Source organism: Panicum virgatum, chromosome 4K, assembly GCF_016808335.1.
Source record: "Panicum virgatum strain AP13 chromosome 4K, P.virgatum_v5, whole genome shotgun sequence".
Classification (NCBI taxonomy): Eukaryota; Viridiplantae; Streptophyta; class Magnoliopsida; order Poales; family Poaceae; genus Panicum; species Panicum virgatum.
This window is the reverse complement of record NC_053139.1, coordinates 34,366,006-34,507,452: the sequence shown is the minus strand read 5'-3', so window position 1 is coordinate 34,507,452 and position 141,447 is coordinate 34,366,006. Positions and strand designations below refer to the sequence as shown.

At 46.5% G+C, this 141,447-nt stretch overlaps 8 protein-coding genes, 3 long non-coding RNA genes and 1 pseudogene across 28 annotated transcripts in view; 10 read left to right on the top strand and 2 right to left on the bottom strand.

Annotated features, from left to right (window-relative positions):
• Window positions 1–6,001, top strand: part of LOC120704858 (deSI-like protein At4g17486) — a 6,320-nt gene extending 319 nt beyond the window's left edge. The window contains exons 1-4 of the mRNA XM_039989394.1: window positions 1–43; window positions 1,945–2,232; window positions 3,328–3,411; window positions 5,676–6,001. The exon at window positions 1–43 is cut by the window's left edge and continues 319 nt beyond it. Coding sequence (XP_039845328.1) covers window positions 1–43; window positions 1,945–2,232; window positions 3,328–3,411; window positions 5,676–5,791 — 531 coding nt within the window. The 3' untranslated portion in view covers window positions 5,792–6,001. The remainder of the gene's footprint in view (window positions 44–1,944; window positions 2,233–3,327; window positions 3,412–5,675) is intronic.
• Window positions 6,002–12,752: 6,751 nt separating this feature from the next.
• Window positions 12,753–18,254, top strand: LOC120704857 (NAC domain-containing protein 75-like). 2 transcript variants are annotated; one of them, XM_039989392.1, is made up of 6 exons: window positions 12,756–13,102; window positions 13,230–13,413; window positions 14,214–14,767; window positions 16,166–16,447; window positions 16,592–16,693; window positions 17,385–18,254. In XM_039989392.1, exons 1-6 carry the CDS (start codon window positions 12,959–12,961, stop codon window positions 17,472–17,474), a joined length of 1,356 nt encoding a protein of 451 aa, XP_039845326.1. In that variant the 5' UTR covers window positions 12,756–12,958; the 3' UTR covers window positions 17,475–18,254. The 2 variants fall into 2 exon arrangements, with proteins under 2 accessions (XP_039845327.1, XP_039845326.1); XM_039989393.1 differs by lacking the exon at window positions 17,385–18,254 and having other exon boundaries at window positions 12,753–13,102; window positions 16,559–16,699.
• Window positions 18,255–29,284: 11,030 nt separating this feature from the next.
• LOC120704856 lies at window positions 29,285–32,329 on the bottom strand. 10 transcript variants are annotated; one of them, XR_005687708.1, is made up of 7 exons: window positions 31,759–32,202; window positions 31,616–31,656; window positions 31,472–31,527; window positions 31,271–31,334; window positions 30,764–30,816; window positions 29,679–30,591; window positions 29,285–29,584 (listed from the first exon to the last, which is right to left on the bottom strand). XR_005687708.1 is itself a non-coding variant. In XM_039989390.1 (6 exons), the coding sequence occupies exons 1-5, from the start codon at window positions 32,161–32,163 to the stop codon at window positions 30,520–30,522; spliced, it is 738 nt and encodes a 245-aa protein (XP_039845324.1). In that variant the 5' UTR covers window positions 32,164–32,329; the 3' UTR covers window positions 29,285–29,584; window positions 29,679–30,519. The 10 variants fall into 10 exon arrangements, 1 of the variants encoding a protein (XP_039845324.1); XR_005687707.1 differs by having other exon boundaries at window positions 31,862–32,202; XR_005687709.1 differs by having other exon boundaries at window positions 29,679–29,749; window positions 29,892–30,591; window positions 31,472–32,202.
• Window positions 32,330–32,380: 51 nt separating this feature from the next.
• LOC120704854 (solute carrier family 40 member 1-like) lies at window positions 32,381–35,967 on the top strand. Its single transcript, XM_039989389.1, has 6 exons — window positions 32,381–32,821; window positions 33,844–34,040; window positions 34,133–34,576; window positions 34,706–34,877; window positions 34,982–35,222; window positions 35,319–35,967. Exons 2-6 carry the CDS (start codon window positions 33,955–33,957, stop codon window positions 35,504–35,506), a joined length of 1,131 nt encoding a protein of 376 aa, XP_039845323.1. The 5' UTR covers window positions 32,381–32,821; window positions 33,844–33,954; the 3' UTR covers window positions 35,507–35,967.
• Window positions 35,968–63,480: 27,513 nt separating this feature from the next.
• On the top strand, window positions 63,481–65,877 carry LOC120704850 (acid phosphatase 1-like). The gene is made up of 3 exons (XM_039989385.1): window positions 63,481–63,981; window positions 64,746–64,955; window positions 65,505–65,877. The coding sequence occupies exons 1-3, from the start codon at window positions 63,560–63,562 to the stop codon at window positions 65,680–65,682; spliced, it is 810 nt and encodes a 269-aa protein (XP_039845319.1). The 5' UTR covers window positions 63,481–63,559; the 3' UTR covers window positions 65,683–65,877.
• An 832-nt stretch (window positions 65,878–66,709) lies between these two features.
• On the top strand, window positions 66,710–69,025 carry LOC120704852 (proline-rich receptor-like protein kinase PERK1). The gene is made up of 2 exons (XM_039989388.1): window positions 66,710–67,176; window positions 68,788–69,025. Exons 1-2 carry the CDS (start codon window positions 66,801–66,803, stop codon window positions 68,865–68,867), a joined length of 456 nt encoding a protein of 151 aa, XP_039845322.1. The 5' UTR covers window positions 66,710–66,800; the 3' UTR covers window positions 68,868–69,025.
• Window positions 69,026–70,498: 1,473 nt separating this feature from the next.
• LOC120704851 lies at window positions 70,499–78,367 on the bottom strand. 2 transcript variants are annotated; one of them, XM_039989386.1, is made up of 2 exons: window positions 77,923–78,367; window positions 70,499–70,869 (listed from the first exon to the last, which is right to left on the bottom strand). In XM_039989386.1, the coding sequence occupies exons 1-2, from the start codon at window positions 78,289–78,291 to the stop codon at window positions 70,732–70,734; spliced, it is 507 nt and encodes a 168-aa protein (XP_039845320.1). In that variant the 5' UTR covers window positions 78,292–78,367; the 3' UTR covers window positions 70,499–70,731. The 2 variants fall into 2 exon arrangements, with proteins under 2 accessions (XP_039845320.1, XP_039845321.1); XM_039989387.1 differs by lacking the exon at window positions 70,499–70,869 and adding an exon at window positions 77,047–77,155.
• LOC120704853 lies at window positions 71,684–74,699 on the top strand. Its single transcript, XR_005687703.1, has 2 exons — window positions 71,684–72,040; window positions 72,965–74,699. It is a non-coding gene; the product is annotated as an uncharacterized LOC120704853 (long non-coding RNA).
• A 16,244-nt stretch (window positions 78,368–94,611) lies between the features above and the next one.
• On the top strand, window positions 94,612–95,421 carry LOC120704849. The gene is made up of 3 exons (XR_005687702.1): window positions 94,612–94,752; window positions 95,015–95,099; window positions 95,332–95,421. It is a non-coding gene; the product is annotated as an uncharacterized LOC120704849 (long non-coding RNA).
• Window positions 95,422–101,128: 5,707 nt separating this feature from the next.
• Window positions 101,129–101,368, top strand: LOC120704848. The gene is made up of 2 exons (XR_005687701.1): window positions 101,129–101,221; window positions 101,294–101,368. It is a non-coding gene; the product is annotated as an uncharacterized LOC120704848 (long non-coding RNA).
• Window positions 101,369–101,602: 234 nt separating this feature from the next.
• On the top strand, window positions 101,603–103,158 carry LOC120702162 (annotated as a pseudogene).
• Window positions 103,159–117,072: 13,914 nt separating this feature from the next.
• On the top strand, window positions 117,073–123,142 carry LOC120704846 (nuclear poly(A) polymerase 4-like). Of its 7 annotated transcripts, none has more exons than XM_039989383.1 (12): window positions 117,074–117,616; window positions 117,748–117,825; window positions 118,029–118,136; window positions 119,385–119,447; window positions 119,538–119,699; window positions 120,243–120,356; window positions 120,459–120,521; window positions 120,599–120,928; window positions 121,010–121,174; window positions 121,503–122,360; window positions 122,487–122,523; window positions 122,742–123,142. In XM_039989383.1, the coding sequence occupies exons 1-11, from the start codon at window positions 117,512–117,514 to the stop codon at window positions 122,490–122,492; spliced, it is 2,052 nt and encodes a 683-aa protein (XP_039845317.1). In that variant the 5' UTR covers window positions 117,074–117,511; the 3' UTR covers window positions 122,493–122,523; window positions 122,742–123,142. The 7 variants fall into 7 exon arrangements, 6 of the variants coding, with proteins under 6 accessions (XP_039845317.1, XP_039845314.1, XP_039845313.1 ...); XM_039989380.1 differs by having other exon boundaries at window positions 122,447–122,523; XM_039989379.1 differs by having other exon boundaries at window positions 122,447–122,523; window positions 122,621–123,142.
• The last annotated feature ends 18,305 nt before the right edge of the window (window positions 123,143–141,447 follow it).

Here is a 141,447-nt window from a genome sequence, read left to right as displayed (position 1 = left end):
CTCCACTGGTGCGGGCTCGGGATCTTCCACTCCGCCGTCGAAGGTGAGCGCCAGGCCCGAAATGGCGATTCATTCCGGAGGGGATTTTTTCGGTTCCGAGAGGAATGGGTCCGTAGGTCATACTGTTCTTTTGAAATCACAATTAGATTCAGCTTTTATCGGAACTCGTGCTTTTATTCCATGAAGAAGCGAGTTTCTCTTAGCGATCAGCAGGATCTTCGAGTCGGTTTTGATAATTGTTTGAATTGATAATGGAGAAAGTCTCTCCATGTTAAGATTCTAATCGAGACATAAGCTAGACGACGTGCTGGAGTTATCGGAATAAGAATGTCGGGGAATCCATCCTGTATGGCATATGATGGTCTTTTGTAAATGGTGTGTAGTCTCAAAATAGAGCTAGAATTGTACATGAAGGCTTAGACTGGACATATCAATTGCTTCTTTGAAGATAGCATGATACGAGATTAATTTTGTTTGTTTCTTGAAGGAGCCCGTTTCACTTAATTATGGAATATCCTTGATAGCACTTTATCACTTCTTTTGAACAAATTTGTTTCTTTGTTCGATTAGTTGTATGGTTATTATATCAACATTCTTTTGAATGTGCGGTGCCATAATCCTTTTAGAGTTAAACTTTGCATATTAGAAAAAATAGATTTCACAAACTGTACTAAGCTATCACGCAGATGAGCTTGTAGCTTAATGGTAGAGCATCGGTAGAGCGTCCAGTAGAGGTGCCACCCACCTAGGGCTCGAATCCTGGGTGCTGCACAATAAAAATTCCCCTCACTGGCGCAGCCAGGGTTCGGGAGGTGGGTCGTGACTCGTGACCAGAAGCCGGTTTGCTTCCTCTTAATGAAATACTGTGGTGGGGGTGGGGGGTTGGGGGCATCTTCCCTCCCCTGTCGCGTTTTTTTTTTCTAAGCTATCACAAAGGGCCCTTTAAAGAATCAAAATTCTATTTGAACGACAGTTGTATTTAATCCTTCCACAAAACCGAACATTTTAGCACTGTCTCTTCACCTTTGTGAGCTGACCAGTGACCTACTGTCAGAGATGAAGGAAATGCTTAAAGGTGTAGTTTTGCGATGAAAGAAATAGTTGAAGGTGTAGTTCTGCAGAACATTATGTAGAAATGCAGTCAGAAAATATAGCTTAAATCTGTTGTTTTCTGATAGTTCTAAACTCTAGTGTGGTCGTTTGAAATTTGCAGAAACTTTTTTTGGTGGTTAGTAGGCCCTAGTGGTTAGCAACTTAGCATGGTAAATAACCCACCTAAACTTTTGTTGTAACCGGACCCTGCTAGGTTGTCAATAGATCCTTATAATCTTGAAAGTGCCCTTTAGGATTCATGATGAATTTGTTGAAACTTCAGGAGTTCAGGTTCCATGACATGCACGTCATTTCATAAGAAAAACACTACCTGCTGACATGCTCCAAGATAATGTTTTCATATAAACTTCGATTTTCAAGTTTCAAGTTCATGAAAATGTTACCACCCTATCAGTGTTACTACCTGTAATCCAATATAAATTTATTCGTGTAGCTAATTTTAGCCCATAAAAAATATTGTTGTTTTGCTTTCTCTATCAACCAACTCAACATTCTTTTAAAAAAGATAGATCAGTAAAAATCTTGGTAAGTTTTGTTCTATTTAATGATTTTGCATATCCAAGGTTGGAGCGCTAAATTTCCAGAGCACTTAATGATCTGTTAGGGATGGGAATTTAGAGTGCCTGATCAATTCTTTTTCTTTTGTTGAGGGATTACTGTGCAAAGTTCCCTGAATATGCATGTATACTGTGATGCTATTGTCATGGTTTTAGGGTGATGATCAAAACTTGATGAACCCTTTCATGCTATGTTTAGAACATTTGGTCCATATGCATTAATTCCATCCAAGTGTCCAAATTGTTTATGTTTATGTTACTTTGTCTTGAACAGTCCATGGATCGGAGTACAGTTTTGGAGCACATGATTACCCATCAAGTGGGGTTTTTGAGGTGGAACCGAAGAACTGCCCAGGGTTCATATACCGATGTACAATTTTCATTGGCCGCACAAGTCTGAGTCCCATGGAATTTCGAGAATTCATTCAGAGGATGGCCTCAGAATATCACGGAGATACTTACCACCTCATTTCGAAGAACTGTAACCACTTCACAGATGATCTTAGCACCAGATTGACAGGAAAATCAATTCCTGGTTGGGTCAATCGACTTGCAAGGCTAGGTAATAAAAAATGTGCTCCTTGTAAATTATCATCTCTGAAAGTTTCCAGTGATTGTATTACTGCTAAGAAGTATATCACATTATCACTTTGTTGTATCAAGTTAGTATCTGGACTTCTAACAATGGGCTTATCCTGACTATAAATCAAGAATTCAAGTTATCAAACTATAGATGGGAGAAGATGATCATACTACACTGTAGAAGATGATGCCCATCTTCTTCTGCAGATGAAGATAGGAATGCTCAATCTGTAGGGAACTGGATGGAGCAGTAGTATCTGATATCATGTAACGATGGGAGTAAGTTGCAGATGAAGATGATGGTAGCAGGTTAGGGATTGTTTTAGCGCTCAGGTAGGGGAGGAAGTTATTAACATGTAGAGAAAGAGTGATGGCTACACAGAGTACAAGGATTATTCAAAGGGCGATGATAAGGCACAGAATTAAGAATTGATTGGCATTACGGAAACAACACTATTGAATAATCAAACTAAAAAATGTTTATTAGAGCTCCTAAATTAGTATGGAATTCTCTGACATTGCTTTTGACCCAACTGATGATATAAGCCACTCTGCAGATACATTAACATGATCAACATGCTATTGAGTCATCGGTATTAACCTTATTTAGTGTATCGCATGTACATTTTCTGAGTCCATTCTGGATTCATATTGTTCAACCATTCACATTGTGCACCTATGCAAGCAGAAAACACAAGTTTCCAATTTTTCGACGGAATACTCTGAAGCACATACAGGATGAGTTGTGATCATTGATAACTACTTATCCTTTGCTCCTACAATACACTGCTTATGAGTCTTGACCAGAATCTAATAATGAATGTTGACCAGGCACCAGGTTTTACCTCATGGGGCATGTGAGGCCCCAGGGGAAAACTTGAAAAAGAACTAACTATAAGCCAGAATATTTGACTCCAATATCTTCCATTCTTTGAATAGTATTTTTTGGTTACAACTAGGATACTGAAAAAATGAAACACATAGCTATATCATGTTGGTTTGTATGAAAACATGTACTTATTTTACATTCTGTCATGCTTATTTTAAACTGGAGGATAATCCAAATTTTTTTCAGGGGCCTTTTGCAATTGCCTTCTACCAGAAAGCATGCGGCTTGAGTCAACTGAAACAAAGAACCTTGCAGACTGTCGTTTCTCAGGTACACATATGTTATGTGCGTGGTGGGGATTGAGAGGGAGAGAGAGCTAGGGCGCTACATTACCCACGGGTACTGTTCACTGCTGGTGGCGGCGGCTAGGGTTGTAGGGCGCTAGAAACACCGGCCGCGGGGCTTCGCCCACGGCCGGCAAGAGAGAAGGGATTTCCTTCTAATCTCTTGCTTGATTAGATTGATACATCTCCACTCCTTATATAGAGAGGTTAACTTGATCTCTAAGCAAGCGACTAATTAACCCTAATGGGCTAAGGCCCAATAGGCCCTTGACTCCTCTAACACTACACCCCACCTGGACATGCAGCTTGTCCTTGAGCTGCAACCAAACGATGATGCTAACGATGACTCCACTAGACGCAAACTGAACACCTAAGAACAAGCCTTTTACATCTTGATTTATTTTAAATAAACTGCGGCTCTTTATTTTTGACTGCTGAAGATATGGCGGACACTCCGCACGTTGGACCTGCACGTATGTAGCCACCTGGATCCCATGGAGACCATCGGAACGAGAGGGGTGCACGGGTACAGCCACCTAGAATTAATCGGGACCGCGACTAGCGGAGACGTCCTCGCGGCGGCCGGTAGTGGAAAGCGGTGGCACCAGACAGTGCGTCACCGCTGGTGACAAAGAGGCCAGCAGAGTTGGAGTTCGCCGACCGCGGAAACAACACCCTGCTCACGCTTGAAGACAGCAGCAGGCCAGCGCGATTGCTGGTGGCCGTCCGACGGGGCGAGGACGCGCTCCCCTTTGCCGAGGTCGACCCGCCATCAAGGCTGCCTCGTGCATCTCCTACAGTCGACGCCAGGCTAGGAGGCCGCGTGCAGCAGCCTGCAGCCGCACCGCCGCCAACACCTGACGGGTAGGCATCTTCCCCGCCGGCTTCGTCGAGATGTTCGCCGGTTGCTCGATCTGCTGCGACTTCTCGCCCTCGGCTTGGATCTGCTAGGTGCCGGTTATGGTGGTCGCGGACGGCTGCTCGCTCGCGAATGAATGTTCCGGCGGAAGGCCGATGGCGGGGAACGCCGATTGCGCACTCGCAAAGGAGAGCGCTGGCGCGCATTGCTGTGTGCCGGCGAATGGAGGCGCCAGCACGCCGAGGACGAGGGCCGCTAGCTGCGCGCTCGCGGATGAGGGTGCCAGCACGAGGTCGATGACTGGAGACGCTGGCTGCGTGCTCACGAAGGGGAGCAGCGCTGCTGGCAACTCGTGGAGGCCGCTGTAGCCAGGCAGTCCGTATGGTAGGAATGGTGGCGCGGAATAGGGAAGAAGGAACTGCGTGGGGTAGACCTTCGGGATGAATGGAACCGATGGCAGAGGCAGCTGCGCCGCCATCCGTGCGGAGAAGTCGTCGATCTGGCGCTGCAGGTCGTAGATTGCCGCCGTCAACTCCGCCCATGCGTTCGTGGGCGATGCAGACTGCTGCGCGGGCAACGGCGGAGTGGTGGTCGTGGCGGTGGTGAAAACTGGCGGTGCGGCGGGTGAACCAGGACCATCCATGGCCGCCGTGGTGGGGAACATGGCTGGTGCAGCAGGGGGCGGGGTGGTGAAGATGGTAGCAGAGGCGGCAGATCAAGGCCTGATCTTTGATACCAGATGTTATGTGCGTGGTGGGGATTGAGAGGGAGAGAGAGCTAGGGCGCTACATTACCCACGGGTACTGTTCACTGCTGGTGGCGGCGGCTAGGGTTGTAGGGCGCTAGAAACACCGGCCGCGGGGCTTCGCCCACGGCCGGCAAGAGAGAAGGGATTTCCTTCTAATCTCTTGCTTGATTAGATTGATACATCTTCTTTCCTTATATAGAGAGGTTAACTTGACCTCTAAGCAAGCGACTAATTAACCCTAATGGGCTAAGTCCCAATAGGCCCTTGACTTCTCTAGATGTTATGTGCGTGGTGGGGATTGAGAGGGAGAGAGAGCTAGGGCGCTACAGTACCACGGGTACTGTTCACTGCTGGTGGCGGCGGCTAGGGTTGTAGGGCGTTAGAAACACCGGCCGCGGGGCTTCGCCCACAGCCGGCAAGAGAGAAGGGATTTCCTTCTAATCTCTACTCCTTATATAGGCCCTTGACTCCTCTAACACATAGATGTTCCTGGCTCCTATTTGGCTATTTGTTACAACTGGTAGTTTATCATGCTGCCATATGACATGTATTTATACTTTACTCTTGTCCATTCTGGTGTCTTCACATCTTAATGTTATCCAGTGACATGTATGTATGTCTTATTGCTTTCCTTGACTTTTAGATGATTCCCACACGACTAGCAATGATAACTTCGATGAAGATGACTTGGAAGACAAACACCTGCTTCCAACGTCTTCTGTTGGTGAAGATGCAATTGTAAAAGAAGTCCACAGATGAATGTCTGCTGGAACCTGCAGTGAGTTCTGTATTCTAAAATGTAATGGGTTTCGTCACTTGATGTGCAGCTTCTCATTCATTATTGTACATTGTAATTTCTGTGTTCTAAAAAAAATGTAATGGGCTCTTTCAGTTCTGTTCTGAAATTTTGAATGCATTCAGTGACCTGTCCATATTCATGATTCAGTTCATTCATTCACCTGCACAACATGTAATTTGTACTGCCCTCTTTAGATTGTCTATAAGATTCACAGCTAGCGTGGGATCTTACTTTGTATTGGGTTGTCAGTACTTCCACGTATATGGGATTCCCATGGCCCTTCGAACCCTCCTGCTGTAAAGGAGCGCAGACGGGTGGTTGGCAATTGCAGAATACGCCCATGGGTGTGGGCTTGTGGCTTGGTTTCCTCAGAATAGATAGTTGTCATGCTGTAGGGATTTCTTCTTGAGGTATGGTACACTTTGAATTCTGAATAGGTCAGGTTTTGTTGCAACTTTCTAGCTTTCATTAATCATCATTCATTATTTCAGATTGTCATATATATGTCATCCGCAGAGTTCAAAAGTTTAGTCACATTGTGTTGAAAGTTGAAATCCTCCTGACTCCTGTTGTGTCCTACCATGATATGTTTTTACCCTGTTGGTTGAGCTTCTAGGAACTAAGCATCTGCACCTACCAGTAGTTTACCATGCCAGTTCAGTTTAATCCCATGGTTGAGGTCGCTGAGAGGTAGAACGTAGGAGTAGTTGAGGGCTGCTACATATGGTGGCCAAACTCTTATTTTCATCTCTGTAATTCATCGGGTGATCTTAGGAGGGTGCAGCTGCCCTTCCCACCCACACTAACCATGACAAGAACTCTGCACTCTTATCTGCATCCACACTGCCCAACCCTCGGAGAGCAACATGTCAAACTCTTGGACCAACACGCGTGTACATGACTTTGCAGTGTGTAATCTGTCAAAGGTCAAATGTTGTTGGACAATTAATAATTGTTCATCATATATATGCCACACATTTAATTTATGGGAGCTAGCATAATTAATCACCAATTTCTTGTTCAAAGTGAAATAGAACCCCCCATGTTTTATGAGGGTTCAGTTTCGATGTTTTTAAAACTTTATTCAAGGAAATGAAATGGAAGGTTTAGCAATCTAAAACTAATTTTGTCCGATCGAGCTCCTTTCGTAGTTGTGATGGGTCACTTTCTTAATTTGGCTTTTGCTGCCTTCTTGCCAACTAAATCCCTAGAGCAAGCCACACATGGTGAACCATTAGTGTCGTCATGGATGTATGTATGTATGTATGTATGTATGTATGTCCTGATGCACCTCTGTATTTCTGCTCTTCATTATTCTTAACAAAATACGTGCTCAGGCACGTTCTAAAAAAACATATGTCCTCGTGTCATGTAAGCTATACCACCCTCCCAACCAAAAAAAAAAAAAAACTCATCCCTTAAAACGCAAGCAGGCACACCCTATCAGCCTATCTCTATTAACAGCCAAGGACATGTGTTGCCAAATCTTGAGATTGACAATGTTAGCATGGACACCTTATTATCAATTTACATTGCCTAAGATTGAAAAAAGTGCGAGCACCCATGCTAAATTGGAACTTGACCCCGGTTAGATAGATTGCATGAAACAAACCTAATTAATTAGCTAATCACTGAGCTATGCTCAGTTCGCACAAAGCAAGCTACTTTTTGACTAAAAAATGCATAACTGTTGGGAGCCTTACACCAAACTTGATCAAACGTATGCTTAATTGTCAGGAGTAAGCCTGGGCATTCGGTTCTAACCAAACCGATCGGTTCCTCGGTTTCTACACAAGTTCAGTTCTAAACAAACAGGGACTGATCGATATTTTTGGAAGTGAGAATTGAGGAAATTCGGTTTTGGTTTCAGTTATAACTGAATTAACTGAGTCTATCTCAACACAGGTTCACAAAATCCAAAAAAAAATGGATCCCGTCCTCGCCTACCAGCGCCGCTGTTCGTTTCCTCGTCCATTGCTCTTGCTCGAGCAGAAGGTGTCGCCACCGAGCTGCGCACGCGCTGGTCGCCGGGTGGCGTCACCCACTACAGTTAGATCCGCGCATCAGAGGTGGAGGACAGAGCGGCAGTGCGCGCAAGGGAGGGGAGGAGAGGAAGAAGAGGGCATTTCTAGGGAGCGACGTGCCGACGCTGGGTGCCCGGGGAGAGGGCCAGAGGGCGCGGGATGCTGGGGGCGGCGACTGGGTGGTGGCAGGGGCCGTGGGCACAGCTGTGTGGTGCGGCACCCAGACGCGGGGGGAGTGGGGCGGGCGGGCGGGCGGGCGGGTGTGGGGACTGGGAGTCTGGATGGGATTTGGGGCGGGGTCAGCTTGGGTTTCTAGTTGAACTGGCTTGGGCCTTGACTAGCTAGGCTAAATTTGCTATGAGCTCGATTCTTCGGTAAACCGAGCTCAAAAACCGAAATAACCGAGTAAATTCTTTTCCTCAGAACCATAAACCGAAGAAGAACCGAATTTTCTCAGTTCTGATTCTCGATTTTTTCGGTTCAGTTCTCAATTCTCGATTATATTTGTGTTAATGTGTTGATCCAACAAATGATATATGGAAGGATTCTCGCGCTAGAGTTAATCCTGCATTTTTAGAAGTGAAAAGTCCGGTTTACATCCTTAAACTATCACAAAAGTCTGATTTTTAACATTCAACTACAAAACCGAAACAAAGGCCATCCAACTGTTGAAACCGGACAAATTTTGCGCCTTAGGTGGTTTTGAAAGTGGTTTTCCATTTTGTGATAATTAAAAATATTCAATTTTAAACAAAATAATTCATAAGTAATTCATTTTAAATTAGAAAGATACGAAATGGGTATCAAAAGTTTTCTAAAAATGTAACCTACCTAGCTATTGGCATGATACTTTTCAGTTATTCATATCAAATTTTTTATTTTCATACTATTTGGTTGCTTGTAGTTTTGTCTATTATTTTCAAATAACCAAGATTCAAATAAAGCAATAATAGATATGTTACATTTTTTAAAATAAAATTGATACTAGTTTCAAATTTTTCTGATTTCAAATGAATTAGTTTGATTTTTTTAGATCTAGTTAGAATTTCTTTAATTTTTTTAAATATACAAAACGACCTTGAAAATCACTCCAAGGGCCAAATTTGCCTAATTTCGGTAGCTGGATGGCCTATGTTATCTGGTTTTCTAATTGAAGGTTGAAAATTGGACTTTTGTGATAGTTCGATAGTGTAATTTGAACTTTTCCCTTTTTACAAACATGTTTTGGAATAGTACATGCCAAATGTTGAGAACAAAATGCTTTAATTGAGAACGGTGAAAGCATGGCCAACTGATGAGTTGAGATTGATGTGCCCATAATACGTTGTCGGTACAATACAATAACAATATGTACACAACACAGTAATTTTCTAAATAAATATGCGGTGGTGTTCTTTCATACTCCCTCCGTTCTAAAGTATAATTCATTTGACTTTTTTTTTGACTTCCAGTTTGATCACTTATCTTAGTAAAAAGTTATGTAAAATATCACTTCTTTTGTTGTTGATTGCTTTACTACTAATAAAAGTTCTTTAAGAATGACTTAGATTTAATTATATTTGTAGAAATTTTTTGAATAAGATGGGTGATCAAATTTAGGGTCAAAAAGTCAAACAAAATATAATTTGGAACAAATTAAGTATATCCTAAAATTAGCGAATCTATAACAACTCACTACTACAAAAATTAATTAACCGAGACGTTTTGAAAAGACTACGGAGGCGGGCACATGAAAAAACCACCTCGGTTAATGTCTGCGATTAACCAAGACGGTCATTTTTTATTAACCGAGGCAGTTAAAAAAATCGCCTCGCAAAATGTATTAACTGAGGCGAGCATTTTAAAGAAACCGCCTCGGTTAATAGTTCTATTGTTTGAGGCGAGCCGCTTATAAACGTCTGTCTCGGTTAACAGACAAAGGCCATTCAAGGCCCATATCAGCCCAGTTGTTGATAGGAAGTATATAACGAAGGAAACCCTAACTCTCTTCTCATCCTCCCAGCCGCACCTCTCTTTCCTTTATCCTCCCAGCCCGATGCTCTCCTTCCCGTCGCGATACGAGCGGCGCCCCTGCTCTGCCAGTCGCGCCCTCTCCCTCTGCCAGTCACACCCCCTCCCTTCGCCGGCGCCCCTGCTCCGCGCGGCGTGGCTGCGGCCGAGGAGCTAGGCGGCAGCAGGCGCGGATCCGCGGCTCGCAGCGCCAGTGAGGCCGAGGAGGCGGCGGTGTTCGCGGATATGGTGGCCCGCGGCGTCGGCGAGTCCGTGGAGGCGGTGGCGGGCTCGGATCCGTGGCCCGTGGCCCGGCGAGGCCGAGGAGGTGGTGGCGACTGCGTGATGCCCCTGCGGGCGGCCCCCGAGGCCGGATCCGGCGGCGCGAGGGCCAGATCCGGTGGGGATGTGGACGGCGGCGCACAGACGGCGCGCAGGCACGGCCCCTCCCTCGAGCTCCTCCGCCCGGGCCCATCTCCCTCGAGCTCCCCCGCCGCGCCAACCCCTTTCTCTCTCTCCTCTCTCAAATTCGGCGGCAGCGCTCCTCCCGGTGGCTCGAGGCCGGGACGACGTGAGGAGCATGGTGCGTGGGCCCGTGGCTCACGAGGCCTGCGCGGGCCTCCGACTCGAGCGACGACGGATCTGGCGAGCAGGGGCCGGATCTGGCCTCCCCCGGCGTCGGCGGCGGCCTCTCCCGTGGATGGGCTCGACGAGCCCCTGGATGGGCTTGGCGGGCCTGTCAACGGGCTTCCTATTTTTTCGATTATCCGAGACGGGCATCGCAACCGCCTCGGTTAATACCACGATTAACCGTGATGATAGCTCCGAGGCGGTTGCAAAAACCGCCTCGGTTAATGGTTTTTGCCCGTCTCGGTAAAGATTTGTGTAGTAGTGACTATAAACATATTAACTATGCATACAATTTGCATTCTTACATCTATGTTACTAGCCCCATATACATTTGTCAACTTTTACTCTTTGCCAACATATATATCAGTATATCACAATTGTATATCTACTAATTGAGTATAAAATGGCTGTAACAGCACGCAATTGCATTTTGGAGGTGGAGCACAATAATATGTGGAGTCATGTTTTGTCAAAATTTTTGAAGTGCAATTACTCCTAAAGAAAGTCAATGCATGGGCAAACTTACAGTCACTACTAGAAAACAAGCCTCTGGTCCATCTCAAAAATACCAGTATGGAGATGAACCGGTACATGTGCTAGCATAGGTACCGGTTCATCTCCATACCGGTACTTTTGGGTGGATGGAATTTATGAATGAGCCTACCAACCGGTACCTAAGGCTCTCCATAGGTACCGGGTGGTAACTTTTATATTAGTACCGGGTGGTACCACCAACCGGTACCTATAGACGATCCTTAGGTACCGGTTGGTGTTACCGGTTGGTGTTACTAACCAGTACCTTAGGAGCCTTAAGTACCGGGTGGTACCACCAACCGGTAACTTAGGCTCATCCATTGGTTATTTTAAAAGAAAAATATCTCCTTCTTGATCAGAACAACTGTGTAGCTGAGATGGTAAAGGGGCAACGTGTGAGGCTAGAGGTCGCGAGTTCAAGTCCCAACCAAAGAGAATATTTTGCGTGAATTTTGAAGACTTAGGCACCGATTATTTTACCCAGTACCAAAGGCTCTTTACAACCGGTGCCTTAAGCCGATTTTCTAGTAGTGAGTTCAGCCATAACAATAACACATGGAGTATTAACATGCATGGATTGGTGGGCCAAGATCTTTTTACAAAACCAACCCAATGAGATGAGATATTTGCGATGTAGCACGCATGCCTGTCACACGATATATTGCCATTTCACACCAGGGGCGTAGCCAGGAAAGCAGGGGGGGGGGGGGCGCTTGCCAGCCCCCTCTGCGCCCCGGGGCTCCGCCCCTTGTTTCACACAATAAACAATAGTAGACCTTACGCAAAATTTATCATACTTTACACACTACAATTAAGACTGATACTCCCTCCATACCCAAAAAAACCTGACGTTTAGAACAAGGTTTGAGTCAAATCTTGAGAATATAAATCATGAATAATTCTCAAGTTGTTGAGTTTGAAAATGTAAAAATTATATGAATAGATTTATCTTGAAAAATACTTTTATAAAAGTATGCATATATCACTTTTTGATAAATATTTTTAGAGGAATAAGAAGTCAAAGTTGTGTTTTGGAGACCGTGTCGCTGTCCTAAACGTCAAGTTTTTTGGGTATGGAGGGAGTATATCGTGATAATCACCATGTATGTGACGTTTCATATTTTGCATGCTGTAACTAAAACTGATGATATATCATGATAAATCACCATATATGTGCAATATTTCTTCATATTTTATAAGCTACAATTAAAACTGACGATATATCGCGATACGTGCGATATTTCTTCATATTTGTATGCTACAATTAACACCGCCGAAATGCCACGATAAACCAACACGCGCGATGTCTTTTCGTACTTTATATATACGACATAAATAACACCATACATATCGTATCACCATTTATTCAATACTACTAAAAACCTTGTCACTATTAGAATTGGATCGCTTTTTACATCTTGCCCCTCGTACACTACGCTCTATTATTATTGATAATTGTGAGTATTTGAACAATATTGTATCGTCTCGCAACTATTTGTAACCCTTATACGAGTAGTAGAAATGGTGAGAGAGGCTCCCTCTCGATCTCAGCTCTTCTCTTTGCGAACGAGATATAGGTGGACGGTGTACTCAAAAAAAAAAAAAGAGATATAGGTGGACGGAGGGCGAGGGACAGCTTGGTCTAGCGTGTGTCCAAAGGTGTTTCTTGTGTACATGGGTAACCTTTTCCCCTTTCTCTCTCTATCGCTTCAGTTAAAGCTATCAACACATGGAATTCCTGTCTCCAAATCTTTATTAGTTGCTCTCTCCCTCATAACCCCCCTTCTCCTTCCCCCTCTTCTTCTCTTTCCTCTCTCCTCTCCGGCCTCCGGCGCCACCGGTGCACTCCTACCCTCCAGCCCCGTGAAATCCTCTTGCATGTGATCATGCACTTGCTGAGAAGGTAAGGGTGCGGGGTCTTGGCAGCGAGGAGAACTTCAGGCAACAGACATGGATGGTGCAGCAGCGGCAGGAGCAGGAAGCGGCGGCGGCGGCGGCCACCGGCTCATCGGATTGAGGATTGAGGAGTACGGGAAGTACATGTCGGACTCGACCTGCTGCCCCCAGTGTGGCCACAAGATCGACCGAAAGCTGGTATGTTATCATCACCTCACAAGCACGTCCGATCCGGCGCAACTTTGTTAGGTTTTGTTGTAGATGTGTTGTTGATTTTGATGAGCGTTTTTGTTTGTGTGACGAACTGACGATGCATGCATGTTAGGACTGGGTGGGGCTGCCGGCCGGGGTGAAGTTCGACCCGACGGACCAGGAGCTGATCGAGCACCTGCAGGCGAAGGTCCGGCCTGGTTCCACGGCGGCGCCGTCGCACCCGCTGATCGACGAATTCATACCCACCATTGAGGGGGAGGATGGCATCTGCTACACCCATCCTGAGAAACTGCCAGGTGAATTAATTTAGTTAAAAAAACTGATCACAAGAGAATTCCATGGATTCTCTCTCTCTCTCTCTCTCTCTGTTCATAGTATGTGATTTGTGCGTTTCAAATTTCTTCAAGAGGGGGTTCTCTTGTTCACCCATCTCTTTCTTGAAAGAATCTTCCTCTTCTTTTTTGGATATATATTAGTTTTGTTTTGTATTTTTGCACTTTCTGTTTGTTTTCCCATTTCTGTTTAAAGTAGTTTCAGCTCTCTCTCTCTTCCCTCTCCCTCTGTCTCTCTCTCCAGTACTGTTTTCTCTTTGATATTTATGCATTTCATCTAATCAATGGTACGTGATACGCGTATAATTTTTATTCATGAAACGAGTATAATTCTTATTTAAAAAACACCATTGATGGCCTAGATTTGCAAGTTCATGCACTAAACAAAAAGATGTTGCACATCCAAATCTTCTAGCACTGTATTTGCATGTACGCCATTTATGAATTATGATGCTTTTTTGTAGCTAGCACATCTCTCACGCTAGGCTAGCTCCTCCCTCTCTCTAGAATGAAACGTGACATGAGATCTGCCCCTATCTTCCAAAGTTAGGTTTTGTCATCCTCTCAAGGTTGTTATATCCCTCCAACAGCCTATGGCTGCTTGCATAATCACCCTTCCCTCTTCTCCTCCCCATGTCCCAAAGTGAAACATAACCACCAAAGAGAAATCTGTTGGCCAGCTCTGACACTCCAGGTCTATGCATATGCACCTACATACACATGCTAGCTGACGTCGATGTATCCATGGCCAATTGGCCATGCAGGTTTGACCAAGGACGGCCTGAGCAGGCACTTCTTCCACCGGCCGTCCAAGGCCTACACCACCGGCACGCGCAAGCGCCGCAAGATCCAGCCGCCGGCCGCCGACGCCTCGTCGTCGTCCTCCGCCCCGGCCGCGCAGCAGCAGCAGCGGAGCGAGACGCGGTGGCACAAGACCGGCAAGACGCGGCCGGTGGTGGTCGCCGGCCGGCAGCGGGGGTGCAAGAAGATCCTGGTGCTCTACACAAACTTCGGCAAGCACCGCAGGCCGGAGAAGACCAACTGGGTGATGCACCAGTACCACCTCGGCGAGAACGAGGAGGAGCGTGAGGGCGAGCTCGTCGTGTCCAAGATCTTCTTCCAGACGCAGCCGAGGCAGTGCGGCGGCGCGGCGGAACCTGCCGCCCCCGCCTCTTCTGACACCGTGGACGGAGCTGCGGCTGACCCAGCGGCGGAGGCCGTGGTAGCCCCGCCCGACGCCGGCGACGGCGGCGTGTTCCACGGCGCCACTGGCATTGACGAGTTCAACTTCGCGCAGTTCAGGAGCAGCTTTGAGGAGGTGAATACCTAATTTTTGGTAACTTTTATTGACTAGCCCAGGGATTCAGATACTCCGATCAACTGTAGTTAGCTCTCTAGCCTATTTGGTTGAGTTCTTTTCCTTGCATAACAAGGGCAGCTTTAACAATTTAGAAAAGCTATTCGGTCGAATTTGAGGATTTGAACCCAGGTGAGGGAGCAAATTACCATGGCCCACGTACGTACCAACCACATGGCGGTTACCCGTTATATACTGCCTTGTTCGTTCTATGTTTGTCGGGTCTCGGTACTAGTTCGGTATTCAAGTCATTTACAGTGTGTTAATAAGGTCTACGATGTGGTCTTTGACAATTAAGAAGGGGGTTATTATTTGGACATCATAAAATAATAACGCCCACTTTAATCTTGAATATTAAATACGATAATGTCCTAATAAACTTGTGCCTATATATATATTCTGTGGATTAATTGTTACAACTTGTGAACGTTTAGTATGCATTTAATGATTTTCTCAATTAATTTTAAAAAGTTTCTTGTTCATGAAGGCCGTGCTTTTTCCTGTTCGCTGAAATATTGTGGTAGGAATAGATTGTGATGTTCTTGTTTGGGAGGGTGTATCGTCGGCTTAGTCTGATCAATGAATTACCGAGTGAGAAAAATTGCTGCAGAAATGCAGTACTAGCTAGGATTGAGGCCTGAGCTCTTACCTAAAATTGATGGGTGACCAACATGCAATGCAGAAGTAACCTTGTATTTTCATGTGATTTATTATGTTGAAATAAGAAAGATGACTAGACAGCTTTATAGTATCCAATCTGCATGTTTCAAATCCTAGTGCTGTAGGGGTGGCATTATTTTCGTTCAAAAACGAAAATCCTGAACTGGGATTATATGATGAGACAAGAACATCCCCGAAATTAGCTCACCATCACCATGTAATCTACTTTCATAGTTGGGTCACCTTCCCTAACTACCAATGTCTAATAAAAACAGTTGTTCGTTACATTAACTCATATTATAAATTTATAATGGTAGAAGCCGTTGAATGGCTAAGTGATCAAATGGCCAACCAATTATTCTTTTTTTTGCCTATACGTAGAAATGTATGTATATATCATGAGTATCACTGCACTAATCATGAAAAAACACTTCCGCAGCTGTCCTATAGTATCTATATCTAGACTTTCATTTTAGTTGAAAAATATTTCAAAATTTTTATCTCACATTTATTTAAAGTTTTTCTGAAAAAATGTTTGAGCGCCTTTAAATTGTTACTGGTAATATAATCTTTCCTAGTGTTAGGTAATTTCATCTGATTTTGGTACCGAGCTAGTTAACTCTTTCAGTGAGACAACCAAACACCAATTACAAACTATACTAATTACAATTTGCAAGTAATTATCGTGCGTATACACAGGTGGACGTGGGAACATCAGTTCAGGTTCCTGCTAGGGCTGACGAGGAAGTGCATACAGGCCATCTTCACCTTCACCATCAGGAGCACAATGTTCATCAGCATCGATACCCCAACCAGGAGCAACAGCGCATGGCTGCAGCTGCGGCAGCATTTCAGATCAGCGCACCAGCAGAGCCTATAACCACCATGATCTCCTCGTCACCGATGGTTCACCATGGTTCAGTCATACTCCAACACCAGAAGCCATATGACCATTCTGCGAGTTACCGTCATCATCAGCAGGTAGTACTACGTAATTGATGATATACTTTGCGTGGTCAATGTTACAATTTTTATATGTGATCTATTTTTTATAATTTTTTTGTTACTGTTTGGTTTGATTTTTTTTTGAAGGAGTTTAGTTTGATTTTTGATAATATGAATTAGGAGGATGAGCAGCCACACCAATCTAGAAATTTTGACGGTCGATCAACTTCTGGGCTCGAAGAGGTGATCATGGGATGCACTTCCAGGAGGTCCAGAAGAGGGGTAAGCATACACAAACACATCAATGGCTCAATTTTCATGGAAGCATTGTTCAAAACTTGTGCTAGAATACTACATGTACATTATTTGTTTATTTTTGTTGCTGGTGCTGTTTTTGTTCGTAACAACACCTATATATTAACTATATATGAAACTAGCCAGCTCTATGAAATGATAAATAGCATGCAAGTTATGCTAATTAAATTCAGATACTACTGTCAAGCCGTAAATGCAATGCTTTTAAGATACTTATGCTAAAATGTTTTAGTCTTTCGCTATACCCATATCTTTGGTGTTCTAAAAAGCTGAAATCTTTATATAAAATCTATTGTCCATACTGTCGAAATTAAATTCAAGGTTACCAGTTCTTACGTTAAATAAATAAATAATCTACAACTGTGGTGCATTTTAGAGCATTTCAAATTCCAAAGCATCACATTTTTTAAGCCTAAGATGCTAGAAAGAAAATTTTAGTCAAGCTAAAATAGATCGAGCACAAACATCAATAAGATCAATTTACTGCTACCAGAAATAGTCTTATTATGTATAATTTGAGGGCAAATGCATCATATAGATGCATGTTACGTTTGAAAACAATAGGCCATAAAATCAATTTAGCTCCTTTTAATTTTTTTATATGGTTTGAACCTTCCATATACCATAATTTCCCACCTATTCTTTTTATTTCGCTTAGGAAGCTTCAGGTTCAGGTGGTAACAAGGAGAGCAGTGACTGGCAGTACCCATCCTTCTGGCCATCTGACAGCCAGGATCATCATGGGTAGACGAGCAACAAACTGCAACCACACCTTGAGTTGCAGCCAACCTTGGAGATGGGCAACCAAAAGCAAACCAAGACCCTGACACCATCATTACTACCATGATAGTGATCAGCATACATACACCCTATATCGTACTATACCATATAGGCTACAAGATTGAAAGCAGGAGACCATGGCTTCGAAGAAGCAAACAAAAGGCAAAGTTATGTCAACAAAATCCAAACCCAGCTTTTAGCTCTCTCTCTCTCTCTCTCTCTCTCTCTCTCTCTCTCTCTCTCTCTCTCTCTCTCTCTCTCTCTCTCTCTCTCCGCTTCTTTCTCTTCAACCTATGCGTCTGGATAACGGGATGGAAGTTTCATTTGAGTGCTCAAATTTACATGCATGTCTAAAGAGACAAAGATGATATTGGAGGATAAAGCAAAAGGGAGAATCAGAAAAGGAAAGCGAGAAACATAAAACAAAGGTGACGTCATGAGAACGGTCAGTTAACCGTCGGTTGCGCACAGTGATCGATGCAGAATCATTACAGCAATCATAGTCCATCTTGGGCTGGGCTTTTCTTCAACAATCCCCCCTCAAATTGTTTGATACAGTTATACAATTCATTGATTTCTTATTGTACTTGTTTGGTACTGGTAAACCATTTTCCTTTTTTTTCTTTTTGTTGTATATATACTAAGCAACTTAAGCGGCTAATTACTTTTGGGAAAAGAATGAAACCCAGGATGCAATTGTAAAGAATTTTATGTTGCTATATGGGGTTGATCCATTTTGCGGTTTTCATAGGATTCTTTTTGTATTTTTTTCATTTTGTGGTTTTTATAGGATTCATTTTGTATTTTTTTAAAGGGTGATTTTCTTTTGAAAAAAAATATTCCCAGTGGACACTAGAACTGTAAAGATTGCAAGGTAATAAGGTGATGGCTTTAGTTTCAAAATCTTCCTTTTCCACGGGAATATCTTAGTAGGTTCCAAAATCTCATTAGTGACGTGCATGAGAACTTATTCTTTTGTGATTGTCACATGCAAAAGAACAAAAGCTTGCCATGTCTCCTACTATAAACGAAAAAGCTTGATCTCATCTCTTACTCTCCTATATATATTTTCTTTTCCCCCTCTTTTACCTTTTGTAAAAGATTTTGATTGGACCATGCATGGCTGGCCCATTCTAGGTAGAACTTCATCTCAGTTGCATGCATGTGTCTATTTGGATTCCGTACGCATCATGTCAGAATCGACGCTAGCAATTCTTTTGCTCCATTTCGTCCCCTACCTCGCCCCGAGGGCAACACGGGCGGAACTGCTGCTGCTGTCGCCCCAAAACTTGTCGCCGCCCCAAAGCTCGCCCCCTCCGCTCTCCACCCCTCTCCGTCGGAGAGCTTCACGGGAAGCCCGCGCGGGTTTGAGGAAGGCGGCTGCTGGGCGATTTTTCTTTCATCCCTCCTCCTTCCTATCTCACAGCCATCCGGGGTTAAACCCTAGCGCCATCACCTATGTGCTGCTGGAGCTGGCCGTCGGAGGCCCATGTGGATTTCGTAGTTGATGTCGATGACATTAGATGGATCTACCTTATCGTCCATAGTAGCCGATGAAGACTTGTTCTTGTTCTTCCCCAGTGAAGTCACTAAAAAATATGTTGTCGTAAATTTGGTCACACAAGCGCTAGAACGTGCAGATCGCAAAGATCAATTCACCAGCGAGCTCAGACGGCGACCGGTAAAACCGGTCACGCCAACCGGTCAGACCGGCTGGATGTAGAAACACACGAAGACCTAGAACCTCAAGCTCGGGAGGGATCCCGTCGGAGCTCGAAGATTTAGGGTTGTTTTAGGATCGGCAGGTCACCTAGAACGCCCTCAGACGCCGTGGAGACGCAAGAAGAACAACAAAGGGGTTGGAAAAGCTAGGATTTGGAAAAAAAGGTAAGGAGACTTGAATTGATGATTTGATTGTAGTTAAGAAAATGCTCAATCGGCCGTAGTCTTTATATTTATAGGTCGCGGAGGACGTATCCCTTCCCAATCGGGTTACAAAAGAACTCTAAATTACAATTCCAACTCGACTCGGACTACACGGGCCTAGACCGGCCTGACTAGTCAGACTGGTCGGTCTTGGTATTTGCCAATTTTGACTGCCGACAGTTTGCGATGCAATTTGTGAACCAAACACCATATTAAGTTAGAGCGAGGTAAGCTTAACTTAGACCCTGTTTAGTTCCCAAAAAAATTTCTACAGTACCCGTCACATCGAATTTTTAGACACATGCATGGAGCATTAAATGTAGTTGAAAAAAATAACTAATTACACAATCTAACTGATTAGCACAAGATGAATCTTTTAAGTCTAATTAGTCCATCATTGAACATTATTTGTCAAATAACAATGAAATGTACTACAGTACCAAAACCCAAACTTTTTCGCGAACTAAACACAGCCTCATATCTTCTCTTGTTTGTACCATCACTTTAGTACCTCGGTAAATATTACAATTGGAACCCACCCATCCACATAGACTCTGCCTTGGACACACCTTTCTTTCATGCATTTTTTTTGACGCTCACTAACGACCATTTATGAGCGTCAATATTGCCATAATAAATGGATGAACTTGTATTTCTTACACTCATGCCACTAATAAATCACCGAATTCCACATGTCCCTCTAGATTTCTATGAGTGTAGGTTTTAGCTGAAATTGAAGGGCAATCATACCCTTTTAAGCCAAGGAGCAGACGTCGTCCGATCGAACATCATCACACGAGCTTCACATGGATCGGATGGCCCACCAGAGAAGAAAACCAGTAGTAACGAAGCCAAGCCACACACCAATGACAAGTGGGCCCCGAGAGCAACCCAAGGGCCAAAGGAGAAGGTCGGTGGGCCTACTAGGAGGCCGGCCGACCCGCCAGTTCGGCCGACCTGCCCATGGGCCCCACCGCCTTCAGTCTTCGACGTGTCACTCTCTGATTGGTTCCTTAAGTCGGTTCAGGGGATTTCCTGCTGAATTCCTGGCCGAAGAGAGGGTGGCTCCCCTCTATATATATGAGGAGAAGGGCTCCATTTCAAGCATCCAACAACCAATCATCCAAGAAATCAAGCTACTCTCTCAAGATGTAGTTATCTTCTCTTGTAGAGGTCTTAGGACTAGAGGAGTTCGGGTTCGAGTAGTAGTTCGAGGTCTTAGAGTCTTCATGGAAAGTCCGGTATGTCTTTTACCTTCTCTTTATGTAATTCTCTGAGTTTGTACTAGATGCTCATTTATTTATTCAGTACTTTGGTTCATATGCTCGTTGTGTGTATATGATCTTTCTTGTGAGTTATGATTGTCTTGAGTGATTCATATGCATAGACTAGTTCGTGTATCATGGCTTTGTTTCATCTTCCTTAATTGGACGCTCTAGAACTAAGGCCCCGGATAGACAAGGATGTCTTTGCACAAGGCTAGAGTGGTGCTCGTTAGCGCAAGCGTGGTGCCTAGGTTGATGACCACGTTTGAATGCAACTTTATCCCACGGTTTGTAGAGGTAGCCGGCAGGTGGTGACAGCCTTGCCTGAACTCGAGTAATCCTCCACGTTCGGGTAGAGGAGTAGGAGGTACATAAAGCCGTCGGATGTTCAGGTTCCTTCTGTACATCTGGATGCGGTCTCACTAGTCCATTGATCAGCCTTTTCTTTTGTGTATGAATGATTTAGTTCAGTTTGCTCATGAGAGTACGGTAGATTATGGCTCTAGTTACCCTCGGTCTTGCTCTTTCCTCTCCGATGTCCTAGGAATATTATCTAGTTGTGCTTGTGTGTTCACTACCCTTTTACCATGAATATTATTCCCCTGTTAGGATCATTGACATTAAACCATAGTGGTTCCTCCTAACTTCATTAAATTCTATACACCGCCGCCTTCCGTGTGGAAATATAAATGACACCCCGGGTTACTTTCGGGTAAAATTCTACGGCGGTACTCCGTGCGCTTACGGATTTATTCGTGGCTCATGAAATACCAGCCACCCCATTGACGTCTGCGAACGCCATCGCTGATTTCCAGTGGTGACGTTGGTAGGCGTCAACAACTTTCAATTTTCAAAACGAGTGCTGCCAAGCTTTTTTTTAATCACGGGAATTTCATTAGCTCAAAACAGGAGTACAATCCGGGCTGCTAATTAATCCAACAACCAGTCCGGGATAGCATCAAGCCAAAAATGGGAGCAAACAGACGACACCATACAAGCACAGATGTGAGTAAGGCTGGATATCGAGCCGGCTCGGCTCCACTCAGCTCGAGCTGGCTTGGTAAGATAACGAAGCTGGTTCGGCTCGGCTCGTTATCTTTTCGAGCTAGAAATCAGACTCGGCTCGGCTCGTTTGCGGGCTCGAGCTGGTTTGTTTTGCTCGTGAGCCAGCTCAAAATCGTAACAACTGCCATGGCAGCCGGAAGAAAGAGCGGAGCGGAGGTGCGAGTAGGAGCAGAGCCTAGGGGCCAGAGCAGCGCCGAGACGCGTGGTGTTTGCAGATCGGCTGCCGGGGAGTGCAACAACGGAGCGAGGCTACCATGCGGCGCCAGCGAGGGGTAGGCACCCGGGCAGCCCGGGAGGCGCCAGCGAGAGGCATGCGCGCCCAGCGGTTGGGCGCCCTGGTGGCTCGTGCGACGCCGATGGGGAGCGGGGACCCGAGAGCCCTGGCGAGCGTGCTGCACTGATGAGGGGCTACTGGCCGGGTGCATTGGCAGCCAATGAAGAAACTAGGAGGGAGAAGGAGAAATCAGGAGGGAGGAGTGGGATTTGGGAGGCCAGTGGCTAAGGGCGACTCGGAGGTGGAGATATCACGAGGGAGGGTGTGGATCGAGAGTTCTGGCCTCGGGGTCAGCGGCAACTGACTAACAGGAGTCGAGGGTATGGTAGGGTTTCAACTGTTGCTTGTTGGGCTGCTGTTGAGTTTTTTTCCCTAGTCTTGGCTCATTTCAACTCGCGAGCTGGTTCGACCTGGCTCATTAAATTATGGAGCTAACCTTGGCTTGGCTCGATTAAATTTCCAAACGAGCCAAGCCGAGCACAGCGGAGCCGAGCCACTAATAAGCTGAGCCGAGCGAGCTAGCGAGTCATGAGTATTTTTGTCCACACTTAGTTGTGAGCTACTGAGTTAACCTCCTTTTGTCGTGATGCTGTCGATCCTGGCATCTACATGGTATTGTTGTGCCGCCGCCTTGGTGGACACAAGGCGTAGCCATCTTTTACATGGATGTGTAGGTGAAACAAAAATGGTATTGATAAAGCTCGAAGATGAGGGGGTGGTAAGGATCATGGTATTAGTGGTCTTTTCACAATCCAACTTAATTTTTGTATATTTTTAACTCAAAATTGTATAATTAGAGTTCAACCACAAGATTATTTAAGTCAAAATTTAAGATCATTTACCATTTCTAGCTGTGAACAATCACTAAAAGTAATTGGGCTCAATTTAACTTTTCTCTCTTTTTTTGCAAAGTTAATTTTTTAATAAGTAGAAAATAAAAATATATTTATATTTATGAGTGTCTGAGTTATACTAAAAAAATAAAAAATGGTTATTGACAAAAAAATGAGAGGATGTAGAACGATTAATAAGGGAGACTTTACCTGTATATCCTTATGTTAAGCGCTCTTGACCTCTATATCTCTATTTTTTCAGTCGCACATGTATGTCCTACCGCTAACTCATCTTTACCGCTATACCCTTTTGGACGAAACGAGCACTAACAGTGCCTAACGGAGATGGAAAAAAAAGACAATTTTTCCCTTATGTGGAGGAGGTGTAGTGTTGCGGCCGCCGGGAACCCCTCGGCGGTGCCATTGCCGCATGCAAGGCTGGTCCAGCGAAGGCCCGGTCCCTCGCCTTCCTCGACGTCCATCGCCGCCGCGCCCGCTTGGTCGTCTTCCGCCTCCTCCGCGGCCTTCGACGGCTCCGCCTCCTCTCCCATCGGCAACCAGGGCACCCACGGCACCACATCTAGAGCGAGGTCGCCGGAGCCCTGCGGAAGCAGTCCCGCGCCTCGGGGCCATCTCCCTCTCCGACATCCGCTTCCTGCGGCGGCTCGGCGCAGGAGACATCGGCAGCTTCTACCTCGCCGTGGTCAAGCCGAAGGAGAAGCCCAGTGCCGGCGCGGGCGCAGTAGTGCTGGTGGCCGCCAAGGTGATGGACCGGAAGGAGCTGGAGGTGCGCAACAAGGAGGGCCACGTGCACGGAGCGCGAGATCCTCGAGGCCGTGGACCACCGCTTCCTGCCGCGGCTCTACGACGTCGCCGAGGGGGACCGCTGGTCCTGCCTCCTCACCGAGTTCTGCCCCGACGGCGACCTCCATGTGCTGCGCCAGCGCCAGCCGCACCGACGGTTCTCCGAGGCGGGGCCAGCCGGAGGCGAATCCAGCCGGAGTGGGGCGGCCGGAGAGGGCAGGCCGGAGGGGCGCCAGCCGGAGGGGGAGCGGGTCGGAGGGGGGCAGCCAGTGGCGGAGCCAGCCAGAGGGCGCGGCCAGCGGCGGCAGGGGGCGGTGCACGGCTTTCCCGATCCGATCGGGGGAAGGGGGAGGTTGTTGTTTTTTACTTGGGAATATGAGTAAAGAGGTATCCAGGGGCAATAGGGTCATTTCCATTGTTGAGTCCCACTTATCAGGGCTTTGCTCCTGTTATCTTCTAACGGAACATGGACGGAAGGGTATAGGGGTAAAGATGAGTTGGCGGTAGGACATATAGGTGCGATTGAAAAAAAATAGAGGTACGGAGGTCAAGAGCACTTAATATAAGGATATAGAGGTAAAAGTCTCTTAGTAAGGAAAGTGCTAAAACCTTATCTATCTAAGGAATTCAAACGAAATGATACGGCCCACATGGAAAGGCCCAGTAGTAGAAACCTAACTTAGAGAGCAGGGCTCGGCCTCGCTGAACCAAAATTGAACGGGCCTGCAACCACACTAACAACAACATTAGACGAGTGCTGTTTCCCTCAAAAAAAAATTAGACGAGTGCTGTGCCGGGGAACAGGCTGAGTGACGTGCAGGTGAGCAGCCTAGTGCTAAGCTGTGCCCGCCATGGACCTCCTCCGATCCCTTGTCGTGTGTCTTTGTTGGAGAATCCTTGCAACAGAGGCTGCTGCGTTCAGGGATACCTATGATTGCGATCTGCAGTTTGCACATGCATCTGATTTTATAAACTGATGTCTAGACAGCTAATGGTGCAGATCTAGTGCACACTCCACACACTTAACTAATGTGCAGCTGAAAATTTAGTGATCATTAGAGCAAAGAGTTTTTTTTTCACGACCGTGCCCACGTTTTTCATTAAGAGGAAGAGAAGCAAATTACGACCTACAAGTTGGTTTCGGAGAAAGGAAACCAACCTAAACCACAGTTATACACAATTACACAATAGTTAAAGTGCGACCTGGGCTTCTACCTAGAGCCGACACCACAGGTTCAAGCCAACGGAAACCTGCAAGAAACCAGGCTACAATCTCCTCGATCACCCACACTAGCAATTCTAAAATTGATCTTACAATGCGATCAAAAGTTCTATTATTTCTTTCCTTCCACAACATCCAAGAAACCAAGATTACCACCGAGTCAAAGCACTGCCAGTTATCTTTATGAATACTTTTTCTAGCAACGGTCCACCAAGCGACCAGCCCAAGCTCGTGAGCAGAAGGAGAAACGAACTCCCAACCCAACTTGCGGAGTAAGTTGAACCAGAGCTCCCTAGAGAATGGGCATTTAATCAGCAAGTGATCGATGGTCTCTTGTGATTGTTCGCAGAGGGCGCAAGAATCATCATCCTATAGCCCGTGCCTTCTCCTCCAGGCGGCCGTCCAACATCTATGGTGCAGCACCAGCCATATGAAGAATTTGCATTTGGGTGGTGCACGCGCTTTGCGAAGTAACCTCACACCCTCGGTGCTGTCCAATGAAGAATGATTGATAAGCTGAGGCTGTGGAGAAGGTCTTGTCTGTAGTCCATTTCCAGCACAAACAGTCTGCTCTATCGTCAGAGAGTTGGACGCCCCGTGTCATATCCCAGATGAGCAAGTAGTCCAGAATAACTTGTACTGTTAGTGCCCCAGGGATATCCCCGGTCCAACTGTCCCCAATAAGTGCTTGATCAACAGTGCTCACCTTCTTTACCTGGGATCCCACCGATGCATAAAGACAAGGGGCAATCTTGGCTATTGATTTTCCTTGTAACCATCGATCCTCCCAGAATAACGCTTTACGACCGTCGCCTAACTCCATATAAGTGGAGGCGTGAAACATGGCATCGACCACAGAGTCCCATTCATCGGGCAGTGAGTGCCAGGGATGAGAACCTTCCATTCATCTGAGCCATAGCCACCGCATACGCAAAGCGTCACCAAAGCACTACAGGTCGATGACGCCTAAACCACCCAGTTTCGGAGGGCGACATACCTTTGGCCAGGCAAGGGGGCAATGTCCCCCAATGGTTGAGCGAGCGCCTTTCCACAAAAAAACACGTCTGATAACATCAATGCACTTGATGGCCCAAGGAGATAGGCTAACAGCGAGTGCCGTGTGAGTAGGAATGGCCGATAGCGTGCTTTTGATGAGTACAGTTCTCCCTGCGCAGTTCAATAGATTGGCCTTCCAAGCAGGTAGCCTACTGGTGACCTTATCAATCAACGGATGAAGCACCGCCTTACTCAACTTCCGCAAACCTAGCGGAATGCCAAGGTAGTGGATGGGAAAAGGATCAATCTTGCCAAGGAAGTGGGTGAAGAGCGAAACCGTTGCCTCCAAATTGCACCGGATTGGTGAAACCATACGTTTGGCCGCCTTTGTTTTCAAGCCCGACGCGCCGGCAAAGATTTCCAGAATTCCTCTTGTGAGAGTCAGATCTTGCTGGTTCGGCGTGAGGAAGATCACAACGTCGTCTGCATACAGGAAAGCCCTGTCGGTGATCTTAGGATGTAGCGACCTTAGGAGATGTCTGCTATCAGCCAGAGCGAAGAGGGCGTTCAAGGCTTCCATCACCAGAACGAACAATAGTGGAGATAACGGGTCTCCCTGACGCAAGCCTCTAGAATGACAAATTCTTCTTCCTGGTGTCCCATTCAGAATAATCTTTGTGCTGGCAGTGTATAAGATCAGAGATATCCAGTCAATCCAACGCCTAGAGAAACCAAGATGTTGAAGCAGGCTGAGGAGGAATCACTAATTGACTATGTCGAATGCTTTAGCAATATCAATTTTGATGAGAGCCGATGGTATTTTGTTGCGATGTAGTAGTTTAGCTGAGAGCTGAACCGCTTTATAGTTCTCATGGATGAGCCGGGTCTGAATGAATGCACTCTGATTATATTTGACAAGACCATTCATGTGTGGCGCCAGCCGACGAGCTAGCACGTAAGCAGCTTAGCAAGCCAGCTACCAGCTTAATTCACAGGCAGCTTAGCAAGCAGCTTAGATCAAAGAGTTCAAAGAAAAATATATGTAGCCGCTGCCTGTGAATTAAAAGCTTATCAACAGTGAAGCCAGCTACCGGGATTAATAAAGGATATAACCCTGACATGGATACAGGTATGGGCCCTTCTTCATTGGTTGACTGAACCTCCATTGGTTGCAGCACCCAACTTAACTTTTGTCAGACAAGCAGAAACCACACCACTTTCATTTTCTTTCTTCACCTTGAACATTGGACCCACACTATATTTGTTTCTATAACCAATGATCGAGTGTACTACTAGAGCAGATGTTGACTGAAGTTTGCCACAGATAGATTATCCTACTTCTAGTATAATAGTCAAGTATATTGAAGAATAGGTAGCAGCTGGTGCAGCCAATCTCTCTGACCAGTAGCTAGATCCAAGCAAGAGTGAGTCAGCCAAACCAAAAAGCAAAGGAGAAACACCAAACGGTAACCCTGCGCCGATCGTCATCTATACTGCCGTGCATACATCGCCTGCTGGAGGCTGGAGCAGGTTGGAGGTGTTGGCTGGATCCGCCGCAAATCCCAGTGCCGCGCCAGAGGTCTTGGGTTCTTCCTCCGGGCACGAGGCAGCTCCTGTATCTTTCCTCTTGCTTCCAACTGCCCAAGGCGACGACGTGACAGTCCCAGCGCACGTCACCGGTCACCCTAATCCTTTTGGATCTTGCGAGTTGGGGGCTAGCGCTTGTTGTTGTTGGTCGGTCATGATCTCCTCCATGTTCCATGCCACCTCGGCTGCGAGAGGGATCGAAAGCAAATCTCTCCTTTTTTTTATACCACTGATCGAGAGTGGCATGGTAAGAAGGTGCGCGCCAGGGGACGGGTCGTCGCGGGAGTAGTTAACTGACAAGGGCGGGTCAGGTCAAGGCGAGAGGGCGCGCCGCCCGCGGCTGCGGCCATGGAGGGAGACGCGGCGGCGATCGAGGGCGGCCAGCTCGCGCCTCTTCTCGGAAGCAGCTGCTCGCCGGCGCCGGACGCGTCCCTGCTCCGGTGATGGATCATTTGTCACTAGTGGATTGCACGCGTTGCGCGCGCTCATAATTTCTTTATATTAAATCAATAATCAATATGGTTGGAGAAGATATGTGCGCGCATTTATATTTATCGTGTATTTGTTTCTTTTTTTTAGAGTTTTATAAATATCTAATGTAATTAATTAAGCTTTTGTGCTACAAAATGCATATTAATATTATACATTATTTGTAGGGAATTATAATGGACAATAGATTACATTTATGTTACAACAAAACACTTTTTTTATATGTACAACAAAACACATTTGGTGCTCTAGTAAAAGGCTAGAAACTACCAAGTACATAATCTAAATTCGAGCTGTAGTTGCAGCTGTTTTGGGATGGTCTGAAAAGAGTTGCGCGCATAATTCCCTTTTAATCTTAGAGGTAATTACAATGGTAGTAAAAGATATTTTCATTTGCAAGGGAATGTACATTTATGAAATGGTATGTACATCTTTTTTTATAAGATCTAACGGGGAAAAGAGAAACAAGAAGTGAGTTAAAGTTTTAGAAAATTCTATTTTTTTCCAGGTGTAACCAAATAAGATCGTAACGGGTCTCAGTTTGTGCAAAACATCCCAGGTAGCTGATGTATAGCCCAAGTATTAAGGAGTGCATGTATGATAGTGTAAGCTGTTCAGGCAGCACAAGGAGCATTTTTGGTCGTTAAAGAGTTAGGTGATTGCCTTTTTGTTTCAAAAAACGCGATAACTGTTTGATTAAAGATTTAGTAGAGTTATCATTGTCATAAGATGGGCAAAGTAACTAAATGGTCCATACAGATTAGCATTCCAATAGTTCGAGGATAATTTTGCTGAAATAGCCCGATCAATCACATTTTGTTAAGGTAGCAAGATGCAAAATATTTGCAATGGAATTGCGCTCTCTTGTTGGCCATACAGATATGCACCATTGCTTTATTTTCAAAATGCTGCGCAAAATTAAACAAGCAGTTTTAATATGGAACAAAGAACTTAAATACTTAATATGCATTAGCTAGAGGTTTAGTTCTCATAACTATTAATTCTTACTAAGGCACTCCAAGTGCTATTGGTGATCCTTGGTCATGGCTTTGTACAGCTAGTGCTGTTTTTGTACAAACAGTTGCTTTATGCATTCTTCAACAGGTAGTGAAGCTACAAGGCTCAGTGCAGAACCAAGTATAGGGACTCACAGTTCAATCCTAGGATGCTTATTTTTTTTTTCCAGTTATCATGTACTGAGCCTCTAGTGGTTGGCATACATTTCCGAAATATCAATAACCAAATTAACGTACCTGAAGTGATTGTCATGATGGTTCTACTTTATAACTGCTGGGAAAACCATTTTACAATTACAAATGGTAAAATGGTTTCATTTCTTCCTGCCTTTCATATATACTGGCCAACGTGTGAACATGGAGAAAACAACTATCCTTATTCATTGATCGAAATGTGAACATGAAGAAAACAAAATGTACTTGTTCATGTCCTGTCAAGGTCCAATCTATGTATAAACACAAGAAAAAAAATTCATATTCACAAGCTCCAGGATGTAATAATTGATGGACCGAATGATCCTATTGTTTGATGCTGCTACCTGCAGTGGAGAGCCATTAACATGATCTGGAGCCCAACTTAGAGTGCAGAATATTCATCCTTCTGTAATATAAAATAGACAGCAGGAGCATTAGAGAAAGCACATTATATCGAACTTAGATTATCAACAACAGGCATCAGGCATTGTCTTTCTTACATCCTTATCAGTGTAAGCTTGTAGAACAACAAAGCTACCAACTTGCAAGATCAGGAGGAAAAATAGGTGGCCTGTGGACATAAGAGGTAAAAGTACCATTGCTGCATTTTAATTAATATTGAAAGATTATCTCACCGGCAAAGCAATGTTGCTGCCATCTACTCAATCAGTAGCATGTTTACTCTGTATTTTGAGTATTTAATTAAAACATACCATTCAATATTATTGCCTAGAATAGATAGGAACCACATTTTTTATCTAGATACTAATGTAACCCACTCAGCTTACTGTCATTGTATCATATGCCTTCAAGACATGGATAGCTCAGGATCATTGAAACAGGTGCAAATATCAATATTCAAAATAGAGAAAATATTTAAACGAAGTCGAAATGACCTGCAAGAGATATACATACTGTTTAGTGACAGCAAATCTAAGAACCTAATAGACCAACTTAATTAGTTTGTTCAGGAGAAAAAGTAATAGCATGAGGATTCCTTTTATGAGTTGGCGCTATGATAAATCAAATATCCACAGGGAGCATCAAAACTTCTATCTAAACAGTGGTAAAATTCTAAAAGGCAACAAGGAAGGAGGAGAGATTAGGGAAAGCCAACCTGTCAGCCATTGAGGAATGACTGTGCGCGTACCGTAGCTTGTTTGATGGCTAGCTAGTGGAGCTTCAGTTGATCTTGCTACTGTGCTCGTATGAAGGGGGATTGACAGGTCGTCGACTTCCTGAAACATCGACATGCCTATTTTCAGGCAGTGGGCAAGTCCCACCTGACTGAAGGCCAATACTCTGAAGTTCACTTGATTCACCATCATATAGTTCATCATCTCAATCTAATAATGCCTCATGCTCTACACCTTCCTTGAAAGTAACTGAGAAAAGTTCCAAGGCTGGCAGTCTCTAAAAATGCAAATGATTTCCATTGTCAGGAGACATTCCCCAAAAAAAAAAGAAGCAGGCAAGTAAAAACTAACCTGATTACAAACAGAACAACCTAAAATACTGGATGACTGAAAACTGAATTCAAAAATTTCTTGTGACAAGCATCACCATACAAAGAGGGATGATGTACCTTCAACTTTAGGTCTGAAACAGACATCTCAACAAGCTCCTGGGCAAAACTCTCTGAGATAGTTCACATAATAAATTAAATATTAGATTTTTTTAAGTGGATCAAAGACATGACGAATGAATCTGAGCAGCAATCTAAGAGAAAACCAGAATGGTGTTTCATTTTCTCAAGCATGATAAGCTAGATATTTAATCAATTGATTTGGTCGATGTGATAACGCAGCATGCCACAATGAAAAGCATATTGTAGCTAAGAGTTGTTCTGTCAATACATTCAAACTCATTTAAGTTCTTGAACCTTTTTAAAAGCTAGAGATATAGGTTAGGAGATCCTTGGCATATCCAACGGAGGAAAGGTCATAGTGACTTAGTAAGTTAATCCAATATAGAAAAGAATACAAAATATACTGATCTCTGTTCTGTCAAGGCAGAGGAAACAATATGATACTGGAGGAGCTGATTGTTTATTAATTCTATTCCTACCACAGGAAGGAAGTGGGGTTTGTACCTGTTGCATTCGGTGAAGGACCTCCAATTAGGGCGGCAGTAGGCAGGGAAGAAATTTCATAGGCCTAAAAAAAACGATTGAATGGTCATTTTTGTTGGCAGTTTCAGGATAAACACGGGCTTATACTGCTAGGAAAACAGAAGCGGGTGTCTAACAGAACAAATAGGAGGATAGGGACGAGATCACGTGCGGTTAGTATACCTTATTTCTGGTTTTGTTTCTTTTGTTGAGATCCCCGACCGGGCAGCAAACCCTCTCTGTAGCAGAAGGATTAAGATGCATGGAGGGGATCAGACATGGTCGCTTCCTTTGTTGTAAAATTTTTTTTTTGAAGAAGGCAAGCACCTGGGGACCAAGCAGGAGCAGAGAAGCACCGTGAACGAAACCTGCAATGTCAAACCATCAGAGATTCGAAGTAGAAGGTAACCATTAATGGATCAAAGGAAAACGGGGAGGAGCAGGAGAACTGCAAGGGGAACAAAGCGGACCTTGGGACGACGAGAGGCAACACCCAAAGACCCAATCAACAGAATGGCAACCAGGCAATGACCACGACAGCAGAGAAGGAGGATAGGGGACGGAGGATGGAACCTAGCAGGACGAGGGCGTGTGGATCCCGATGAGGAAGAAGCTTGGCTTCCTGGGTAAGGAAGAAGGCCGCAGATCTGAAATGATGGGGGCCACAACTCTGGCGAGCAACGTCGCCGCGGCGCGTGTGGGGGCTGCAACCTTCCATCGTGACCGCGCGGGCGACGCACATGGCCGGCGAGCTCCACCTGGCGAGCTGCAGAACTCCGGCCACGGAGCTCGGTGCGCCGCCAGACCCATGCGGATCCGACCGCCACCGGACCTTGGAGGGTCGCCGCCGTGCAGATCTGGCCGTCCACCGCCATGGCCCCGCGCGCCACTGCCGTGTTGGGAGGAAGGAGGACGCCCGCCTCGCCTTGCGCCGTCCTGCAGTGGCCGGCCACCGGGGAGAGGGATGGTGCGGGGAGGGCGGGGAGGCATCGGCGGGGGGCGCTAGAGCGACGGATGGCAATCGAGCGGACGAAATTTTTTTCGCTGTCGTGGCCACATCGAGAGCTCACGGAGGCGTGGGGGAATAATACATAGAAATGAGATGAAAAAATCATCCAGAATTAAAACCGTTCTTCAGAGTCTCCCGGCTGCTGCTCTGCTTCTGCTCCAATGTTCAGCCTCGTCCCATTTCCCTTTTTTTTCGTTCTTATTTCAGAATTTCACCTTTCAACAACATCTGACAGAAAGTAGAGTAGCCCACTGGTTGATTCAGAATTCAGATCAGCCAAGCCATGCATGAATGCTGTTGCTTATTATTGACTCGATCCTAACGCAGTAGGATAAGATCATCATTTCATTTTTGTGTGGCAAGCAAATTAAAGGATGTGGGAGTTCTCGGTTGGGCTCTACATGATCCGCATCTGGCCGGGCTCCCTCCTCTTCCCGGCGATTTACGGGGTCGTTGAGTCGTCCTCGGTCGCCGTATTTGGCCCAATGGTTGGGACACTCGTCGACAAGCTTACATACCTTCAGGTCAGTTGTTGTAGCCGTGCCATTCTTTTACTGATAAAACACTAGATAAATAAACTTGCGATGGAGTGGTCGATGAAGTGGTGGAATTTTTTTTTAATCTTACTACCATGGCAGAATGATGCGTAGAACAGAGCCATTCAACATCAGGAATACGCAGCCATACTATGGAAGTAAACAAATGAGTTGTTTTTTCGTTAGCTTGCATGTGCTTGCACTTGACATTTGAAGAAAATTGTCATGGTCTATCTGTTACGTAGCTCGTGACTGAAGAAAAATAACTTCATCTGCCAGAACTAATAAAATTCATAAATTTAAAGTAATGATGGCGAAGATGTTGGATGCAAGCAAATCAATGAACAGCAGACTATTAGGTACCTCCGAAGTTAGAACAAGAAACCAGATAGCCAAGTAGAAAAGTTATCAATACCGATTTTTACATACACGCAATTGAAGATGGAAACAAAATGTTGGTGGTGAGATAATTAGGCAGTGAGCAAGAGAAGTTCATGTCTTCGAAGTGGTTACAGTGGGGACATGTTTTTTCCCCAAAACGACAATGAGGGCTTGTTTGGTTACTGTTTATTTTCATAATTTTAATATTTCTTCAAAGGCTTCCTAAACTTTTATGCGATTGTTTGCCACAAAATTTCAGAGGCAGATTGACCCCGAAATGATCAAACTACCTTTGGAACAGTGAACTGAGGTCCAAAAATTCCAAATTAAACTAGGGTGCTTAGAAAAAAATCTGGCATATGAAAATTATGTTATGTGTTTAACAAGAAAAACAAGTTTTGCAACCTAATTCCAACTCTAAACTAGCATGAAAGTTCTGGAATTTTTTTGAGGGAGTGGAACTTCTAGGAAATTAAAAGTCGGAGAGTAGAAATGTAAGAGATGGAATGCTAGAATGTAAATTGCGGAATGCAGTAAAAGAGGGATTAAAAGGCTTAATGTTTTACCCCAAGGTACCTTGAACCATGCATGATTAACCACTCCGAACAAATGCATGTGTTGCTCTTCAGGCTCTAGGCCTATGGCTGCTAGTCCAAAGCTTATCCTTCATCGTCGCCGGAGCCTCAGTGACCGCCCTGCTCGTCTAGGACGACCTGAAAGCCACCAGCTTCCCGGTATTCATGGCGCTCGTCGTCGTCACCAACGTGTCAGGCGCCCTTGCAGCGCTCTCGACTCTTGCCGGCACCATTCTGATCGAGAGAGAATGGTAATAATATCTCTCGGCATCTTCCCTTGCTCATCGAGAACTTACTAGAATTTCAAGTGAATGCATTCACAATAAGCATTGCCGCCGCACAGGGTGGTGGTGATCTCGTGCGGGCACCCGCCGGCGGTGCTGACGGGGATCAACTCGGTGGTCCGGCGGATCGACCTGAGCTGCAAGCTGCTTGCCCCGGTGTTCTCCGGCCTGGTCTTCAGCTTCGTGTCCGCGCAGGCCTCCGCCGCGGCGCTGGCGCTGTGGATTGTCGCCTCGGTGGGGCTCGAGTACTGGCTCTTCGTCTCCGTGTACAGCGGCGTGCCCGCCCTCGCCGCGGAGAACGGCCGGCGGCGGGCAGCGGACGATGTGCTACTACCATCGCCGGCGGAGGAGATCGCCGCGCCGCCGGCTGAGAGGGCGGCGGATTGGAGTTGGAGGACGCGGCTCTCGATCATACCGTGCTGTGAGTCGTGGGTGGTGTACGTGCGGCAGGACGTGGCCCTCCCCAGCGTCGCCCTCGCCTTCCTCTACTTCACCGTCCTGAGGCAAGCTAACCGAAACTCCGACGAACTCTGAATCGCTGAGGCTGCCGAACAGGCCGGCCGGCGAACAATCTCTGGCTGCCAATTCGATCTTGACGAACACCTTTGGCGAATGCCACTTTGTTTGCGCAGCTTTGGCACGCTGATGACGGCGACGCTGGACTGGAAGGGCATCCCTGCGTACGTGATCAGTCTGGCGAGGGGCTTCAGCGCCGTCGTCGGCATCTGCGCGACGCTGCTGTACCCGGCCGTGCACTCGCGGCTGTCCACCCTCCGGACAGGCCTCTGGTCCATCTGGATGCAGGTAGTAATAATTTTTTTCTTTCAATCTGGCGCAAGAACGCATGGGTGAATGGCAAAACTGCAACCGAATCGTTCGCAGAATTTTTACTGCGGCGTGCGCTGCAGTGGTGCTGCCTGCTGGTGTGCGTGGCCTCGATCTGGGCCGGCAGCGGCGTGGCGTCGGCGTGGATGCTGATGGCCGGCGTCGCGGCTGGGGCTCTGGATGTTCGATCTCGCCGCGATGCAGCTGATGCAGGACGGCGTGCCGGAGCACGAGCGGTGCGTGGTGGGCGGGGTGCAGAACTCGCTGCAGTCCGTGTTCGACCTCCTCACCTACATCATGGGCATCATCATCTCCGACCCCAGGGTGAGCGCCGGCCACTGCCATGAACTAGACACCATTTGCACTTGATGACGTTACCAATTAGATCGAGAAGATGACGTTTGGCCACACTTTGGACAGGATTTCAGCGAGCTGATCGTGCTGTCGTTCTTCCTGGTGACCTGCGCGGCGGCCATGTACACGCTGCACGTCCACCGCGTGCGCAAGCACCTCTTCCACTTCGACAAGATCCTCGCCAAGATCAGCTGGTGAGAGATCCCCCTGGCAGCCATGGAGTCAGAACTCAGAACCTAATACCCCACCAGTGAGGCGGTGACATTGCTACCAACGGAGCTCCGGATGATGACTGCATCTCAGTTGCTTTTATTTTGGCTGCCGTCCAATGCAGGATCAAAGTTTCCTGAACTGATTCCGGGCGGTTGATGAGGACGCGGCCGGCGAAGAATCTGCCCTGCTTCTGGCTACTGCAAATTGCTGATCTGCGACCGGGTTTGAAGCAACCAGAACAGAGTTACTGTACTGGCTGGTGCTGTAAACTGACAGTTGTGATGTCCACATGTGCAGTGTGTACAAAGTTGTACGTGTGGCTACCGCGTTTCAAGATTTGGGGCTTGTACTCTGCTGGGAATAAGTTTAAGTTTTTGTTTTGAAATTGGAATAAGTTTAAGTTTGTAAGCTGAAGAATATGTAGATCCATATTGATGAACGAAAAAGGAGGCATACGGGCCATTGCTACTAACCGATGGCTGACACCTTGTCAGTTTCGTGCTGATTTTGTGTCTGTTTGACGCGGTGTGAGGAAGACCGCCGAGTTTGTTTGATTTTGCGTTTGTATCTCATTTGCCTTGTTGGAGTTACTTACGTTCCCAAGTAAGTTTTGTCTAGTTGTATATATATTTGAGTAAAATGCACTGGGGGTCCTTAAACTAGTTGACATGTTCCGTTTAGGTCCATGAACTTCGAAAATGCATTTATAGGTCCACAATCTATTCAAGTGTGTCATCTAGGTCCAATTCAGCCACGCCATACCCTAGAAGCTGATGTGGCAGGTTGATTGTGCGGTGATGTGGATCCTTATATGTGGGGCCCCTATGTCGGCCTCCTCCCTCCTTCTTCCTCCCCCGGCCTGCGCGAGCCCCTGCGCGGCGGCGGGGCGGCGATCATGGCGCGCGGGTGCGCGGCGGGGTGACCACGGCGGCGAGGCGGAGCTCCGCGCACGCGCGGGCCGGCGCTAGCCCCTGCCCCCGGCGGCGGAGCTCGCGGTGCCCGCTCCTGCCCCCCGGCGGCTTGGCTCCTCGAGCGAGCGGCTTGCGCAGATGGCGTTCGCAGAGGGCGGCGGGGAGGGCGGCGCGGACAGGATCCCGCGGGATCCGGCGCTCCTACCTCCTCGGCGGGGATCCGGTGGCGCCACCTCCCGCCTTGGCCGGCACCCCTCCTCGCGGCTCGGCGGCCTGCGACGGGCGCGCCCCCTCGCTGCTCTCACGGCGGGCTGGAGCAGAGGGAGGCCCGCCGCCGCCTCCTTGACACCGCTGTCCTCCGCACCTCCTCCGCGCCGCCGGTGCCAGCGCGCGGGGCAGCTCGAGGTGGGGAGGGGCGGCGCGGCTCGCTGCTCTGCGTGAGTAGGGAGGGAGGTCGCCCGCCGCGCGTGCCTGACCCTGCTCGCCACGGAGCAGGGGCCGCGGCGGCGTCCTGCTCTGCCCCCCCCCCCCCCCGGTGAGCTCGAGCGGGAGGGATAGGGAAGGTGGAGGGAGGGAGAGGGAGAGGGAGGGAGGGAAAGGGAGAGGGAGGAGGGGCCGCCGTCGCCATGGCCGCGCCATGACCCGCCATGGCCGGCGGGCAGAGAGACAGCCCGAGCTCGGTCCGTGCTGCCGGGGATGGGGCAACGCCGCGCCGTGCGCGGATCCGGCTGGCGGCGGGGCGCCTCCGCGCCACGGGCCTCCGTGCCGAGGGAGGAGGAGGAGGAGGACCGGGGCGGCGCGGCGAGGGAGGAGGGGAGAGGCCGCGGCAGCGTGGAGCTGAAGCCGGAGGAGGAAATGAGGAGGGGCGCGCCCATGGCCGAGGCGCGCGGGGAGGGAGCCGAGCAGCGGGGCTGCAGCAGCCCGGCGGTGCGGGAGCAAATGAGATGAAAGGATGGGGGAGGCGGCCCCGTTGGATCGGACGTGGCTGTCCACATAGGCAGTCAATGGTGGTCAGAGATATTTTGGACCTAGATGACACACTTGAATAGATTGTGGACCTATAAATATATTTTCGAAGTTCATGGACCTAAACAGAACAGATCAATTAGTTTAAGGACCACCAGTGCATTTTACTCTATATATTTTAGTAATGAATGCATTGGTCTTGAAGTAGTTTGGCCGTAATCTAGATGTATGGGTGTCAAATTCTTTGGACTATATTTGACAGTGGTTGCTAAGCACATTTGAAGACCTTCTACTTTGAAATCTGTTTCAACAAGTCAACTTTTGGTCTACATAAAAAATGCAGTACAAAGTACGTAATTCAAAATGAAACCAAATTTAGGATAATTGAACAATGTCCTGGACATATTTCAAGCTCCTAAAGTTAGAAATAAATGTTGTTTTCATAATCTAAATATAGGTTGTGCGGCGACAAGCAGCTCATTTTACACTTTTATAAAAAATAATTCATATAAATACTTTGGATAAAAAGCTTATCACTGCCATGGTTCTAAATAGCGGGCTAAGAGGTTTAGCGGCCGGACTCTAAAAACAGTTAATAGTGGGCTAAACGAGGCTATAGCGACTAAATTACACAGGAGTTTAAATACTGACATCATACCTCAAATAGCTATAACGTGCTATAGCGAAAGCTAAGCTGAGATTTAAAACCTTGAGCACTACACAAACATTCTATTTATGTTTGTGGAAAAGCTCATCAAAGTGTTTAAATTTAAATTCAAAAACGGCTACTTAGTACTGGTGACACTCCCCCTCCCACCGCCTCGGTTCTCTCCGCCGTCATGCTGCGCAGTACCTATACTCCCCTGTCTTCCTCCTTTCTACTGTCCTTTCTCCGTACCTTTCTACCACTCTCTTCCAAAGCAACCCACTGTGAATCCCTGTCGGTCCCCTCTCCAATGGATCTGGATCCGGACCCGCCGCCACCCCCACCATCCCACCTAGTGCTCCGCCCACTTTGTCTGCGATGACGCAACCCGCTCACGTGCCAAGCTCCACCTCCCACCAAATCATCCCCACCACTTCCGCTACACCCTGCCGCAATCTCAATCCCCAGAATAATGCTCCTGCTTCCCAGGCCATAATCACACCACCTCCGTAGATGGATCCAAGCTTAATGCAGGCTTTGGAGGCTCTTCAAGTCTCCACCCGTGACACGCCTGCTGGTACAAGCAGAGAACAGGAAGAAGCCCTGGAGACGGACTTTAATCTGCTGATCAAGATTCCAGAGAATCAAGGCTCCCCTCGACCGCTCACAATTCATCAAGTCAGTCGCGATCTCCGACAAACTTGGGGTGAAAGGTATGCAGCTGTATGGGCAATAGCAGCGAACTCTGGGTTATTCCTAGCAACTTTTCATAATGGGCCAGATATGATGCATATTGTTAGAAGGCAACCGTGGACTGTTCAAAGGCAGAATATTCTGTTAGAGCTTCACACACCCAACAGGGACCTTAACTCATACACTTTTCAGTACCTTTATGCAAATGTTCGTGTCTATGGGCTGGCATTTGAATTTAGAACTCCCCAAATTATAAATGCCATCCTCCATCGTATAGGACTGCCTTCAGATTTGGATGAACAGTTAGAGCTTCATATCCAGCGTGATGAATGTTATGCAGAAGTCAGGGCTAAGCTTAGAGTGCATTTGCCTGCTGTGGATAGAATGACAGTCCAAGTCACCCCAACCATGGAATGCACTGTTTATTTTCATTATGAAAGAATTAGCAGAATTTGTACATTATGTGGCTACTACTTTCACAACAACACTGATTGTCCTCCTAGAATTGCAAGAATCATGAACGGAGAAAATGTTATGGACCCTTTGGGGAGATGGATGGCGAGGCTCAGTTACATGCCATGGAATGACATTTATTGGCAGGTCAGGGTTATAATTCCTAGGCTCATCCAGCCCTCCTCTGTCCTAAGCAACCTGAGAGCTCAGCATGCTGCCATTGCTGGTCACACCCAGAACAACGCCAAACATGCTTCTTCCTCCAATGCCAACCTAATGAGAGCAAATCTGCATAACAATCAGCACACTATCCCAGTTACCATTCAGCTTTCCCTGCAGGTTAGTGATGTCCACCCTACTCTCGCACCCACAGTTCAAATCACCCAACCTACCAACACCACAGCTTAGCACCCTCTTCCACCTCAAGCTCAGATCCCACCCACCACCAACCATACCCAGCACACCACCAGTATTCAAGACACCCACATGATCCCAGCTATCCAGAGCACTGCTATTCAGGATCAGGAAATGATTGATACCAATCTTGCAATAACCAGCCAGGCAGTAACTCAAATTTCTCAGATCAGCACTACCATAGTGGTTCCTCAGCTCACTTTCAGTCAGCAGAACCGAAGTGAGCCTCATAATCATACCATTGCTCAGCAAGCCCCAGGCACTGGACAGTTCAACATCATCAGCACTAACCAGTTAGCTCATACCGGATCAGCCTCAATTGCAATTATGACTGAAACTCCAGACCTTCTGACAACACAGGAAGAAGCTTACAGGAATCCAGAATTTTTTCAGCTGCATGGTAAAACCCCACGGGAGAATGCTTTGGAAATTCTCAGAAGGATGGGAATGGTCAGACAGTTGACTGAAACTGAAACCCAGCTCGCAGTTGCAAGGCAAACGCAGGACACGGGTGAGTGTTCCACAAGAGTGGAGCAACAGCCACAAATGACACCTACTCCGAGTCGGACGGAGCTGCTGGATAGGATGGGCTTGTTGCTCCCATCCAGTTCCACCATGTTGGCCCCACACCCAATTTAACGATGTAAGTCACATGCGGGGTATCCTGGGGCCACCCCCTCTGCTCTCCTCCACCAATATATCCCCAGGTATCCCACCTTTCTTAGCTGCGCAACCCCTTGGTGAGCTCAATATTGCTATCATCCCCATCAACAATACCACTCCCCAGCCAAATGATCTCAACACTCAGCATATTCCTCCCATGGGATCCCCAGCTTATATCCCTCTTCCCAGCTCCACCCTCGCCGCTCCTAGCCCTCCTACTCACCCCGCACCACCACCAGCAATTCCCCCGCTCACCCTCAAGCCACCGTCTCCGCTCCGCTCCCAGACCGGCAACTAGGTGCCAACCGAGGACCGCTCCCCTCTGGCGGACAACATCAGATCCGGGCCCCCATACATCGAGCCCCTCAGCGGCGCAGAAGCAACTCCGGATCCTACTACGACATCCACCCCAGGCTCCCACAGGTGGAGGAAAACCCGACCCCTCCTCGCAACCGTCGCAGGCCTCGCCAAGATGATGGCGACACCGCCTCCGATGCCGCTTCAGTCAACTCCTCAACCCTCTACCGAAGCGGCTCCTCCGCGGGCCGCCGAGGCGGCCACTCTGAATCGGAGCAACGACGTCGTCGTCGGCCTAGTGGCTGGGACCGCGGGCCTGATCCTGTTCAAGGGGGAGAGTCGCCGGACCTCTACTACCGTTCTTACGGCAATGGGAGCGGGGGGGCTCTGGCACAGGCTCTGGGCGCCCACTAGGAGGAGGTCATATGAGCTCCACCTTAGAATCAACCAATCCTCTTTGACGGAACAGATCCTGCTCATCACCAAGTTCTTCAGGGAAATCACACCCCACGCGCTGGAGACCCCACTACGTGGGAGCTTGATTTGGGCGGTGGCTTTTGCTTCACAGTCACCACCCTCACGCTCCCAGATTTAGGTACGAACTAAGGTGGCCCTTCTGATGCAGGCAGATACGACGATCCAGTCCTCCCAGGTGTGAACTTCGACAACAATCCTCAACAGCCTTCGGCGCCGGCTTCAAGGGCGCCGCAGTCGCCATGATCCTATCATGGAACTGCCAAGGTTCTGGTGGGAACCTTAGCAGTGCAACAATGTCCCACCTTGCCAGACTACTTCAATCCACAAATGCCCAGGTATGCCTCATCTCTGAGACAAGAAATTCTTCTATATCCTGTACCTCTATTATTAATCGTTTTAATGCTGACAATGTTTTTGTAGTTCCTGCTATAGGCCGCTCTGGTGGCCTTTGGCTTCTCTGGAAGCAGGACATTACTATCTCAGTAGTTCAGCACTCTGCCAACTATATTTTAGCTGTGTGTATCAATAATGTAGATAGTAAGCAGTTTGGTTTAGCTTGTGTTTATGGTGATCCTCATTAACACAACTCTACCACTATATGGGATCATGTGCACTAGTTTGTTGTAAATAATAGCACTTTACCTATCTTATGTACCGGAGACCTTAATGATATAATGTATCCTTATGAAAAATCAGGCCCTGGTAGGCCTGATCTTGGTCGTATTAATTCTTTTTGTTGTTATGTTAAGCAGTGTGGTTTCATTGACCTCGGTTATAGCGGCCCAGCGTACACCTGGACGAACAAGAGGCGTCATACCACGCCCACTTTTGAACGACTCGACCGATCACTGGCGAACGCGGAATGGTGTGCGACATATCCGCAATCTGCAGTCCTGCATCTTCCAATGATTCATAGCGATCATTCTCCCATTCTCACCATTTTGCACTCATCTCATCGACGCACTAATATACCTTTCCGTTTTGTGAATTGGTGGATCATGGAACATGACTTTCAGGGTATAGCCAAGGCAAGCTGGAGCAAATCTCACTCTCGGACATTCCACCAAAAAATAGCCTACCTGCCTCAAGACCTCAAAAAATGGAGAAAAAAGAAGCCTAAACTCACTGATCAACTTGACTCCATCGAAGAACAGCTCATGCAAGAACAACTCAAGCAACCGGTCGACCAAAATTTGCAGCTTCAGCAACACCTGACAGATCAACATGAACATCTTCTGCTAAAAAATGAGGAGTTCCATCGTCAAAGGGCCAAGAAAAAATGGGCACTTGAAGGAGATCGTAACACTGCATATTTCCACCAAGCGATTGCAAAGAGAACTAGGAAGAACAGAATCAATTTTCTGCAGAATCCTGATGGCACCCACGCCACCACACAGGAACAAATAGCTCAAACATTAAATAACTATTTCATAGATATTTTGGCCCTTATGAAATCACGGAGATTTGTGGACCCGTGGCCTATAGAGTGTGACTTCCTCCTCGACTTGCAGCTGTACATGATGTTTTCCATGTCTCTCAACTCAAGAAATGTGTCCGAGTTCCACCGGAATTTTTGAACAATCGGAAATATCGGTAGAACCAGATCTCTCTTATGTCGAGTATCCGATCAAGGTTCTTGATCAAAAGGAAAGGGTCACTCGAAGAAAAGCAGTTAAAATGTACAAAATTCAATGGAGTCACCATACCGAAGAGGAAGCTACCTGGGAAACTGAAAGCTACCTAAATCAAAATTTCCCCGGTTTTCTGAATACAACTGGAGGTACACCCTCTTTTTCCTCGCTTAGCTTACTTATCTGAATCTCGGGACGAGATTCTTTTAAGGGGGGTAGGCTGTGACACCTCTGGTGTTTAGCACTATTTAAAACATGCAATTAACATAAAATGACACGTTAAACCCCCCCCCCCCCATTCTCAATTACTTAAAAGCCCGAAATCTGTTTAAATGAACCAAAAAGTCAACTCTCACACCTTGGCTCAAATGACCTTTTACCTAAAACGAAAGTTGTAGAGTTTGACAAGATAAACAACTTTCGTATTCAAAGTTTTTCAAGTTCTAACATGAAATTTGGAGTTAACCCTGAAAAACCGTGGGTTCATTAAACTTGATTTCAAATTTTAAACTTTCAAATCATTGCTCAAACGAAGTTTTGCCTCAAAGGAAAGTTGTAGGAAATTGAATTTTGAACAACTTTCGTGTTCAAAATTTTTCAAGTTCTCATGGAAAATTTTGAGTTTGGTTCTAGTCAAAACGTTGACTCTCTCTTTCTCTCTCTACTCTCTTTCTCTCTCCCCTCTCTCTCTCCCTCGCTCTCCCTGTCTCGTCTGCGTGCACAGGCACTCGAGCGCGCACGCGCGCACACTCGCTGCGCCACTGCCGCAACGCCACGCTCGCTGCCCGGCCATGAGCACCCTACCCGCACGCCCGCCGCTGACCTTCCCCCTCCCCCTCCCGTCGAGCCTGCAGCGCTGCCCCGTCGACAAGCACGCCGCAAGCGACGAGCGCTCGACGACGCGCCCGTGACGCCGCGCTGCTGCTGCCTCGCCGCCCGTCCGCACGCCACCCCGCCATCATCGCCTCGCCATCATCGCACTGCTGCCCCACGCTGTGACACCCTCAACCCTCCCCGCTGCTGCCCTGACCCGGCCTTTACTCCGGCGCGGCGAGCACGGGCGCGTCGCCGAGCTCGCTCTACTTCTGCCCCCCTTCCTGCCGAGCTCCACCTCCCCTTTTGCTTCGCCAAGAGGCATTCCACCCTCCTGCTCCACTCTCATCTCCTCACCAAGCCGAGCCGAGCCGCCACGGTGCCAGAACGGCGTCGCCGCCCGCCATGGCCGCTGCCCCCACCTAGCTCGCCGCGGAGCTATCCCTCCCGCCCCTCCTCGACCCAAACCGACTTGCCCACGAGCTCCCCCACCTCCCACCGGTGCTCGACGACCCAACCTCCACCGCCCAAAGCCGTCGGAGCGCCGCCGTCACAGATAGAGCCGCCGCCGGTCGCCACCCGCCGCAGAACTCCCTACTTCGCCCCTCCCCGACTCAAATTGACCCCCAAACTTGCTTCCTCGTGGTCCGCTGCACCTCCACGGCAAGCTCCCCGCCGCCTAGAGCTGCTGGTGCGCCACCGCCGGCGAGCCACTGCTCCGCCGCCGACCCCGCTCCCGGCCGCCACCGACCTCGACAAGCCCACCTCCGAGTAGCTCTCGCCTCCCTCTTGCCGTTCCCCCACTTCCCTTCGCCGCCGGCGAGTTCCCTCGCCGGGAAACGCCGCCGCCGCCGCCTCCTCTATTCCTGGCTCCGGCTAGGGGCTTATGTGCGAGCCCCCAAATTTGTTCCGGGGGCCTAGATGCAAGTTTCTGTTTCCTTTTTCTTTTGTTTTGAAAAATAGCAAACTTGTAAATTCGTTTACAAATCGTATAAAAATCAGAAAAATGCAAACTCAACTGTTATGGAATCGATGCAAAGAGATCTACAACTTTTGTTACATGCACTTTTCATTTGCTAAATAGTTATTGCTTTGTTTAAAACACAAGGAAAATATAGCTTTTATTAGATCGCAAGTTACAAGCATGATATGTTCGCCATTTTTGGTCAGTGGGTTACATGTTATATGTATAGCCTTGTGTAAAAGTTTCGTTGATAGTTGACATGCCTAGCTGTCAGTTTCTTTAAATCTTGCTTTATGCCTAGGTTAAATAGTTCTATTTATTTAAGTTGTTCTCATATGATTCATGAGCTGAAACTTTTACAGTTGCTCTATGTCGTTGCATGTATTCTTCATAAATATTTTGGAAATTTTTGTTTAAGTAAAACTGGTCTAACTAATTTATGGTGGGAAGAAATGTACTAAATCATGAAAAATAGTTTATTTGACTGAAAAAATCTAATATTTTTACTACAGTCTTTACTTAAGTTGGGAACCATTATTATAAATTTTAAGGCTCATAATATTGGTATAAAAGTCTGTGGAATTTAGTTTTTATCCATGCAGTTATACGTTGTACTATTTTTCATGCCTTGTATATTGCTCTTTTAAATCTAAAAAATTTACAGTAGACTCACCATCAGTTTTAGCATCTTTACTTGTAGGGTTTGTTCTGTATAAATGAATCTTAATCCTAGCAGTGGTTGTTTAATGCATTTTGAATAATTAATATGCTCACTGAAAATAGCTGAAACTTTTATGGCAGGTTTGTACTTAAGTAACTGACTCTCCATAAAATATTTCATCTTCAGAAGCTATACCCAACAGCGGTTTTAAATATTCCATGCTTACACATGTGAATAATCTTTCTAAAAATAACAAAACCCTCACTTCATTAATAAGAAATAGTTAATCTAGATAATGCTCTATAAATAATTGCCCAAGGAGATGTAAAGAAAATATTTTACGACTCTATCATGAATTAGATTTAGTTTGTTACCATCACCACAACTCATGCCTGTGCATTTCATATAGATTTGACTATTCTTGCCGCGGTACGTACGAGCTGGTGCCAGAGTCCGAGAGTGAGCAGCGTGAAGCTCAAGTTAACCTAACTAAAGTTGCTGAAGACCTGAACCAGAGTTCAGAAGAGCCCAGGGCTAGCTCCGCTCAGGAAGGTAAGCCCCGGAGCATATCCTACCTATTTTAAATTATGCAACTATTTATATTCCTATCTACTTGTGCATTTAAGTTTGTAGGAATTGTTTGAAACCCTAGTTGCATAATCTTAAGTACCTATGTTTGAATACTAATATGTGTAGGTCGCTAGCTGGCTATGCTAATGGTTCGGTAGAAGTCGAGTGATTTCCTATCACTCACGAGCTCATAGGAGTTGAATGCTTACTACACACTGCAATATAAGGTTTACGGGCGGGGTTGTTGTACTTGTGATACCCCGTCTGTTTAGTGAAAATGGATAAGGCCGTGGTGTGTGGTAGTGGTGGTTAAGCATTTGAACGTACTAACCACATGCCGAGAAATATGGTAATCGGTAAGCTTAAGTACCTGATCGGACCGGGGAGTGGACTTTTCCCTCACCCTCTTGGAACGTTGTTTCTCATGCGGCCACATGCGGGTGCAAGCGTGGTCACGACCCGGCGTCGACCATGGCGTGGGGCTCTTGTAGTCGAAGGGGGTGACCCCGATCCACGAGCCGGAAAGAAAGGGGAAATGTTGCGTGGGGACTGGATTCCCATGCGTGTGCTTAGGTCTGCCTGGCCAGGTTAACAAATTCGATTTGAATCGTCCGCCTCTCACGGATATTGGGACTGCTTAACCCTTTTGCCACATAGAGTAAGAAGTGGAACATTGATTATGAGGAATATGGTTGAATGATGAAAAATAATTGTTTTCACCATGTATGCTATTGGATAGATGCTAATATAGAATGGTTAATCAAACTAGAACTTGAAAGCTAAAATCGGAAAATAGGGACTTACTCTTTATTGCTTTTCGGCAAAAACAAACCCCTCAAGCCAAAAGCCGTGCATGTCTAGTTAGAGGGCAAGTATATCCTAGTCGGGTAAGCCTTGCTGAGTATTAGCATAGTCAGCCTTGCTTGTGGCTCAACTTTGTTTTCAGGTGATACCTTTGAAGATCAGATAGCTAGCTTGACTTGGCCATGTACTTTACCTCCTGGTTGGTCGGTAGAGTGGGATACGACTCCGGCCAACGATGACAATGCCGAGTGATGTCATGTACAGGATTCATCATGACATCTTGTATCGAAGACGTTTAGTACCCTCTTTATTTCCGCTGCAGTGAACTCTGAACTACTTTCAATTTGAACTTCAAGTACCTTTCTGAGTTTTCGAACTTGGTTTGTAATAATTAAGTTAAGACTCGGTAATGTAATATATTGTGAAATGTTGTACTCTCTGGACTCACCTTCGTGTGGGTTGCATGTAAGCTTTGGGTTCGATCGACTCTCAGGTGGATTCTTCGGGACTTTACCCGACAGCCCTGCCGGATTACTCCGTTTGAAGTGCGTGTTAGCCGGGATTACCTTTAAGGTGATGGTTAGCGCACTTGAGCCGGATTAATTTGGGCGGTGCTGCCACAGTTGGTATCAGAGCCGAACAAAGCGCACACACGAGAGTGTGACTAGATTTCAAAAGTTTTCCTTAAAACTTAGCCACACAATCGCGTTTGGAAAATACGTTGGTTCGCTAAGAATCGTGCATAGTACGTAATGCCCTAGGGAAAATTATGGGAGTACTAGGTGGCTATCTAACTTATGGTTTATTTATGACTGACCTCCAGCACATTTCTTTCTGTACTTTAAATTCAGTACTTTACATTATGTAATCAGGCACCTACGCTAAGGTAAGACGGTAAGGATCCTCAGTCAGCTGAGGGAGTCTGACCTTCCCGTCGGTGATGCGAGCCGAACGCTGCCCTCAAGCAGTGGCTTACTTGAGGTGCTGCCAATATACCAACTATTAGTTGGCTATATTGGGAGTAAAATATACTCAGTCAGCTGAGGGAGTCTGACCTTCCCGTCGGTGATGCGAACCGAACGCTGCGCTCAAGCAGTGGCCTACTTGAGCTGCTGCCAATATACCGACCATCGGTTGATTATATTGGGAGTAAAAGAAATCGTGAATACGTCGCCTCGGTAGCATATGAGCACTGTCCATGCAGTGTTGGACGCATGGATGCCGCTTCTATAGTGAGCGGTAATGTATTGGGACGCTTTCATGTGTGCTGGCATGAAAGGTTCAATAAAGATATAACTGCCAATTTTTTGCAGGTACACTAACCACGATTACGTAAGTTAAGAACGGTTAGAACTCGGCTAAATATATATATAGGGAGAGACGTAAATTGTGCCATGCCACCGGTGCTAACCCCGTAAGTCCAAAGCTATTTGGCAATTGTTTTCCTTGTGAGGACGAATAGGTCATGCATGCATCATGATCATAAACTGAAAGCCAATGAAAATAGATGTGGGTTATTCGGAAATGTTAAGGTTTGCACACGAGCATGGTTCGTTTTCTCTCGATTAAGGTTTATCTAGAAATCTGTCATTTTCTGTATGTCCTAGGAGATGAATTTATTTGACATCGTCGATGACCTTATCTGTAGGAGTGCCAGTGGAGAATTTTTGCTCCAAAATTTGTCTACCAGCTGACGTTTAAATTTGGGAATTTTTTGACTAGTATACTGCGGGGTGCACCAGAAACATTGACACCCTGTTTTCTGTCAAGTTTTGAGCACTTCGGTTGCACGAATTTTTAGGCCTTCCTATAAATGTTTTCCGCAGTTGTGTTCAACACAAAACTTGTGCCAAATTTACTCACCGATCTTCTGTTAAAATTTGGTAATTTTAGGCTTAGTAGTGTGTCCACAGCACTCATTTTACTAGCTCTCTGGTCGCTGGAAATTCTGGGCAGACAGCAAGGGAAACTCTAAGGATAAGACCTTCTTAGGTTCTGATCTAGCTCTTGGGTTGACTAGTAAAGTTGTGCTCAAGAACCTTAGGAATGTTCCTGTAAATTTTGAGAATTTTTAGAACTATGTGCTTTCAGTTATATGTGTTTTCGTGCACTACCCAAAATCTGTTTTAACTATCACTCACTTGTGCACATCTTTTGTGTAGATGGCTGCCCCTGCTCTCCTAGTGTTTGATGAGGATGGGCGTGCCCACTCCGAGTGCACCCACTGGCAGGGTTTTCCCTCCATTCTTTGGGAAGTGATGCGCGATGCCGGATATCCCAGTCCCCCGCGTTATGTGGGCGAGGAGTTCCATGAGATGGGAGTCGCGCGCAGTCGCGTGCGCATGACTCATGCTCCCCACCCTTTTCCAGCTCACTGGGCTTCCTTGGAGTTGGAGGTAGTTAGACACCGTCTGGTTGACACTTGGGAAATTGCAGCCATGACAGCGCTCAACAAGTTTTGCGAAAAGAATTATGCAGGTGTCACACTAGCCCCTATTGGCCTCTTTCCAGCAGAGCAACCCAATGACCCTAACTGGCTTAGTCGGGTCGGACACACTGGGTACCTTCAGCAGAACAGAGCTGCAGAAACTATCTCCATGTCAGTGAAGTGCATGAATGCATGAATGCACTCTACCGCTTGCAGACCTTACAGGCCAAAGCCATGGCCCAGATCATTGCTTCTGCACGGACCAGCCATGAGATAGTGATTGCTAAGAACGAGCAGATCAGGGATCTTGATGCCCATATTGGCCAACTTGAGGGTCTAGTTGAGGAGCGTGATGTTCTCTTCGACGGAAGGGACGCTGACTTTGCACTTCTGGAGCAGCAGTTCACCGCCCAACAGGTTCAGCTAAATGATGCCTTGGATCACATCGAGATGTTGGAGGCTCAGCAGGCCCAGCCCGAGGCCATGGAGGAGGAGCCCCAGGAGGTTCAGGGTATCTCAGGACTTGACACTACGTCTGGAGTGCCCCTGCCACCACTTCCTGGAGCTCACTCACCAGTGAGGAGCGAGTCTTCAGTCAACAACCTGGACGACTTTTAGATGATATCTTAAGTAGTCTTTCGCGCATACTCCTCTATAGGGTAGCCTAACTTTTGGATAATGATGTAATAGGCTAACTAAGAGTTGAGTATCTTGCTTTTGTAATGAGTGCCCCTCAGATGTAAAAGTACCTTAATCGCTTAGGCCTTGGCTAAGAACTTGATGGATGGTTGTAATAGTTTGCTTGCAGTTGAATCTATCACTGCAGAAAATTGTCTAAATTTTTATCTATTTTTCCTTGCATTTCTGGGCTGTGTGTTGAATACCAAAGTTGTTGTGAATTTCATGACCTAGGTGCTCACAAAATTTCAGCATCATTAGACTTATGTGCCAAAAGTTATGGCCCGAATACTGTACCTCGGCCTGCTGAAAAGCAGACTGGACAGAGAGGCAGAATTTGCATTTTTCGACCATCTTAACTATCGATTTAGCTCTGGAGTTGAATACAAAAGTTGTAGCACGATAAATTATATATTTGCTGTAAAAATTTGGGCACATTTAGATGAACAGAGTGCAAGTTATGGATTTTCTTGTAACAAATAGCGTTGCTGTCCCTGTGGTTATCGTTCGTGCTCATTCCAATTCTACTTTTCCGCGCTTACCCTTCTGTACTTTAGGGAAGTCATATGTCACCATACTGATGAGAGAATTTTCCGTTCCAAATGGTGGGAGCGACACGTGGCAACCCTGAGGGTTTCGGGAGCGCGAATGGTAGCGGATCGCAGCAGCCGCCACCACTGCCACCCAACTTCGCGGAATATCTGGCCGCCCAAACCGAGTTACTCCGTCAACTCGTCCAGGGACAACAACAACAACAGCAGCAACGGGGTGGACCCAATGTTCATCAACCTCAAGCTGCTGGTTACCCGGAATTCTTGGCAACTCAGCCCCCTCTGTTCAACAAGACAGAAGAGCCACTGGATGAGGATGCTTGGATTCGCACAATCGAGTCCAAGTTTTCACTACTTCTGGTGCCATGCTCAGAGCAAAACAAGGCTCGCTTTGCCACGCAACAGCTTCGCGGTTCGGCGCGTCTTTGGTGGGATAACTACCTTGGCATGCTCCCAGCTGATCACAATGTCACTTGGGATGAATTCAAGACTGCATTCAAGGGTCACCATATTCCAGAAGGACTCATGGAAAGGAAGCTAACTGAGTTCCTGGCTCTTACTCAAGGGACACGTACAGTTCTCCAATATGCCCAAGCTTTCAACAATCTCTATCGGTATGCGGGCTATCATGCTGACACAGATGCTAAGAAGAGTGATCGTTTTCGAAGAGGCTTAAATACCAAGCTCAAGGAACGTCTAAACCCCATTAAGGTCGACACATACAATGAGCTGGTTAATCTAGCACTCACTCAAGAGGACTGTATCATGGCTCACCGTGTTGAGAAAAAGAGGAAAGCGCCAGCTGGACCCTCTAGTGCGCAGCCACAGAGGTATCGCATAGTGCAGAATGTTGCACCCCAGATTCCTCAGAAAGCCCCTCAGCAAGGGCGTTGGGTTATCAGGCCTCCACTACAGCAGGGCGTTGCACGTTTCCCTGTTCCTCAGTTAACTGGCCCAAGGCCAAATGCTCCACAGCCAGCCCGTCCAAGTGATGGAAATCGTTGCTTCAATTGTGGGAGCTCCACTCACTTCGCCCGTGAGTGCCCGCAACCCAAGCGACAAAACCAGGGCCAAGGCTCTAATCAGAACAATAAGAACAAGGGCAGAAAGTAGACTATTCAGGTCAGGCAAGGGCTCATCAATTTCACCACTCTTGCTGAACTTCCCGAGGGTGCACCAGTGATGACGGGTACATTTTCTATCCACAACAAGCCTGCAGTTATATTATTTGATTCTGGTGCATCACATAGCTTCATTAATGCAAAATTTGGTGCAAAAGTGGGTTTGGATTTCTGTCACACCAAAGGGTCTTATATGATATCAACACCGGGTGGAAAAGTTGCTTCCAATCAAATCATGAGAAACGTTCCGCTCAAATTGGGTAGCAAAACTATCAAAACTGAACTAATCCTTTTGGCACTGGGAGGCATAGATGTGATTTTGGGTATGGATTGGATGAATCGACATGGAGTTGTCTTAGACATTCCTTCCCGAGCTGTTGAAATCAATTCCCCAACCCATGGAACCACTACTCTCTATTTGCCATTTCAAGAGTGCATAAATTCTTGTGCATTTACCATGAATGGTTCCAAAGTAGAAGAAATCCGGGTGGTATGTGAGTATGCCGATGTTTTTCCGAATGACTTGCCAGGAATGCCACCAGATAGAGACATTGAATTCATTATTGAGTTGCAGCCAGGCACTGCCCCTATCTCAAAGAGACCATATAGAATGCCACCTAAGGAGTTGGCCGAGTTAAAGATTCAACTTCAAGAACTTCTAGACAAAGGTTTCATTCGCCCTAGTGCATCACCTTGGGGTTGTCCAGCCCTCTTTGTAAAGAAAAAAGGATGATAGTTTGAGGTTGTGTGTGGACTACCGACCTCTCAATGCGGTGACAATTAAAAACAAATATCCACTTCCCCGCATTGATGTTCTCTTTGATCAACTAGCTGGAGCTCGAGTTTTCTCAAAGATTGATCTTCGCTCTGGCTATCATCAGATCAAGATTCGTCCATGTGATATTCCTAAAACTGCCTTCTCCACGCGATATGGACTCTATGAATATTTAGTCATGTCTTTTGGTCTCACAAATGCTCCTGCCTACTTCTTGTACCTCATGAACTCGGTATTCATGCCTGAGCTTGACAAGTTCGTCGTGGTTTTCATTGACGGCATCCTTATTTATTCCAAGAATGAGGAAGATCATGCTAAGCACCTGCACATTGTTCTCCAATGTCTCCGGGACCATCAGCTCTATGCTAAATTTTTCAAGTGTGAATTTTGGCTAGATAGTGTGAAAATCTTGGGCCACACTATTTCTAGCGAAGGCATAGCTGTGGATCCTAGCAAAGTGCAAGAGGTGATGGACTGGAAACCTCCTACCTCCGTTCATCAGATTCGCAGTTTTCTTGGTTTAGCCGGATATTATCGCCGATTCATTCCGGATTTCTCCAGAATTGCTAAGCCAATGACTGAACTGTTGAAGAAAGGAGTAAAATTTGTGTGGGATGAAAAATGTGAAAAGGCTTTCCACACCCTAAGGGAGCAGTTGACTACAGCACCTGTCTTAGCTCAACCTGATAATACCTAGTCATTTGACGTGTATTGTGACGCGTCGGGTACTGGTCTGGGTTGTGTGCTCATGCAAGACAATAGAGTTATTGCTTATGCGTCACGAGCTCTTCGACCCCATGAGCAGAATTATCCTACTCATGACCTCGAGTTAGCAGCTGTTATTCATGCCTTAAAGATATGGAGGCATTATCTTATGGGTACTCATTGCAATATCTACACCGATCACAAAAGTCTCAAATATATCTTTACTCAAGCTGACCTAAATATGAGACAAAGACGGTGGCTAGAATTAATCAAAGATTATGATCTTGAGGTGCACTATCACCCAGGCAAGGCTAATGTTGTAGCAGATGCACTAAGTGGCAAGCCTATCCGTGGAATCCTATTCTGAAACCCTCTGTCATGAGATGAGGAAGCTCCAGTTGGAAATGATTCCCCAAGGCACTTTAAATCACATCTCAGTTGAACCAACTCTTCATGATCAAATCAATATGGCCCAATTACATGATAAAGGTGTGGGGATCATTAAACAAAAACTCTCTCAAGGGGAAAGGAAGTATAAGTGTTTTCGTCAAGACCATAACGGAGTCCTATGGTTTGAAAGTCGTTTAGTTGTTCCAAAAAATCATGATCTTCGGAAACAAATTCTCAACGAGGCACATCTTTCCAAATTTTCTATTCACCCGGGCAGTACCAAGATGTACCAAGATCTTAGGCAAAATTTCTGGTGGACTAGGATGAAAAGGGAAATTGCTAAATATGTCTCGGAATGTGACACATGCCAGAGAGTAAAAGCCAGCCACTTGAGAGTAGTCGGTTTGCTTCAACCTCTGCCTATCCCATCGTGGAAATGGGAAGACACAAGTATGGACTTCATTGTTGGATTGCCAAACACATCCCAGAAGCACGATTCCATTTGCGTTATCATGGATAGACTCACCAAGACAGCACATTTCATTCTGGTACATACTACTTATACTGCCAAGAAGTATGCTGAGATCTATCTCGATCGCATTGTTTGCTTGCATGGGGTACCCAAGACAATCATTTCTGATCGTGGTACACAATTCGTTGCGCGCTTTTGGGAACAGTTGCAAGCATCTCTTGGGACAAAATTGATTCGAAGCTCAGCTTATCACCCACAAACTGACGGACAAACTGAGAGGGTGAACCAAATCCTGAAAGACATGTTGAGAGCTTGTGTCATTCATTATGACAAGAGCTGGGACAAATGTCTAGCTCTAGTGGAGTTCTCGTACAACAATAGTTACCAAGAGAGTTTGAAAATGGCACCATTTGAGGCCTTGTATGGTCGACGGTGCCGTACCCCTTTGAGCTGGTCGCAAGTTGGAGAACGAGTGGTCTTCGGACCTGATCTCGTAACAGAGGCAGAAGAGAAAGTAAGGGTAATACAAGAGAATCTAAAAGCCGCCCAGTCTAGACAAAAGAGTTATTTTGATAAAAGGAGAGACCCTTTGCAATTTGAAGTGGGTAATCATGTCTATCTTCGAGTCTCGCCAACCAAGGGTGTGCAGAGATTCGGAGTAAAGGGCAAGTTAGCTCCCCGATATGTTGGCCCTTATGAAATCACGGAGATTTGTGGACCCGTGGCCTATAGAGTGTGACTTCCTCCTCGACTTGCAGCTGTACATGATGTTTTCCATGTCTCTCAACTCAAGAAATGTGTCCGAGTTCCCACCGAAATTGTTGAACAATCGGAAATATCGGTAGAACCAGATCTCTCTTATGTCGAGTATCCGATCAAGGTTCTTGATCAAAAGGAAAGGGTCACTCGAAGAAAAGCAGTTAAAATGTACAAAATTCAATGGAGTCACCATACCGAAGAGGAAGCTACCTGGGAAACTGAAAGCTACCTAAATCAAAATTTCCCCGGTTTTCTGAATACAACTGGAGGTACACCCTCTTTTTCCTCGCTTAGCTTACTTATCTGAATCTCGGGACGAGATTCTTTTAAGGGGGGTAGGCTGTGACACCTCCGGTGTTTAGCATTGTTTAAAACATGCAATTAACATAAAATGACACGTTAAACCCCCCCAATTCTCAATTACTTAAAAGCCCGAAATCCGTTTAAATGAACCAAAAAGTCAACTCTCACACCTTGGCTCAAATGTACTTTTGCCCAAAACAAAAGTTGTAGAGTTTGACAAGATAAACAACTTTCGCATTCAAAGTTTTTCAAGTTATAACATGAAATTTGGAGTTAACCCTGAAAAACCGTGGGTTCATTAAACTTGATTTCAAATTTTAAACTTTCAAATCATTGCTCAAACGAAGTTTTGCCTGAAAGGAAAGTTGTAGGAAATTGAATTTTGAACAACTTTCGTGTTCAAAATTTTTCGAGTTCCCATGGAAAATTTTGAGTTTGGTTCAAGTCAAAACGTTGACTCTCTCTTTCTCTCTCTACTCTCTTTCTCTCTCCCCTCTCTCTCTCTCCCCTCTCTCTCCCTCGCTCTCCCTGTCTCCTCTACGCGCACAGGCACTCGAGCGCGCACGCGCGTGCGCTCGCTGCGCCACTGCCGCGACGCCGCGCTCGCTGCCCGGCCGTGAGCACCCTGCCCGCACGCCCGCCGCTGACCTTCCCCCTCCCACTCCCGTCGAGCCTGCAGCGCTGCCTCGTCGATGAGCACGCCGCAAGCGACGAGCCCTCGACGACGCGCCCGTGACGCCGCGCTGCTACTGCCTCGCCGCCCGTCCGCACGCCACCCCCACCATCATCGCCTCGCCATCGTCGCACTGCTACCCCACGCTGCGACGCCCTCAACCCTCCCCGCTGCTGCCCTGACCCGGCCTTTACTCTGGCGCGGCGAGCACGCCACCGCGAGGCCGCGCACGCGCCGAGCTCGCTCTACTTCTGCCCCCCTTCCTGCCGAGCTCCCCCTCCCCTTTTGCTTCGCCAAGAGGCGTTCCACCCTCCTACTCCACTCTGCTCTCCTCACCAAGCCGAGCCGAGCCGACACGGTGCCAGAACGGCGTCGCCGCCCGCCATGGCCGCCGCCCCCACCTAGCTCGCCGCGGAGCTATCCCTCCCGCCCCTCCTCGACCCAAACCGACTTGCCCACGAGCTCCCCTACCTCCCACCGGTGCTCGACGACCAACCTCCACCGCCCAAAGCCGTCGGAGCACCGCCGTCGCGGACAGAACCGCCGCCGGTCGCCGCCCGCCGCAGAACTCCCTACTCCGCCCCTTCCCGACTCAAATTGACCCCCAAACTTGCTTCCCCGTGGTCCGCTGCACCTCCACGGCAAGCTCCCCGCCGCCCAGAGCCGCTGGTGCGCCGCCGCCGCAGTTCGCCACCGCCGGCGAGCCACTGCTCCGCCGCCGACCCCGCTCCCGGCCGCCCCCGACCTCGACAAGCCCACCTCCGCGTAGCTCTCGCCTCCCTCTTGCCGTTCCCCCACTTCCCTTCACCGCCGGCGAGCTCCCTCGCCAGGAAACGCCGCCGCCGCCGCCTCCTCTGTTCCTGGCTCCGGCTAGGGGCTTATGTGCGAGCCCCCAAATTTGTTCCAGGGGCCTAGATGCAAGTTTCCGTTTCCTTTTTCTTTTGTTTTGAAAAACAGCAAACTTGTAAATTCGTTTAAAAATCGTATAAAAATCAGAAAAATGCAAACTCAACTGTTATGGAATCTTTGCAAAGAGATCTACAACTTTTGTTACATGCACTTTTTCATTTTCTCAATATTTATTGCTTTATTTAAAACACAAGGAAAATATAGCTTTTATTAGATCTCAAGTTACGAGCATGATATGTTATCCATTTTTGGTCAGTGGGTTACATGTTAAATGTATAGCCTTGTGTAAAAGTTTCGTGGTCAATTGACATGCCTAGCTATCAGTTTATTTAAATCTTGCTTTATGCCTAGGTTAAATAGTTCTATTTATTTAAGTTGTTCTCATATGATTCATGAGCTGAAAATTTTACAGTTCCTCTATATAGATGCATTTATTCTTCAGAAACTTTTTGGAAATTTTTAGTTAAGTAAAACTGGTCCAACTATTTTATGGTGGGAAGAAATGTACTAAATCATGAAAAATAGTTCCTTTGACTGAAAAAATCTAATATTTTTACTACAGTCTTTAATTAAGTTGGGAACCATTATTATAAATTTTAAGGCTCATAATATTGGTAAAAAAGTCTGTGGAATTTAGTTTTGATCCATGCAGTTATATGTTGTACTATTTTTCATGACTTGTGTATTGCTCTTTTAAATCTAAAAAATTACAGTAGACTCACCATCAGTTTAGAAGCACTCAGTAAAAATTTTAGAATCTTTAATTGTAGGGTTTGTTCTGTATAAAAGAATCTTAATCCTAGCAGTGGCTGTTTAATGCATTTTTAATAATTAATATGCTCACTGAAAATAGCTGAAAATTTTATGGCAGGTTTGTACTTAAGTAATTGACTCTCCATAAAATATTTCATCTTCAGAAGTTATACCCATCAGCGGTTTTAAATATTTCATGCTTACACATGTGAATAATCTTTCTAAAAATAACAAAACCCTCACTTCCTTAATAAGAAATAGTTAATCTAGATAATGCTCTATAAATGATTGCCCAATGAGATGTAAAGAAAATATTTTACGACTCTATCGTGAATTAGATTTAGTTTGTTACCATCACCACAACTCATGCCTGTGCATTTCATATAGATTTGACTACTCTTGCCGACGGTACGTACGAGCTGGTGCCAGAGTCCGAGAGTGAGCAGCGTGAAGCTCAAGTTAACCTAACTGAAGTTGCTGAAGACCTGAACCAGAGTTCAAAAGAGCCTAGGGCTAGCTCCGCTCAGGAAGGTAAGCCCCGGAGCATGTCCTACCTATTTTAAATTATGCATTTGTTTATATTACTATCTACTTGTGCATTTAAGTTTGTAGGAATTGTTTGAAACCCTAGTTGCATAATCTTAAGTACCTATGTTTGAATACTAGTATGTGTAGATCGCTAGTTGGCTATGCTAATGGTTCGGTAGAAGTCGAGTGATTTCCTGTCACTCGCGAGCTCATAGGAGTTGAATGCTTACTACACACTGCAATATAAGGTTTACGGGCGGGGTTGTTGTACTTGTGATACCCCGTCTGTTTAGTGAAAATGGATAAGGCCGTGGTGTGTGGTAGTGGTGGTTAAGCGTTTGAACGTACTAACCACATGCCGAGAAATATGGTAATCGGTAAGCTTAAGTACCTGATCGAACCGGGGAGTGGACATTTCCCTCACCCTCTTGGAACGTTGTTTCTCATGCGGCCACAAGAGGGTGCAAGCGTGGTCACGACCCGGCGTCGACCGTGGCGTGGGGCTCTTGTAGTCGAAGGGGGTGACCCTGATCCACGAGCCGGAAAGAAAGGGGAAATGTTGCGTGGGGACTGGATTCCCATGCGTGTGCTTAGGTCTGCCTGGCCAGGTTAACAAATTCGATTTGAATCGTCCGCCTCTCACGGATATTGGGACTGCTTAACCCTTTTGCCACATAGAGTAAGAAGTGGAACATTGATTATGAGGAATATGGTTGAATGATGAAAAATAATTGTTTTCACCATGTATGCTATTGGATAGATGCTAATATAGAATGGTTAATCAAACTAGAACTTGAAAGCTAAAATCGGAAAATAGGGACTTACTCTTTATTGCTTTTCGGCAAAAACAAACCCCTCAAGCCAAAAGCCGTGCATGTCTAGTTAGAGGGCAAGTATATCCTAGTCGGGTAAGCCTTGCTGAGTATTATCATACTCAGCCTTGCTTGTGGCTCAACTTTGTTTTCAGGTGATACCTTTGAAGATCAGATAGCTAGCTTGACTTGGCCATGTACTTTACCTCCTGGTTGGTCGGTAGAGTGGGATACGACTCCGGCCAACGATGACAATGCCGAGTGATGTCATGTACGGGCTTCATCATGACATCTTGTATCGACGTTTAGTACCCTCTTTATTTCCGTTGTAGTGAACTTTGAACTACTTTCAATTTGAACTTCAAGTACCTTTCTGAGTTTTCGAACTTGGTTTGTAATAATTAAGTTAAGACTCGGTAATGTAATATATTGTGAAATGTTGTACTCTCTGGACTCACCTTCGTGTGGGTTGCATGTAAGCTTTGGGTTCGATTAACTCTCAGGTGGATTCTTCGGGACTTTACCCGACAGCCCTGCCGGATTACTCCGTTTGAAGTGCGTGTTAGCCGGGATTACCTTTAAGGTGATGGTTAGCGCACTTGAGCCGGATTAATTTGGGCGGTGCTGCCACACCCTCTCTCCCCATACCTTTTTGTGGTTGCTATTAATGAATTGAGTATTAACTTGCAGCACGAAATGATTAACAACAACCTGGCTGGTGTCACCTTAGGACCTTCATGTCCTCCCATTCACTCTTTACTCTTTGCAGATGACTTGATTCTGTGTGGACAGGCCACAATGCAGGAGGCCACCAAAATAAAGGCTATCCTCCATGAATTCTGCAGCAATTCAGGTCAAAACTCCTAACCTTCAAAAATCCTATATTTTGTTTAGCAGGAATGTAGGCACAGAAGCCAAGGAGGCCATAAGAACCATCTTCCCAGTTCCTAACCTACAGCCAAATACAAAGCACTTGGGGCACCCCATCATCTTCAACCACAACGATCGTAATAGAGCTTACAACTTCATATATGGTAAATTCAAAGGTAAACTCACTACAGTCAGAGCCAACAACTTGAATCACGCTAGTAGATTAACCTACATCCAGTCGGTTCTCTCCTCTATTCTCATTTATTACATGTCCACGGTGTTATTCTCTAAATCTTTTTTTCACAAAATAACAGCCATTATTATAAAGTTTTGGTGGACAGGTATACAGGAGGAGAATCATACCAACCTGATTCCCTACCGCTCTTGGGAAGACATATGCCAATCCAAGGACAATGGAGGGCTAGGAATCAGAGATCTTGAAACAATCAACAGGAGTCATATTATCCAAGCAGCCTACAACATTGCTATTGAAAAGAATCCTATGCTCACAGCTATTCTTAAAGCCAAATATTTTCATAATAAATCCTTGTGGACTGCTAACACTAACGGCCCCAGATCTATATTTTGGTCATCTATCATGCAGGTCAGCGAAGAGCTCACCAACAATGTTACTTACCAGATTCAAGCTGGCAACTCTTCCATTTGGTCTACCCCTTGGATTCCCAGTTGGGATTCCATTCATGACCACCTCAGACTCCCTGTTTCTGTAATACCTCTACCAGCTAAAGTGTCCGACCTTTGGTTAAGCAATACCCAGCAATGGAATACTAATCTAATCACCGAAGTCTTTGATGATGACACCATGCAGGAAATCCTTCCAGTTCCAACTGATCAAAAAGATGTGCTCAGGTGGACTCCAGCAACGAATGACAATTGCTCCACCAAAAACATCTATAGGTATCTAGCACAACAATAGGTATATCCAGCTTCCAAGCCAAGGCTCTAGAAGCATCAATCAGCACGCCAGTCACATCCTCAGATCAGCATGGAAGATGAAGGATCTGCCCCCACTGATCAAAACCTTCACTTGGCGCCTCATAAGAAGAGCCTTAGCAACAGCTCAAAGAGTTTCAAGGTACTCCTCCAACATCGAACCTAATTGTGCTTACTGTGGTATGATAGAAAATGATGTCCACCTTTTCTTCCACTGCGAACTCCCTACAGCTGTTTGGTCTACTCTCTATCCCAACATCAATTTAAATAACCTTCCTAATGACCCGGATGGCATTCAGCTTATTTTACCCTATGTCATGCCTAACACTCTCTCTAAATGTGATTTCGTTAAAATTCTAATCATCCTATAGTTCATATGGAAAGCGAGAAATGACAAACATTTTCAGAGAAAATCTTGGAGTGCAGTACAGGTCATTCATGCTGTTCAAGCTTTTATCAGCACCACCACCCTTGCTAGTACAACAGACATGATGCACCAGCATAATCAGCAAGGCAGCTTGACCTCTCAGTCTCTCTCCTCCACACGACCAACCGCTGCTCCGACCACTACAAACCATGTTAATGCCTCTAACTCTACAGTTACAATATCACAAATAGGCTATGCCATCTCCAGGAACCCGGCATTCATAGGAGGCGCAAGGTGCTACACTGATGCAGCGATATCTCCGGACAACAACCACCCAACTCCAAGAAGCACGGGTATTGGAATTTTCTTCATCAATTCGTAGGTTGACCATCACACCTCGCTCTACATCAAAGCTCAAGCCTCTGGAATGCACTCAGTCTTCATGGCGGAAGCGGCAGCCTTGGCTCTTGCAAGATTGGTGGCAGATAGCCTGGACATCTCCAACGTCACTTTCCTCTCCGACTCACATGTGCTAGTCCAGTGTATTAATACACAGCTAGCTGAAAATCCCCTAGATTGGAGAGCAAAGACCTTCACCCAAATTTCCATGAACACCATAGCCCGGCGAAATGCGATGCTCCTTCATACAAACAGGTCCTTCAACACCACAGCCTATGTCTTAGCAAGGCAATCTTTGGGTGCTGCGCCACCTCTACATTCGCTTCATGATCTATCTTGTTCAAATGTAGAGCACTTACCATAGTGTCCTCTTCTTCCAACACTGCCTCATGTACAATTGCAGTCTGTTAGGCTGCTCGCAACAAGTTGCTGCTAATATATTTATGTTTATTTTCAAAAAAAAGCAAAATTACGGTGCCATCGCTTTCACCCACGGCGCCGTAACTTTACGCCGTCTCGGGTACATTTTTGCAAATCTTTTCGCTGAAGGTTTATAAATGTAAAAAAATTTAAAAAACAAACTAACTAAATTGCAAAAAAAAAGTCGTGGGGCCTGCGTCCCATGTAAGTTCTAGTAGCTGGGTCCCACTGTCCAGTCACGGCCCATCCCCTCGCTTTAGGCTGGTTCCAACAGGGGTCGGTACCGACCCCCGCCGGTCGGTACCGACCCGGCTACCGACCCGCGCCGGTCGGTAAGCGCGGAAACCGAGAGCGCGGGGCGGTAGCGTTACCGACCGGCCGGGCGATCGGTACCGACCGGCGTTGAAGCCGCGCGCGGTCGGTACCGGCCGATCGGTACCGACCCGGCCGGTCGGTACCGACCCGGCGTCCGGTCGGCTGCCACATGGCGCTCTGTGATTGGCCAACGGCTGCCACATCAGCTAGCCGTTGTAATTAGCCGTTTTTGACCGTTTGAACTCCAAAAAATTCGAAAAAAATTCCAAAAAATCACAAATTTCGTCCCCAACTCATCTATAAATAGAGAGGGCTGGTTGGAGCTCATTCCACACCTCTCACTCCCCATTTCACTCACTTCCTCACCCACGCCATGTCTTCTTCGAGTTCAAGCGACGGGCTAGGCGATGCTCTCTTCGCCGCCGTTGAGGATACGATCGCCGCGCTGAAGGCGCAAGATGGAAGCTTCATCCTCAAGACGGCGGGGTCCTCGTCGCTACATCCATCGTGATCGCGAAGACGCTCACACTAGGCTGCTCAACGACTACTTCACCGACAACTGTATCTATCCTCCCAACTACTTCCGGCGAAGGTACCGTATGCGTAGGAGTCTTTTCCTACGTATTATGGAAAGGTTAGGTGAATATTCTTCATATTTCACTGAAAGAGTTGATGCCACCGGACGTAGAGGTTTATCTCCTTTGCAAAAGTGTACTGCTGCCTTGCGCCTGTTAGCGTATGGCATAGCCGCAGATTCGATCGATGAGTACCTCAAGTTAGGTAAATCTACTGCTTTAGAGTGTAGAGAATTTTTGTGAGGGCATCATTGAGTGTTATGGGGGAATTCTATCTTCGGCCTACTGAGTTGCATCTTCAGCGTCTACTAGCTAAGGCAGAGGAGCGTGGGTTTCCTGGTATGTTAGGGAGCATCGATTGTATGCACTGGCAGTGGAGCAATTGTCCAGTGGGTTGGCAGGGCCAATTTACCAGGGGGGACATCAAGCATCCAACCATCATCCTTGAAGCCGTAGCCTCATATGACCGTTGGATCTGGCATGCAACAACGATATCAACGTGCTCAATCAGTCCCCGTTGTTCACTGATGCCATTAGAGGACAGGAGCCCACGGTGCGCTTTACCGTGAACAACCATGAGTACAATATGGGATACTACCTTGCTGACGGTATATATCCCTCGTGGCCGGTGTTCATGAAGGGCGTGCCTCTTCCACAACTGGAGAAGCATCGCTTTTTTTCAGAGCAGCAAGCATCAGTGCTCAATCAGTGCTTGCATTATTTTGCACAACATGATCATCGATGACGAGCGAGGCGGATCGTTTGACGAAAACAATGAGACTGTCACTTCTTTCGTCGGACCAGCGATCCACTACAACGCACCGCCGAGTCTAGCAATTCGCCTTCAGAGAGAGGCCGCGATGACATCAGGGCAAGTATATTCACAGCTTCAGAGGGATTTGATTGAGCATGTTTGGAACAAAAATCATCATTAGATTTATGTAATTTTTTTATTCTTATGTAATTTCCTTTATTTTAAATTGTCGTGTAATTTTTATTTCGAATTTTTATGTAATTTCCGAATTTTTAAATTTAATAAAATGAGGTTATTGTGTCCATTTAAATTATAAAAGAACGCGTTCTGAAATGATTAAGTCTGGAATGGAAAAACTGACGTTGCGCTGACGTGGCTGTGGGCTGAGGCTGCAGGCTCAGTGATGGAGCGCTGGAGTCGAGTGGGCTGGCGAGAGCTGACGTGGCGCTGATGTGGCTGTGGCTGCGGGCTGGTGCTGCAGAGCCACTGTTGGAACCAGCCTTACGCTGCAGAGTCCCACCACGCCTCCGCCGGAATATCCCGTCCCGTCCCGTCCGTCCCCACGCCTCCGCGCCCCCAATCCAGTGACCACCCGCCTCCCCTGCGGCGGCGGCGGCGCAATGCGTCTCCTTCCCCTCGTCCTCGTCCTCGCCCTCGCGCTCGCCGCGGCGTCCGCCGCCGCGAGCGCGAGCGCGAGCGGGCCCCGGTCCGTCCTCCGCACGGTCACGGACGTCCCGGCGGCGGTCTCCTCCGGCGGCGACGGCGACGCGCTCTTCTGCGACAGCTGGAGGCTGTCCGTCGAGACGGCGAACGCGGGGCCCTGGCGCGCCATCCCCGCGCGCTGCGAGGCGTTCGTGCGGGGCTACATGGAGGGCCCCCGCTACGCGTCCGACTCCGCCGTCGCCGCCGCCGACTCCCTCGCGTTCGCCTCCGGCGCGCTGGCCGCCGCCGCCGGGGCGGGCGCCGCGAGGCCCGCGTGGGTGTTCGACGTCGACGAGACGCTGCTCTCCAACGCGCCCTACTACGCGGTCAACGGCTGGGGGTAGGTGGACTCCCTTGGAGCCATGGCTTCTGTTTCTTGCTTGGCCGTAGTTGCTTGTCACGTTGGGTATTCCTGCGTTTGCCGATTCGTGATTGAGAAGCGTCTAGTTCAGTGCAAATTGGTGTGATTTGAGAACTTGTTAGCATTGCTCTGGGTTATACTCTAGTTCTCCAGTTTTCACTATGGGGTTGGGCATTGGTTACTCATGTAGTTAGTGCCTTCAGTATCGATCTCGCCTAATGCATTAATGTATGGTGGGATTTCTCAATTGCTAAGCACATTGTTGCATGAATGAAACATACCATTTCACTGTTCGGGACAGAATTTACTTGTCATCTGAATTCTAAACTGAATGTGTGTTTCAAAAGTCGAAACTCTTGGGTTTTCTGATTTCAGATAGGATTTTAGGGACTAGCGGTTGAAATTGAGAAGTAGAACCACTTTACTGTATCTTGAAAGACTATCCTTGAATCCTATTCAGCATGACACATTGTCCAATTCATGGTAAACGTCTGGTGAATTTCTGCAAGTAACTTGGAGGATACCCATAATGTTTACTCAGTAGAACAAAAAAAGGGCGTTAAATCTTTCCTCCAAGGCAACTCAATTGATATTGGACATACTTATTTTAAGAAGTTCAGGTACCATTGGATTGGTTGTTTGATCTAACTCTTTCAATGGATTGCATGACAATATTAAATGTTAAGTATTCTGTTGGAAACTTGGAATGCTACTCCTATTTACATTTCTCCCTGATTCTTTAGATCTCAGGAATTCAACGACACCTCCTTTGACGAATGGGTAGATGCAGCAAAGGCGCCTGCATTGCCATCTAGCCTGAAATTGTACAATGAGCTTCAGGGACTTGGTTTCCACGTTATCCTCTTGACTGGCCGGGTTGAATTCCAGCGTAATTCGACGGAAGCAAATCTTTTGTTTGCTGGATACCAAGCATGGGAAAAACTAATACTAAGGTATTTTTTTACAACTCTTGTATCTGCAGTGCTGGCAGTTGGAGACTTGGAGTATATATTAGGGTGTTGAAGAAGCTTTATGAGAAGTAGTACCTGTCGTATGGCTAACCTGAGAAACTCCAGTGATAGACTTCAAAGTTTCCCTGCTAGGAAGTGAGAAAATTTCTTTATAAGGGCTGATGCCAGATTTACGTGAAACATCAGGCCCAGTGATGCTTAATAAACCTCAGGCCCAGTGACGATTGAGTATTACACTGTAGACTGTTGGCCGTGTCTCTCAAAGATTCGCATATATATAATTTATCCGTTACACCAATGTTGTGTTACTTATCCGCACATAATTGTGCTGTTGTACTGGTTAGATCAACAACCATAAAAATCCTCAGCTTTAAGTGCCCATTTTGCAATTTCAATAATTCATATTTCTGACATAGCATCTGGAGATCTGTCGTATAGTGCTAGCACTTCAAATATGTGAAGTTATTTGTTATTACCATTGTTATGCAATCATCATTCTGTGTTTGTTAATCAAAAGATTTTTTTCTGCAGGCAACCTTCTGATATTGGCAAGACTGCTGTGCAGTACAAATCAGAGAGACGAGCTGCCATGGAGGCTGAAGGATTCAAGATACTCGGGAATTCAGGGGATCAATGGAGTGATTTGATAGGATCTCCAATGGCAACGAGATCCTTCAAGCTTCCAAATCCGATGTACTTTATCAGTTGATTTTGTTGGTTGAGGAAATAGCTGTTCCTTTGGCAGGGCATCCCTACCATCGGTCCCACTGCTTTCATTGTAAAGATTCCATTAGTCATCATTCATCATTCTGGACATAAATTTGGGTTTATATCTCCAAGCATGTTGAAACCCCGCTGGAATTTAAGGCCATTGAATCTGCCCAATGATGGTTTGTAACTACACATCTTTTTCCACATCCACATTGTGGAAAGGATTCCTGGTTATGTAAATGTGACATCCCAGAGTTTTAAAATGCTAAGTAAGAAATATTACATGTGATATTATGAATAATCAACTAAGAAGATGGAATCGAATACATTTATGTGTGCATGCATGTGTATGTATATAGATGCATAGGTCAGAAACCGTAAATAATTTTTAAACTAATGTAAGTATACATATGAAAACGAATAGGCGTCTCTATAAAATCATGTTAAATCAAAGTCTAGTTGAAGTCAAAGAGAGAAAATAAAATTTTGAACATAAAATGACAGGTCCTTTGAACCGTAGTGTTCAAAGATTTAATTTATCTGTAAAATTTCAAACTAATCTGCTTTGAAAATACTTTCTAAAATATAGCTCAAATGAATTTTTGTCCAAAACCAAAGTTGTAGGTTTTCAAAATACGAACAACTTTCGTGTTCAAAGTTTTTCGAGTTGCTACACAAAAGTGGGAGAAAAATTTGAATTTCAAAGTATATTGGATATTTTCAAATGCACTCAAGTTTCAATTTTTATCTTTCAAACGAAGTCTCAAATGAAAAAGTGACTAAAACGAAAGTTGTAGATCTCGAAATTTTAAGCAAGTTTGGTATTCAAAAGTTTTTCATTTGAAGCCATGAAGAAGGAGAAAAGCTGAGTTTACAAACTGGACTTTGGAACTTCGCGTTATTTACAGAACTGCCCTCGCCATCATCTCCTTCCCTGTCGCAACGCCGTCGCCTCGCCGTCTCGTCGCCGGCACCACCACGCGTCGCCTCGTCGAACCATATCGTCGCCGCTTAACCATCCAACGAAGCCAAGTTCATTTTCTCCTCTCCGTTTCGCCTCTTCCAGAGCCGAGCCCATCCTTCCCTTGCTCAGGCTCGTCGCCGCCACCGCGAGCCATGGCCGCCGTCGCCCTGCTCCCGTGGAGCCTCCTCCTGCGCCCCTTCTTCCCCAAAACCGACCCTCTAGCGAGCTTCGTTGGCCCTCACTGGTCCTCCCAAGCCCGCTCACAGCCGCCCAGGGCCTCCGGAACGCCGCCGCGGCACAGCATCGCCGCCGTCCGTAGCTCGCCGTCGAGCTCGTCGTTCCGCCCTCTCCCCGCCCAAAACAACTTCGGGAACGGCTTCACCTCGCCCCAACGGAGCTCCCAAGCCCAGCCACCTCCGCACATGGCCGCCGGAACGCCACCGCCGGTGAACAGACCCGCCGCCGCCCCTTGCTTCACGCCGGCGAGCCCCGTCCGGCCATCCCCGCGAGCCCCGAGACCACCCGCAGGTGCGGCTCGACCTCCTCTCCATTTCCCCCAACCTAGCCCCCACCTCCGGTGACTCTACTCGCCGGAAAAAGCGCCGGAATCCCTCCTCTGTTCCTGGTCCGACCAGGGACCTCATGTTAAAAGAAACAAAAATTCCAGGGGCTAGTTTGCAAAATATACATGGATTTCAAACAGCAAACTTTGAAAATTTGTAGAAAAATGTAGAAAAATCAGAAAAATACAAACTCAACTGTTCTGGAATCCTTGCAACAAAATCTACAACTTTTGTTACATATACTTTTGCATTTGACCAATAGTTTTATCTCTACATTAAATATTGGTTTTATCCACATTTGTATGTATCTCAAGTTATACCCTTGATCTTTAGCTGATTTTTGGACAGTGTGTTACACCTTAGATGAATAGATTACTATAAAAATTTGAGGACATTTTGACAAATATAGCTATGGGTTTTTATTAGATCTTGTTCTAGGCTAGTAATAAATGCCGTATTTTTGCTTTTGATGCTCTACTTGGTATTTTCAAATAAAAATTTTCCAATATGCTTTAGATACTAAATGAACAATATGGTAAAAGTTTAGGAGCCATCACAACTCTCTAGTTTTGGTTTTGATTTAAATCCATGGTTAATAGTGCTATCTCATGATAAATAGTTCTGGTACTTGGAAAATTACGAAACTTTTACTAGTTGCTATATTTGAGTAGATAAACCTGCAGGAAAAATTTGAAGGTCAAATACCTAGATGAAGCAGCAGGTGCAGGCCTAGCACTCTGTTTGTATGCACGCTTTGGTGAAGGGATGGATAGTAGAAGCTAGTTAGTTTCTTTGGTAGCAATACTTGTGCATGTTTGATTCTGTGGAATTCCTAGAAAAATATTGGTAGTTCTAAAATCACGAAACCATCTGTCATAGCTTTGTATCGTTATTCCTTAATTTATGCATATATAGTTTCTCATAAAAAGGTTTGTCCTTTTGTTTGTGGTTTATCTGTGTGATGAATAAATTGTTAAATAAATGGTTAATTCTCTGTTGCTTGAAGTCCTGTGAGATCAATCATGTTAGCTCCCTTGAAGCATAATCTATCAAAATATCATCAGCTTTTGTCATGACTTTATATGATAGCGTTGTACAGATAAAATCTGCTTGACTCATGGGATAACTTTTGACTGATAGTGTTCACTAATTAGTAGTTGAGTTTTTGTTTTATTTGTTTTATTTTATTTTCATTCACCAATAGTTCATAAAATGCCAACATTTAGCAAAGCCATTTATGTGTGACTACTTAGATCTGTATCGAAGAGGGAAAATATTTGATAGTCTTTAGGCAAGGCCAAATGCTCTTAGCTATATTTAAATTGTTATTACCTTCTCAATTTACCTCATATCCAAAGTTAGCTGATGCTCCAGCCTCCAGGTGGGTTGTGCATGTGCCTACTTAATCTGCACTAAATATTTGTGCCACTTAGATGTTGAAATCATTTCTTGTAGTCCACATGCCACGCTGTGCTACCTATTTTTTTTTGTGTAATTAGCTTGTTTGCATACTCGACAGTCCGGTCAAAAATCTTAAATTGTTTCGCTCACTTGCATCGCTTGTGCATTCATGTAGAAATCGTAGCAAAGACGTCGTCTATAAATTTGGTCATGAAGCTAGGAGCTAGCGAAGCAAGCCGAGGAAGGAACTTGTGAAGATCCGGCCCAAAGCCGAGAGAAATACTAACCCTGCTCAGCAAAAAGGCAAGCCCCGGAGCATGTCCTATCTATTTTAAATTTATGCAACTTATTATTGTTTCTATCTACTTGCGCATTTAAGTTTACAGGAGTTGCTTGGAACCTTAGCTGCATAATCCTAGGTACCTATGCTTGAACACTAGTATGTGAAGGTCGCTAGTTGGCTAGGCTAATGGTTCGGTAGAAGTCGAGTGATTTCCTGTCACTCGCGAGAATTATAGGAGTTGAATGCTTACTACATACTGCAACTATAAGGCCTACGGGCGGGGCTGTGGTACTTGTGATACCCCGTTTGTTTAGTGAAAATTGATAAGGCCGCAGTGTGTGGTAGTGGTGGTTAAGCGTTTGAACGTACTAACCACATGCCGAGAAATATGGTAATCGGTAAGCTTAAGTACCTGATCGGCCCGGCGAGTGGACTTCTCCCTCACCCTCTTTGAACGTTGTTCTCATGCGGCCACATGCGGGTGCAAGAAGGCTCACGACCCGGCGTCGTACCGTGGCGTGGATTCTTGTAGTCGAGGTGGGTGACCCTGATCCACAACCCGGAAAGAAAGGGGAAAAGTCGTGTGGGTGACTTGGTTCCCATACGTGTGTGTTAGGTCTGCCTGGCCAGGTTAACAAATTCGATTCGAATCGTCCGCTTCTCACGGTTTGGGACTGCTTAACCCTTTTGCCACATAGAGTAAGAAGTGAAAGATGATGATGATGAATTTGGCTGGTTGGTTGATGAAAGATAATTGTTTCCACCATGTATGATATTGGATAGATGCTCACTTAAAGTGGTAATTGAACTAGAATTTGAAAGCTAAAATCTGAATTTACGGATCTACTCTTTACTGCTTTTCGGCAAATAAACCCCTCAAGCCAAAAGTCGTCATGTCTAGATAAAGGGCTAAGTATACCCTTAGTCGGGTAAGCCTTGCTGAGTATTAGTATACTCAGCCTTGCTTGTGGCTTTGTTTTTCAGGTGGTACATCTGTGGATGGATGATGTCATGTACGGGCTTCATCATGACGTCTTGTTTCGTCGCTAGACTATCGTTCGTTTTCTGTCACTCTTAAGCTTTGTTATATTTTTTTATAAATTCAAACTTGGTTTGTAATATTAATTCAATTTCATACTCTGTGTTGTAAAATTTGTGGAATGTTGTATTCTCTGGACTGCTTTGTTGATCCTGTTTCAAGTGGTTTAATCGGGATTTTACCCGACAGCACTGCCGGATTACTCCGTTTTAAGTGTGTGTTAACCCTAGTTACTGTTCGGGGCTGGTTAGCGCAATTAAGCCGGATTAATTTAGGTGGGACTGCCACAGTAAATTGTGTGGCCATTCAAATTGCCTTCATTTGTGAAGTATCTATTTCTTGAAGTTGAAAAGGATGAGCTTTCAATTAAGTTTCTAATTTTGAGTACATTCAGATATACATGGCGCTTCTCATCAATTTGTGTTGTGTTTTTAGCAAGTTTACTATAAAAAAATTCAAATGGCAGAAATTGTGTTGGCCTTGCCCCTGGGGTTAAGTTTGACAAGAATCTGCTCTGCTTTAAGTTTCAGCCAATCAAGGATATGCAGGCGCAAAACTGGACAGTGACCAAAGAACATGATAGGCAAATAAAACGATTTCAGTAAGCAATCCATGGCCTAGTGTTCTCAGTGCTGTACTAGTGTACTTATCTCATTTCATTGGCATGAGCCGCCTACATTTTTTGGCCATGGCCTAGCATCTGTACATCTCTCTCTTGCCATGACCTAGCAGGTGGCTTGCCCCTCGGCACCTTTTTGGCTATCGTCTTCGACAGCCGGTTCTTGGCGCCCAGCACTTCAGCGTAGCACCTGGGCGCCTGCTTCTTTCTTCTGATGTAAGGGGTAGTCTTCTTCGCGAGATCCTCCACGCAGCTGACATCGGCCAGCGATGTGAAGGACTGGGATCTTCCCTTGTACAACTTGGACAGCCCTGTTCTGCAGAGAGCGAGTTGGTTTAGATGTTAGAGATGACGATGCTGGTGTGAAGCATGCCTATATATATATATAGTAGGTCTATTGGGTACCCTAGGTACGGAATAAGCTATTCCATACCCGAGCTAGCCACCGCCCCAGGCCGCGTAGGCGCCCGGCTTCGGTTCCCCGCCGCACTGGTTCCTTTTCCGCGTACCCCCACCGCCCCGAAGCAGTTTCTTCTCCTCCCAGCTCGCGATCCCTTCCCCCAGCCAGCCCCGGCCCAGATACGTTTTCCGACGCCGCTCCTCTCATCATCGGGGACTGGCGCCGCCCAACCCCAGCTGATGCTCCTCCCGTCGCCGATCTGGAGTCTGGCGCCTCCCGTCACTACTGATCCGTTCCTGACGCCGCATCTCATCCCGACACAGCACCTCCTCCCGTCGCCGCTCCCCTCCTCCGACGGTGATCCCTCCTCCCAACGCCATTCCACAAGACCGTCCTCCCGTCGTCGTCACCCCCGGGAGATCCTACTATGGCCCACCGACGAGATCCTCCCCTGGCCTACCTTTAGGTCATGGAGGAATTGATGGCACGGTGTGGATGAATCGCCTGCGTATCCCCGCATTCAAGGTGACGCCCTCCCGTTCCCGATGCCGCTCACTCCTCCCGTCGCTGTCGATCCTCCTCCAGCCTGCTCTCTGATCAGGTGATTCCCCCTCATCTTTTGTTGTTCCTACGGTTAATTCCGTGCAAGCTCTAGATTTGTCTGCCGGTGCTCATTCTTTGATGAATCGTCGCTGGTGGTTCCCCCGCCAGTGCAAGGTGCTCCTCTATCCTCACTCCATTTGATTCCCCTTAATTTTGGTCACATTTTTTCTTTCGTACCGATGATTCATCCAGATTTAGTTCGAATTAGGTTATAATTTGTTGCAATCGGTAGCTGCATCATGATTTTCCTTGTTTCATTATTCTTTAGTTTTCCCTGCCGTATTCATTTCAGTGGGTATTGCACCTGACACTGTCGATTTGCTGAATGGATTCTCAGCACAGATTGGTCCACAGATGCATATCAACCCGAGCAAGGTGGTGTTCGAGCAGCTTCCGATTTGGTTGTCAATCGGATTGGCGACGACGGTCACCAGGGATCCAATCTCCTCCGCTATAGCTTGGGGTTCCTTCCCTGGAGCGGCAGGTTTGTTTGGATGAGTATTCATTAATACCTACGTTGAGTCTGATGCCCCCTCTTTTCTCACATTAATTCGATTCTCCTGCTGTTGCCTGATTACCCCTATTGGTGGCAACAATTATTTGTGATAATGATGATTAGGTTGAAGAATTAAATTGAGTACCCACTGCTATTTTCAGTCAATTAACGTTCAATCCTCCCTGCTGGTGATTGATTGTCTGTATTGCTGGTGATGAGTTGTGATTGGATCCCTGGTGTTATTTAGAGTAGTAAGCGTACGTATTAGCAATCCCAATTTTTTAGTGACAGCTGGTGCAGGAGCAACCAGGTCAGCTTTTTCTATTTTCGTGACCTGAGCGGTTTGAAATATTTCTGGCATATTCTGTTGCGCCTCGTCGCCTCCTGTCCTGGTCACATACATCATCGTAAGTTGTGGTGATGAGTTGCTGTTTTCAATCTGACCAAATCTCCTTTAAATGCTCATTCAGTCAAGGCTCCGTAGCTTCTTCTCCACATAGTGAACTTTGGGTGCCTCGTATAATTTTGTTGTTAAATGTTGATGTTTGAACTGTTCATCACTTGAGTTTCTTCATGAGATATCCTGCTGCCTACAAATGTCCCTGACTGGCGAGTTACGGGCAATGAGCACCCCCAGCCTCAACCAGCTTCGATCTGAATACAGCCTGTAGAACAACCTCTGTTGAGAAGCTGAGTGCCAGCACAATCCTTTGAACCCTGCTCTGTTGTGGGAATTATAACAATTAACTTGCCATGTCCGTTCTAGTTCAGTTAAACAATTACCCTGCTCTGTAGTGAGCTTGGCAATGACTTGTGAATTAATTGTTTCTTGGGATTAATATTTTTTATTTATTACTAGTTGTTCATTGTATTAGTTTTTCAAAATACCATAAATGATTTCCCTGTTCTCAGTTTATCTCCGTCGCTTGTGGATAGTCTGAGGACACAAGGAGCATATTCCGTTGGGTCTCCTCTCCAAGACTTCAGATGCTCCTGGTGCTCCTTGAAAAGCTCGGCTTAAGGCATGAGAGGTGAGCTCTTACCTATTGCTGCTTGATCATTTTATGAGTTCTTGTGTTTCCTTAGACAGAGGCATGCTTAACCTGTTTAACTGATTTACACTTTTGGTAGTAGTTTTATATTAAGTAATTCTTTTCCCTGTTTAAAAATTGAATAATAACTGGATTTTTTGTTCTTTTGTGTGGCTAGTGAAGGAGTTTTTTAGTTTAGGTCTGTCACTGTATTCTAAATCTACTTCATAGGGGCATCTCCAGTGTTCAAATCAAACTCAACTGAAAAGGTAGTGCCACGGAGGATTTGTTCGATTTCTACTGAATCAAACATAATCACAGCAACGCGTTAGGGATCCATCATATAATAAAATACACCATTTCTATCTCACCATCCTCAAGCTGTAGCCTTGATGAGCACATTGTACTAGCGCACTACTTTTTGCCCATTATTTAACTACCTCGGTTCGACTTGCCTTTAGCATTTGATGCAAGTAATCTTTTGATTCCGTTTGACCACTGCAGTGTCTAAATCGAATCAAAGTTCTGCTCTATCCTGTCACGGTTCGATTTCCATGCACACTGGAGGTGCCCTAATTCATGCTTTGTATGTCTTATATGGAGAAAGAATATGCAGAAATGAAGCTCTTCCTTTGTGCTGATCATAGCTTTTTACTTAGTATATTCAGTCCTTTTCTTTGCCATTAAATTATGAAATCTCTGGTGCATGTATACCTTTGGACCTTGTTTGACCTAAATATTTACATGTTCATTGCAGCTGATTAATACTCGATTGTTCATGGATACTATTTATGGGATGATGTTAAAGTTTTAAGGTTGCTCACTGTTACTTTGCTTATGACACCTTGTAGGTTAGATGGCATCTAGTAATCTCTGTTGCTTTATTTTAGTTTTGATGGCACTACTGTTAATATTGAGCCCCTCTATACAGCGTCAGCATGATTGCATAAATGGAATAATCATGGCTAAACTGAAATGGCTCACCGAATCTAAGAATAAAGTAAACAAAAGATCTGGAAAACTTAAACCATTAGATTGGATTGGAGAAATTTTTTTCTTAAAAATACACAGGTGCATTGCTGCTGCGATTCGGATGAAGGATATGGTTGGACAATCATGGAAAAGCAGGTTGAACTTAGAAATGGCTGGAAGCACACCAGACTAAGATCCAGCAGCGCAATCTGAACTGCAGCGCTTTTTAGGTGCCAAATATATTAAAATGGCAATGAGGCCAGTATATTAAAATGTTTTTTTTGCAGATGTGGTGGACACCACGATCTCTATTGACAGTGCCATCTTTCAGCAGTACCCATCATCACCATCAGGTGTTTAGGGATAGTTCCCCTTGTTCATCACTTGATGGATTTTGTGCAGAAAGCATCAGTTGTACAGTAGATAGATTCTGAGTTTCATGTATGGATGGTATGTTTCGAGCCTATGTGTATAGATTCTTATAAAAATATAGTTCGGAGTGTCAGGTGATGCCATTTCGACTCCACCTGTGTTTATGGTATTTATGAACCGGCTTAGAAAAATGTGTGGTGTTTGTAAGATAATGAAATTTTAGCATCAACATGTTTTGGTATATGAGATTAGGAAACCAAAACATTACTGTCTGTCTGTATATCGCGCAACTACAAAACATTTTGTTTCTTTGGAGCACAAAACCTTTTGTTTTCTGCTGCTCTGGGCATACGAATCAATTTCCTATCCTAGTGCTTGTTTGGTCTCATCAACCTCTGTTTCCCTTCTCTAGATATTTGTTTTGTGGTTTTTTGTATGGATAACGTTGCCATGCATGCAGATCGGAGAGAACAAATGTCCGATTCCCTGGCTTGTACCTTTTTCCGTAGGCAGGAGAGGACGCTTGGTCAAACTGGCACACCAACGCGCGCCTGAAAAAAAGCGGGAGAAGCGAGCGCAAGGTGATGGGCGGCAGCGCGTCAACCAGCGCGCGTTGTTGGTGCGCTTGAAAAAAATGGGCGGGAGAAGCGAGCGAGGTGGTGGGCATCGCCCTGTACGAGGTTGGTTGCGTCGGGGGTGGGTGGGACGCGCGCTCGAGGTTGGCTCAAGTATGGAATAACTGTTGCATACCCAGGGTAGAGATTAGCCCTGGCATATATATATATATATATATATATATATATATATATATATATATATGAGAATTTGCCAATTTGACACTAGAAAAAATAAGGTTTGCATATTTGACATCCAAACTTTAGATCTTATCCGTATGTCCCTAAGTTAAAATTTTGTTGCCTATTTGACATTTTAGTGACTTCTGTTAGCTTCCACCGTTAGATGTGTGGGCCAGGCAGTATGAAAAGACTAAAATGCCCTTGAGTCTAAGCAGAGGCATGCTTGCATGTCCCTAAGCTGCTGCGATGCCAAGCAGGCAGCAATGCAGAGCTCATGCTCACCATCCCCAATGAGCAGCTGGAGCACATCGCCAAGTTCCACGAGGAAACCGACCTCTGGTTCATCACCCACCTCGCGCGCTTCCTCCCAGCGGCCAGGATCACCACGTCCTGGTGGGCGACGACGTGCTGACGAACTGCCCCAGAAAAGCCTACTTCCTGGTCCCGGCGATGCTCAACCTCCGCTCGGCCCTCGCCGCCGCGGGGATCGACGGCCGGGTCAAGGTGTCGAGGGCGGTGTCTGCACAGGCCCCGGCGTGGTCAGGCGCCGCGGGCCACTTCCTGCAGTTCCTGGACTCGGCCGGCTCGCCGCTGTTCGTCAAGTCCAGCTCGTCGGAGGCCAGCGACGCCAAGGCCGACGCCGCGTACGCTATGCGCGCGCTGAGTGTCCCGGGCGCCTCTCGCCATTCCCTTTCGCCTCACCTCGCCGCACTCACCCGCCGTCGTGTACCCTTCGCGCTGGCTAAGCGCGCACCGCGCCTGAGCCAGAGCCGCGGCCGCCATTGCCAAGAAGGCAGAGCTCCACCCTGGCCGCCACTGCACCGACGCCCTCGCTTCGCGCTACCGCTCCGCTCTCCCCTGCCCAAGTCCGCCGCCGAACCAAGCCACCCGCCATTGGGGCCGCTCCGCCGCGGGTCCCGATTCGCCTCAACCGCAGCGGCTCGTCTCGATTCCTCGCGCGAGGAGCTCCCTCACGACCTCACCGACCTCCCCTGCACCTCGCCCCGGCCGTGTCGTCGGCCGGAGCCACCTCCCCGCCGATCGCCACGCCGCCATGGGAGCCGCCCCTGTTTATGTGCCGAGCCGCCGCCGGTGAAACCCCTTTCGGCCCTCTCTTTCGCCCTTTTTACTGCACCAATGGCTTTGCCCGATCGCCGTAGAGCTCGTGCTCGCTACGCCGCAGCATGTTCGCCGCCTGTTCGCCGGCCGCGCCGCCGCCTGCCATGGCCGCCGCCCGCACGTCGCCGCGTTCGCCGCTAGCCGTCGCAAGCACGAGGTGCGCGCTCGCTCGCTGATGCCGTAGAGGCGATCCCCATCCCCGGCGAAGGCCACCGCCGCGTTCGCCCATGGGCATGTCCGGCGCGCCGCGGCTCCGCGCGCTGGCGTCGCTCGCAGCGAACCTGCTGGCGGCGAGACGGGGCCGCGCGGGCGGGCGGGAGCACGCGCTGGCCTCCGGCCTCCACGCCTGGGCCGCCGTGGGCGGACGGGCGGGCAGACGGCGGCGAGCCGCGGCGGCACCGGCGGCGCGAGCAGTGGCCGCGCGGACGGGCGAGCAGCGGCTGGGCGGGCGGGTAGACGACAGCGAGCCGCGGCGGCACGGGTGGGCGAACAGCGGCGAGATGGGGCCGCGCGGACGGGCGGGAGCACGCGTTGCCCTCCGGCCGCCATGCCTGGGCCGCCGTGAGCGGGCGGGCGGGCAGACGGTGGCGAGCCGTGGCGGCACAGGCGACGCGAGCAGCGGCGAGGCGCGGCCGCGCGGACGGCGGCGCTGGCGACCGAGCATCGGCCGCGCGGACGGGCGAGCAGCGGCCGCGCAGGCCGTCCCCTCCCGTGACTTCTTTCCCTGCCTGGCCTCCTCTGTGTCTTCACGCGTGGGCAGAAGGGCATATTGGTCATTTCGCGATGCAGCCCCACGTGTCTAACGGTGGAATCTAACAGAAGCAAACAGAGTGTCAAATAGGCAACAAAATTTTCAGTTGGGAACATATAGGCAAGTTCTGAACTTTTGATGTCAAATAAGCAAACCTCATATTTTCTAGTGTCAAATAGGCAATTTTCTCATATATATTCTGGCAAGTTTCAGTTTGCTGAACAATAATGGAATCATCAATCATGGTTGGGTAAATAAAACAGCGGTCAGCACTGATGAAATGGTTTCAGTTGGACCGTTTTGCGCAATGATAATGGTGTGTGTCCTCTAGTTTGATTTCAACACAATATCTGAAATCTGCATTGGCGAACTCAAGTTTCCAAACTATATACTATTTAGTATTTACGTCATACTAATTGAGAATGACTTAATTGAGCTCTGAAGGAAATTCGGAAACTGATGGATAGGATAGGTTTCCTTTTGTAGATCATTTTTGCACCTATTTTGCACGAAGTTTAATGTTGAAATCAGCCAAAAAATGGGAGCTTATTGTTCAAGACCTAAAGCACTTAATCACAATCTAGAGCTTATTCCTAGTACCCGAAATGTTGTTCAATGACCCTTATCATAGTCAGTGGTGAAGGTAGAGCAAATTGGAGGGGTACATTTGCTTTGTGAAGGTAGAGCAAATTGGAGGGGTACATTTGCTTTATGGGTGCACAGAGTTGAATCATAGGTTACAAATATGGTGATAATTTAGACATAATCACTAAGTACCTTCGCCCCTGATCATAGTCATAGCTAGGCTTGAGGCGTGTGTGTTTGTACCTGAGAGCCGGAAGATCCTCGAGCATCGTGGACAGCGCGTAGAGCGGCCCGGCGGCCGTCCCGCCGGCGGCCGCGCCCATCTGCACCGTTTCCGACCCCGACGACGCCAGGGAGGACACGATCCGGCCGGGAGGAGGCCGACGTCGCGCCGCCTTCGCCGTCCTCCTCCTCGTCGGTGAGGCTCGACGTCGACGAGAAGAGCGACCACGTCGCCGCCGACGACCCGCCGGACACCGTCCCGGCCGCGGGCCCCTCCGTGCTCCCCGACACCCACCAACCGCCGTCGCCATCCCAGCGGTCGTCCCCTTCACCTCGCCGCCGCCGGCCATGCAGTGCCGCCACCTCGCGGGTGTCGTCGTCGTCCCCCATCGATCGGACCGAAGCGAACGCGCGGCGGCACGGCGATCGAGCAGCTCGGAACGCACGGCCGGTCGGGGCTCGCGCGGCGTTTACGGGGTGTTTTGGAACAGCGACTAAAAAAAAAGTCCCAGAGATTTTTTAGTATTTAGAAATATTAAATAAATATTAATTATAAAACTAACAGTAGAATCCTGGGGTTAAATTGCGAGACGAATTTAATGAGGTATCTTAATCCATAATTAGCGAAAGGTTACTGTAGCATCACTGTAGCAAATTATGAATTAATTAGGCTCATTAGATTCGTCTCGCGAAAAAACACTCAGCTGTCAAAAAATATTTATAAACAGATTTTATTTAATACTATAAAATAATAAGATTTCTTTTGATGTGATAGGGACTTTTGAAAAAATTTGGGATCCAAACAGGGTCTATATACGGCCGGGGGCGGAGGGGATCATGGGCTGGATGTAGGGATGGCAATGGGTACCCGAAACTCGAGTACCCGACGGGTTTTACCCGATAAGAAGACGGGTATGGAATGATTTTTCTACCCGTGAGTATATTATTGGACAAAATCCTATACCCATTGGGTATGGCGGGTACGGGTGTGGGTTTATACTACCCATACCCGCCTATCCGTGGGTAAGAAATACCCGCAGGAAAAACAAATGAGCCTAAGTATCTAACTCATTTTAGCCCATATGACCTATGAATTTAGCTCAAATCCAATTAAACTCACCTAGTATATATATTGTTGAACCCTCTCTAACTCATGTTAACCCATATGAGCCATTAACTTGTTGAAATGAAGCTTGTAATGATTTATTTTTCATGTGAATGTCTAATATTTATATGTAATACTCGGGTATGATTTCGGGTGTGGGTTACCCGACGGGTAAAAATTACCCGACGGGTACGGGTATGGAATCATTTTCTTACCCGTATGCGGGTACGGGTAATCCGACGGGTAAAATTTAATCCTAACAGATACGGATATGGGTGGCCGCTACCCGACGGGTATATACCCGTTGACATCCCTAGCTGGATGGAAGAATCGGATTGGCTCGGCGCAAACATGGCGAGGCTAGAGAGAGAAAGCGGGAGTGGATATGCACGTTGGGCGGAGGGTGTCCTCTCTCTCTCCTCGTCTCCGGATAGGGCTCGGCGCCCGGCGGCGGCGGCCTGATCGCCAACGGGAGGGGGCGCGGGACGGATGGGTCGGCTGAAAAGTGAAAAAAAAGGAGGGTGACAGGCGCCACGCCAGCTCGATCCGTATATCCAGCCGCCCGATGACACCGTCGATGGAGGGTGGACGGTTCAGATCGACCGTGCATCATGCACCGTGTTTATCAGAATTCAAATTTCTTTTCAGTTTCGTTTTTCTTACTGCGTGCGTGGACTGTTTGACCGGATGACGGTGGGTCCCGTTGCCGGTAAATGTTTTTTCTTCTGATTTTGTGCGTCCGCCTTTTTCCAGCTGGATGGACTCGTCAAAGATTATATTATTATCATTTCAAATTTCGAAAAATGCTTATCGTTTTGTACGGGTTGTGTATACACGTGGCATGTCAGGATAGGGATGAAAGATATTTTCCTCTCTAATTATTCCATCCCTTCCTTAATTTCGCTTGGTCGGCCTCGACATCATCATGCCATACTCCTCCTCCTCCTCCTCCTCCTAGTGCAGCAGCGAGCGATTAATCAAATCATTTTCCACGTGGATCCCTGCATGCGCGCCAGCCTGGCACAGATTTCGTTCTCCCGGCATTTATACTATTCCATAATTTGATCCGTAACGGACGAGAGTGAATACGGGTGGGAATAAATTTGCCGTAGTTATCCGGGAAGTAATTAAATGGTGGTGGTGATTAATTGAGGAGGAACGGTACGGCTCGAACCTCCGAGATAAGCACTGCGTCCGTACGTGCACGACACAAACACATCTCGATCGTGGCTGTCACTGCTGCAGGTTTAGCGAGCGAGCGAGCCTATCTGCTTGCTTCTCTCTCGGTGGGTTAGCTAGCTAGCCAGGGATAATGATCCGTCCATGAGAGTTTATGATGTTTCAGTAACATTCCTAGTGCTCTTTTTCGACGCGCATCAGCACATGTGATCCGAGTTTCAATTTGTTCTTGGCTAAACTTCTATGAGGAATGTTTCAGTAACCGGTCTGTGGGGTGTGTGCAGAGTGTATATTTATTTATGTGCTCATGATAATTAAGAAAAGGCAACCTATAATTGTAGAATGGTATTTCGAGAAAATGGACACCCCTATTAATTTGAGCAACTGGCCACAAATTTATCTTGCAAGGTTTATGTTTATTAAACCATCAAATTAAAAAATTGTAAATACTACATTTTAAGAAAAAAAATATTTGTAATATATTTCAAGAACAGTTTATTTGCATCCATATTTTCTAAATTTACTACTCCCTCCATTCCAAATTGTAGTTCATTTTGATAAATTTAGATACATATTTTTTGTTATATAGTATCTAGATATAGTGTTTATATAGATGCATGGTAAAAGATTTGCTAAAACGACCTACAATTAGGAACGGAAGGAGTAGATTCATGCCTGTGTATTGCTACGGGATTACATCATGATCAAATAAAATATCACCACTTTAACATGCACAAAATACTAAATAGGCTAAGAAGCAAAATAATTATAATTTAGCAAATGCATTACAAAATTATATTGCAACTCAAGAGATAATAATACAACATGACATGATCCATGTGAACCAAGTATAACTACTAATACATCTAGTTAATAAGGACATATGTCATATAACATTGGTTAACTTTGATTGTCTGAAGCTTCTAGTTTGTCTTGACCAGCTAGGCGTCAGGATGGCAATGCAATGCAACCAGCCAAAGCCCAGCGCTTGACAGTCTGATCGAGACTGTTCTGGTAATAAACAAGAGCGTGGCAATCTCTGGTCCTCACACCGCATGTTGACGTCAGTCTGTCGTCGTCGTCCTACGCGCACGAGCACTTCTTTCTTTGTTTTTGGGTTTTCTACGACGGTGGACGCGCCGTGATCGGAGGCCTCCTCCTATCCTCCGTGTATTACACGACTCAAAAACAAATAATAGCGGAGCTAATTGAGGATGTAACAGCTAAATTCTACATGGATATAGATATGTGTGCTCTATTTCAAACAGTAGTGAGGTTATTCGTGTTCATAAAAAGAAGTTAATAGAGGGTTGTTTTGGAGAGCTGCTTCCAAAATAGCTTTACTGGTGAAGCCAAAGCTAGTAAAGATATAAAAATGACTTCACTTAGCTTACAAAATAGCTCACACTACTTGCATATGAAACTGCTGATAAAAACACCTCCCAGATGGGCCCTAATTCCAAACATGACCCAAGACCCAAGCCCTTTAGGAAAAGGAAAAGCATGAGACAAGGGGTGATTGGGCCTTTATTTCAATTGTCCTGATGATTAATTGAGCCTGTCTTTAGCCTTCTCTCAAAGCAAGCCAGACAAGATCAGGACAGTTTAGGAGTGAAAGGTTAGGCCGTAATTCAGGCCCAAAACCAGAAACTAGGGGGCCTTTTTCGCCCATCTCGGTGTTCGCCAATCCTATACATCTTCCGGTAGATTTTTTCTTCTACATCTTCTAGTGTTTGAGATTCGTGCAATCGTCTACAACCATTGGATCTCATACACTCAAACCCAATCCCTCACCTTCTCTCTCAGCTGTGTGCCCAACGCCGCCGCCCCGACACGGGCGTGCGCGCTGCCGGCGGCCTTCCCCGGCGTGGTAGCGTGCTCTACCGCCGCCGCTTGCCTTCCTCGACGCGGGCCCGCGCCGCCGCCCCGGCCTTCCCCAGCGCGCACGCCGTCGCCGCCGGCCTTCCTTGGAGCTCCCCGCCGCCGCCCCGACGCGGGCACGCGCGCTGCCGGCGGCGGCTTCCCTTGCGTGCTTCGCCCCGCCCCGGCCGCCCCTCCCGTCGTGCTGCCACCCGCCGCCCCACGGCCTGCCGGCGCGCCGCCGCTGCCAACCGCGTGTCGCTGCCTTTCACGCGGCCGGTCGGCCGCCGCCGCCGCCCGTGCCGTCCACCAGCGACAGAGAAGATGCTAAAAAATGTCGAGATTCAACATTTTCCAAATATTGTTCAACATTTTCAAAGTATTAGTTTAACATTTTCAAAATATTAGTATAACATTTTCAAAATGTTGATTCAATATTTTTAAATGCTAGTTCAACCAATTTTTCAGTAAAATGTTGAATGGACCATTAGTTGGATCTTAATGGGTTTTATAGGTGAGTTGTTTAACTATCTTTCACGAGATATGTAAGAGGCCCCCTAGGTGTTTCTCCGCGACAGTTTGTTCAGACTGGCTGTCCTCTCTACCTGATGATGCTGAATTGCTGATGCGTAGTAGCTCTGATGATAGTCTGATGGTCTCTGTCTCTAACAAAGTCGTTGATGCTAGGCTGTGAGCATAAGCACTTTCTCGTCCCTTCCTTTTACCTTCCTTTAGTGGAGCCCTTTTCTAGTCGAGTCTTCTGCAATCGGTTCCGTCATCCTGTGGTCAGAACGTACGCACCACTTGGGCATTTGATGCACTTAAAAAATGTGATGATTTGACCTTCCACCTCTCTTTCTTCGGTTTTGGCGGAGTAGGATTTCTCTTGTTGCAGCATACTTATAAGCATATAATTTCTCTTTCCGAGGCATGTCTAGTGGAAGTTGCCGGCTCTGCAGACTGCATCTATAAAAGTCTAAATAATGCAGCGCGTCTTACCACCAACTCTCATGTAGGTAGTTCAGTTCCATGTTTTCCCGACCACCTTTCCCCCCGTTCATTCCTTCAACTAAGGAGACTGCTCGTTGTTTATTCTACTTAATTAATGCAGTAGTTTGCATAATTTTGTCCAAAATTCTGCGCGACTCAATAATTTATATTTTTATCCTATTTCTAAGACATCTCTCAACCGCATAATATTGCCTACCAACCTATCAATAATCCTAAGTAATTGGCATCTTGCTACTAAAAGAAGTGTACTTCCATCTGTAAATAGCTTAGGATCGATTATTCCACCCACCTATCCTATCAATAATCCTAAATTATTGGCATCTTGTCAATAAAACGAAGTACTCCATCTGTAAATAGCTTAGGATTGCACCAAAAAAATCGAAATGAGAGCTTAAATGCTATCACATTGAGTTTCAATATTTGAAAAAAAAAACACTCGATCATGATGAATAAAGCTAACCCAAGCAAATGAATTGGCTTGAATTAACTAGTTCACTCGTCATGGCTATGCACGTGTGCGAACATGCGTGCAGCTGTGCAACCAACCGGTCAGGGTTCGAGCCCCAGGCCTCACACCATGCAGGAGCGCATATTTGTGCGGTGGAACGGATGCATCTAGTTGTGTGGCCCAACCTCGCTTTTGGCCGCTGCATAAAAGAAAACCCTTACTAGCATGGGTAGGGTTTGGGAAATTTTCTCGACTAGAAGAAGATTGAGCTTCTACTTAATACAAGGGGGCACTATTTTCACACCGATTGATTTTTTTTATGGCTATGGACGTGTAGAAATAGACGACGAAATGGGATAAGCGCGGATGTAGTAAGATAGATTTTACGATGAAATGCTGAAACAAGCATGGTAGTGACAGCAATTATGTAATTGGCTACCGTACAAAGCATATGCAAAATGAAATTGGAACGATGATTAAGAAAACCCAAAGCTGGAAACATATGGTTAGCCATTTCATCAATGTGGTAAAAAGCCGCATTGGATGTGCATGTTCTCTCGTATACGGTAACAGGACAGGCAACATGTGGACGCTTGGTAGATTTTTTTTCCAATTTTGGACGGGGCAACAAAAATATCTGTTACAGTCCGCTACTTCCTACCAACCATTTAGCGACTACAAACCGTATGGCTAGAATAACCTGGGCCGTCCAAACGTCGGGGTCGCACAATGCTGGCCGCCCATTTGGGCTCAGTGACTTCGGCTCCAAATAGATACGAGTACTCCTCAAATCATTTAGCTTTGACCAGGGATTTTGACCGCTTCAAATATTAACTAGCAATGTTTCTTCGAAAATTTTAGCTGGCAATAATAATATCTGAATGATTTCAGTTAAGTAAATTGGAACAAAATTGTAGGTTAATCATCAAAAGTCTAGGACAATATTATGCCATCGGTCTTCAAATAAACTAATCAATATGTACCAAACGTCAAGTATCTAGCCACATATTTAAAATGGTGAAGTATGTACATGTAACCTTTTGCACATAATTTCGGTATATTTAAGATACTATATATCTAACATCGCTCATGTTGGACTACTTAGATAGCACGATAGTAATATTTAAAAGAGTGGACTACAGTAGACTCCACCTACAGTAACTATAGGTAATTTTTATTCTTAAAAGAAATAGACTATGTAACTAGGGTGAATTCTAACTATAGCAAAATAAAATACGATGAGTATATATGAAGTGGTATGTGGCTCTAACTATAAGTATGAATATAACAAGTTGACACATAATATTGTTAGGTAGTGATCGAGATGATGGTAGCATGACATGGTTACGTCAATGCTAGGGAAAATAATAATATATGAGATGCTGACGTACATAGGGTCTGTTTGAGCCTAGAGGCTAATTTCTAGTCAGCTAAAAATTAGCACTAGACAATCCAAATAGGGGACTAAACATGGGCTAAAAATTAGCTCTCCAACTAAAGTTTAGTTTATTAGCCCTCGAAACCAAGCTAATGAGAGCTAATTTCTAGCAGCGGATAGCAAAATACTCCCTTTTTATAGGAAAATGATGTCGTTTTGAACAAGCTTTGAATCAAACATTGGAAATATAAATCATGAATAACTTTTAAGTTATTGAATTTAAAAAAGTGAAAGCCATATCAAAAAGTACTTTCATAAAAATATACATATATATCACATTTTTAATAAATATTTTTATAAAAATAAGCAGTCAAAATTATACTTTGAAGATCGTATTGCTATCTTAAACGTCTTCTATTTTATATGTGAACACTACCAGAAAATTTCACATTCGTCGCTGGCGTTAGCACTGACTACATTTTGAGCCGGTACTAAGGCATGAATTTAGTACCGGTCATGAGGAATAATGCCTAGAGAGCCGGTACTAAGGCATGAATTTAGTACCGGTCATGAGGAATAATGCCTAGAGAGCCGGTACTAAGGCATGAATTTAGCAACTAAAGTGAAGGCTAAAGTTTAATTTTAGCCCATTAAAATAGGCCCATATATATATAAAAAGATCAGATCTAACAATAAAAATAAACAAACACCTGGAAGAAAATTTTGTTCGAATATATACCCTAGCTCCTAGGCATGGGCATTTGAGGGAAACTTCGGCTAGACATAAAACTCGGCCGGGTGGGCAAACTTCGGCTAGACATGCTTGTAAAGCGAAAACTTCGGGAATTTTTTTTAATTTTAATCCCTTTTAATCTAAAATTTTAATAATAACCTGTCTGGATCTAAATTTTCAAAAACTAGCCCTTTTGATCACGCCAAAACTCGTGGCGCGACTCACTGAGGGGTCGCGCCACATGCTTTGGCGCGACCAACCTGCCACGCTGGCAGCTCAGCTGACCTGACAAGACTGAGTCGCGCCACATACTTTGGCGTGACTCTTCAACGAGTCGTGCCATGCAGCGTGATGTGACTCTTGAAGGAGTCGTGCCGTCTGACGTGGCGCGACTCTTCAGGGTGTCGCGCCGTGCGGCGTGGCGCGACTCAACTAATGGTCAGTGACGATTCGCCCACCCGTACTGAATGCAGACTCGGCTGCAACAGTAGATGCTGTTACAGGCAATACATCACGGGCCATACCAGCTAGAATTGGATATTTTGGGGCATGCATCTTCTACTAGTGTAACATGTCAAAACTATCATTATCACACAGGAATAAATTGCCATACGGGTGAACTTTTTCTCAACTTGCAATATCACCTTCTTGAGCAGAAGAATTAAAAGACTCTCTCATTTCAAATGAGATGAGTATCCGTTGTACAAACTTCTTATAGTTGTACCTACTTAATCAATATGAAAACTAACTATGTCCCCAAAAACCTTGTTTAATCGAAACTCAACAAATCCAAACTTGAATCGAGGATCAAGTATAACTAGTATGCAATTTTGAGTATGAGATTTTCCAATATTTCTCAAACTTCGTCTTCATTTCTGTGTATTGTTTAGTGTGCATTTTAGTTCATGTCTCATACGCAGTGTAGATTTCCTTGACATCGAGAACTGCTTTGTACATTCAATTTTTGTCCATGGTTTGATCTGCACAAATTACATGTATAGATTTAGTGGTAAAGAGGTTAGCAAACTGCTCTACAGAAGCCAGTACGAGTGGGCAAAATATGTGGACTTAAAATTTTAATTATCTTTAAATCCGTCTAACAACAAACGCTTTCTCCATGTCTCAGTTACCAATGGAGGCGAAGGTTCAAATGACCATGATGGCCTGCTAACTCAGTCGGTAATGTAACATTACGACATCTCCAATAAGCGAAAAGCGTATTACGCATTCAATATTTTTCAAGATATTTTGCCATTTGTACAATGAAGGTAATTGTTCTTAAGAAATGCAGAAATTCAGGTGGTACTTTGAAGCGTCCCCTCATGAGAGAAGACTTAAAAGTGATACAATATCAGTCCCAGGAGGCTGATAACACTTTTATTACATCAGATGGTACATCACCGTACAACTCTACACGGAAGTGGGCAGTGAAGCGCCACTATCGCGAGGATAACAACTAACACCCACACAACAATATTAACTATGAAGAGGGGGTCATCAGAGTCTTGTGCCATACGGAACTTCCTGCGGGTGACCCTATCCACAGGCAAGGTTGGGTGCAGGACGGAACCTCTACTCAACGTCTTCGGGAACGAAGTCTGGATCTTCCTCTATAAAAATTAAGAATGGGGTGAGTACAAATGTACTCAGCAAGTCCAACCACGCCCACGGAGGGGGTATAAACAGAATATAATGCACAGGGTAAATCAAGGATGAGGCTAGGGTTTTATTTGCGGAAAGCAAATTTTGATGCAGGGGTTCATTTAAAAGAAAGGATTTTCAAAGCAAGTTTTCTTGTACCAAGTAACATGTAGTGTTGATCCACACATGATCCAAGTTTTAAGTTGCTACCGGACTCCTCATTCGCCGTAGCACACGGCACAACTGCCGGACACTTTTCCCAAAACAACTCACGCCAACCCGTCCATTCCTAGAAGAAACACTAGTTGCGTGACCACACCATAACTCGCCCAGTACCGTGGGCACGGCTATTCGAATAGATTTTAACTCTGCAGAGGTGTACAACTTTACCCACAAGCGGGGTACCACAGCTCGATCACCGTAGTGTCGGTGTAGATCCCAACAAAGCCATTACCCACCTTAGCTAGACCTGACTAGCCATCACGGGATCCACCAAGGGGTCATTGACCTATCACAGAGGTTTTAACCGGGGCATAAGTCACACAGAGCTAATCCCTTTTCCTTGATCACCCATTGCTCTCAGCTCTCCTGATAGCTATCAGACTAACTAGTGGGGTTTATGCTAAGCCATTGCCCATTCAATGGTCGAGTGGTTTGCACGATAGTGGAGTTAGGTGAGATGACACACCAACTCGGTCCTTAGTTGTGACAAGATGGATATCTCCATTCCTTGCTCTGCCATACAGGCACGAGCACACCATTCGGCAATTCACACAGAAGTGCCATCCATCTCGTCTAATCTCATCTTTCGAAATCCCACATTTTTCCCTTCCCACACACTCACACATTTTTCTTTTATAAAACAAGTTGTATTGTGTTTAAGGTCCTAAGCGTTCTAGCGGCGATTAACGTCCAAACACATTCAGACATTAATCTAGGTGGTCAAGGAATGGTTATAACAAATCAAGGGGTGTCTATCCAACCATGTTTTCAGCAGGCAAAATATATGCAATTTTATAAAACAGGCCAATAGGTTCTGTTTATAAAAACTAGGACAAAACATGCATCAAAGGGCGGGATTGAACTTGCCGTCTTCGAAGCCTTCCGGTAAGTCTTGCTCGAGGTACGGTCCTTCGGGTTTGGGGTCGCGGAACTAGTTCTCGTTCACTTGCTCGCAGTACTGCTCGTCGACGGGTTCTCCCTCGTTCACCACGTGATCTACGACGCAAACAAACAAACACACAATCAAGAAAAAGAAATAAAAGTTTTATCGTTGAGCTCGAATCGGAAACGATTAAGATATAGAGATAGGAGTAATATTTTTAGGTGGTTTTCTAATGGCACGGCTAAAATTATGTTAGGTTTGGCGTGGTAAAGTTTCAAGTCGATCGGATATTGTTTGGCGCATAAAATGATAAGTTGACGGGGAGTTTAGGGTCTAAACAAGGGTCCAGGGACTTGTTTGTAATTAGTGAAAGGACCTGATTAGAATTCTGGGGAGTGTTTGGGTTATTCTGAAAAAGGTAGGGGTTTATTTAGAATTAAGTTTATATGGTGGAAGGGTTTATTTTGAAATATAATAAAAGAGGGGGTTTCTTTTGCGAAATGGTTAGAAAGAGGGAGGGACTCTTTAGGAAATAGAGAGAAGGGAAGGGGGCCAAGGGCAAATCTGCCCTCTTCTCCTTCCTTTCGACTGGGAAACAGGGGAGGGGGAGGCAAGGCGCCGGCGGCGGCCAATCCGGCCAGCCTGAGCTCCGGCGACGGCCGTGGAGGGGGGGAAAAGGAAGAGGGAGGCGAGAGGATTTGATTCCCCCACTCACCTTGGACTGGGACGCGGAGAGAAGGCGGGGCAGCGGTGGGGGCGGCGGCCGGTGAAGGCGTGCATGGCAGCGGCGCTAGAGGCAGGGAGGCGTTGGGCTGGGTGGAGCTACGGGTTGTGGGGGCGCCAGGGGTGCTCCTCGGCCCTTTTTATAGGCGTCCGAGGCGGTGGAGGGCGGGGCGCGTCGGTGGCGGCCCGGCGGGCTTCGTGGCTGGCTTTAATGGCAGTGGGGGCGAGCTGTTGTGCTGCTCGGCGTCGCGGAGCGGTGGCGCGGGCGGCGAGGTCGGCACGGGGTGATGCGACAGCTCGGGCAAGCGGCGCTGTGTAGCTTGACAGCGGAGGGCGCGGCGAGGGACGGGTGAGCAGGGGCGGCGCTGTTGCTTGGCGTCGGGCGGCGCGGCAAGTGCACATGGGAGCAGGGCCTGGCGTGCGTGGGCGGGCCCGGGAGCAGGGGCGAGCGGGACCGGGGGCGGGCGGCGCGCGTCGTGTGGGGGCGCGCTCGTTGGCAGCAGGCGAGCGGCGCGGCGGTGATGGAGGCCGCGTGAAACGCGTGCGGCGCACGGCGTGGGCAGGCGCGCAGGCAGGCGGCCGGGCGTGGTGCGGGCGTCGCGGCTCGGTGCGCCGAGCGCCGCGTTCGTGCGAGATCCGCATTCGTGCGTGCGCACGTGCGCATGCGCGTGGGCAGGCCGGGGGCGGGGCGCGCGCGCACAGGGACGGGGAGCAGCCGGGGTAGCCAGCGGGGATCGCGAAAAAGAGAGAGGTCGGGCGGGGATCGCGAGCGGGGTCGGGGCGGCGCGGCGAGCGGGCTGCAGCGCGCAGGAGAGGAGAGAGGGAAGGAAGGGAGGAGGAGGAGGAAAAGAAAAAGAAGGAAAATGGAAAAAGGAAAAAAAGAGAAAGAGAAGGAGAGAGAGAGAGAGAAAGAGAGATGGCGGGGATCGCGGCGGCGACCGCGGCCGGACGCGCACGCGCGCCGGTCGGGCGTGACGCGCGGGACGAGGGCAAACAGAGGGACGGGACAATGATTGGATGCCGGGACCGGGTTTTCGGGAGATCGGGAGATCGGGAGGGGATCGATTTTGAATGGACTGAGCTCAACGATTGAAAAGAGGTTTTGAAATTATTTAGCGCGTGATTTGATTTGGTAACTTTTTGGGATGTTACATACTTCGACATAATTGAATGATTTTTTTCTTAGAAAGTTTCTCTTCTGTAAGGATCACCGGGGTGTCCGACCCTAGAGGGGGAGGGGGTGAATAGGGTCGCTAATCGCTTTTCTATCCTAGGGCTCAATCTAATTGCATAAGATAAATCTAACACGTCCTACACATGCTAGTTATGACTAAGGTTTATCTATGCTACCCTCTACTTACCCCAAAAGACTTGCAACCTATAGCCAATCCTAATCAAACTAACTAGGAAAGTAAAGGTAAGCAAGAAAGAGTAAATGCGGAAACGTAATGCGGTAAGTAAAGTGGTAAGGGAGAGGATATGCAAACTCCCGTGAAGACACCAAGACACACGATTTAACGTGGTTCGGTTAGGACACCAAAGTCCCTCCCTACGTCCACGGCCACTTGCTCACAAAGAACAAGTGTGATGCCGAGTCTCTTCGCTTGATCACCGTCTTGCCACGCCTCCAAGGCTCCCGACAAGCAAAGGCTAAGTGACGCCAAGTCACAAAGACGAGGTCACCGCCACCGTCTATCTCGAAGCGTCACCACGGCACCGTCTTCACTATCTTGGAGCTTTAACACCAAGTAGGGGCCTCCTTCCCCGCACAAAGTGTCGTTGCCACTCCACACCAAGTCGGAGGGTCACACGACGAGTACAAGTGTTTGCTTGCCGCAGCAAGACTTCTCTCAAGGGAGCTCTCGCAAGAACTAATCCCTAATCAAGCACTAAGCACTCTAACAAGTGTGCTTAAGCCTATATGATGTACAATGAAGCTCTATGGTGGTTGGAGATGATCTTTAACTCTAGTATACTTCTTTGAACTCCAGCACACTCAAATGGTGCGGCCTTGGGGGTATATATAGGCAGCACAAGCAAATATAGCCGTTGGGGAAAAGCTGCCAGAAATGTGCTTAACACCGGTTAATCCGATGCTCCCCAAATCGCCATCGTCGGTTTAACCGGTGATACTAAACTGCCCACTGAAAACTAGCCGTTACGTGTACGGGCAATCAACCGACGCAATCGACCGGTGTATGTAATGTTAGCGTCGGTTTAACCGGTGAGTGCAACTGTCCTCTGATCCTTGAAAAACAAACTCTCTGGACAACTGCACCGACGCCATTAACCGGTGCATCATCGGTTCATCCGATGTATGCATTTTCCTTGGTCTGCTTCTGCCATTGCACCGACGTATTCAAACTTCCTATCGTCGGTTCATCCGGTGCCAAACCCTAGCCCGCAGGCCATCTCTGTCATTGCACCGATGAGTACATTTTGCCTTACGTCGGTTCATCCGGTGATACTAAAAACCCCAGACGTGCTCAAGTCAATGCACCGACGTGTGTAATTTGCTTGGCGTCGGTTCAACCGGTGACTTGATTTCTTTTAGGTTTCAGGGCGCTGCCCTGAGACCCGCGAGGGGCGGCTCCCCCTCGACCCCCGTCCGCTAACCGGGTAGCGGAACCCCCGTAGGGGCGGCCCTTCGGGCCTAGCTTCGCCTCTCTTCTCTTTGTCATCACTTGAACCTAAAAGCCTGAGTATATCATCTAAGCAAACACATTAGTTCAAGTGTTGCGTGTGTCATCAATCGCCAAAACATTATATTGAAATATGGCATGAGAGGCCATTTTCGCTACATCTTCTAAAAAGTGGTGTTCATGAGTAGGCTGAATTAGATTTTTCTCCATAAATTATGTTAAGTGATGGTTTAATATGCTTGCAAAAATATCCGCTATAGATAGAAAACTAGAGCCAGTTATCATTTTTTTTAGTTTCCCCTTCCATCATGTAGGCTGAGGGCCACTAGCAGTTTTTCTTCAATGTGATTAGCCAAATGAATTTGGGCATCAGGATTATCTTTAACATGTCAAGTGTGTTTTGGTCATAAAATTTTGTTTTGGCGATTCTATTGGTTACCAGAGAAATTTATGATTTGATAATAAACATGAAGTTTGCAGAAAGGGAAAGAAAAGGAGGTCATGGCCTACGGTCTACACGCCACTACACATGCGATTTCAACGTAAGTCTGACCAGGACCTCCACTGCGCATCGCATCAGGTTATCATGAGCTTGCTTGTTATATGTCAGTAGTTCTTAGATCCTGTGATTGTTGCGGCTCCAAGTTTGAGTCTCTAATTCTCCAATATCTTTGATCATTTGGCAGCAACGAACATTGCCTTGGTGCCCAGCTGTCGGTGTTTTACCGTCGGGTTCTCCGAGGGGTATCCCGAGGAGAGTGATTATGAGTAGGGACTCGTCGAGATCAGAATGCGATGGTGCAAGGAACACAAGAATTTAGACAGATTCAGGCTGCCGGAGCGTAATACCCTACGCCATGTGTAGTGGTTTGTATTTCCTTAGGTGTTGTTCGATGTGTCTCATCCCTTTTGAGGGAGTCCCTGTTCACCCTTATATAATCCGGAGGAGCATGGTTACATGGAAAGTCCTAGTCGAGTTTTGTTAGGATCCTAGTCCGAGGGGTTTGACTGGTTTTCGAGTACGCCGACTAGTTCTACTCTTATTCGGATAGATACAAAAAAGGTAGGGCATATCCATGTGCTACTCCCTACTCTAGAATATTCCGTGCCCGTGGGCAGTCCTGTTGTCCCGGGTCTGACAGGGTGTAACTATTCGCGATGAATCTAATGACGGTAATTAATTCATGATTTGCTACAGTGATGCTACACTACAGTAACCATACTCTAATCGTGCGGTCAAAGGTCTTATTAGATTGGTCTATCGAATTTACCAGGAGTTCTGAAGGTGGTTTTGTAATTAGACTTTATTTAATACTCTAAATTGGTGGTCAAAGGTGCAAAAAGTTTTTGCGAAATTTTTTTCACCCCAAACCAAATATGACACATAATTCTTCTTTATGTTGAGAAGTTTATGATGCCAATGTTGGTGCCATGGAGGTGGAGGATAGAGTGGATTTAGAGGGGGGAGGGGCGGTGCCATGGAGAAGTTGGGTGGGAGGGCCGGAGGAAGAAACGGAGGAGGAAGAAGAGGTGATCATTTATTAAGATGAGTCGCGCCACGCCACACGGCGCGACTCCCTGAAGAGTCGCGCCATGCCGGATGGCACGACTCCTTTAAGAGTCGCGCCACGCCGTACGGCACGACTCGCTGAAGAGTCACGCCAAAGCATGTGGCACGACTCAACTTTACCAGGTCAGCTGAGTTGCCAGCGTGACAGGTTAGTTGCGCCGAGTCGCGCCACGAGTTTTGGTGTGACCAAAAGGGATTGTTTTTTGAAATTTAGATCCACATAGGTTATTATTAAAATTTTAAATTAAAAAGGATTAAAATTAAAAAAAATATCAAACTTCGGCTAGACATGCTTGTAAAGCGTATCTTTTCGAAAACCTAAAATTGTTTCGTTTAAAAAAAACCCTAAAGTTGTTAGGATCTGTATGTTTTTGTTCATCACGTCATTTACCGGTGCCAAGGCCCAACATGACCCGACCACAGAGCTAGACTTATGAGCCCGACCTAAGTACTATTCACGTGTTAATAAGTCGGATTGGTTAAAACCAATATTGTGTGTAAATTTTTAGGTTGTGTTTTTCGGGTAAAAAATCGAATAACTAATCATTACTCGAGTATTTTTTTAATGTCATCGTCACTCGATTTCGATGGGCAGAGACTGTTTAGGCTGTATTTATTTTTGTTTGTCTGTTTTGCATCTTAAATACAGACCGCTTTTGGGCTGTATTTGTATTTGTTCTATGCCCAGCCTGTTATCCTTAGTCACATTGTAGTTGTTTCTGTTTTTTTTACTCCTTATATTAAATATAGGATGACCCATTAGTTTCTGTTTTGTTTAACTTCTCAGTTCGGATGTTGGGGTGTGTCGTCAAAAGGCAACTCTACCAAAGTTGATGAAACCGGCCTGCTGTTGCCGAGCTCATACTATTTTTCATGATACGTCACGCATATTTAGGCACATATATATACACTTCGTATACTGTGTAGAAGCCATGAATGATAGCACTTGCTCTTTTCCTGTTGATAGATGGTGTGTTTTTCTCTAGATTTCTTTCTACTCTTTCCTTTGATAAAAATCGACTGAACCCTATTCTGGCACTACTACACAATTGGCCATTGCCAACGGGCTATCACCGCCGGTTTAACATGAACCGGCGGTGATGAGGTATCACCGCCGGGTCCAGAGTGGTTGGCCGTAGTGGCCGTTGGAACCGGCGGTGATGCTGATTATCACCGCCGGTTCGTGTTACGAACCGTTGGTGATGTCCTGCGGGCATATCACCGCCAGTTTGTAACACGAACGGCGGTGATAAGCAGCATCACCAACGGTTCGTGTTTTGAACCGGCGGTGATAAGTCTGTACAGTACAAAACCACAACCCCTCCTTCCTCCTACCACCTTTCTTCTCCAACCCGACGGCCACACCTCTCTCCTCCATTGTTGCTGCCGGATTTTGCCGAAATTCTCATGAAACCTCACCATTTTTGATGTATTGGCTCCACCAACTTATTCTAAGGTTAGTAGCCATCAATTCATTGGCTTTGTACCCATTTTCTTGGGATTAATGATGCATTTCGTGATGAATTGATCAAGGAGGGATTTTTTCTCCATTTTTGGATCATTTCTCATCATTGGGGCTTCTTTTTTTGTTGTTTGAGTGAACCAACTTGTGATAGGTTTGTAGCTAGCAATCCATTTGATTCATAGCCTTTATCTTAGGATTAGTCATTCATTTTGTGATGAATTGATCAAGGAGAGTCTCTTTTTCTTCACTTTAGGATAAATTCTCATGAACACTCATCATGAAGTCATCATGGAGGCTCATTAAATTTTGAGGACTGGACTTCACATATTTGATTCAAGGTATGAACTAGCTCTTTATGGTTAGATTGTTGTCATAATTGCGATGATTGTGATGTAAGGGGTCTTTCTTAATTAGTTTATAGGATATTTATTAATTGTGATGATCGAGATGTAAATTTAGATGGCATTTCTTAGTTTTCATGATAAGGAACTTGACAAAAATTGAAAATCTATGTGTTGAGATGATAATTTTACTAAATTCAGATTCTTGGATGTTTTCTTGTGTGCACAGATGAATCGAGGTTGGATGTACGGTACAAAGGCTGGAAATTTGGATTTTGTCAATGGTGTGGACTCTTTTGTGCAGACTGCCAAGGCACACAAAAATCTACAAGATGATGGCTACGTGTATTGCCCATGCATTGATTGCAAAAATCAGAAGCAGTTTGGCAATGTTGAGCAGATCCGCTTTCATCTGTTATTTAGAGGTTTTATGCCCAACTACCAAGTTTGGAACAAGCACGGTGAGGTTGGTGAGACAATGCACTCCGTCCAAGAGGACAGGCATGAAATAGTGGAGGAAACAACTAACCCGGAAATAGTAGAGGAAACTGGACATGAAAGCGTAAATGAAACCATGCAGGAAACATTAGTTGCTGATGATGTTGTGGATGCACTAGACCAGATGATACGTGATGCGGAACCGGACTTTCTTGACAAAAAGAATCTGAAGAAGTTGGAGCAGATGAGGATAGATGCAAGAACACCACTTTACCCAAGTTGCAGCGTGTCTAAACTTGAAGCAAACCTGATGCTACTGGAGATGAAGTCTAGTAATGGTTTGTCAGACAAGGGATTTGATGATTTGTTAAGCTTATTGCAGAAGTTGCTGCCAAGCCCTAACGGGTTGCCTGAAAACACATACCAGGCGAAGCAAATGATTTGCCCAATGGGACTGGAGGTACAAAAGATCCATGCATGCCCTAAGGATTGCATCTTGTATCACGGCAAACATGAAGACTTGGATGCATGTCCAGTGTGCTCAGCTTCACGGTACAAATGTCCTGAATCGGCATTGTCAATGAAAGGTGACCACAACAAACGACCACCTGCCAAGGTCGTCTGGTATTTTCCTATCATTCCTCGTTTGAAACAGTTGTTTGCAAACGCGAAGACTGCCAAGCTGATGAGGTGGCATGCCGAAGATCGACTCGTTGATGGGAATCTCAGACACCCTGCAGATGGTTCACAGTGGAGAGCTATCAACTACAAATACAAGAATCGGTTTGCAAAGGAAATAAGAAACATAAGATTCGGTTTGAGTACGGATGGGATGTGTCCTTTTAACATGGTGAGCAGCAAACACAGTACGTGGCCTGTAACTCTTTGCATATACAACCTTCCTCCTTGGTTGTGTATGAAGCGGACCTACATCATGATGCCATTACTAATCCAAGGGCCAAAACAACCTGGAAATGATATCGATGTGTATTTGGAACCACTGGTGGATGATCTAATGAAGTTGTGGAACGATGGTGTCAAGGTGTGGGATGAGTACAAGCGAGAACACTTCACTCTGAAGGCAATGTTGTTTGTAACAATCACAGACCTTCCCGGCCTTGGTAGCTTAGCAGGCCAAGTAACGAAGGGTTACAAGGGATGTGTGGTTTGTTTGGATGATACCGACGCAAGATGGTTGAAGAATAGCAACAAAATGGTTTACATGGGTCATCGTAGGTTCCTTCCAAAGGCTCACCCATATCGCCGGAACAAGAAATCCTTTGATGGTACAAGGGATGAACGTTTACCTCCCAAGTTTCTAGATGGGAAGGAGATATACAAGAAGGTTAGTAAACTAAGAGTTGTACTAGGAAAGGGCAAAGGAAGTGTACCCGCTCCAGCTGATTCGTTGTGGAAAAAAATTCCTTGTTCTGGAGACTCCCTTATTGGCAGGACTTGATTGTTCGTCACGCACTTGATGGCATGCATCTAACTAAAAATGTTACCGAGAGCACGCTCGAAACATTAATGGCCATGAAAGGTAAAGGAAAAGACTCACTTGAAACTCGACAGGACCTGCAAGATATGAATGTCAGAAGTGAGCTACATCCAATTACTCAACATGATGGGAAGACGAAGCTTCCGGTTGCATCTTGGACCTTGGATAAAATTGAGAAAAAGAAAATTTGTAGCTTCTTCCACGAACTCAAAGTGCCAACGGGCTACTCATCAAACATCAGAAGGCTTGCGAACATGAAGGAGTTAAAGTTCGACATGAGCTGCATGAAGGCCCATGACTGCCACATCATTATGACACAGTTGCTCCCAGTTGCTCTGAGGGGCGTGCTTCCCGTGAAGGTCAGAGATCCGATCATAAAGTTGTGCTCATTCTTCAACGCAATCTCACACAAGGTCATAGACCCAAACACACTTGACAAGCTGCAAGCAGACCTGATTCACACAATTAATCGGCTCGAGATGCATTTTCCACCAACTTTCTTTGATATATCGGTGCATCTTATCACTCACCTTGTTGCCCAGATAAAAGCTCTTGGTCCAATCTTCTTGCATCAGATGTTTCCTTTCGAGAGGTTGATGAGTGTTCTAAGAAAATATGTTCGGAATAGATATCGTCCAGAAGGGTGCATGGTTAATGGATGGTCTACAGAGGAGGCCCGTAGTAATACTGAGGGTGGAGGGGATGGAAGCCCTTCTGAGTACTTAAACCTCAACCAAAATGATGAGGTAATTCAGTGTCGCATATATGTGTGCTCTTCTAATTGGTCAATTGTAGGAAATAACTGTTCAACATATGTGCAGGCGCCAGCTTAGACTGAGGAAGAGACCACAACATCAGCTGCCGGTAGGGCCAAACGAGGTCAGAACAAGATGCCTAAGGGTTGGTCTCTTATTACCGAGCTCGATGAATTAGGTGAGCCCGTCGCTCCTGTCAAGGTGATGGGGCCATACAAGTCAGCTATTGGGGTGGTGGTGAAGGAAAATGTGCCCATCACGTACAGGTATTGGAATGCGAAGGATAAGACTTGGGTGGTACCGGACTCAATCAAGGAAATATGTTGGGCCAAGTTGAAAGAAAAGTTCATCTTCCCCGAGGATTCAGAGCCATTAGCACGGCATCGAGCACTGTTTCTCATGGGCAACTCTTTCAGATACTTCAAATTTACCTTGAACAAGCATGTGAAGAATGAAACTGAGCCAGATTGGAAGGATTTTCCGAACCAATGACCTTTTTGGGAACAGTTTGTCTTGTACAAGAGGCCAGAGGAGGCACAAGCTAGCAGCGCCACAAATTCACAGAATTGTAGGAAAAATGATAAGCCCCATAAGACCGGCTCTCGTGGGTATATTAGAAAAATACCCGAGTAGGAGGAGCAAGCAGAGGCTGGTCCATAGTGGTGTTACGCTGCAGACAGATGGATGGGATCCTCGGGCCGTGAGGTATCTTCTAGCGAGGGGTGCGTACTACAATCCTGATGGTTCCCTTGGTTTTCGTGATCGTGATGCTGAGGATCTTGGACACAAGATTCAGGAAGCACACGAGGCTGCTTCCATTGGCGCTTTCGTGCCAGACAGGGAGAACGATGAGCTGACTCGAGCACTTGGATCCAAAGAGCACCCAGGGCGCACACGTGGGACCGGCAATGTTCCATGGAGGTGTGCCTTCCCCGAACATTTGGGCACATACAGGAGCCGTGGGAGGAGGAATGCTCAACAACAGGCCGAGTGGCAAAGTCTTTTACAAGCTGTCCGTGAAGAAGTAAATGCAACGAATGAGAAGTTTCGGGCTGAGCTTGTGGAATCACTTTCCCGTGGTGCTCCCTTGGCACCAGGAGAAGCAATGAGAGATGTTGCGCCAGATCTTACAAGTCCACAAGGGTTGGTTCGGAGTAGCTGTGGAAGCACTGCGTTGCCTGAGGAGGATGTTGGAGTCACCTTCCCTGTGGATAAGATCACACAACCAACAACCTGCAAGCTATACATCCATCAGAAGTTCTTTGATATGAAGGTGGCTGTAGGTCAGGCTTGGCCAACCGGCGAAGGGGTTATGCTGCATAATCGCCCTTTACCTGAAGGTTATGCAAAGGTTACTGTTGATTCTCTTGTTAAGAGGAAATACAAAAATGTGGAGTTGGATATCCCCGGTGATGACAGTAGGTTGCTAGGGGATAACATCGGAGGATTTGTGGCGTGGCGGAAATGCTACATAATATTTGAATCAGAATCTGAGTCATTCGATGATGATCCTCGAGAGTCACCGGAGAGGGACCTACCTCCTTCACCAAAGTCCAACAGAGAATCAAGCCCGCCGTCACCTCAAAGAGAGCTAACTCCTCCTAGCCCTCCTAAAAAAAGGCGAACATCATCGAGAACACAGAAAATATCATCTCAGAAGCAATATTCAGAACCGGCAGAAAAGCCAGAGGGACCATGTGAAGGGACGGGCAAGAAACAGGTGAGTGGAAGCATAACATCGCTACTCAAAAAAAAGGAAAGAAAGTAGATGAGGACTTCATAGTCCCCAAAGGTGCAATGGACCATTTCTTAAACTTAATGAAAATGCCGCAAACTGGAAATAATCAACCTCCGCTTTCAGACTATGAGCGAACTATGAATATAGAGAGGTGGCGTGAAGGAACCCGAGCTGCACACAAGTTAAATGTAGCTGAATGGGCCGCATTTTGTGAACAAAACAACATGACAGAGTTAGAACTTCTTCAAATTGAGTATGGAGAAGATTGGTGGAAACAACCATTGCCACTACCACCGATTATCTGGAAATTTGAATTGGGGAAAGATCTGGTGGCCCCGGAACAAATCCCGAAGCTACCCACAAGAATGCGACAGTTGCATTCTTGGTACAAGATGCAAAAAAGTAAGCTGTTTGTGGCAAGTTATCTTGATGAAGATCTTCATAAGGGGGAAGGCAGAGTGTGGGTTGATTTCGAGCACTTGTATCATTTCTACCAACAGGGTGCTCTCGACGTCTCAATTATGACCTTGTGGACTGTGTAAGTATCCTCACTACTGATCATCTGTCATCATTTATCACTCATTAGCATGTTTAGCTTTTCATTATTTTTTTCTAGAATGGAGTCACACAAATGTAGACGATGTGGGATTAATAATATAGGCTTCTTGGACCCTAGCACCGTACATGAGAACACAGTCAATTTACCAAGTACCGTTGACTACTTGTACAAAGCTTTCCTCTCCATGCAGGATAAAAGATCCATACTTCTTTCATACAATTGCTTGTAAGTTTGTTTTTTAATTCCATATCAAAGTTATTCTCACCACGGTTATTATTAATTTGCTTTGTTGTGTCTTATATACAATTATCATCATGTCCTACTCGATATCAACCTTAACAATAGTCGAATCGAGGTTTATGACTCACGAAAGAGGCCATTATCACTAATCCAGCCCGTCATTGATGTCGTCAACAAGTAAGTAAAGCAAGTGAATTTATACGATATTTCAATGTCGTGTGTCCTATTCATACAATTTCTATTTCATAATTTCGCTCATATATAGGGCCTTCGCTAAGTACCGTAAGAAAAGCAAAATCCATAGACCTTTTTGGGGAGACTTCACTGTAGAAGAGGCTAAATACATCCTCAAGCAGCCTCCGGGCAACGATCACTGTGGGTTCTATGTAATGCATTACATGCACTGCTACACCGGCGATTGCAGAAGCGCCGAAATGGTTTGTATGAAATGGTTAATTGATATATGTTCTTGTGTCTTGAATTTTCTAACTTGTCTAATATCTTGTTGTTGTGTCATTTTTTTTTCCAGAACACTGAGTTGGATTCACGTGAATTGCTCATGGGCGAGCTAGTAGCACTTCAAGAAGAACTAGCTGGATGGCTTGTGGACTACGTGGTGAAGCCAGGATCTGAGTACAGCATAATCTAGGTGTAATGTCTAGATCGTATCGTTCTTGTCAAGCATTGTAATATATTTGGTGTATGGACTAGATGTTCTTAAACTTGATGCGTGGACTCTATATTTTTTATTATGATGTTTGAACTCTCTCATTTGATTTCAATATATAATATCTTATGGTTCAATTCTGCTGTAATAATTATGTATTATAAACTCAAGAGGGCCTTGAACTGTTGAAGGCAGCTATAGAAAAGGCTGGATACACTGGAAAGGTACCTCCTCTCTTCACTACTTACCTCATAATTCAACCTTCGTGTATTGTTGATTTAACCTATCCATGGCAGGTGGTTATTGGAATGGATGTTGCTGCTTCTGAATTCTTCAGTGAGAAGGATAAGACTTATGATCTTAATTTCAAGGAGGAAGTAAGAATTGCAACTTCTTATTAAGCCTTTTATTTACTTATAGCTGTTCTTTATGCTGTTACTTCTTGCCATTTGAGCTGATAGATCTGTGTCATTGATTTACTTCATATTTACCAATGTTCATTTCTTTATTCTAGCGGATTACCCCTTTTGAGTTAAATTCCATGTTCCATCCACTTCTAAAGGCATTAGCTGAATATGGAAAAGATGTCTTGGGCATTAGTTGGGATGGAGGAGTATTTCATTGCAAGTTAACTTTTGAGTGCGCACAAAGAAATCGTCAGATTTCTTATTTGATGGTTATAGGAAGCTAATAAATTGCTGTCAGGCGAAAATGGTCATGGGCGCCTTAAAAATATGGAACAGAAGTTATGGAAAAGACAACAATATATGGTAACTCAAGTTGCCCAAATATATCCTGTGAGGCCTTTGGATGAATAATCTCCGGATCACAAGCCTGGAATTACCACTAGCATCACCAAAACAAGTATATCTTTTTCTGTAAATCTTTCGTGGGTTTTTAGTTCTGTGTTCAAACTACACAATTTTAGGGATAATTTTTCTTTTTTTCAAAAAAAATTGTACCGCTAGGCTAGAGGACCTTTCGCATCATCACATGATTTACAGTTGCTAACAAAGAAAGTCATGAAGTGTTTATTGTAAAAAGTATGATCATTCACAGTGTTGTACGAAGTGTACCTTTGTGTCTGGCAGCGATCTCCTAGTTGCATGAATTGATTTTATTTTTTGTGGACAGAACTATTGTTTTATTTCACTGGGTTGCTTGAAATTTTCTAAGAAGAGGTATACTAAATATGAAACATTAATACTTTTGTCAAACTTATTGGATAGAGAACTAGTTCTCTGCCGTAAGACTCTTTATTCTGAAATTGTGTCTTTCCAAAACTTAAATGCTACGAATTTTTTTCAGGTGCTGCTGAATCAACGTTGCCAAATGGCTCTCAGAGAAGACCTCTGGCCATATTGGGTCTACAGCTATCGAAGCCAAATGCCAAAAAGACTGGCTATTTCAGTGACAAGACTGATTTTCATAAATCTTCTACTGTTCTGGGATATGCTGCACATGTAAGTATATCTAGTTTGATTAATTATTATAAACTGGAAATTAAATTCACCATTCTTTTGTCAATTCTAATTTCTTTGCCAGAGCATTTTGAAATACTATCAGTTTATGACTTCATTCTGTTCTAGAAGAAAGAAGATATTCAGATTGGGTGGACATATAACTAACAATGCTCTCCAGATGGTACTATTTTACAAACCTGACTGTTTGTTTGTTATGAATCATAGGCAGTCTCCCTCATTGCATCATATCTCAATGTTCCTCTTCGATATCCTTTGCGCTTTGGAGGTTCGCAGTCGTATATTCTTGATCCTTCGCCCTCAGTTGAACCATCATCTATAACAAATCTCAGTCAGTTTGTGTTATCATATTGATCTCTTTGACATTAGCCTGCTGAAAGAACAAAATAATCCTTTCAGTTTCAGATTGTGGTTTGTATGATTTTTTTCCTCTATAGATTAATTTGAGATGTGCATTGAAAACTAGGATGTTCTGTACCAATTGCTAAACTGAATTGGAGAACTGTTGTTTTTCTGCACAGAAATGCAAATATCCTGGTGCTCTTTTGGGACAAGTGTTGTTTCTATGAAGAGAAATGCAAATATACTTCAAATACACTATATAGGTGTACTCATTTGCTACCTTGTGCCGTTTTGGGACAGTCACTGCATAAGCCTTTCTGCATGAGGCATTCAGTTCACTATGTTTTTTTTAATTTTTACTTCCTACCTTCAAATGCAGATGGATTTGCTGAGAAAGGTTGGTGCAGCTAGAGAAGTTAATTGTTTTTTATTGTTTGGACATTAAAATGTCATGATTATAGGGTGGAACCAAGCATTAGCTAGCTTGATCAAATTATATGGTAGAATATGCCAGACATGCATGTTTAATGTTGTCGGTACCCCAGGACTGGGGTACCCCCTCTTACTGTGTCTAGGCAAGGATCTTATAAGTTATCCTTAACTACATCCAAACAACCGGACCCCTGCGGTCCGGAATCATGTTCTCCCAGCAGCGGCCTGGGCCGTTCCTCAGTTGGGAAAGGTCCGGAGACACCACGTGTCCCGGAAAAGGCAGGAACTCGTGCGCAAGCAGTCGGGACTCCGGACCTCCCCGAGGAGACCGGACCCCCGCAGGGTCCCGGACCCCACATGGGGTCCCGGACCCCCTGTATAATAACCGGACCCCTCGCTAAGGGAAGAGATCGACGCCCCGCGTCGGGGTGGTCCGGGGCCGCCACGTGTCTACAAGACATGGCCGTTTGGGTTTCCATACCAACGTTCACCCACCATTGCATTTATTGCAGTAGGTAAACGTCTGCATTGATATGACAGAAGCTGAGGCGTTTCATTGACCGGGGGATACTATTGATCGCGTATTACCAAGGCAGTGGAGCCGCTGGCGCCGCCCATACTGCGTCTGCCAGATGGATACGACGGCTCAGCTTCGCCCATTATGACGCTACATAATAGCCTCAGCAGGCCACGCCGCAAGCTACGCTACTCCAACGAGCGCCTAGTTGACGGGACAAGAAAAGACCCCCCTGAGTCAGGAGAGCAGCAGTAAAGATTCGCTACCACTGTAGCCACAGTCACGTTGGGCCCACCTGTCGGGGCATCAACGCCCTATGTATCCGCTCCCCCTTGATCTATAAAAGGGGGGGGGACGCCGCTAGAAAACCTCAGGCTGAGCAAGAGCCAAGGCCAGCAGAGGATAGGTTCATACACAACCCAGAACAATACATCTCACAGTGGACGTAGGGTATTACGCTCCGGCGGCCCGAACCACTCTAAATCGTGTGTTCTTGAGTCCCCTTTCTCAGCGTAGATCTAGCCCCATTGCCTAGTACTTCCCCGAGTACTCCCTCACTGGAAATAGGCGGGTGCGTTCCGCCACCCGGCTGTGGGTACCCCTAGAATCCCCACGACATTTTGGCGCCGTCCGTGGGGAAGACAGGCGTTGGCTGGATTTTCGGGCTTCTGGGCCGTGTTCATCCTCTGCAACGACGAGCGAGAAGATGAAGGAAGGCAGCGCCACACTCACTTCACATGCCATGGCACCGGCGCTCCAACGCCCTCGGTGCGGCGGCGCACGGCAGCGACGCCTGCTGTGCGTCGCCACTGCGACGCCTCAGAGCCGGCGTGGCAGCGCACAGCGAAGGCGCCGCTGCGCGCTGCTGCCCCTACGTCGACTCAAGGTTTTCTCTCAAGCAACGGCCATGCCTCCTCTGCGGTGGCATGGCGTCGGCTCAAGGCTTTCTCTCAACATGGAGCCTGGACCCGACGGCCATCCCGGAGGAAGTTGACCGTGTCGTCCTGCCGTCTCCAGCGCCGGAGATCCACCTCAGCGTTGCTCGGCGCTGCTGCAGACAGGACCCCGCCTCCTCGTGCGGGGGCCCCTGGCGCTAGCACCAAGGACAAGCCGGCGAACGACCGCACTTCTCCATGCGTCGCACCGGTCCATCTGCTGCGCAAGCGCTCTGGTTTCCATCGGCAACGGCGACGGCAGGGGGAGGGGGCCTCTTCGATTCAAAGCCAAAGAATTTGTCTCATGCCATGTAAGCATGTGACAGCTCTTAGGCAAGAAGGGGTCCCCCGAGCTCCCGAAGTGATGCTGGATGATGCGGTTCAGGCACGTCCAGGGCGCCTTCACCTCCGAAGAACACGCTGTATAGCATGCAGCCGTAGGTTACTCCTAAAAAAAAACTAAGAGAATTCCTCCTTTGTAATAGCGTGGCGTCTACGTGTGTGTCCAGAGCGGTCAAGGTCCGACCTTGTAAACCCGACCTCTGGCCCTATCACACAAACAGACAAAAGCGGTCCGGAGCGGTGGAGGTCCGACCTCGTAATCCCGACCTCCGATGTATACCGTGACAACCACAATAATAAAGGAGACTTTCTTTTTCAGTTTTACCTAGGCTCCACCCTGATTACATCTATTCGCCTTGGTTTAACTATTCTTTTCTCTTGACCGGAGTTTCCCTTATTGCTAACAATCCAAGTTAAGTTGCTGGCTTGTGGTCAGGTGAAGACACCCCTTCTAGCTGGAAGGCGGTCCGGACCCCTAGGGACCTGCTCTGGGGAAGTGGTATTTGTATCCTGGGGTAGAGAAGCTCCGCGTGGCTTAGCTTGGTAATGTACCCTAAAGTTTACGTACTTCACTACCCTGTTACAAGTACTCTAGTATCCAAGACTGCTGTCTTTAGAGGTCCCGGGCTCTCTTCTAGTATAAGGCTTGGTTTCTTTGCACCTTACTATGAGATCCGGTAACAAGCTTCATCGGATTGTCAGCAACGGTCGCTCCAAGTCCACTCCGGTGGCCCGCTCCGGCGGAGACCGCTCGCCACGGTCGCTCCAAGTCCACTCCGGTGGCCCGCTCCGGCGGAGACCGCTCGCCACGGTCGCTCCAAGTCCACTCCGGTGGCCCGCTCCGGCGGAGACCGCTCGCCACGGTCGCTCCAAGTCCACTCCGGTGGCCCGCTCCGGCGGAGACCGCTCGCCACGGTCGCTCCAAGTCCACTCCGGTGGCCCGCTCCGGCGGAGACCGCTCGCCACGGTCGCTCCAAGTCCACTCCGGTGGCCCGCTCCGGCGGAGACCGCTCGCCACGGTCGCTCCAAGTCCACTCCGGTGGCCCGCTCCGGCGGAGACCGCTCGCCACGGTCGCTCCAAGTCCACTCCGGTGGCCCGCTCCGGCGGAGACCGCTCGCCACGGTCGCTCCAAGTCCACTCCGGTGGCCCGCTCCGGCGGAGACCGCTCGCCACGGTCGACAAAAGCCAGGTCCGGGAAGAGGTGCTTGCTCCCTGGGCGATCCGAAGTCTGTGTAACCGCTTAGCTTGGTTCCGTACCCTAAGCCTACACCTTCGTCGCCCCATGGAGAGCACTCTAGTACCTAAACCTAGCAACAGGCATACCGGCCTCAGGGGTCCGGGATGCACGCTCTCTCCGTGGGCACACCAACGCAATCAACTTGCGTAGGAACTCATCACGATGGTGGCCCTACCTGCGGGTTCGTACCTCACCCGAGGTGGGCCCGGGGGCCACTGTCGGTACCCCAGGACTGGGGTACCCCCTCTTACTGTGTCTAGGCAAGGATCTTATAAGTTATCCTTAACTACATCCAAACAACCGGACCCCTGCGGTCCGGAATCCTGTTCTCCCAGCAGCGGCCTGGGCCGTTCCTCAGTTGGGAAAGGTCCGGAGACACCACGTGTCCCGGAAAAGGCAGGAACTCGTGCGCAAGCAGTCGGGACTCCGGACCTCCCCGAGGAGACCGGACCCCCGCAGGGTCCCGGTCCCCACATGGGGTCCCGGACCCCCTGTATAATAACCGGACCCCTCGCTAAGGGAAGAGATCGACGCCCCGGGTCGGGGTGGTCCGGGGCCGCCACGTGTCTGCAAGACATGGCCGTTTGGGTTTCCATACCAACGTTCACCCACCATTGCATTTATTGCAGTAGGTAAACGTCTGCATTGATATGACAGAAGCTGAGGCGTTTCATTGACCGGGGGATACTATTGATCGCGTATTACCAAGGCAGTGGAGCCGCTGGCGCCGCCCATACTGCGTCTGCCAGATGGATACGACGGCTCAGCTTCGCCCATTATGACGCTACATAATAGCCTCAGCAGGCCACGCCGCAAGCTACGCTACTCCAACGAGCGCCTAGTTGACGGGACAAGAAAAGACCCCCTGAGTCAGGAGAGCAGCAGTAAAGATTCGCTACCGCTGTAGCCACAGTCACGTTGGGCCCACCTGTCGGGGCATCAACGCCCTATGTATCCGCTCCCCCTTGATCTATAAAAGGGGGGGGGGGACGCCGCTAGAAAACCTCAGGCTGAGCAAGAGCCAAGGCCAGCAGAGGATAGGTTCATACACAACCCAGAACAATACATCTCATAGTGGACGTAGGGTATTATGCTCCGGCGGCCCGAACCACTCTAAATCGTGTGTTCTTGAGTCCCCTTTCTCAGCGTAGATCTAGCCCCATTGCCTAGTACTTCCCCGAGTACTCCCTCACTGGGAATAGGCGGGTGCGTTCCGCCACCCGGCTGTGGGTACCCCTAGAATCCCCACTCTAAATGTCGTGGTGCTGCAAACCACAGCCGGGTGGTGGAAGGCACCCGCCCTAGCCCAGAGGGTGTGTACTCGGGGGTTAGCTAGTCTTAGATCAATCTTCCTCAAGAACTCGATGAACACAGCAAGATTTAGAGTGGTTCGGGCCGCCGGAGCGTAATACCCTACGTCCACTGTGTGTTGTATTGCTTTCCCACGAGAGTGAGAAGGTGCGAGAGTTTCAGCCTATCTGGATTGTGGAGATCGTCCTGTGCACAGCGGGCACCTCCCTTTTATATCTCAAGGGGGCGCGTACACGGCTGTTGGATCCCCGACAGGTGGGTCCAACGATGCGATATAAAATAACGGGGTGTTCATACATTATGGCGTTGCAGGCGAAGGAGATCTCTCTCTTGGATTCGCTCGCCTGCTCCCGGAGCCCTCCGTCCATCATGTCTTGGCGCTGTCTTGTCGAGACGGAGCCCGACGCAGCTAGTAGCATCGCCTGTTACGTAGCTGAGCGGCTGTGTAGGGAGCGGCGTAGGTGGCATGATGGAAAAGTGCCGAGCCGTCGTATCCATTTAACGCGGCAGACGGGCTCTGCGCGGGCGCGGCTTAGGCGGCTCCACTGTGCTCCTTGGTAATACGCGGCGTGCAGCGGGGCCTGACAAAAGGCTATCTTGTGTACCGCGGCGGCAGAGCACGCCTTGTCCATCGCATTAAATGCGGTAGGTGGGCGAGTCTTCCTGCGGAAGACTCGCGCACAACCCCACGTCTCCGGGACACACGGCGGCTCTGGACCCCTACACGGTGAGGGGCGTCCGGACGGGCGCAGGAGGTCCCGGACCCCTCTGGGGGTCCGAGGCCTCGGCGGTCAGCTCGGAGCTTCCCTTTTGTGTAGACACGTGGCGTCATCGGACCCATCCTCAGGCGGGGAACGGTCCGGGGCCATTGGCCTGGTGAGGGAAAAACCTGGCCTGTGGGGCCTGGCTACTCCATCTTTCCCGCGCAGCTACGGGTAACTACGCGGGTCCTGCCTTGCTGCAGTAAGAGTGGGTATCCCTGTTACAGGGTACCGACAGTGGCCCCCGGGCCCACCTTGGGAGAGGTACGAACCCACATGTGGGGCCACTTCAGCGATTTGGCTCTGTATAGCTTGAAGCTCCTTTCCGCAGGGGTCTTGACCGGCTTTGACCGCCCATTGGGTTGGTTGCTGCTTCATCACGTCGCAACGGATTACTGACTATGGGCCCCACGATCAATGGTTCACCTAGTCACACGCGCGACGTTCGGCATTTACCCGTAGATTTCTTAGTAATATTCACCACAGGAGTAACTTCCGGCCACTTGGTGAACTTGTCGATGGCGACATAGAGGAACCGGTACCCGCCGACAGCCCGGGGGAAAGGCCCCAGGATATCCACACCCCACACAGCGAATGGCCATGAGGGTGGAATCATCTGCAGGGCTTGAGCTGGGGTGTGTATTTGCTTTGCATGGAACTGGCATGCTTTGCAGGACCTTACCAGCTCAGCCGCATCCTGGAGTGCTGTTGGCCAGTAGAAGCCATGCCGAAAGGCCTTGCCAACAAGCGTGCGAGAGGAGGAATGACTTCCGCACTCTCCTCCATGGATCTCCGCGAGCAGTTCGCGGCCCTCTCCCTGGGAAATGCATCGCATGAGGATTCCGTTGGCGCCACGGCGGTAGAGATCCCCTTCTACCACCGCGTAGCGTTTAGCCAATCGGACTATGCGCTCAGCGGACACATCGTCATCAGGGAGGATGTTATCCTTCAGGTAGCCCCGGATCTCGGAGATCCATGCATCGGGAGCTCCCAAAGCAGGTAGGAGTGGCTCCGTGAGGACACCAAGTTCCTCATCAGAACACACAGCCCCGGTTGGGCACCATAGGTGGAATGCTGCCGGGACCGCTAGCTTCGAGGTGCCAGCTTGATCCCCCTCACCCGGCTCGGCAGGCTGGGCGGTAGGTTTCAGCAGACGTCTTTCAAAGACACCCTCGGGCACAGATGCCCAGGTAGATGCTCTCGCAGAGAGATCATCTGCTGCTGAGTTGTGCTCGCGGGGAACGTGTTGCAGTTCCAAGGCGTCGAAGTCCTTCTCGAGCTTCCTCACGTGAATGAGGTATGCCGCGAGCTGGGGATTGTTGCAGTTGCAATCCCCTCGGACCTGCTTGATGATCAGCTGGGAGTCCCCCTTCACCAGAAGCTGCCGGACCCCCAATGAGAGGGCTTGCGTCAGGCCGAAGATCAGAGCCTCGTATTCCGCCATGTTGTTAGTGGCCTTGAACTCAAGGTGCACCATGTACTTCAGCTGATCTCCGTTTGGGTCGATGAGGACCACACCAGCCCCGGACCACCTCTCGCGGGCGGACCCATCAAAGAAGAGTGTCCAGTGAGGCTCGGTGAAGACTGGTGTCCTGATTTCCGGCTCCGGGGGTCCAGCATTTATGACCGGACCCCCAGGGTTGCTTGGGGAAGGAGTCCACTCCGCTATGAAATCAGCCAGGATCTGGCTCTTGACCACGTGGCGTGGCTGGAAGTCCAGTTGGAATTCTGCCAGCTCTGCTGCCCACTTGGCGATATTGCCTGTGGCGTTGGAGTTGTGTAGGATCGCTCTTAATGGGTAAGAGGTCACTACAACAACTCGGTGTGCTTGAAAGTAGTGGCGCAGTTTCCTGGACGCAATAAGTATTGCATAGATAAGCTTATGCGTCTCAAGATACCTGGCCTTTGCCTCGTGGAGGACTTCACTGACGTAGTAGACTGGCTTTTGGACGGTCCGGACCCTAGTTCCTGGGTTCGGCTCGCCCTTGTCCATCACATCTGTCCCTTGGGCCCCCAGTGGTTCTGGGTTCCCACTGGAATGAGGCTCCTCCGGACCTGCCTGTGCAGGGCCCGAACCTTCAAGCTGGGGTGAGGCTGACGGGCCCCCGTGTCCGGGGTCCGGCTCACCACCCTTGGCCAAGGAGTCCTTGGTGCTCCCCTGGGGAGTTTGCTCCATCCTCTCGGCGACCAGCACCATGCTGACCGCCTCCGCAGATGCAGCAAGATACAGAAACAACGGCTCACCGGGTTCTGGAGCCACCAGTACTGGCAGCGAGGTGAGGCGCTGCTTCAGCTCCTGGAAGGCTTGTTCAGCCTCTTCGGTCCATGAAAATGGACCGGACCTCCTCAACAGCTTGAAGAAGGGAAGGGCCCTCTCAGCCAGCCTCGATATGAAGCGGCTAAGAGCAGCGAGAGATCCAGTAAGCTTCTGGACGTCCTTGATACGGCCAGGAGGCCTCATTGCTTCGATCGCCTTGATCTTGGCTGGGTTTGCCTCAATGCCTCGATGTGAGACCAGGAAACCTAGCAGCTTCCCTGCTGAGACGCCGAAGATGCACTTCTCTGGGTTCAGCTTGGTGCGGGTGGCGCGAAGACGGTCGAAGACGAGGGACAGGTCCTCCACTAGTGTTGACCCTACCTTAGTCTTGACCACAATGTCATCGACATAAACCTCAACAATATTTCTAATTAGATTACCGAAGGTTTTGTTCATAGCTCGTACAAACGTGGGTAAGGCATTCCTTAGACCATACGGCATGACAATGTAGCAATAAAGCCCATCTACTGTTACAAAGGCAGTATGCTTCCTATCCTCTCTAGACATCTGAATCTGGTGGAAACCAGAGTATGCATCTAGGAAAGACAAAAGTTCACACCCGGAGGTGGAGTCCACGATCTGATCGATACGCGGAAGAGGATAGGGGTCTCTTGGACATGCCTTGTTGAGGCTGGTGTAGTCGATGCACATCCGGAGCTTCCCGTTGGCCTTTGGGACGACGACCGGATTGGCCAACCACTCGGGATGGTGGACCTCCTCGATGAAGCCGGCATGTAGGAGCTTGTGGACTTCTTCGCGGATGAAGTTCTGCCGCTCCACGGACTGCTTCCGAGGCTTCTGGCGCACCGGCGTGGCGTCAGGGTAGATCCTCAGATTGTGCTCGATCACTTCCCTGGGGATCCCGGGCATCTGTGACGGTTCCCAGGCGAACACGTCGACATTTGCCCGGAGGAAAGCGATGAGCGCGTCTTCCTATTTCTCCTCCAGGTTTCCCGCGATGCGGGTGGTCCTGGTGGAGTCTGTTCCAATCTGTACCGACTTCACGAGAACTTGGTCCGGGTCAGATGGTTGGACCTTGGGAGCCTTTGCAGGCGCCCTGGGTTGCGAGGTGGACGGATCCTCCTCGGAGCGTGCAGCCTCTGCCGCCAGAGTATGCAGTCTCTCAACTGCAGCGACGGCAGCGGTGCGGTCACCCTGCACGGTGAGGACTCCGGCAGGGGAAGGCATCTTCAGGACCAAATACCCGTAGTGGGCAATGGCCATGAAGCGGTAGAGTGCCGGTCGGCCAATGATGGCGTTGAACGGGAGGTTCACCTCCGCAACATCGAACATGACGCTCTCTGTGCGGAAGTTCTCCTCGGTCCCGAACGTGACCGGCAATGTGATGCTCCCCAGGGGGAACACCGGGTGTGGGCCCACTCCGGAGAATGGGCGAGAGGGAGTCAGCTTGGACTCTGGGATCTGCAGCTGCTTAAATGCTGCATAACTGATGACGTTGAGACCAGCTCCACCGTCAATCAGCACGTGGTAGAGCCTCACGTTGGATACGACAGGAGCGATGACTAAAGGTAGCACACCAGCTCCGGCCATATTCTCCGGGCAGTCGGATGGCCCGAAAGAGATGGTGGTGTTCATCCACCTCTGGTGCGGCGCCGCCCTCGGGACCCCCGGCTTCACCGAAAGGACCTCCCGGCGAAGGGTTTTCACGTCCCGCCGGGAGACAAGCTCCCAGCTCCTGCCATACATTACGTACAGCTTCTTGCGGCGGTCGCCGTTGTCGGAATCGGAGTCGTCGTTGTGATAGACGCCCTTTAGCTCTCGGGCGGGGGATTGGTACCCCAGCTCCTTCTCCCCGGCCGCGGCCCCACTGTCAGAGGCCTTCTCCTTGCCGGCCCGCTAGCGAGGAGGGGGTGAGCCATCCTTAGAGGACTGCTCACGCCGCCCACTGACCCGTTTCGCGAGCTTTTGGATCTCGCGGCAGTCAGCGGCGCTGTGGCGAGCGGTGGGATGCACTGGGCATGAACCTCCGCTTCCACCTTGCGGGCGAGGGCATTTGCCGTGGGTATTCTGGCCCCCAGCCGCTGCAGCCGCAGCCGGCGCCGCTGCTGGCGCTGCTGCTGCAACGACTGGTCCGCCGGAATGCGGCTCCCCGCGACCCCGGTTCTTCTTCTTCTTCTTGCCACCGCCCTGAGCGGTAGCACTGGAGCCACCAGCTTTGGTGTCTCCATCTTGGGGGGCTGAGTGCCATGCACGGCCCTCAGCGGCCCTGGCACACTTGTCTGCCAGGGAGAAAAGCGTAGTGACGCTTTCCACCTCGTGCGTCGCCAGCTTCTCGAGCATCTTCTCATCACGCACCCCCTGACGGAAAGCAGTAATAATAGATGCATCTGAGATACGAGGAATGGTACCCCGTACCTTGGTGAAGCGCGAGATGAAAGCCCGAAGCGTTTCCCCGGGTTTTTGCCTCACGGCGTGAAGGTGTGCCTCCACACCATGCTGCTGGTAGGCGCTGGCGAAGTTCGCTGTGAACCTCGCACAGAGCTCTTCCCAGGACTGGATCGTCCCGGGTGTGAGATTCATGAGCTAGGTCCGGGCTGGCCCAGACAAGGCTACATGAAAGTAGCTTGCCATGACAGCGCCGTTGCCACCAGCCGCTGTGATGGCGGTAACGTACACCTGCAGAAATTTCGACGGGTTAGTAGTACCGTCGTACTTTTCCGGCAGGTGGGGCGGAACTTGGGTGGCCACGCCACGGCGCGGAGGTGCTCCGCAAGCGCAGCACAGCCCACCCCGGCCACCGGTGCGCCCGACTGAATCCGGGCGTTCACCGGAGGCCTGGGTGCCGCCGCGTCCAGATCAGCATTGAGGTTGCGTCCCTCAAAGTTGAGGCGGCGCTCTCGCGCCCTCTCGACAGCGATGCGGGCATCCTCCCCCGCGCGCCGGCGGTTGAGCTCCGCCCGCAAGTCTTCTGTTCGTGCACCCCTCACGGTAGGGGAGCGCACAGATGCCGATGCACCGCCCTGACGCTGGTGGTAAGGTACCACCGCGTTGCCAGGCGGAGGTCGTTGCCCAGTCTTTGTAGAACTGGGGGAGGCCTGAGCCAGATGGAGGAGACGATCGACGTCGTCCCGCCACTGCCTCAGGGCGTCTGGCGAGGCTGCCTCAGCCGGGGGGTTGCGAAGCAACTCCCTAGCCGCTGCCAGCGCTCCGCCGCTCGCAGCCTGTGAGGGGACCCTTGACGGGCGCCCTGACTCTTGCCGGCGGGCGGCGCGCGCCACCGCCAACGGTGCCTGCTCCACAGGCACAGTTGCCCCTGGAGCAGGAACGCGAGAGGCATGTGGCGTGGAGGACGCCACCCCCTCCGTCATCTCCACGTCGTCTACGCGAACCATGGGGACGAAGAAGATGATGGAATGCGACCAGCTGTTCTCCCCTACCTGGCGCGCCAAATGTCGTGGTGCTGCAAACCACAGCCGGGTGGCGGAAGGCACCCGCCCTAGCCCAGAGGGTGTGTACTCGGGGGTTAGCTAGTCTTAGATCAATCTTCCTCAAGAACTCGATGAACACAGCAAGATTTAGAGTGGTTCGGGCCGCCGGAGCGTAATACCCTACGTCCACTGTGTGTTGTATTGCTTTCCCACGAGAGTGAGAAGGTGCGAGAGTTTCAGCCTATCTGGATTGTGGAGATCGTCCTGTGCACAGCGGGCACCTCCCTTTTATATCTCAAGGGGGCGCGTACACGGCTGTTGGATCCCCGACAGGTGGGTCCAACGATGCGATATAAAATAACGGGGTGTTCATACATTATGGCGTTGCAGGCGAAGGAGATCTCTCTCTTGGATTCGCTCGCCTACTCCCGGAGCCCTCCGTCCATCATGTCTTGGCGCTGTCTTGTCGAGACGGAGCCCGACGCAGCTAGTAGCATCGCCTGTTACGTAGCTGAGCGGCTGTGTAGGGAGCGGCGTAGGTGGCATGATGGAAAAGTGCCGAGCCGTCGTATCCATTTAACGCGGCAGACGGGCTCTGCGCGGGCGCGGCTCAGGCGGCTCCACTGTGCTCCTTGGTAATACGCGGCGTGCAGCGGGGCCTGACAAAAGGCTGTCTTGTGTACCGCGGCGGCAGAGCACGCCTTGTCCATCGCATTAAATGCGGTAGGTGGGCGAGTCTTCCTGCGGAAGACTCGCGCACAACCCCACGTCTCCGGGACACGCGGCGGCTCCGGACCCCTACACGGTGAGGGGCGTCCGGACGGGCGCAGGAGGTCCCGGACCCCTCTGGGGGTCCGAGGCCTCGGCGGTCAGCTCGGAGCTTCCCTTTTGTGTAGACACGTGGCGTCACCGGACCCATCCTCAGGCGGGGAACGGTCCGGGGCCATTGGCCTGGTGAGGGAAAAACCTGGCCTGTGGGGCCTGGCTACTCCATCTTTCCCGCGCAGCTACGGGTAACTACGCGGGTCCTGCCTTGCTGCAGTAAGAGTGGGTATCCCTGTTACAGGGTACCGACAAATGTAGAATAAGCTATATATTTTCCTGGTGAATGGCAGAAACTGAAAACATGTCTATTGTACAAATGATGCAATATTATTATATGAAAATATTTTTTTTGATGGGAAAAAGGTCTCCACCGCCGGTTTGTGTCTTCAACCGGCGGTGTTGATGTCTCCATCACCAACGGTTCCATATACGAACCGGTGGTGATGGGTGCACATCACCAACAGTTCTGGAACCGGCGGTGATGTCCCCGCTATCACCAACGACATAAATCCAACGCCTCCCGAACCGTTGGTGATACTCCTTACGAACCGGCGGTGATGAGGGGTGCTGGAGTAGTGTGGCTTTCACTCGATTTTCCACCGCCCAACATTGATACATGACATGATTGCATTGGTTTAAAAAATTTAGTGAAGTAGACATGGAAATCACTCGACTGTTACAGTCACTCCCAAAAAACTATTAGCTCATACCCGAATCATTTTTTTTTTGTCGGGCTGCAATTCTCAACTGGAGCCCGCCCGACACATTGGTCAGGTAGTATGTTTTTGGACACACCGGGTTGTAGTTGATCAACATTACACGGGCGAATTAAATCACTAGTGCTACAATTTCTAGTCTGTTGTACGGTATACTACTCATCTACTATCTCATTAGGAGTCGCAAGAGTCATGCTGTCAAAATATACGATGGTCCTTTTTCCAAATTTATATATATGATGGTGATTTTTCGGAAGCTCTAGATAATTTAACTATTTATTAAGAAGTGAGGGAAAAGTCTTTTGTGCCACCCTTCAAAGCTCTTGGTCTGGTTGACTAGCTCTTGCCTTAGTCGGCATAAACAATGGCGGGCCAAATTCTGTTTGGTCCCTAATCACCCATTAATAAAGCGAATAGTTTCATAATCTATATCTATCTTTACATATTACTAAAGCGAGTAAAGTTTCCATTCAAATTTTTGATTTGGTACGTTGGTTTGGTTCGCCTGTGTTATTGACAGGTGGACCTTAGTCTATCCCGTATGTAAGTCGGAACAACTCCTTATGTCCACGAATCAATCACGTAGATCCCTACAAATTAAGAGCATGTCCAAGAGTCTTTCTAAATTTCATTCTCTAAATCATCGTTTGGGAGTCATCTACATAAAATTCGTTTTCTATAATGTTCATTCTCCAACAGCTTTTCTATATACTGTTTATACTCTAAAGAGTCATTTTCGCTATCTATCATTGGCTAGCGAAAAAATCTAAATAGATGACGTCTGTATTTGGATAACCACTTAGATGAGCTATTAGAAGGTATTTTTCTATCAAAATCTCTATTTCTAACAATTAGAATGAAAATAGAAATACTTTTAGAATTGCTCTAATACGCAGGCATCAATATGTATTCATATTTATACCAATTTTATCCATATCAACGCACAAACATAATAAACTGTGAACACACTAGCGCAGTGGTAGCTCCCCACCTTCTAGAACATGCCGCAGAAGAAAAGGTACGCCCCGCCTCGCCCGCCCCCGCCCCCGCCCCCGCCCCCGCCGGCGCTGCCGCGGCCGCGTTCCTCCGTCAGCCGCGTCCGCGCGGCGCCAACAGGTATTACAGACCACCACCACCCCCGTTTCCCCGCGTTAAATCGAAGCGTTTAGTTATCTTAATCCCAACAGCTGCGCAACCACCCCTCCGCTAATTCCCCCGGAAAATATCCGATTAACCCCCTCCGGGAAAAGATCTCCCTCCCTCGCTCCACCGCCCCCCGAACCCACGCGCTCCGCCCCCCCTCCCTTTCTCTCTCCACCTCCCTTCTCTCTCCCTCCCCTCCCCTACCTATTCGCCGCCCCTCTCTCTCTCCTCCCATCCCACCACCCTCCCCCGCCCGCCCGCCGCCGCCCGCGCCTAGGCCTAGGGTTCCGCCGCCCCGCCCCGCCGCCTCCCCTCCCCGCCGCCCGCCGCGGGCGGCGGATCGCCGGATCCGCCCCGATCCGGACTGGATGGTCCGCCCCGGCCGCGCCGCTCCGATCTGATCCGGGCGGCGGCGATCACGCGGGGGGTTTCGGGTTCGGGCGGTGGAGTCTCTGGGCGGCGAGGGTAGGGGTTGTGCCGGTCCGCGTTCCGGATTCGTGCGCCAGGCGGTTACCCGACCTCCGCGCAATCCTACTCGGAGTCGCCGCCGCCGCCGACGCGCTCGTGCCGCGCCGGGTATCTATAAGGAAGGGGTCGGGCGCTCCAGGTTGAGGCCCCCCCTCGGGAGGAGATCGCGCCGCGCCCTCGTCTCTCCGCGGGGAAGTCGTGATCTTGTGGCAGCCGCGCCCGTGGGTTCACGGGGTGGGTGCCGATTGCTCTGTTGCCGCATCGCCGCCTGAAGAGGGGTTTTGCGCGTTTGGTCCCATGGCGGACGGCGCTGATGCCCCGAGGCAGTACGGGATAACCAAGCCGTTATCGCTGCTTGGGCCGGTGGAGGCGGATCTGCAGAGGACGGCGGAGCTGGAGAAGGTTCGTAATTGCTTTCAGTTTCGTGTCACTAGTGTGGTCTGGATGCTTTGCCTTGACGGTTTCACATTCTCGCTTCTGATTGAGGCTGTGGTGACTGGATACGTTATTTTTCCCGCCCAATCTGATTGTAGTTCTTGGTTGAGGCGGGCCTATATGAGAGCGTGGAAGAGTCTGCTAAGCGGGAGGAGGTGCTGGGGAAGCTTGACCAGGTGATTTCTCTGGTACCACACTAGTTGCTTGCGGACTTTGTATCAGGAAAAAAAGGAAATTGTTATGATAGGAATCCGTCAATGCTACGTTTTCATTGCAAAATCCTGAATTCCTAAATAAGTATATGGTTTTCACTTGCTTCGACGTGTCGTAATCTTTGGTAGCTTACCGGTTCCTAAGCACACTCTTTCGGCGTTTGCAGATTGTTAAAGACTGGGTGAAGCAATTGACTAGTCAGAGAGGATATACCGATCAAATGGTCGAAGAGGCAAATGCTGTACTTTTCACCTTTGGGTCCTATCGTCTGGGGGTAATTCCTCTACCACTTCAATTTTACTAGTTTCACCTGTTATGCTCATCAGGAAATGAAAATTGAAATTTTTTACTTTAGCGCACCTCCATATTTCTGAACTGCTTCTGTATAAATAACTGTTGCCTCCCATCTTTGTTTATTCAATAGTGGAATCTTGACAGTTAGACCTTAGATAGTCTTTTACTGTGATGGTTATGGTTTTGATGCTCCTTTTATGCTGTTGTATATGCCCTATTAAAACGGGGCAATGGAATGCTCTATCACATCTTATTTGGCTGCCCTAATTTATTGCCCTTATACCATCTTTACCAAACATCCGCTGTTCGAATTCTCTAGGGTTTCACTTAACAAGGATTGAAGAAAGGGTTAACTGCAGTACCAATAGTAACATGAGTGTAGAAATAAATGAATTAATTGTATTTATCATATGTGGACTTGAGTTTTACAACCTGCATTTTCAGTATCCTATTGTTGATCAATAGTGTTACACAAGATGCCCTATGCTTTGGTGGGACTTGGGAAAATGGAATGAGTAGCAGCAACAATTGGCTTGAAGTATGCATGGTGTAGAGAAATGTAGGAAATGCACTCTTGGTCTTCGATACCTTTGTTACTTGTTCCTCATTGACCCCAATGGAAGTCTAAATTCATGCTTACCTGGCGGAGCCCGCTAGGCTTGCTTTTTGCCACCTAAGTGACCATATTTCATATTACTTTGTTCTGTACATTGCTGTCAAGTGGCTTCTTGGTCCAAGATGTATATTTTGGAGGTAGGAAAGCTACTGGGGGGCATAACATAACTAACAGACAGTTTTACTGCTGGTAATTGCTTCTAGCGGCTTGTAGATACCATACCAGCCAGTAGGTGATTTAAAGTAGTTCTGATGTAACCTTGATGCTAACAGTTTTTAAGGATAACACAGATCATATTTTTGGGGTTTATGCAAAAAGACAACATCAAAACAAATTTTTGGTCTTTATGCAAAAAGACAACATCAAAACAAAATGAACCTGAAACGTAGGATCAACCAACTGTAACCTCCTGGTTACTAGTGAAACCTAGCTCTGGTTAAATTGGGTGTCATTGTATTATTGATATTAGGATTTTCGTGATGTGTCAAAATGCTGTTTCTGTAGAAAAATAATCTTTTTATAGACGATGCCGACCAGATCATCTTTTTATATACTTTATTTTTTCCATATAGTAATTTGTTTCTGCACAATTTTGGTGTTTCTTCTTTGTAGGTTCATGGACCTGGGGCTGATATTGATACTCTTTGTGTAGGACCTTCATATGTGAATCGAGAGGTGATATTTTCTTTCTGTTACGCATGTTTATGTTTTATATATTATAGGCACGGCATCATACATAATGCCTAACATAGGATTTGTCTGCAGGAAGATTTTTTTATCATGCTGCATGAAATTTTAGCACAAACAGAGGATGTGACTGAGCTGCAACCTGTGCCTGATGCACATGTCCCTGTTATGAAATTTAAGTTCCATGGAATATCAATTGACCTGCTTTATGCCAGTGTCTCCCTCTTAGTAGTACCAGCTGTAAGTTTCTTACTAGATATTTTCCATATTGATCAATTGATCTATGTGTTCAACATAGTATTTGTCTTATTTCATCATGTACCATAAAGGTATTTTCATTCAAGCTATTCGTTTAGGAACAACACAGAATACTAGATATTTGTTAGGGTATTTGATGTGTTCATTGTGCTTATAGCATGGTTTAGAATGTCAGAGGTTCTATCTTGTGGGTCCCGCGCCTTGCAATACAAAATCAGTCTTCTTTGCTTCATTTTTGAAGTTTTTATTCGTAAATATTTCAGAATTCTGTTTTGGAATGCTAATATATATCAGTTCTTCACCTATGAAGTCTAAAAAGATTTAAAATGATTAATTTACAGGAATCAGTGCAGATTTTTTTAGGGTAAATCAGTGCAGAACTTCCTCTGCTGTTGATTACACCAAGCACTTAGTTTATTTTGCTTTGTGTCCATGAATTATGAACAATGGTTTACTGGATGGTCCTTGTGCCTTGTGCTATGCCATTTTATTCCAAGAGAATATATCTTTGATTAACTATTGCAGGACTTGGATATCTCTCAAGGATCAGTACTTTATGATGTTGATGAAGCAACTGTCCGTAGTCTTAATGGGTGCAGAGTAGCAGATCAAATTCTTAGACTCGTTCCAAATATTGAGGTTGACTCGAGGAATCCACCATGCTTGTTTTGTCTTCTCAACTGTTTCTTTGTTCTGTTTACGATTTCAGAATGTTCTGATTTAACACATGTTTTCTTGCAGAATTTCCGCACAACATTAAGATGTTTAAAGTATTGGGCAAAAAGAAGAGGTGTTTACTCAAATGTAAGTCTTCCATCATACAAAACTCAAGGTAACTTTCTTTTCAACTTGATATGATATTCAATCATTTGGTGTGCCAGGTTACTGGTTTTCTTGGTGGTGTCAACTGGGCTTTACTGGTTGCACGTGTCTGCCAGCTCTATCCTAATGCTGTGCCAAGTATGTTGGTTTCACGATTCTTTAGGGTTTTTACCCAGTGGCGGTGGCCAAATCCGGTTATGCTTTGTTCCATTGAAGAGGATGAACTTGGTTTCCCCGTTTGGGATCCACGCAAAAATCCTCGCGATAAATGTCATCATATGCCCATTATAACCCCTGCATACCCGTGCATGAACTCGAGCTATAATGTTTCAACAAGCACACTTAGGGTTATGATGGAGCAATTTCAGTTTGGTAATAAAATTTGCCAGGTAATCTTCTTTATCACCATTTGAAGTTACTATCTTCATAAGTATGTACCCTGACCATGTTTTGTATGCACTCTGGTACAGGAAATTGAAATGAATAAGGCCAGCTGGTCTGCTCTTTTTGAGCCTTTTCAATTTTTCGAAGCATACAAGAATTATCTACAGGTTGACATCATCGCGGAAGATGATGAAGACCTTAGACTTTGGAAGGGATGGGTGGAATCTCGACTGCGGCAACTAACTTTAAAGGTAGCGATGTGTTCATGTTTTTTTATCTATTTAATAATTAGAGCGAATCAACTTGCTAGCTTTTGAGCTGTTTGTATTATGTGATCAGAAGCAGTGGTGGGGAAGATGTTGGTTTGGGCTGACATTGTGACATAGTTTTGTTTGTTCGAGTCTGTTTCTGTTTTGATTGTCAGCCGGCTCCTTCTAGCAAGATATTTTTCTTAAAGGCCTCACCTATGTTTCAATCAATCAATCTTTTATTGTCTCCTTTCATGATTTTGCCTGATATGAATGTTGATGCTCTTAATCATGTACTGAACTAAGATAATATGTTGTCGGCTGTGAACAGATTGAACGTGATACATATGGAATGCTGCAGTGTCATCCTTACCCTCATGAGTACGCAGATCCCTCTAGGCAGTGTGCTCATTGTGCTTTCTTCATGGGCTTATCAAGGAAAGAAGGTGTGAAAATACAGGAAGGTCAACAGTTTGATATTCGTGGAACGGTCGATGAGTTTAGGCATGAAATCAACTTGTATATGTTCTGGAAGCCTGGGATGGAGTTGGCTGTTTCTCATGTTCGGAGGAAGCAGATCCCAGCTTATGTATTTCCAGAGGGTTATAAGAGACCACGCCCTTTGAGACATGTCAACCATCAGCAGCAGTCAAATAAAAACGACCCTGAAGATGGCACAGCGACCAGATCTCCGGACAGTCAGCTGAAGAGAAAGCATGGTTCTGCTGGGGCTGATGATGCTGAACCTGGCAGGTTTGCCAAGAGGTCATCAGTCAGCCCAGTTCATCCGAAAAATTCATCGCCTCAATCTGGGAATGTTGGCGATGAAACTGCATGTAACAACCAAATAAAAAGGGCTTCTAGCGATGCGAGTGGTTGTAGCCAGGCTTCACCACAGGTATCTGAGAGAAGCCCAGGTCCTGTTGTGTCTGGGCCCAGGTGTGCGGCAATGGGAGCATTGTGTTCTGATGATGCAACTAGTAAGCATGGTATTCCTCTTGTTGAGGACTGTACCACCCCAACTGTAGCTGTATGCACAACTTTAAAGCGCGTAGCTGAGAAAGTTGTATCAGAACTAGTTGGAAGTGATAGGTTGGGAAGCACCAATAGTGCTGAGTTACTGGAGAGTATGGAAAAAGATGTCCTCGCTGAAAATGTGCATTTTGGTGGGAATGGAGTCGCACATGAGGTGATGCTTCTTGTGCACCTGCTCCTTTTTCTTTTGTTAAGTCTAGATTTTATCTGAAGATTCTTAATTATTTTTTATGTATAAAGCCAAACCATAGGATTGAAGTGGTTTTTTAAGCTGATGCAGGTATGAACTTGGATGCATCGTGGAAGTCATTACTGAGGCATGGTCTTGAACTCAACTCATGTGTATTCAGTATCTACATTGCTCTGTTTTCTTTATACTCGGCTGTTTGGTATTTGTTTGTTACTTTATGGCAGGGTTACTGCATGAGATTGGAAAAAAAAGATGGTGTAGAGATGGACAATTTCTGCCCCCCCCCCCCCCCTTGCTGGAGTGAATGGTAAGTTGCTCAACTCACAAGTTTCCTTCTGGACACAGATCTGCAAGCATGGGGTTTCCCAAGCGGAGATGTGGATGTTCATGTCGAGCAACGACATGGCAAAAGAACAAAAATCTCTTTGTTGCCGGGCACAAGATGCTTGCTTGTACGGTAGATCTGCAGGGACCATCAGTCTTCAGTTTTTACTTGTTGAGCAGCTGGCTCTTGTGTATGAACTGAGCTGTAGCAGGCTTCTCTGAGTTGACTTGATTCTCGGAATCTCGGAGATCCTTGCCCCACCATGCTTTAGGTCTAGAATAGAACTAGATGGGATGCTGTGTTCCTTAAGGCCCTTTGTACCTTTCCTCCCCCTTGTAATATTAAGATTTTGACTGATTCTTATGTGTTGGTGGCGCCATCCTAGTTCTTGTGATGATTCTGATGATGTATGATTTGTGCTTGTTGTCTGTTATTTCTAAGCTAACATTATGATCTTGATGATGGCCTCATTCCATACTTCAGGGCTGCAAGGGATTTGACTGCAGTCTCTGCAGCCCGGTATAGAAGGGCCTGGGTATAGAAGGGCCTGTTTGGACGTTGGTTGGGACGGGTGTCGTCCATGCAGTTATATGTAGATACCACTTGGTTTTCCCAAATTATGTTTTCGAGCCATCTTCTGGTGCTCGTGTTTACTCACCTGCAGAGATTATTGGCGTGCCTGAACTTCTGGTCATCCGGAGAGTGTTCCCCAGGTATGCCGGTTATTGCTCCCATGATCCATTTTTGTATGCATGGTCGGGCACAAAAGTATCAAGTCTTCTAAATGACAATCACAAAGTTACAAATCTTAACTTTGGAACGGTGGGGCATGACAGTTGGAAAACCGATTAAAATTATAAAATGCTTCCAGAACTCCAGATAAAACGATTCAAGAAGCACAGATGGCGCTCCCTTTTTGAGTCGAGGAAGATTACTTGTGATAATGGAGCTCTCTAGAACAACTGGCCGCCTTTAAAGTTTAAAGGCCAAGTCGTTTGGATTGCACAACCCGGACGCCACAGCACTACTGTATTCCAGCTGCAACGGAACAAAAGTGTGGCGGCAAGATCAATGGCACGATGATCCTCCGGATCTAGGTCTCCGTTCTCCCGGCTTTTCCTCATTGGTAACCCCCCACGGAAGCTGTTGATGAACACTGTCTACTGGCAAAGTGGCAGGTGGAGCAAGATGCTGGCGCCCTGGAATAGCGCAGGCCGCACCAGGTGGAGCTACGAGCTCGCTGGAAGGTCGCCTTTATGCCAAACTGAATGGTAGTATAGATCCCTAAATTCCTCGACCATATATGGCTAGCTTCAGGTTCATAATGGCATCCATGATCTCAAATTAATCTCCATTACGTGTATAGAGTAGTAGCAGCTAGCATCGCCATGAACAGCAGATGAGCTAGCATCGCCATGAACAGCTAGCATCCGCGGGCCTTGCAGCGCCCGATGCGCCAGCGAAACGCTCCCTACGCGTGGCTCCGGTGGCCGCCGCAGCTTAGGCTGCCGCTGATAATGCTGCAACGGCGGCGACCCCGAGACGCCGCCGGCGCGCGCGGCACTTCCACCGGCAACCTCGCCGCGCCATTGCTCGTCCGTAGCGCCGCTAGGACGGACACATCGGCCAGGGCTACTCCCGTGCTACCGCTCGCTCACGCTCAGTGGCTCCTTCATCAGCTTCAGCTTCAGGTTGCTGCATTGACGAAAAGGTTGCTGCACTATTTTTAGGATCCGGCTGGGTTACCTGTCACTCTAGAATCTAGCTAGATGGCCACTGGATTTACGCTTGTCAGCTAGCTAAATTGCGCCAAGGATCGGATCAGCCCTAATTAATCCTTGGCTTTCGGGGGTCAGGAGGGGGTAGTACACGCGCTGCCCGTGTCTCGACGCGCTCAAGCAAGCGCCTATCTCAGCTCGCTCCCTTGGCCCAATGGCGATTCCACACCGGCGCAGGGCTCGGTCTCTTAAACAAACCAAACTGTCACGCCTAGTGATCTTTCTTTCTTGAGGCCTTTTTTATGAGGCCATGTCCGACCTGGGAACGAGCAGCTAGCCGGGTTACTGCCATGCATCATAGCTCCTAGATTCCGTCTCCTAATTTAGTAGGACACGGAGGATCGATGTTGAATGTTCTAAACAGTTTTTGGTGAGACACAAAGTCCCATCATGTGTGATCATGTCGATACAGTTTATTTTCCGCTATGGCCTAGTCACTGATCTGCAATATCTCTCGAATCTGCCCTTGGATTCTGTAATGAGGAGTTTGGACACGACGTCCTTTTTTTTTAATGAACGCAGAAAACGTTTGCCAATTCCTTTCACATTGTTACACAGGTGACAGGACATGAATGAAGGATAGATGTTGAAGGGCACGAGGAGTTACGAGTGCTCTGCGAGCTGTGAACGCCGCACCGGCAAAGCGTTTCTGCATATGTTCTGCATGCTTTGCTGCTGGGTTGAAGCAAGCAAGCAACGCGCTGCGGACGTTGACGTGAGAATGTGAGATGCATTGGGCCTTATCTGAAACGTAAGTAACTGTCGACACAGGATCGAACGGAATCGAATAATGAGATTGGGGATGCACGTCAGCAGGAGCAGATAGATATGATATTATTAGCCAGGAGAACCTGTACTGCAATGCTTTACCAGTGGCACCAGAACTCCTATCAGCAGCCAGTTTATTTCACTGAACTTTATTAATTATATCACCATGAAAAAGAAGAAAAGATTTCGTCATAATAATGGAGATGATATAGAGGCGGGATGGTGAGCAGTAGGAGATGAACCAATCCACTGAAGCATCTCGCTTTGAAGTTGCTGCGACTCTTCAGAAAAGTAGGAGTGATCCGGTCCAGCATCCACGCTTTGGTGCGAGATGTCACGAGCACAGTGACCTGTCGGAGAAACGCAAGAAGTGAATGCGTGGACGACAGCATCCGATCCGGTCGACAGGCTGCCGCAAATCAGGCGCGGAGTAATCTTCTTCGGTCTCCACATTTGGTCACGGCCGGCCGTCTCATGCATGGGCTGAAAAGGACGGCAAGGATGTATTCCAGTATCTGATGGTGTATGTGGATGTTAACGTCAGAGCGATAGAGCATACTCCTCGTTTCCAAAGTGGCCGTCATCAGGTGGTCACTCACATGACCAAGAAAAACCCTATCCTGACTACCTCACCCATCCACTGATTCACAGTGGCTATTTCATACAGGAAACTAAAGCATGTTTTTTTTTGAAAAACTGAAACTAAAGCATAGTTTGGAGAGTAGGAATTCCATATAGGAAACTTATAGGAAGAAGAAGCAGCACACAATTTCTCAGAAATTGTGTGCTACAAAGTTAAGCTACCAAAAAAGATAAAGGAAAAGCTAGGCATCGATTGGTTAAAAGGAGGTGTGTATATTGGGCTTAAAACTTGATTGAATGGGCAGTTAACAATTCTGATTATTGATGGCCGATATATGCAACGAGTTCACATCCATGTGTACTGATTTTCTCATGTTGTCTCATCTGGCGACATGTTGCCTTCCTTGTGCAGCGACTTCACTGTTGCCACATCTGGTCTCTAGCTCATGGCTGACGTACGCGTGGCTGTGAGAACGCACACATACAGCCGGAATTTCTCTACTTTCTTCGAATCTTTTTGTTACTACACTTGGCCGGCCGACCGCCAAGAACTTCTTCAGAACCAAGAAAATTTCGGCGAAGAGTGCAAGAGCAAGTCGAAAACCATGAACTGATGATTAAGTGTATTATATGTAAATAACTTTGATGTTTCAAACCCCACCATGACCAGCCATGACACAGTGTGGCCTTTGTCCCCGCGCATAAAGTAGCAAGTATCAGTGCTTTCGATCTACTGCCATACCTGACCATCAATCGTTCTTTCTTCCGGCGACCAAGAAAAGATAGCATGTGTACTTTCTGAAAAGTTCGGCACACTCCATGATTTTCAGTGCTGGGATTAGACCGTGTCGTAATTTTACCAATTATTTAGGAATCTGTCGTAGATGTACAATCCATTCAGTGGCATTCTAGAATGTTTAATTTGTAACCAAACTATGTTCTATAATCGTCCGGGAGGTACACAAAATCATATATAGGGATCAGCAGTACCCAAATTCAGTATCTCCCTACTTAGGGATGAAAATGAAAAAAAAATGAAATTCCTGTTTACCCAGACTTGTTTTTGGGTAAAACAGAAATACAAATGGTAACTGTAAAAATTAAATAATAAAGAAAATGGAAGTGGAGATGAAAACAATTTTAGGATCTTTCAGTCGTTTATAACTTTCCCAAAGAGGAATATGAAAACAATTTTAGCTAATAATTATAAATATCTATGTCACGTCATATTTTATCTACTAAATATTCTAACACATACTCTAAAATACATATTTATTATTATCTAGTTGCAACAGATTTCATTTTGCATCACATCTCCATGTATGTTTGATATATATTTAATTGAACCATTTGTTTGTGAATTGATTTTCTTATCTCTTCCATCATACATGAATACATGGCGACACATATAGTGAGTAGTATTTTATATAAATAAAAACATAAATAATATATTAATAATGATGGAAATAGTAATTTAGAATTTTATATTGCTGAACTTTAATATTTTATTAAAATTATATAATTTAGATTCATATACTTTAACTTTGAGTAATGATATAATTGGATAGTTTATATGCAAATTTAGGGGGTTATTTGCATTATTTTTATAATGGCATAGATGGGTAACTTATGATATTTAGATTTTTTTATAATGGCAGAAGTGGGTAATTTATTAGAAACAATGTAAGAAATAGCGGGCTAAGATATTTAGTGAAAGTCCTTCCAAAAAGCTAAAAGAGCTATAGCGGAAGCTAAATCATTTAGCGGAATGATAAAATAATTAATAATTACATATAAAATTAGAAGCATCATTGGTCTAACACTCTAAAATAGACACAACACATCTCTTGACTGCCCAAATATGCCCATCCTGTTTTGTCTATAGTACACCCTAGTTATATTGATTCTTTATTTCTTTTGACTATATTTTTAGTGGGCGTAGTGGACATTTATTACCACTAAATCTTATAAAAACCCCTTTAGCGGACATAGCGGATAAATATTGTATAGCGTAGTGGTAGATCTCCTAAAAAACTAATAGCGGGCTATTAGCGTGCTATTTTGTACATTGATTAGAAAAGATAACAATCCAATGGCTATAATAATTAGAGTAGATGGATTGATGGCCAGATCTTTCTGACTTTTAAGAGATTTTTTTATATAATTTTTCTATTTTTATAGAGTGTCCACCTAGGATCCTAGGTGGCTTTACGTGGAGGCTTAAAAGGAGCCTCCAATTAGTAATAGTAAGATGCATGTTCGGTGCACAAAAGTTGTGTTAATCAACATAATTAATTTTCAAACAAATATTAAGTCAATCCTTGATTTTTTTAGCAGTTATCAAAATAACAAAGGATAAATAGTCAAAATCTAGGTTTATGGATACTTCTTGTTCTAAAATACATCTTACATTGATGGACAACCATCAAGGCATTTCTGATTGGATAGTATTCTTTTTTATTTTTTGTATAAATAATGCCATATTTGTTTCCATCGGTATATATCCATTTCATTGTTGAGAAGAAACAAGAAATCCGAAAACAAAGTTGTATGAAGTGATTCTACGCGGGAAGTGATCGGGAGAAACTATAGGTTTCCCCTGTCTATTTGGCAGAGCTCCCAGAGAAGGTTCTACACTCAATCCAGGAGCAGCTTTGCCAAACTTCTTTTCGAGAGAAGCAATTCTATGTTTATTCAATGAAGTGATTCTCTGAAAAATGTACTAAGCGGCTGGGATCTGGATAAATTAGCTTCTCCTGATTCACTTCTCGCACATATAACTCTTTTTTCATAAAGTTTACCATAGTAAATTATAGAAAATCACTTTCAACCACAAAATCACTTCATAGAATTAGATCCTATAAGCAGAAGTTCTAACAAATGGGCCCAATCTCAACTCTCTAATTCTCTCCAAAATACTATTCAGCAGAGCTCCTTCTAAATTGGTCCTGAAAGCTTCACTCGGGAACTTTGCCATACATGCCCTTAGGCTTTTCCGATTGTCTCGAGTGTTTTCACCTGTGTCCCTATATATATTTTAGTGGTACTTCTTGGCCAAAACAATGGATACCATATATAGCTAGTTGTCCATTTGTTTCAAATTTTTTTTTGGTATTAGGATCCCACATGATTTACAAATTTATTGCATGTCGATGATTACGCATGAAATGGATGAGCTTAAAAGTCGTCGGTAGCAGCACGGGTAGCACTTCACTATCGGCAAAAGCGGCCAGGGACCAAGGTGCTCACGTGCAAAAAGAAGACTCTAGCGTGCATGCAATAACGGCAGTTGGCGACGTAGCTGAAAGGCGACGAAAAAAATGATCAGTCCTTACATTTGTAGGAATTGCACACATCTTTTGAACCATCAATCCGACTAAGAATCTGCAGAGGACCAGAGAGATCAAAGAATTATTGGTCATAAAAAGAGACTTCTGCCGCACGCTCATAAAGCTATTTGTTTTTTTTCTTTAGTAGTAGTGGTGATGTGGTCTTCCAAATCCATCACCAGAGAAGACCCCATTGATCATTGAGCACGAATGGATTTGCATAGTGTTGTATTATTGTAGGACTTAGCAGATCTGGATCCGGGAAGATGTTTTTTTTTCCAAATTAACCTAGATACATAAGGGCCACCTGATGTATGGCGTTAATTGTTTTTTTTGGCATGTGACCATATTACATATGCACGCCTGCTCAGTACTCAAAGCTTTGTAAATCGTTGTCAGTAACCTTTTTTTTTCTTGGCTCGCAATGCATATTTGCACGTAGCAGATGAACCTCCAAATACACTTTTTGTTCTGTCTCGATAGTGCTTTAATCTTCAGTGGGGTAGTGCGGCAGAATCCACCATATATACCACGAAATTTGTGCGCATGTGTGCGCGCTTCACAAAGGGAAACATGCACATAGCTCATGCGGTGAGAATGTCAAGCAAGATGTGGGTGCACGGTTTCTTAGTGAGTTTGCCTCTTTGGGCCGGGGAAAAGCATATGCTTGCACGAAAGGGATCGGAGGAGAGCACGGCCGACTAATTAAAGTACTCATGCTGATGCACGGGAGATCCCAACTTTATTCAAGTCCCACACGAACTTTAGTTAGTGTGAAGTTAAAGTGTATTGTTGACTGCCTGATGAAAGCCCATGCATGCTATTCGCATTAATTGTTGATTTCTTTATATGATATAGGCATTATTAATGAAGTATTACCACTATATATATATATATCTTATTTGTTTATTCTTACTCTAATTCAAAACGTATAATTTTCAAAGATATGCACGTGGATTAAGAAAGTCGGTCAAATTAAATGACCTCCTAATTCTTGTATTGGTGAGGCTCCTCCTCTCCCCTTGCTCTTCATTCAATTCCCTCACTATTTTTTGACATAACGGGAGGGGATAGTTCCAGCTTGGATTAAATCTACCTATGGCGAAGGTGCGGAGCGGCGAAGGACAAGAAACCGCAAAGGCAGTCAAGGGCGATGGCGCCTCCGTACATCAATTTTTATCGGTTTAGCTCCAGGGAAATGGGTTGGTCATAGGCTGACGGTCCAAAAGTCTAAAGTCTAAGAGGATCTCCAGTAGATTACTTATCTTTCATATCCTATATCAGCCTGCTTATTTGGCTGCCAGTCGACTGGGCTACAGCCAACTGCCCGCGGTTGTGTTCGGCTACTGGCTGCAGCCAGCAAAGGGCAGCGGAACAGGTGCATATTTTCTCTCTCCATTACTAATAATAATTTTTTACATTTTGGTAGCCTGTACTGTAGAAGGTTAGAATAGGGTGGAGGGAGGGATCCCCCAACATTTGAGCAAGAGAAAGGTGTATTTTGGCGATCAACACAAAAAATTAGGTATTGGCGATGAAATTGGTAATCTACTAGAGCATCTTCCAATACCAGAAGAATATATTTTTAGTTATTGGGGAGAGGGATGAGTAATCTGCTGGAGATGCTCCATACATTTTATCTTCTTCTTCCTCCAGTTTTCAGCCGAACATACCTCTATTTTTATGGTGGCTAAACCTCACAGGAACTGGCACCGGAGGATTCGTCGGCCCCAGGTATGGCGTTCGCCATGGCTCGCCATACTGGTGGCTCTACCACTGGATAGTTCCACTACTGATTATATTAACTAAAAGAGAGAAGCCAAGTGTCACAGAGGTTACAAAAAAAGAAACAAAGAAAAGGGAAGAATGAGTGTATAGCGAAAAAACAAGTTTGAAAATAGAACATCCTAAGCTCCTAGCCGCTGATGAAAAACCAACCAAACTTTTATCTCATCCACTGCGAAGGAGGAAATTGAATTCGCTACAGAATTTTCTTTTTCAATCTTGCACTGTTAGGTGGACATTATTAAAGATCCAATAATTTCTGCTAGTCCAGATGCACCAGGCCATCAGCACGATGATTTCTAGTGCAAAGGAGACTCCAAGTCTCCTTCTAATGCTCTTGAAAATCTAAAACATGCATCTGGTGGAGATATATCGCATTCAATTGAATCCCAGCTGGCCTTTGCAAAATTGCAATGTAGAATAAGGTGTGTTACAGTCCCAAGCCTTTGTAAAATGCAAAGGTTAGCATGTGATTGAGTCTCCAGTTCCATTCCTTTCCTTTGAAGAATGTCTCTTGTGTTGATACTATCTTTAAGTAAAAGCCAGAAGAAGACTTTGTATTTCATTTGGCATTTGGCCTTCCACAACCATTTAAACAGAAGGTGAGTTGTTCTATGTCCAGTGCCTGCTTTGTAAACCTTAGTGGTAGAAAAGAAAGGGCAGTCCCAAATGAAAGTCCAAACATAATTGTCTTCCGGTTGTTGCCATTGATCAAAACAATCTTCCGATTGCTGAAAGTGTCCAAATGCTCTGAAGAGAGGTGTAGAAAACATGATCTGAGAGCTCTGAAGAGAATAATTATGGGAACAGGAGTTTGGGGACATTACCATTCTAGAGATTTTGCCAGAGAAGAATTGTAGCTCCATTTTCTACTGTAATATTTGCAATCCCTTTGAATTTATACATTAGTTTTACAACATCTTTCCACCAAAAGGATCATTTTTTTGTTGTCCTGGTAGTTTTCCATTGGAGTAGTAATTTTTCTATATTAAATGAACTCAAGGAATACATTCCCATGTGTAGAATTTATACAGGATTTTAGAGGAGAGATTCATTGTGAGTGTTGAGGTTGAGGACTCCAAGGCCACCTTCTTGCTTTGTGTAAGTAACATGGCCCTATTAGTCCATAGTTCATGATTTTTGTGATTGTGTGACAACATGGTCGTGGGACTAACAAGTGTGTCAAGTGAATGATATTAGGTCCCAAGGATGAAGTACAAAGCCCTAGCAAAACAAGAAATGAAGAAAGAACTCAAAAAAATTGTTGAATTGGATGAGTTCAATATAAAATGGGCAACCAGACAACATGAAAAATGAATCTGTCGGTGCATTGGACGGTGTAAGTGGAAGCCAAGTGAAGAAGACTCAGTAGGACGGGTTGAACTGATGCAATAAGAAGAAGGAATCGGTGCATTGTTGAGTGGCCATGAGGATCAAGTCAATACATGCCTATGCGACCGGTTAAACTGACACTGTAGACAAGAAGGTGTCGGTGCATTGGTGCTGGCATTGTCCAGAGAGCATGTCAAGGGCGCATGAACAATGTCCTCACGACCAGTTGAACGACACTATGGACAAGGGGCGTCAGTGCAATGACGCCAGCAGACGAAGTTCAACTGGCAGCTCAACAGGTACCTGTAGGGTTAGTGCGACCTGATGAACCAACCCATGTGGCCGGTTAAACCGACGCTGCATGCACTGACAGCATAACGGCTAGCAACAGCTCCTTTGAGTTGGTTTGACTATATATGTGCCTCACCCTGGGTCATTTGAAGTTGCTAGAGTCCAGAGAAGCTACACCCACACCAGAGAAGACCTCCAAGCCACTAGAGTGCCATTTGATCACATCCTTAGACCTTAGCACGATCCAAGAAATTGTAACTACTAGGTTAGCTCTTGAGAGAGTTAGAGAGCAAGCTGTTGTGCCTTGTGTGTTGTGCTTGAGTGAAGCTCAAGCTTGTATCTTAGTAAGGATGGGCGTGGTGCGGTTCGATCCATTGGATCATCGAACCGATCCATGAAAATAATCCAAGCGGGCACCTAATGCAAACTACAAATCAGCTAATGGTTAATGGATGGTGACCCAAAGAACCAAAGGGTCGACAGGTTCGATCCACACCAGAGGCCGCAACGCCTAGCATGAGCTCCAGAAGCGCGATATACTCCTGTCAACAGCTAGATTCAATATTTCTTTATTTATAGCGCCTAAGTGTAATTGCTATTATTTTTCATTTTCTAGTGTAGTTAAGCACTCAAGCTAATGCGCAGGTGCCCACGTGCAGGGGTGTCCCTCCGCATGGTAGCTGAGGATCGACCCACGCAATCCAATGGAGAACCCGGGTCGCAGCAAAAGAGTATAAGGGATCGTCCGGTGCTCCATGATACGCCGTTTGGATCGACGGGTCGAGTATGGTTCGCTCCACGGAGCAACCATCCCCATCTTTATATCTTAGTGTGCAAGCCCCTTGGAGCTTTAGTGGCTTGCCGGTTATGTCTTCAACGCTCCGGCTTGGAGTGGAAAGGCAATGACGACTTTATTTGGGGGACGTAGAGACCCCCATCCTTCGTAGAGAAGCTCCTTAGAGAAAAGCAGAATCAAGGTGACCGAGAACATGCACGTGCTTTGGTGGCCTAGCCTTAGTGGTAAGTCAAGGGGTCCCCGAAAGAGACTTGGTGGCTGAGAAACAATACTCTTGATTGAGTACTTCAGCAACATGGACTAAGGGTGGCTTCGTGCCTACCGATACCACGAGATACATCCTTGTGTCAAGAGTCTGATTCCCTTCACCCCCTCTTTACGTTTCCACATTTTATACTTGCAACTTGTGTGCCTTTACGTTCTTCGAGTAGCATCAAGGTTGCAAAATTTGTTTTGGGATGAGGGTTTCACACCAGATGAACCATAGTTGCACATCTAGATACCATGATATAGTTTATATTTTACACAATTTAGTTGGAGCCATAGGTTAAGATTTTTAGTTTGTCTAATTCACCATCTCCCCCTCTTAGGCTACGAGGACCGATTCCTTACACTTTGGCAAGCACACCATTGACTGAGCAACTTTGGGTGGTTGTTTGGCTATCAAGTCTGATCCTCTACGTAAGCAGTGTTTCCTATATTTGTCAAGTTACTTGATTACTCTTTTTGGAAGTTTCAGAGTACAACATTGAAAGATTGCTGTGGAGGACAAAACCGAGTTCACCATTTCTAATTTGCCCCGGGGGAAAGAAAGGCAGAAGTGCACACTAGTCTCCTTTCAATTCCTTGGCTAAGAGGAATGAAGTCTTCAATTTTGGGCATAGTTGTGCCAAAGGGAAGTCCAATGTAAGTAAAACACTGTCTTTTTCACATCCAAACATAGTAGTCAGGATCTCTAGTCTTTCCTCACTAACATCCAAAGGATCTATCATGGATTTATTGCAATTCACTTTTAGTTCTATTGAGCTAGCAAAAGCTTGAAGGATCTCCTCAAGAACCAAAAGCTAATTAGGGCATTCATCCATGATTAAAAGAGTGTCATTAGCATATTGTACAATAGGGAAGTCTCCCACCCATTCGAAGAAATTGGAAGTTTCAATCTTCCTTCACCCTTTGCTTGGTTAACCAATGTTCGAAAGCGATCAGCAGTAAGCCCAAAAAGAAATGGGAAAAGATGATCCCTTTGTCTCAATCCCCTTCTGCAGTGGAAAGTCTTTCCAGGGACACCATTAACTGAAATAGCAGAGGTGCCTGATCCTAAAATATCTCTCTGTATCCAGAAAATTCTTTGTTGAGAAAGGAAAATTTTGTAGATGATTCTTTAGAAGCTCTCTAAGATTCCACTTCTGTAGAGAGAGGTCCCTTGTTTCTTCCAACAAGTCCAACAAAAGAATTGCATCTTTGCAATTCTGGATAGTCTTTGCCGAGCTGGGCAGAAGGTTCTTTCAAGCCATGAGGATCCTCCTTAAGTTTTTGAATTTGGCCCTAGTCTCATTGCTTTATCAGTCTCAATAGATGGTAAATGCCATGCATGTTGCAAGATATGTTGGAATTGGTCATGTTCCAGCCAGTAGTCCCCTCACTATTATTGTCCTTGTCGTTTCCCTTATCCTCTTCAATGACATTTACCTTCCTTCCTAGGATTATAATCATTGTTGTCAGCTCATCAGAGACCTTGCTTTCACCTGGATCATTTTTAATAATAAGGGCAAGATCATTGCCATTCAATTAAGAAAGAAGTTTACAGTACATGTGGCAGGTGTCATCATGCTGATAAGCCAGGACTAATTACATGAAGAAGGATACACTAAAAAATCACAAAACCTAGCAGCATAAGTGTTTTACGGCCTCTAGAGAAAATCCCACCTGCATTGATGAATGTCTTCTTTTGTGCAAACTGCTACTTGGAGTGCTGACATGCTGGAATTTTCGAAGATGCTCCAATCCGGTCCCCACATTTCACATTATATAGATGATAGTCCCATTAATGGAGAAACATTGCTCTTCAGGTACCACTTCTTCTACTGCCTCCCACCAAGCCGCTATAGTCTGAAAATTGGTTGGGTGCAAATTTAGGCTGAGATTACATTGTTCCCAAGAGAGAACCTGCTTCCGAAACTTGTGGTGAATGGATAGTGCATAAAAAAATAAATGAGGGCTAGTCTCCATTGGTCCATTGCACAGGATGCAAGAAGTCTGATGTGGCCATCCACGTAGGCTAGATCATCAGCAGTGAGAATCTTGTTTTGAGCCAATGTCTAAGCAAAGATTTTACATTTTTTTCAGTTTAGGCCTTCCAAATGATGTTTGTTTATACACCTCCCAGAGCAGCAATTAAGTTGGGCTAGATAAGCTGATTTTACCGGGTATTTTGCCCACCGGCTGTCCAGCACCAACGAACTCAACGAATTCCATCCAAGACATCCAGTTGTAAGTGAACTGCTCAACTTCAGTGGATGTTGGTAGTTTTTCTTGAAGGGTAGAATCCATGTGTTGTTGTGAAGTTCTCGCACCATGGCCTTGTTTTTTATTTTGAATAGAGAGAACAGGCTTAGTGCTAGAATTTTTCAAGTAGCTCCCTCTAGCTAGCTAGTTTGCCAGAATTTTGCTTTCAAAGACCTAGAAATACTTCTGGGTAAGAGTGCTGCAATGAACGATCCTATTATGGTGATGAGAAGACCGCTCAGCTTATAGCTTGAGTTTTTATCTTTGAGATTATTTCTATAAGAAGCGTGTAAAAAGGCATTTCATTATATATGCATCTCTTAGAAACCTATCTGTAAACATATTGTAGAGAGATGATTCATTTTAAGGATCATCTAGATTTGGTGAGTCATTGCGGTTGGTTGGCTTTAGATTCATAGGGCATTTGGTAACGGGTCGAGGCACGAACTGGTGCCTCTGGTGGAGGATAGGCACATGGTCGTGCCAAGACCCGATGTTAAAGGTGCAGACATTGGCACCAGGTCAAGCCACGACCCGGTACCAGCAGTTGCATAAGCCATAGGCACCAGTTGGTGCCACAAACCGGTGCTAATAAATGAGAATTAGCACCGGATCATAGCGCACTAACCGATGCATTTGGCCTATGCCTATAAATACCCCCGCCCCTCCCCCCAATTTCCATGAACTCACTATTCATGGCACCCGATTGAGGGGAGGGGAATTTTTGCAATTTTTTTGACAAAAAAGGTTAGAAATTTTCTCCATGACATAGCAATTAATTTTTTAGATGTAGTTAGCACCTGATTTATTTTATACATGTGATAATTATTTTTAGATATAGTTAGCACATGATTTAGTTTATAATTGTTATATTAATTATTTGGCATATGATAATTTTTTTATTTAGATGTAGTTACCAATTTGGTTAGTTTACTTATGTTTTATACATGTGATATTTTTTTATATGTAGTTAGCAAGTGATTTATTTTACTATTTTTACTATAATTGTTATGCATGTGAGATAACATATCAATTTTAATTCCAATTTTGTTTTATGAATGAATTATTTTGACACTCTACTGATGTATATAAAGGAATTGTGAACACTAACAATTCAAGGATATGGGATTGATTGTGAATGTGGTAACTCATTCTAAATTAATCCCTTATCCTAGAACTGTCAAGGTTCTCTGAAAATATAAACAATTGAAGAGTGTCAAAATAATTCTTTGTAGTTAGCAAGTGATTTAATTTATTCTTTTACTATAATTGTTACACATGTGAGATAACCTATTCAATTTTAGTTCCAAATTTGTTTTATGAATGAATGATTTTGACACTCTAGTGATGTATATAAAGGAATTGTGAACCCTTGAAAGTTCAAGGATAAGGGACTAATTGTGAATATGAGAACTCATTCAGAAGTAATCCCTTATTCTGGAACTATCGAGGTTCTCTGACAGTCTAAACAAACTTAAGAGTCGTCAAAATAATTCTAAATACTTGTGAATCCAATTGTTGGTTGATGAGTATTAATGTTTAATCCGTAAAATGCCTTTGCAACATGATGGATTAGTAGATTTATCCATTTTCACATTTATTTTATAAGTCTACTTAATTCTATCCATTTGAACAAATGAAAGAAATTAGTAAATCTACTCTTTCTTTTTCTAGATGAGTTGGGAATGGATGTACTATGCCGACCGGCATTTAATGGAGTTTATTAATAGCGTACACGAATTCATCAATGCGGCCAGGAAACACAAGCATGACAGTTTCATACCTAACTATAATGTTTGGACCAAGCATGGAGAGAGAGGGATTATGTTGGAGAATGGTGATGAAGAATATGAGAGCATTATTCTTGATTTTGTGGATGATTATGGTGACATCTTTGAAGATACTAGAATGGTTGTTGACGGTCACTAACGACCCATTTTGACCGTCAACTATCGTGCAAAAGTTGAGCATCGGAGGAAATAAATGCTAGCGTAGGATAATTATTTGACGAATTCCACAGATGCTGGTATGAGAATATGTGCAGGTGAATTTGGGTCAAAACTGCATGTGACAAGCATATTATCCAAGGTATAAATTCATAGGCCAAGCACAAGCAAGCCCAATGCCAAAAAGGCCCACTTAGCAGCCACACAAGAGGAGGAGAACTAGCCCATGCGCAATGCCACATTAGCAATCTGAGGCAAACTCCTCTTGACCAATCAGACGCAAGCACGAGGATCAAAGGACCCACATGGCAGTCATGCATAAGGAGGAAACTTGGCACCCACTCTTCCTTGCATGAGGGGTCCACATGTCAATCACCCAGCCAAAGGTGAGGCTGGTGGGCCACTGGGCCAGGTCGGCCGACCACCTTGGTCGGCCGACGGCCCATGGGCCCCACCGCCTCTCAGCCTCCACGTGGCATCTCCCCATTGGCTTAGTATGTCGGTTCTAGGAGGTAGAGGTCGTGGCTCCCTCCTATAAATACAAGGGGAGGGGGTGAGAATACACACACACCACACACCACACCCAACTCAACTCACCTTCTCCCTTGGAGTTTGAGGCCTTCATCCTAGATGCTTAGGTAGACTAGGAGGTGTAGAAGAAGAGGAGGAGAGTGAGGAGGAGTCGGGGAAGTGCCAGGTCTGTTGGCACTCTTCTCCGCTTCTACCTCGACGGATGCTTATTCGGTTGTAAGTGTTCGAGACTTTCTTTGCTTATTTAGAATTAGAGTTTAGATCGCAAGTTATCATCTCTGCCTTATATTAGTTGATGTGTATGCTTAGCGAGTAGTATTTGATCTTAACTTAAGACCTCGGATAGAAAAGGGTAGTCTTGGCCAGGGCTAAGGTTACTAGGGAAAGGCGTAGACGTGGTGTCTAGGCTGGACTATACCACTCAGTTGTCCAATAGTCCCATGGTTTGTAGAGGTAGCCGGCAGGTGGTGACAGCCCTGTTCGAGCCCTAGTAATCCTCCACATTCGGATATTGGATAGAGCACTATTACTGGAGCTATCGGCTTGTTTAAGCAGGTCGAAACCGGTAGCTCGAAGTATAACAGCGACATGATCTCTTCTTCTAGGCATAGATTCTAGATATAGAAAGTTCTCTCTTCTATCTTCTCCACACCGGCGTGTGTCCTTGGATGAGCATGAACCCGTAGATAGCGTACTCACGTTCCTCAGTGGATATGATACCCTGGAATACTCTTGGGTGAAAGCTACAGCGGTATCCGTGCGCTTGCAGATTTTATTCGTGACATTGCAAAATACCAACAATGGTGAGCCTGAAGAAGCTGAAGGACATGCCGCAGGAGATGATCTTGGTCAGATGTTGTGCGACAAGGAAGTTTGCGAAACTGAAAAGGAATCAAGGGATCTGAAGCGTATGTTAGAGGACTACATAACATTGTTGTACCAAATTGCAAACAAGGCCATAAGAAGTTGGGTACCACATTGGAATTATTGCAATGGAATGCATCATATAGTTTGTCTGACAAGGGATTCAAGGAGTTGCTGAAACTTATGAAAAACCTACTCCCTAAGGGTAACACATTGCCCGAAACAACATGAAACAACATATGATGCAAGAAAGGTTGTTTGTCCTCTAGGATTGGAAGCTCAAAAGATACATATTTGTCCTAATGACTGCATCCTCTATTGTGGTGTGGAGTATGAAAATTTGGAATCCTGTTTGGTATGCAAGGCATGTCAGTATACAAAGGAGTTGGTCAATGGAAGGAGGAATTGAGTGTTAGAATGGATTTTCCGGTATGTAGGGTCACGAACATCTTTCTAATCTCATTTGTTCTTCATAGGTATACATGAATATTCTATAACTAATTTATTTCTCTTGTAGTGTGCGAGACAAAAAATAAGAAAATAATTGGTGCGGGTACTACGTATGCGAACTCATTGTGGGACGACTACGATAGAGGACCTAAGAGTATGTACACACTACACAACATTCACGACTACATTTTCCTAATTATATTGAAATGATCAATTAATATATCGAGTTTTTTTCAAAATGATAAATGATGCAAATCAAGGAGGAAATTTACGATGAGGATAGATACAGGCCATGTTGGAGCAGCTCGTAGGATTCATTTTGAGGGGATCCTCGATTCTAGAGGCCAGTTCTACCATGATGGCCATATCAATAGACTATCTGCATTGATGTCGTGAAGGGGCTAGTACTTACATTGTAATCGTGACGTTGCGTTATTTGTATATTTGTAAATAATATTATAGCTAAATAACTTAATTACATGATTGTATGTGACTTTTAGTTATTTTCATACATTATTTTAACATGAACGCGAGGAATGGATGCAAAGTAGTGGAGAGCTTAGGTACGCATAGCAATTCTGAAAGAATAACTAGTAATAAACAAATTAAGTAAAATAGGATTTGGAAGAAAATGAGAAAAACCATTTGGTACCGGTTGGAAAGACCAACCGATACCAAATGGGCCACCAGCTCGCATTAGCATGGCGGCCCCTCTGGCAGCTGTTGGTTTTTCCAACTGGTACCAAAGGAGGCCTTAGGCACCGAGTAATAAAATGCCCGGTATCCTAGACCGACGTCTTTTGTCTCAGTTCCCTAGTGCCATTGGAAAACTGAGACTAAAGCCGGATTTCAACTGTACTAAGGACCCTTTTCTAGTAGTGAGATGCCGGGATCCAAATCCTATAGGTTCTCTAGGGTTGGACATTAAGTAAGGTCTTGCCTTTGATATGCTTTGCTTAGTAGACTCGATATCGTCAATGTGACTATTTTCATACTATTTTGTGCAACATTATTGGAGTTTTGTTTCTTTAGAGTTTTTGATACTTTCTTTGGTAATTTCATGTATTTAGTGATCTTTATGTATTTTTATATTAATAATTTCCACTATTTAATTCATAGTCTAAAACTATTTTCTTGATCATACTACTAATTTGTTGTTCTCTATAGACTTCTATTACTCCCTCTATTCTAATATAGGCTAGTTTGGTTTTTCTAGGTCCATAGTTTTACTATGCACCTAGATATACACTATTATGTACTATGTATCTAGGTTTGCCAAAAATGGCCTACAATTTGGCAATTTGGAATGGAGGGAGTATATGTTATGACCTCACCGTGTTACCTACTACTGTGCACTATATGTATAGTCAATAGTTTGTTCACATTGAAGTGCACTATATGTCTACACATACTTTAAATTTTTCCTTGGCATACTTTATAAAATCACCACGCTAGTTTGATATGATATGATGGTTTCAACATTTGACATTTGCTAAAAATGAGCAAATTAAGGTGGGAGCATTCAATGACCATTAATGCAAGCATCTAGAGAAAGCATCAACAACCACATTATCCTTTCCTTTTATTATAAGTTTGATGATGTAAAGAATCAGTAAATTCAACCTACTTAGCATGTCTTTTATTCAATTTAGCCTGACTACAAATATGCTTCAACAATTCACAATCATAATGAATATTGAACTCTTTGAGATAAAGTTAGTTTTTTAAAATCTTCTACAAAAGCATACAACTCTTTATGATAACTACAA

Coding starts and splice junctions, on each gene's coding strand:
- LOC120704857 (XM_039989392.1), top strand. CDS start 12,959: ATGGATGGTGCAGCAGCGGCAGGAGCAGGAAGCGGCGGCGGCGGCGGC. Junction 14,768..16,165: donor TCAGGAGCAGCTTTGAGGAG/GTGAATACCTAA, acceptor GCGTATACACAG/GTGGACGTGGGAACATCAGT. Junction 16,694..17,384: donor CCAGGAGGTCCAGAAGAGGG/GTAAGCATACAC, acceptor TATTTCGCTTAG/GAAGCTTCAGGTTCAGGTGG.
- LOC120704856 (XM_039989390.1), bottom strand. CDS start 32,163: ATGGCGGTGGACGGCCAGATCTGCACGGCGGCGACCCTCCAAGGTCCG. Junction 31,335..31,471: donor GAAACAAAACCAGAAATAAG/GTATACTAACCG, acceptor CGTTTTTTTTAG/GCCTATGAAATTTCTTCCCT. Junction 30,592..30,763: donor TTTCAGACCTAAAGTTGAAG/GTACATCATCCC, acceptor TTGCATTTTTAG/AGACTGCCAGCCTTGGAACT.
- LOC120704854 (XM_039989389.1), top strand. CDS start 33,955: ATGGCGCTCGTCGTCGTCACCAACGTGTCAGGCGCCCTTGCAGCGCTC. Junction 34,041..34,132: donor ATTCTGATCGAGAGAGAATG/GTAATAATATCT, acceptor GCCGCCGCACAG/GGTGGTGGTGATCTCGTGCG. Junction 34,577..34,705: donor CTCTACTTCACCGTCCTGAG/GCAAGCTAACCG, acceptor TTGTTTGCGCAG/CTTTGGCACGCTGATGACGG.
- LOC120704850 (XM_039989385.1), top strand. CDS start 63,560: ATGCGTCTCCTTCCCCTCGTCCTCGTCCTCGCCCTCGCGCTCGCCGCG. Junction 63,982..64,745: donor TACGCGGTCAACGGCTGGGG/GTAGGTGGACTC, acceptor CTGATTCTTTAG/ATCTCAGGAATTCAACGACA. Junction 64,956..65,504: donor TGGGAAAAACTAATACTAAG/GTATTTTTTTAC, acceptor TTTTTTCTGCAG/GCAACCTTCTGATATTGGCA.
- LOC120704852 (XM_039989388.1), top strand. CDS start 66,801: ATGGCCGCCGTCGCCCTGCTCCCGTGGAGCCTCCTCCTGCGCCCCTTC. Junction 67,177..68,787: donor AGCCCCGAGACCACCCGCAG/GTGCGGCTCGAC, acceptor GCATTCATGTAG/AAATCGTAGCAAAGACGTCG.
- LOC120704851 (XM_039989386.1), bottom strand. CDS start 78,291: ATGGGGGACGACGACGACACCCGCGAGGTGGCGGCACTGCATGGCCGG. Junction 70,870..77,922: donor GAGGATCTTCCGGCTCTCAG/GTACAAACACAC, acceptor CGCTCTCTGCAG/AACAGGGCTGTCCAAGTTGT.
- LOC120704846 (XM_039989380.1), top strand. CDS start 117,512: ATGGCGGACGGCGCTGATGCCCCGAGGCAGTACGGGATAACCAAGCCG. Junction 119,448..119,537: donor CTTCATATGTGAATCGAGAG/GTGATATTTTCT, acceptor ATTTGTCTGCAG/GAAGATTTTTTTATCATGCT. Junction 122,361..122,446: donor GGAATGGAGTCGCACATGAG/GTGATGCTTCTT, acceptor TTATGTATAAAG/CCAAACCATAGGATTGAAGT.